The following is a 130,289-nucleotide window of genomic DNA, read 5'->3' on the forward strand; positions in this document are numbered from 1 at the left end:
GATGCCTCAGGAAAAATGGAAAAGGTGGCCCTGATAGAGTCTGTGCCCATAGATGTAAATGGAAAGAGGCTAGAGCATCAGTTCCTTTATGTGGACAAATGCCCTGCCAGTCTTTTGGGGCGAGACTTATTGATGAAATTACAAGCTAAAATTGAGTTCTCTGAGGATGGCTGTACTATCCAGTTTGGTAATCCAGAGGCACACAACTTTATTTTAACACTTAAAACCCCGCCGTATTCAACTGGATTAGATGAAACTTGAATTAGATCAAGTTGTCCCCTGGGTGTGGGCAGAGGGGTTTCCAGGACGGGCAAAGAGAGCCATCCCAGTAAAAGTACTGTTGAAACCTGGGAGGGGCCCTGTGAGAATAAAACAATATCCCTTGAAATTGGAAACAAGAAAAGGTCTCCAGGAGGTGTTGAAGTCCCTTATTGCAACCAATTTAGTGGCACCCTGTGAATCTGAGTTCAATACATCAATCATGGGTGTTCCAAAAACGGAGGGGAAATATCGTTTGGTTCAGGACCTCCGGGTCATTAATGAGTTAACACAAGACATCACCCCTGTAGTTCCTAACCCATACACCTTGGTGACCCTTATCCCAGGGACTCATGAATATTTTTCATGCCTGGATCTTAAGGATGCATTTTTTACTATTCCGCTTGATGAGGCATCCTGGAAAATTTTTGCTTTTACATGGGAAGCAGTTCCCGGTTGTGAGGAAATCCCCTCTGGAAGGTATTCCTGGCGATGCCTCCCACAGGGGTAGAAAAATTCACCCAACCTCTTTGGAGAAGCTTTAAGTGCCATCCTTCGGGACTGGACTCCACCGACAGAGTGCAGAGTGATCCAATATGTTGATGATATTCTGCTGTCTACTTTGGACAGGGATTCGTGTAAACTAGCCATGGTAAGTCTCTTGAACTTCTTGGGATATGAAGGGTTCAAAGTTTCAAAGGACAAGGCACAGATCGCGCTGACTGAGACTGTGTATTTGGGATTTGTACTTTCCAAAGGGCAGCAACAGCTGAGTCAGGAGCGTAAGGAAACAGTCTGCTGGGTGGGGCTACCAGAGATGAAAAGGCAGTGGAGAACTTTCTTGGGAATGACGGGGTTTTGTAGACTTTGGATCTCCAACTATTCCATAATTGCTAAACCTCTATATGAGGCTTTGAAGGGGCCAGGCGAACGGGTTGAGGCAACTCCTGAAATGAAACGGGCTTTCACAGCATTGAAAGAAAAGCTCCTTTCGGCACCTGCATTAGGATTACCTGACCTGGAGAAACCATATGAACTGTTTGTACATGAGAGGGACGGAATTGCACTGGGGGTCCTCACTCAGCAGATTGGGAGCTGGCGGTGGCCGATTGCCTATCTCTCGAAGCAATTAGACCAGGTTGCAAAAGGCTGGCTGATGTGCCTTTGAGTAGTGGCAGCCACCATACTACTCTCTAAGGAGGCAGGAAAATTCTCCCTGGGCACTCCGAGTACAGTTCATGTGCCTCACACCGTCATAACAGTGTTGGAGCAGAAAGGGGGTACCAATTAGGGCAATATCAGGCAGCCTTATTGGACAGCCCGGAGTTGCATTTGGTAACCAGTACTTGTCTCAACCCAGTTACCTTACTCCCAAAACCACAGCCAGATGGTGATCCGATTTTACACGATTGCATTCAGACTATATAGATCAGGAATTCTCTAGTAGGCAGGACTTGAGGGATGTCCCCATTAGCCACGCTGACTGTGAATTCTTCGTTGATGGGAGCAGCATAGTTAGGGATGGGCTTCAGCGAGCAGGATATGCGGTTGTAACAGAATGGGAGGTAGTGGAGGCTAAACCCCTCCCTCCCGGCACCTCAGCTCAGCAAGCTGAACTAATTGCCCTCATGAGAGCTTTGGAGTTGGGAAACAGGAAGAAGACCAACATTTTTACTGACTCCAGGTATGCCTTTGGAGTACTTCATGCCTCTGGGGGGATGTGGAAGAATAGAGGGTTTAGAACAGTGGAAGGAGAAGAGATTTTCTTCTTCAACTTATCTCCCCGATGACCCATTGGTTGCCAGTCAAAGTTCGGGGCACCCCCTTTGATCTTCTGATATTTATTGTTTCATGGAATGCAGAGCCAACACCAGAGCAGCTGAAGGATGTTTTGAAGGCTATCATATTGGGGTCAGTTCCTCCCATATCTTTATGGCCTCAACACTTAAGGAGACAGGATGTCTGCCCAATGTCTTTCAACAATAACAGAAATGAGAGAAATGTGTGAAGGTTCATGAATGTTAGTTTCCTTGTCATCCCTTGACTCCCCAAATGTAAGAAAAAGATGAGAGAAACTGAGAACCCTTTTTCATAAGGTTTCAGATTGTAAAAGATAAACTCTTTCCCTCTATGGAAGGGGAGGTGCTGGAGGAACGTCCTTGTGTTGTGTGCTCCAATCCATGACTCAAGAAGATGCTCCTTGAGACAGAGGGATGAGACAGAAGGATGTATGTATATTCCCTCTCAGGGGAAGAGCTGTCAGTCTTGTGAATGCCAGGTGGCATCAAAACAAGTATATTGAGAAATGTGAAAGATGTTAGACTTCATTTTTCACTGTCAACCATGGCTTTAGAGGAAAAGCTAATTAATAATAGGTAATAGATAAAGCTATGACTCAATAAATCTGGGTTCTGGGCTCTAATGTCAAACTCCAGACTCATTAGATAACTTTAAATATTCTCTCTCTCAACCTCAGTACACCCCCCCCCCCAGTGTAATATAATTAACTGATTTCTTTAGGATGGATGTAACAATGTATGTGAATCTGCAGACAAATAATCTATATTATTATAGTCCAATGATGCTGCAGAAGTGAGAATCCTTTATATGTTAATCTGAAGCAGTAATGTGAATGATATACCTGAAACATATTCAATTTATCTGCAGTTAATTGAATCCATTCTTTGCATTGATTTCATATAAAAACAAGAATCTTTTAATTTAGTTCTCTGGTACTCAGTGAAAGATGACAGAATTTGGCATACAGCCACCCAGACTTTCCAAAGTTGTGCCAAATCTAAATGCAATCCTGCATATTTATCAGCTTCAGTGGGTGCTGCAAATGTAGGTTGGTAGGTTATTTTTTTTATAACTTATTTATTTCTAAGATTTATTTACCAGTTCAGTTCAAAGGGACTCCACTCAATATACAACATAAACTGTAATAACAAAATATTGTTATTGTTAAATAATCAAATATAATGATAATACAACCAATAAAACCAACCATTCTGACACTGATGTCCTATACATTTAATCTCCAAAGACCTTCTGGAACAGCCAAGTTTTCACTAGCCTTTGGAAGACCATGAGAGTATGAGCCAACCTTGCCTTATGGGGCAAGTTGTTCTAAATAATTGAAGCCCTCACAGAGAATGCCTACTGTCTAGCTCTCACTTTTCATACTGTGTTATAGTTAGGGACCTTCAGCAGGTGCTGCCTGATGGTCCAGCTTGAGCTGGTAGAAGTATCTGGGAAAGGTGGTCTCCTAGATGCTAAGGCCCTGAGCCATATAGAGTGTTACAGGAAATGATTCAGCACCTTGAACTACATTCAGAAACACACCAGTAACCAAAGCAGTTCCCACAGCAATGCTACAATGTGGCAGTTCCAGGACTTTCCAGTAGGCATGAAGCCCACTGCATTTCAGATCAGTGGAAGTTTATGTGTGGTCTTTAAGGGCAGACCAATATAGAACTTGGGGGATAAAGACATGAGAGATCATCCTCAGTGCATCCTGTTCCAGATAAGAACAGGCCCAACTCTGACCCAACTAGTACACCAACTGAGCAGAAGGCAGCCCTGTGACTCTTTCAAAGCTGCTGGCCTGGAACTGCCCTCTCCCTCAAAGAGGCATTGATCATATCTGAATCTGACTTCCTATCCCCTTTCTTGCTGCCCTTGATCAGGGTGAGGGATCCTGTTCATGTGTGGCAGAGCTTACCTCACTTCCTTAATATAGGCTCAAAAACCTCTCAGATAGCATGACTAGACTACCTCTGTCATCTGTTCAGATTCTGTCCACCCGGCTTCCACATACAGCAAATATGATCAATTTTACCCATCAAATGCTCATCAGTCATTATCTTTATAATTCCATCCTTCCCTTAAAGGGCTTGCAGTATTTCAAATAGTGTAGCTGGTTGACATTCTGCAGGTGTAATAATGGGAAAGTAATCCCATTTCTTTAGCCTCATCACCAGGGAGCATTTGAGATCTGACCAGGTGTTCAACAGAACTGCTTTCCAGATCACTGGGAAAATTCCCAAGGTAAAGGCCAAATCCAATATTTGGCCAGCTTTGTGAGTCTGACCCATGATGACCTGGGGCAAGCCCAGAGTTGTCATGACTGCCATGAATTCTCAAGCCACCTCCAATTCAGGTAGTGGAGGTTAAAATTCCTCAGGACTACCAGCCTGGATGTATCAATAGCCATCCATACAATGAGACTCATTAGCTCAGGAAGGGATGCCAATACGCAGCTGGACGGATGGTACAATAACCACATCCCCAATTTGTTCTCACATCCAGATTAGTGCTAGACAACAGTGTTTCTGACAACTGCCAGATTTTCACAATACACAATTATTACTCTACCTTACCTGCCTTGGGGTCATGACAGATGCAATGCCCAAAATCTAGTCAGACAAATCTCAGTGAGGGATACTTCTCATTTCTCATCCAGCCAGGCTTTGGTGATGCATGTTAGGTTTGTGGACAAGGTGAGATTATTGCAGACAAATATGGCATTTGGGTTAGCTGCTGACCTAGTTCAAAGGCCCAGCACGCTGGGGCTGAAGGATATATTCTCAGGCTGGAGAAGCATGTACTGCTGCCATTTCCATCATATTCAGAGTATCACAAACCAATGGCTCAGGTTTTTCAGGAAATATCTTTTATGATGGAAGCTCAAATGATAAATGAGAGGAAAGAGTGGATGTTCTCTCCCCACATGTTAAATTGCTCCCCTCTACTACCTGTATGTATCTGAACTGGGCCAAGATTCTCAATTGAGAATGAACTGTGTTTTATTCCAGAGTGCTTTATCCACAACGCATGACAGATTCAGATTCAAAGACAACAACCATCAATTTTTATCAATATGGCATTTTATCAATATAAAGAAATTGGGGGAAAGCTTTCTTGTGAGACTGAAATTAAATTTATCCTGAAAAGCTGGCATTTAGAGGGGAAAATGTTGACTTGATGTCAGGAAAGAGATGAGTTTTATTGCATGTTAAATCAATGATACCATGATTCTAAAAGTTTGAGACCAAGCATTATTTATGTCAGATAAAAAACATTTATTTTAAAGCCTGTGTATCAGATTTATTCCTTTATTTTACCTTTTTCTTACAATTTTTGCCATTCCCAGACAATGACTCGTACTGACTAATAGTAGTCTGGGAAATTCTTGGTCTCTGCAGTTTTAAAGAGCAAACTTGTGTGGTCATGAATAAAACATTTCAGAGAAGATCTATAGAGACTTAGGTTGCTTATTTAAATTCAGCAAATGCTTCAAATGCAAGTAAGCATTTTTCTGTTCACTGATTTCAGTGAGAGTTAAGGACACCACAGTGAGAAATACAACAAAGTACTTAGACAGAGGAGTGCCTGAAAGACCCCAATATAAAATCCCCAGTCAGCCACAAAGCTGACTAGGTAACTTGGGACAGTCACTATTTTTTTGCCTAACCTACCTCACAAGCTTGTTCTAAAGATAAATTGAGATGTAAAATTGTTGCTGAAATTGCTCATCATAAAGTGATATATCCCTCTCTTCTCCAGAATTTTCTGTATGAATAATAATAATAATAATAATAATAATAATAATAATAATAATAATAGAATGACTGTGTCAAAAGAAAGCAAAGATAGTACCAATAGTAATAGGCACCTCAGGTGCAATCCCAAAACATCTGGAGTACCACTTGAAGACCAGTGGCATTGACAAAATCACCATCAGTCAGTTGCAAAAGGCAGCTTTACTTGGAACAGCTTACATCCTGCAATGATACCTTTAATACCATCAAACAACAACATCTGCATATCCCAGGTCCTTGGGAAGGACATGATAGGTGGATAAAAATGCCAAATCTAGCCTAACATCTGACTGTGCAACCAACAATAATATACTGCCTGATTTCCACCAACTGGGGGTAGTTTACAAATTGTTTAAAATATTAAAAACAAGAAAAGAACAAAAGACAAAAACAAAGAGTAAGGATGGCAAGAATGATAAAGCAACCCACACAATCTAAAGTGGGCTTCAGTCAATTTTGCCAAAGGCCTGGGGGAAGAACCAGGTCTTCAAGGCCGTTCAACATATCAGTTGAATGGGGGCCATCTGGATGTTGGCAGGAACCTCATACCAGAGGGCAGGCACTGTTACAGAGAAGGTGTGCTTCAGGTATCCTGATAGATGGCATTGTTTAATCAAAGGAACCCAGAGTATGCCAACCTTCACAGATCAATTTGGCCAAGCAGATACTATGGGAGACAAGCAGTCCCTCAAGTAACCAGGCCCTATGCCATGCAAGGCTTTACAGGTAATGACCAACACCTTGAATCACACCTGGAAGCAAACTGGCAATCATGTTTCACAGGGCTGGGAGAGGCAGAGCATACTTCATCACTTGAGGATAGAAGGCCAGCCCTGCCATTTGGCAGAACGTAGCAGCTGTCCAAGGCTGAGTTGAGCTATCATGATGTCAACAAAATTTATTGATGGCTATGTATTCCCATAGAAAGATCCTTGTGGAATTTTCTGTCTCAGGTGTCAAAACCTTTGGAACTATAGGCAATCCTCGACTGTTACGCATCTGGTACTAAGGGCACATCTTGCAAAAAACATACAGAAAACTTTAGGAAAGTAAAATTTGAGCTTTTCTCTCATCAAATGGAGATTTAAAGATTCTCCAGAACTGCAAGATTTCCATTTTTCTGGGAGTTTCCAAACTTACGATGAATGAGAGATTAATCTTCCCTGTTCTTCTGGGGTTCCTGTAAGTGCCAGAATCATTAGCAGGAACTGGTTTACCAGTGAAATAAATTCCCCAGAGAGATGTTGGACAACTTCATTGGCTGTGTTCCAGCAGAAGCCAGACAGCCATATATGACACCCTTGTGTGCACTGCAATCAAAGCACGCTTGGGTTCACAAAGTTCAGTGAAATAATGAAGCAATCTGATGCTTATATACTTCTCAAACAGTTTATTTGTCATTCATACTAACTGTAATATTGAATGTACAGAAGAAGTTGTGGTACAAAGAAAGCAAGTTTCCAGTAGAAGTAATGCAACAGTCCAGCTGCTCTGCATGCTACTCACAATAAATTCTCCTGGACACACTGACCTTCTTATGCAGAAGGGCCTGCTCAGATATGATTTCTAGAGTGGGTTAAAATGGATACCTGTTCTCCTCCTATGGAAGAAAATGCTATTGTTCGGGGGAGCCTTTCTAAAAGTGACCCATAACAGCCATATCAGGAAAAGGTGTGGCAATTCCCGTACACAGTACAAGCTGATCATAAATACACCCAGGAAAAGTTGGACTCACATGTTCTAACATAGCTTTCAAAAGCAGCCCAGTTTGCTATTTACGTTGTTCAGTCATCAAATTTACCACTTCACATCTCCTGAAACATTTCACTTTCGTAACTTGGGTCTGCTACTTTTCAAATACCACAAATAACCCACAGTTGCTTGCACATTCTCCTACAACAAAAAAGCAAAGACCTTTCAATGTGCCACATAAAACCATGCTTTAACTGTTTACAAAGTAACTAAAACAGTTTATCTCAAAACCTAAAATAATTAAGTTGGAAGAAAGTTCTCTACAGTATTTAACAAAAGTGAATTCAGAAAAGGTGTTGTAAATGAGGAAAATGTCAAATACTTACAAGCATTACCAATATGTTCTATGAAGCCTTTAAAACTTATTTACATACATAAATACAATTAAGTCTCATGACAACCTTTTTATGACAAGCAGAACAAAATAATTAGTGGATAGTATTGGCCAAGGGAAATCAAGAAAAAAGTTGTTAGGCACAGAAGAATGTTAGAAACAAAGGTTGGAGGTGTTTTTTTTTAAGCAATGAGTAACAAATATCTTCTGGGGACAGTAATGAATATTTTATTTATAATTATGTGACATCTGTGGGAATCAGCTTGGCCTTTTTATAAAAAATCTTAATATGTAGGAATAAATAAGAACCATTTGCCCCACTGAATTATGATATAGGAAAAATGTTATTTCAACAGCAGTGTCAGAAGTTTTTTAACCCCAAACACACAGCCATTTGAAATAAGTCTTAATTTTTCTTTTTACAAATAAGTATGTTTATAATCTCAGCTGTGGATCTTGTCAGCCCAGCAGGTTATTTATTTTTTTTAAATCAGTTCAGCTCAACTGAAACCAAATTCATTTCAATAAAGCAATCACTATTTATTATTAAGCCAGGTACTTTATGATCTGTTTTACAAGATGGTAATATTGTCAGACAGAAAAATCAAACAAATTGTTGTAAAAGGAACAGGCTTTTTTCAGGATCAAAAGAAACTTCAATGTCTAATTGATTTGCATAAATACAGAACAGCTGATGCTCTCCAAATGTTGTTGACTTTGATGCCCAGAATTTCCAGCCAGCATGCTGGACACTGAAATCAGACACATCTGCAGAACACCAGCTTGAGAAAGGCTGAGTTAGAATATACCTTTCACAGAGCTCCAGATAAGTTTTAGCTTTAATACATAATCAGCTTTAGCAAGTTTGATTCCATTTTTTTAAGAAAAACAAAGCACTCCAAGCATGGGAACAGTAAGTGCCAAAATAACTCTATCTAACTTATTTTTGTTAGTACAGGAATTTGCCTCTGAGGTGGGCACTTTGTAAGATTTAGGGCAGCCTTCTTCAATCTGGTGCCTTTCAGCTATATTGGATTTCATCTCCCCAAATGCCAGGTTAGGGATGGCTGCCACATACAACTAGGGCAGATTATTCACCAGGGAGTGCACCCAGTCATATGAACCTCTGCCCCAAAAGTGGAAACATCACAGGGGTTGCACACTACTCTTTAAAGACCGGCAAAAATACTGAATTATAAGTACATCCCTTGCAACTGTTCCTTCTGAATGACATCCAACAGAAACCCAATTAAATTTATTATTTCAGCATGATGTGATGATAAGCCTTTATATTTCAAAACTCCTATCTTTAGAAGTAACTATGTTTTAGTACTTCTGATCACACATCAATGTTTTTCAGAATAAAATCAAAAGTGATCAATGTCTTATAAAATTAAAGTCCAATGAAGTGTTTTTTTTTAACCACTGAAAATATTTATAAAACCATAGCAATTATCCAAACTGGATGGGGATGATGAGAGTTGACATCCAAGACATCTGGAAGTTATCAGGTTGAAGAATGTGGATTCTCCATGCCTTATGGTCAAATACGTACTTCAGATCCTGAATATATACTCTTAACAGTTCATTGGCATTTGTTTGTGACTAACTCCTTTTCAGATTCTAATACTGACACTATTGTGAGAAAGACAGTTTGGAAAAACAAATCTGGTTAGTTTTCTGGGGGGAAAAGGGAATGACTTAGAGGAGGCATCTTAAATATTAGGTAAAGACCCCACCAGGGGTAATAAAGAATTAATACAATAAAGTGGGAAATAAGTAATTGATAGTACTGTTATTTTTTAATCTAGGGAATGCTATATGAATTTATTTCCAGGAAGATAGCTGAAAGGTATGAAAAGGTAATAGTTGAAACATTAGATGCAGTGCTCTCAACTTAAGCCCTTTCTACATTACCCCGCTATTTTCTGAATGTTTACGATATACAAAAAAGGATAGAATGGAAGGCATGTAAGAGGAAACCAGCACACCTGCGAAAACTGAGTCATAGCTCACACTTTGCATGCAGACGGACCTTGGTTAAATCTCTGACACTGCCAACTGAAAGGAAGATTAGCAACTATTGTGAAAAGCTTCTGACCATGGAAAATTGCTACTGATAGCACATCAAGCATCAGCAACATGGTGCCTATGGGGACCATGGCACCCTTTAGACCCTCAAGAGGTACCTTTTGTTCAAATTAAAGCAGTTTTTAAAAACTGCTGAAAACTTCATGAGACTCCTGTGAAATTGTACCAATATCATATGAGATTGCTAAAGATTTTGCCAATGGCGCTCGACGCCAGAAAAATTGGCTGACTCTAAAGTAGATAATACTGGGCTATGTAAACAAGTAGCTGATATGGTATAAGGCAGCTTCCCCAGTTCTTGTAAGTTTAGTGCATTCTCTGAATAAATGCAAAGTGCTTACAGATGGTCTCCTGCCACTTTTCATCTGAACCTGGCTGGCATCTATAAAACTGCATATGCCAACCAAGCACTTAAAGCTAATCGGGTTCTCCAGAATCTTGCCCAACTCAAGCTCAGTGTTTTTTATTATTACACCCTCAGAACATAGCTCAGAGTGCTAAAATGGATTTAATCCAGTCTGTTTCTGGAAGAAGCTACTGAATTGTGTTTATTGGAGCTTATTCCCAAGTAAGTATATATTTCTGCATAAATTTGAGGAGAAATCTGCTATTAATTATTAATGGATGTGCCTAGATATGAATTCTTCTGATAGAAATTGAGAGCATGGCGTGGCCTTAAGGAGTACAATTGTATTCAGATCCCACATAAACTAGTACGGTTTAATTTAAGTGATGTCTTATTTGTTTGAGATGTATTAGAAAACAATGCCATTTTGTAAACAACTACCAGGTTGAGTTATTTTATAAAATCCAAACTAAACCAAACAAAAAAGCACACCATACTAAAAACTGGCTACAGGGTAGGATATGCAAACATAATAATCATGCCTGTTAATACATTACCCTTTCCAACTATGAAAACAGTTTTGTAAGATGCAACATATTCCAGTCTGCTCTATATTCTAATATATACACAGAGCTGAAGCCCACACTCCATATGAACCAACAGTCCTTCAAGGTTTATGTTTGGACCATAAGTATCCTCAGGAGGCTGCAAGTTTGAATATTGAAATGATGTCAGGGAGGGGCTGCTTATGATTTTAAAGTATATTCCATGTCTCTTTCTACTTATAGAAGGATGGGGTGCTTTTCCTACTGGGAGAGAAAGTATCTGCATTTTTCTTCATATGTTAGGAACAGACATTTGTGTAACCATAAATTACACTTCGGTACCCAGGCAGTGGTGAAATGACATCTTTGGAGTGGTGGGCCAGGTTTCTTGATCTTATTTTACCCATTTGGATTGTCCCCCATCCCCCAATGCATCTTAAATCTAGCATAAATATTTTTATTAATTTTCCTCTGAAAATCAGAAGATTATGATGGACACCATTATTTGACAGGTTGCCTCTGAATTTTGGTGGGGACATTGGGAGGGACCCAGTGGGCCAAAAACAGGTTCAGTGGCCTCATGTTGCCCACAACTCTCTCCTATAAGGGTGCAAAGTAGCTGAGGATGAGAGAATGAATAGATGCCTAGAATGAATAATCCCACCCCTCAGTTATTACTTTGTTTACACCTGCAGCTGTGTAAGGTTGCTCTAAAAGACCTTTGGATTGTGTGTCATATGGGGGGGGGGGCTTGTTCAGTGGACTTGGGTCTGCATAACTGTGGTTAGAGTTACAGCCTTAAACAAGCTTTTAAATCTCCTACTAGGGCAAGGCAGAAAAACTGGGATGTGTCATATTTGACCAGAATGTGGAACTTACTAGTTATTTAGAATGCTATTTAGCTGTGTTTGTTTGAATTTTTTACTTATATTGTCTTTAAGGAAGTTGATGGAATATAAACATCACGCTGTACTGGAAATTCCCAAGTATATACTCTCAGACAAATCTTTGCTTCCAGTGCCCCAGTCAGCGTCCAATTACGGCAAATACAACATAAACATTTTACTTTAAGACATTATTTCCATCATAATAACATTTTCAAAGAAATCTGGGTTCTCAACTGGATAAAAGTGACTTCATTTAAATGACTGATGAGAATGAAATGGAGCTAAATGTAAACAATATTTCTAAATAATTAAAAGTCACATTATCCATAATTATTCCAGCCATTTTATATGTAATAATTTTAAACTTTGGTTGCTACAAAATGCATGTGCTTATCTTCAAAGCATTATTTAAATAATAAAGGCATCACACACAAAAATTCAATGCAGAGCATAAATATTGAGCAACTCATCATGTACTTTTTCAGTAGTTGAGAAGGACTATAGGTTGTCACTCCTTTATATTAAAAAAAATTAAATTATTTCTTTAGAAAAGAGGCTTTTGTAGATGCATTTAGCTGACAAAGTACAAGAAAAATGAGCACATTAAAAAAAAAAGATTAAATCTTTTTGCAAATTTTAAGGTGCCAAAAAAGGAAATGATATGCAAAGAAGGATGAGTTACAGCTCAAAAAATAATAAAAATAAAAACAATTCTTGTACTCTTTGGAATATACAACTTGATTAAAAAATTATTTCCAGGATATAAAAACTCTTATTCACAGCATTGCTAAATTAGAAGCATTCACAGTTTCTCTTTGAGAATCTTTGTATACTTCCTTTTAACTTACATGTCAAAATGATGGATTAAACTCATTAAGATTGTGTAAGACTGAATGCCTTAGCACCAGATGTCAAACAAAATACTTTAAATTTTGAAGTCTGAAGCTCTGGACACATATTGGATATCTATCCTTCTTCATATTTATAGATAACATGAGTGAACAGAACCACCATCTTAAAATGTTATTATTTTCCAAAGTTCAGTCTTGGAAAGAGTCTATTTATGGGAATATCATCACTTCACTGAGCAAAATCAGTCATAGAACATCATAGCAATATTTCCAGAAATACTGACTTCAGGACTGATTGCTTTTCTGTGTGAAAGATAAACATGGCAGTGCTCTCATTTGTCATATAAAATGATGGACATTACCAGATTAAACACCTGTAATAATAATTCAATATGGTCGCCACACTGCTTCTTCTAACCTTGCTGTGGTTCCCATATTGGTGGGGGAGTTGCTATGACTGCCTTCAGTGTCCACAACATCATTTTGGTTTGGAAGGTTGGGATTGAGTAGAGTAGATCCTGTGGAAGCATTAGTGCAAGGAGGCAGAATACGTGGGGGAGACCGATCACCACCAGACATCATGGAGAACTGGTAAGATCCTGCTGATGTTCCATAGTAGAGATGATATGAAGGAGAGCTGGTCTGAAATGGGCCACCTTGAGCCTGAGAAGAACCTGGATATGGAGGTGGTAGGTAAGTGTGATATCTGGTGGCAGTGGTCATGGCTGACATGCCAATTCCTATTCCTGAGCTGACTGGGGTTGGAGTATAGGTGAATGCTCCAGGATAGTGCATACGAGGATCAGAAATGGAAGGAATGGCAGAAAATGGACGATCAATTCCTACTCTTGGATCACTGAATGCTGTTAGGTCAGAAGCACCTGGTTTGGGAGAAAGGAAATAAACATACTGTAAGTAAAATACATGATTTTATTGCATTGAAGAGAAATCATTCTGGTACACAGGTGGCCCTCATCACCTGCAGCCTTATTACTTGCAGTTTTGCATATCTGCAGCTGATATAGACCAGACCTCATTATCAGCAGTAAAATGTTTTGGGTATCTGCAGTCTTTGCCATGTGGTTCTGTTGAAAGGACGCCATTTGGAGTGGTTTTTGTGAATTTTATGCATGCACAAAATGGCAGGTGCACTTTTGCACCTGTCTAAAGTAATTTATTTGAGGTCTCATATTCACAGTTATTATGCTGGATAACTGAAAAGAAGATTTGACAAACATAAAGTGGTAAAACAAAATATTTTCTATTAACAATGAAGCATTTGTAATGCACTGGTGCTTGAATGCTTTTGAAATGTATGCCTTAAGTAAAAATGAATTAGAAAGCCATGATCTCTAGGGTACAGTATTTCTCTCCACAGTGTATTTTTAAGTATATAGATTATGTCTAGTTATTATTGGAGACATGATTATGAAGCACATTTTTACCAATCTTGGAATAGTTGTACTATGGAGATGTTCTATTTCTAAGGCCAATGTTAAAGTCCTTCACTTAACATTCAAAGTCATAAACTTTAGCCCTAGTTGCTCAGTAATCCTGCTTGAGATCCTATTAGGGAGAAAACTGACCTTGCCTCTAGAAAGTGGGAGTTGCTTTAGCTTTGTCCCACTATTCACCAGTCCTGTTTCAAATAGCCATTTCTTTGCTGCAATTATCAGTCGAGTCCAGCTAATCAAAGTTTGCTGGATATCAGATCAAATATATTCCCTTGGCAGCAGAAGAAAAGACCAAGGATCACATGTGATTCACCTCAGGAATCTTTTTTTTCTTTTCTTTTTGCATAAACCTGTTCAGGTAGGATAACCCCTGGAGGTCCTTCTTGGCTCTATTTGTCATCTGAGATGTGATAAACATAAACCCAGAACTCAGAGCTGGATGTTGAGCTTTAAGTGAAAGTAGAGAATGATAAATAGATTATGGAGTGATAGGGGCAAGCCATGGAGCACTGGGACAGTCATATATTTAGCAAGCAAGCAAAATATTTCAATGTTAACATTTGCAGGTCATGTTTGCTTTGTCAAAACAAAGAACAATTTTACCCTGAACAGATGATTACTATGTTTGGGCAATTATTTAGGAAAGTGCTGACTATTCATTTCCTTTGGCATTCCAAGCAAGAATATTGTTATTGGGGGTTATAGCTTGAAATATTTCACTCCACCAAAAACTTAATCATTTTAGTAGCTGCTTGGAACTACTGCTCCTTGATTTCCTTTTCCTTTAGTATAGTTTCCATCCTGATGCATTATGTAAATGCCTCAAATCAGACACTTAATGGAAAATGTGGTAATATTTCATTAGTGGGGGGGGCGGGGTGTGAATCAGGTTTGACTGAGTGCTAGTCTCACTAAAAACAAATCAAGCAAGACCCTTTCTGCACCTTTCACATGAAGTGACCTAACCCACCATCAAACTTAGAAGAAGAGAAGCCCAGTCAGAGCAGCTCTTCCCAAATAGGCAAGCACTTCTGTTCATTTTGCAAGGATCCCTTAAAGACTGCCGTGTGTGTGTGTGTGTGTGTGTGAGAGAGAGAGAGAGCGAGAGAGAGCGAGAGAGATTGAGATTCCTTGGTACTTTGGTGTAATGGTTAAGGCATCAGGCTAGAAACCAGGAGACCATGAGTTCTAGTCCTGACTTAGGCATGAAGCCAGCCAGTCACTCTCTCTCAGCCCTAGGAAGGATGTAAGGGCAAATCACTTCCAAAAAATCTTGCCAAGAAAACTGAAGGGACTAGTCCAGGCAGTTGCCAGGAGTCAAAAACTGACTTGAAGGCACAAAAATAAATAAATAAAATAAAAAACAGATGAAAGTATTTGTGAACTTCATTCCTCTCTTCCTTACTCCTTTCATCTGGACTAGATAGAGTATTGGCTGCTTGGTCAACAGAAATTCATGAAGTTTGAAAATTTGGGAACTGAAAGCTTTTTGAATAGCTCACTCCCATTTGAAATAATGGCTGAACTTCAGCTCCTTTTCCTCTGCTGATTGAATAACTCTCACTTCCTCTCCAATGCCTCCCCCCTCCAACAGATGAAAGATAATGGCCTCTTAAAAGAAAGCCAGGAGACAGGCTCCAGTTAACAGAGACTTTGGCTCCCCTTCCTTGCCAGCTATTGCAAGGCATTAAAATAACAATAAAGCAACCTTTCCTCATGGCAAGCCCTCCTCAGACACCGTGTGGAGTCTGCCTAAACGGAATGTATACATACAGAAGGGAAAGAGTCAGCAAGGTGGGAGAAAGAAAACAAAAACTGTCTGCCCTGGGACTGGATTAAAAGGGCGCTGCAGAAATAGTGTCGTGTCAGATTCTGAAAGCTCGTCAGCCAGGTAACCAGGCCTCTTTGATATCCTTCAACAAGTTTCTCAGAAGGTTTCTGTGACAGCCTAGAGTCGTAATTTTGGATGTGCCACATATAATCACCATCTGCCTTTCTTCTTAACAATGCTACTGAACACCTGGAAATGCCTCCCTTGCCGATCAGATTTCAAGTCTAAATGTCAGTTGCAAAGAGGACTGCCACTTTTCCCCCAGGAAGGTTTCTTGTGCTCATTGTAGCAGCTGTGATAGGCAGAAATTCAACTGGTGAGGCTGTTATCCAGAGGGAAGTATAGTACAGTAATAGAAATGTCATCTGCTGAACATCTGATTGCCACACAACTGGTAAAAACAGAAAACACGTCTCAGTTATGGAGCAGTGATGGCAGAATGCTGTAGTTTTGCACCCAGATGCACTTCTCAACAGTTGCAACTGTGGCTGTAGGTTGTCTTGTAGAAGGGAAAGGGGAATTTTCCCATCATGCTGATGAAATGATGAAAAAAAAATGTCACCCGCAAGCTTATATTATTCTTATATCACGCAACAACAATAAAGTTAGCAACCCCTATCCAGGTGTGATTTACTCAAGCTGAAGTCAGTAAAAGTGCTCCAACCTAGCAGTCTTGCAGTGCTTCCTATGAATCATAAAAACCTGCTTGGCTGGAGTTTTATGGTGTCTTTTATTTTGTGGCCATACACACATATACACACTATTTTTAACCATGCACACCCAGAGAAAGACACATACACACCATTTTTATACACCCTCAATATTTTAAATACAATTTTAATTTATGTCCATGTTCTACTATCCTCGGTGTATAGCATCCAGACAGTTTAGGCGAAGAGAAGACTAATTTTATTTTCAATAGACAGACATACACACAGAACATTCTTGAATCCATATTGTTCAGTCGTTTAATTAAAAGACCCAGTCAAAGCTTGCATACTTTATTTACTTGTAGATTTACAGTGGTGCTTAAAAGTTTGTGAATCCTTTTGAATTTTCAGTATTTCTGCATAAATATGACCTAAAATGTGATCTGTTCTCCACATACCTTAAAACTAGATGAAGAGAACCCAATTAAACAAATGAGTCAAAAACATTATAGTGGTTCATTTATTTATTGAGTAAAATGATCCAAAGCTACATATTTGTGTGTGGTAAAAGTATGTGAACTTTTGCTTTCAGTAATTGGTGCGCTCCCCTTGGACAGCAATAATTGCAGCTAAACATTTCCAGTAACTGTTGATCAGTCCTACCCATCGGCTTGGAGGAATTTTAGCCGATTCCTCCTTACAAAACAGCTTCAGCTCAGGGATGTTGGTGGCCTTCCTCACATGAGCTACATGCTACAGGTCCTTCCACAACATTTCTATAGGATTAAGATCCTATAGAATTAACTTGGCCATTCCAAAACATTAACTTCCTTCTGCTTCAACCATTGTTTGGTTGTATGACTTGTGTGTTTTGGGTCGTTGTCTTGCTGTGTGACCCACTTTCTCTTGAGCTTCAGTTCATGGACAGATACTCTGACATTTTCCTATAGAATTTGCTGGTACAATTCAGAATTCAGAGTCTCATCAGTGATGGCAAGCTGTCCTGGACAAGAGGCAGCAAAGCAGGCCCAAACCATGATACTGCCACCATCATGTTTCACAGATGGGATAAGGTTCTCATGTTGGAATGCAGGGTTTGCCTTTCACCAAATGTAACACTTTTCATTCAAGCCAAAAAGTTCTATTTTGATCTCATCCATTCACAGAATATTCTTCAATAGCCTTCTGGCTTATCCACATGGTCTTTCACAAACTGTAGATGGGCAGCAATGCTCTTTTTGGAGAGTAGTGGCTTTCTTCTTGCAGCCCTGTCATGCACACCATTGTTCAGTGTTCTCATGATGGTGGTCTCACGAACACTGACATTTGCCAGTGCAAGAGAGATTTTTAGTTCCTGGGGTTCTTTTACCCATTTACATTGGGTAAAATGTATTACATGGCTTGCTTTTGGTTGGTCTTGGTTGGGGGTGGGGGTAACAATAGCATTGAATTGCCTCCATTTGTATACAACCTGCATGACAGTAGACTGGTGGAACTCTTTGGAAATAGTTTTGTAACCTTTTCCAACCTGGTAAGCATCAACAACTGTTTTTCAGAGGTCCTCAGAAATTGTATTTGTTCGAAGCATTACACACTTCCACATACCTGTGTTGTGAAGATCAGACTTTGATAGTGAATACCCAGAATTCTGTTCTTTAAATAAGGCAGGAACTCCCACCCTCACACCTGATTATCATCCCATTCTTTGAAACCCCTGATTTTAATTTCCCCATCAAATGAACTGAGCATTCTATAGGTTCACCTAGTTTTGACACACACAAATATAGCTTTCTATCATTTTCCTCAATGAATAAATGAACAAGAATAATGTTTTTGACTTATTTGTTTAATTTGGTGCTCTTTATCTAATTTCAGGACTTGTGTGGAAAACAGATCATGTTTTAGGTCATATTTTTGCAGGAATTTTGAAAATCCAAAAGGGTTCACAAACTTTTAAGCACCACTGTATACCCACCTTTCAGGAATTCAAGGCAGCATACATACTCTTTTCCCACAATAATCCTTTGGGAGGTAAGTTGGGCTGAGAGAAAGTGATTGGCCCAAAGTTACCCAATCAGCTTCTGTGCTTGAAGGTTGACTAAAACCTGCCCACCCTCCCCCAGTGCCAGGCCAACACCTTAAACAGTACAACATCCTGGATCTCTAACTTAATGTTATAAAAATGGGTCTAAAGATTCCAAATATTATTCTGCTAATATCACACCTCTGGTTATAAAAATGTCTTGGGCCAGAGTTTCTTTTCCACTCTTTTTATTTGTTTATTATATATTTATCCCAGTCAAAACAACAAAATACTTTTTGTTCTGGAAACTGTATAAGAATTGTTATGGAGGGGAGAAAGAACACAGCTGGGTAGAACCAAAATTCTTCTTGAATTGTATTACAGTTAGACACCATAATTCCTGGGAAAAGCTGCAGCATTTTACTTGGAGGAGTTCAAGGGACAAAACTCTCCAAGACAACTTACTTGTCAGCCGGCTTGAAAGTTCTGCAGAGAGGGATGTCATTCCACTAGCCCGTCCAGGTGAAATGGGTGTGGCTGGATGAACAGAAGAAGTTGCAATTGATCCCAGATATTGGTAAGATGGATCATAAGGCCATGGAGGAGATGGCTGAAGTTGCCTTGTATCTGAGATGGGAAAAATTAGTATGAAGAATGGTCAAATACATTCCTTAATCTAATATTAATCATAGAGCACCGATTTCTGGTGAATCATCTAGTTGCTGTTTATTGCAAGGATTGTTGGAAAATATATGCCTGCTGATTGTTATGTTACTGTATGATACAGCAAGGCACTTCTTTTCTAAAGCTCACATAGTATAATATAAATACTTTAAATACTATGAGATCTCAACAACACTAATAGATCACATAACACTAAAATCATACTGGGTGAATGGAACACAATCCCATTTTAAATTCAGTGTTCTCCTTGTCAGAATAAGGCTTAGGGCCTCAGGATTACCTCTCCCTCCATGAAGCTGCCTAGTGGCTTATATCAGCAATAGAGGCCCCTTTAAGCATAGATGTCCATGGGGGTGGGGGTAGGGAAAAATTAGGGCAGTGACAAGACATGGGCTGCAATGTTGGGATGCAAACTATGCCCCTTAGGCACCTACATGAGAATGCATCATGATACAATTACAAAAAGGTGCAGCTTGCTTTGTGGGATCACAATGCACATTTTATAATTTTGGCATCATCAAGGATGGCCAAGGACACCTACAGTTTTCAGGTAGCCCTGTTGCCAGAAGCTCAGCTATGTGGCCCACAGGAAAGAGTCTTTTCCTCAGTGGTTCCCAGACTCTGGAATGCTTTCCCCAGGGAGGCGTGTTTGGCTGTGACTTGCCCAGCATTTAGGAAAATGGCAGAAATGCATCCCTTTTGCCTAGCTTTGAATTAATTAATTTTAATGATCTTGACTTTAATCCTAATTTTCTTGATTTTACTGTCCTTCTTTACCTTTTGCATTTTGTTTTACTGATGTAAGCTGCCTTGAGTGCTTACATAAGCAAAACAGATATACTTGTAATAAATAGATAAATAAGGATCAGCATGCCTGCTTTATTTTAAAACTCTACTTGCAGATATACTGATGGTTTTGAGGAAGGGAGGAAACATTACAAGGTGCAAATATCAGTATATAAAATTATTCTTTGCTAATATAGTTCATCATATCAAATTACAAAGGGTCTTCCTGGTCAGACCCCAAAGAAGTATTTATACTTAATTTATTTATTCAGTGTTACTGAATTACCTAGATCAACAAATCTTGACCATACCCAATAAATATCGCAAATCAACAATTTGTGTAAGGCTCACCAGAGGAGTGCAGGATACTGTCCTTACCCAATTTTGTACTACATGCTTGTTATATATACAGATTTATTATTCCAAGTTTCTCATATGAATGGACAAGTTAATTTTTAGCTTTAATATCTAGAGTCCTAGCATGTTTTGCTGCAATGAGTTTGGAGGGGGGGAATTTTAGAAATTTTATTGTTAAAAACTGCATATAGCAGCTTTATAATTAGGTACCAAACAAAAAACAACAAATACCCTCTGTCAAAAATATTTTCTTAAATGGAAAGCTTTGAGTTACAGGTAGTCTTCAGTTTAAGAACGAGTTCCGTTCCCAAGGTCTGTCCTTAAGTCGAATCTGTATGTAAGCCAGAACAGTATTATTGTATAATACTCTGTAAGAAGTATTGTGTAATTAACTCGAACCATTGTGTATTTAACTCGAACCATTGTGTATTTAACTTGAATCATTGTGTATTTAACACAATTTTTGCTACAATAGGCTCTGTTCTTAAATGTAGGTCGTCCGTAAACTGGGCAACCTTAATCCATGGACTACCTGTATTCTCATGCATCCTCCAAAGAAGTCACTTACACAGAAATACTATGGCTGGCTGAAGAGTAGTTTGACAATTTATCTAATTAGCCAAAGGAAAGTTCTTCAAGGAAAAGCTGTACAAGCATGTGGGGATGGTCTAAATTTCCTGTCCCATGCCAGACTAGATTAAATGGCCTATACCTCTGATCCTACAATTCATTCATCATTTGGTTTATGTAAGTTCACTTTTTTCTAGTTTGGGATAGAATGCAGGTGAATCTCATCTCCTCAACTACTAAACCTAAATGTTAAAGCTTTCTGTCAGAATACACCAATATGTGGAAAATTCTGCAGTCTTTGGCTGTGTTCACACCACATACTGAAACAAAAACCTAGCCATGCACATCTTAGACTAGTGTGTTCTGTAAAGTCAAAAAACTGAGTTACCTAAATGAAGCATTCTTAATTAATTTACTTAAAATATTTACAGTAAGGATTTTATAGCAGTAAATGGATAAATGTATTACACGAACCCACCCATTTTCAATTTCTGAGACCAGGATACAATGGAAACAGTGTGAAGCCCTGTGCAAACCACCACAATCTGTAGTGTCTATTAAGGCTGTGGAGAGCTTTGGATTCAAAGGCATAAATGTGCCTTGGGGACCCAGGGCATGAATGTAACACCTATTAGCAAATCTTTAAACCAAATCTGTCTTTTCCCAAGATTGTGTGGCATGCAGCCACTACTGACCTGCACTTTACCATGAGACATTTAGAAAAGAATTCAGTTCTATAAATCCAGGAATCTGGGAACTATCCTTGCAAATCACATTAAGTGAAAACAGAACCTATTTGGACAGATATCAAACACTGGACTGTCTCTAGAAGTCTGGCTTACAGAACTCAAAATTGCAGTGACAGCTGAGACACTACTTTGTGTTTCCATTTGTTAGCACTTCTGCACCACTTAAAATGATGAGACAATGACTGTCCTTTGAGAAAACCAAATCAAAGGGTCCTGACTTGGCTTTGTGCTTAGTCTGCTGTATGCAATTGTAACTCCACAAAAAATATGGGTGTAGGACAAGAGACAGACTAAGCTAAACAATTTCTTTTTGTCTAAAGTTCTTTGTTAGGAGATGGAGTTCTTAACTGCTTAAAATAGATCAAGCCAAGATCAGAATATGAGAAGTTAGAGCAACTGTGAATGGCACTACATGAAAAAGAGATGCTCTAACAGTTTTGTCTATAATGATCCTTACTAAAGATCAATCACCTGCTGCTAAAGACTTGGTTGATGATCCCAGATCAATATGTGAAGGTTCAGAGAAGGTTCTAATCTGAGTTACTTTCACATGTGCTCACCTATAAATTTCTTCCATTGCACTTTCCCATTAATCTGCAATGATACATATATATACACATATAATCTTTATAAATTTATATAATTTGTTTAAAAACATTCTTTTTCAAATCATATACTACAAAAAATACTTTGAAAGTTTTGAGCAAAGAATTCTGTTAGGATATCTGAAGGGTGCAAATTCAGTAGATAAATGATAATGTGCACATTAAATCAGGAAGTGCAGATCCGATCCTTCTGTAACAGAAGTCCCAAAGATTAAATTCTTCAAGCAGTCCTCAATTCAACCTTTCCACCATGGAAGTCTTGATAATTTTCAACTTTCCTTTCCATCCTAGATTGCCTGTTGCTTTATTCTTCTCTCCTCCTTAACCTAGGTTATTTTTCTCCAACATTTTTATTTGCCCCTGCTTATTTTGTTCCCCTTGATGTCTTTTTCTAGCTATGCCCCTTATCTATCCAGGGTCAAAGCAATTAAGCCAATCTGTGTCACAGTTTTCCTGATTATCCAACTCTTGGGTAATGGACAGGCAATTATGCTAACCACTGCTGAGCAGCTTCATAGGTATCAGATCAGGAGACATCAGCCTTCTCCAACCTGGCAATCTTCTGAGGGGTTGGGACTGCAACTTCCAGAATTCCCCATCCTGGCTAGGAATTCTAGCAGTTGTAGTCCCAATACATTGTGTGTGTGTGTGTGTGTGTGTGTGTGTGTGTGTGAGAGAGAGAGAGAGAGAGAGAGAGAGAGATAACTAGGTGAAGACTAGTATGGAACTTCAGAGACAAAGCTATTGAATCAAATTCCAAGATCACAGATTTCTCTATTCTGCTGGTTTCAACAAATGCAGGGTATGTTTCTGGTGCAGCTCCCCCAACTTTCTTCCCAAAACCCCAGCCAGCACAGCTATAATGACAGGGAATTCTAGGAGTTGTAGTCATAATACACGTGAAAGCTACCAGGTTAAGGAGGCTGCTTACACACACACACAATGTACATATGAGAAATTTGTGTATTAAAAACAGGTTTTCAACATATTTTAGACAGAGATAAAAGGAGCAAAATAAAAGATCATCTTGATGATTCTATTATCAATTTACACCAATCTGCAGCCTACATACAACAGTGCTTTTCCCTGTAACAAGTACTATTCATTTCTGCATTTTACAGTATGAGAAAGTATATGTAAACAATTACAATTGCAATAAAGCCCTTCAAGGTGAGAACTGAACTACAATAATTCACAATGTGCTTAGTTACACTCATGTTCTATGTGTCCAGCTTCCTGTTAAACTAGCTATTAGATATAAAGCATTGTACCATCATTCATGCCCCATCATGATTTACAGCCACAGAAATTTTGGGTTCAGTTTCTTAAAAACAACAACCCAACAACCATAATTAAACAGTGCACATGTTGCATAACATTTAACACTTTTGTACAATAAGCTTACACACAGACACACAATGTACATTTGAGAAATCTGTGTATTAAAAATTGGTGAGCTAAATGTTTAGGAAAAAGGAAGCTCCACTGTTTGTTGCCTCTTAGGAATGCAGGGATTTTTTTTTGTAACTATCAGCACACAGTTCACAGTACAAGTTGGAATATGGGACTTATAATTGGTGGAAGTGTATCTTCCAAGAAAGCTACTGCTGTTTTCTTTTTATACTGACCATTGGGTGGCAACAGAGAGCTTCTTGCACAGTCTTTTAAGCACTGTTGAATGCTTAGTTTGATTCATCATCAGATAATTATTATAATTAAGTACTGTGGTAGCTCCATAGTGTCATGGTTTATGTTGATTTATCCTACAATTTGACATCTTAGTCTCAGGAATGCATAATCTGCCAAACCAGACTGATGTATAGATATCTCTGGTGTCTACAGAACATAGTGCACCATTCTAAGGACACAGAATGCTTAGCTGATAGGAGGCAGAAAATAGATCTAGGTTTTGTAACAGTGCATTGCAGTAAATCACAGCAAAAAGTGTGTAACTCTCAGTTACCTAGCCACTATCTAACAAAAATCAAATTATTTCCTAGAAAGCTAAAATATGCCTGCCTTGAAATCTGTAGAAAATGAGTATATGACGTTGTCCAAAACAACTGTAATTCAGTCTATAGCATATAGAACAGGAAAGTATTTTCACATTATCTAGTGATTGCAGAAAAGGGTATTTTTAACTACAGTATCTATGTCTTCCTTAAACTCCCCCATCATGTCATCGTGTTTAGCCATTTATTCATAAATAATCATTCATTTTGGATATAAATAAATGAATAAATGGTGCTAGAAGGGAACTTTAAGAAATATGCATGAGCTTAGTGGTTCAGGTTATATCTGGAAAATTTGACTGTGATGTTTGTGCCTTAAATGAAAAGAAAAAAAAAAAGTAAAGCAAGCTTGAAAAATAAGTGAAATTTTGAGGTGTTATTTCTATATTCCAGCCTACAGTTTTTACTACCTGAAACTACCTTCCCTGCAAAGAGAGACAGTCAATGAACTCTCAGAATGGCAGATTGCCATCCTTTGGAAGCATAAAGGCTGCCTGTGGAAGATGGTCATTATTGCACAAGCCAACCCAGTGTTTCACTACAGGTCAGATGTTGCCTTTCTTTTTAGCTTGGCGGCATTTAAGGAGGCTGGATGTCACAGGGGTACAACATGTTGCTGGAATAATTTTTGAGCAGAATGTGAATCAGTACTAAAAATTATATGTCAGTAACTGCCAGGATAACACATACCTTTTGTAAGAGATACAAGCCCACATTCCTGCAAAGAGCAATAACTGGTTTTCTTTTTCTTTCTTGTTTTCCTGAATGCCTTTTTTAAAAAATGAATTTACAGCTAAAGGCAGTATGGAAAGAGGCAATACAAACAGCAACCAATTAATTTGTCAGATCTGCACATTAATTAGTTTTCTTACTAGTATGAATCAATCATTGCAAATCTGCTTTTGTCATTTTAAACCAGCAAGTATCATCTGACAAATACAATCCACCAAGGAACGCAATTTCTTTATTATCATTTTAAAAATAAACATTGCGAATAAAATATAAAAATATTTTAAGAACTAGAAAACCACCAGAAAGAAAGATAAAAATAAACACAATTTGAGATTCTGTGGCAATAATCTATTAGGAATTAAGTTGGTGGAGACCAAATGTGAATAAAACAGTATTTACTTAAACTTTTTTCAAGAATTTTGTTCTTTTGTTGCTTATTTTTGAGCCAATGCTACTTTTAATACTGTTAATACCATTAGTGAAAAGAAAGAAAAAAGTATATAGTATGTTCATTTTCAACTGTTTTGTTATACCACTTTTTATATGAATGGCTATTCACTAAGGTTTTCAATTTCTTAAAAACCTTCAGTCAAAATGAGTAACTAAATGATTGATACACATTACTACCAGAGAGGTAATATGTACCAATCTGATTATAATTCCAACAAGACAATCTAGAAAGACTTTGATTAATATTACACATTTCATTTTCATTCTTGACAAGTTATTGAAAAGGGTGTAAAAAAGAATTTACACCACAAGGAATTGCAAGCTTGAAGAATCCATTTCCAAGAATTTAGGAAGAGTCTTGAAATAATTCCAAGGGTTCTGGCTGCATTTAATATAAGAGATTTATAAAATGTTAACAATATTATTTTATTCTTGCCAGTTGCTTTAAATTGCACAAAAAAGGGAAAAGAATGGATATGAGGCATCCCTGGGTTGGAGTCAGTAAGGAGCAAATGACAAAAGATGCATTACTACCTCTACCCATTTTGTATTTGTGTCTTACATCACACATACATATAAAAGCAGCAAAGCTTGCATTGTGTTTTTATCATTTTGATCCTGCAGATACAGCTGTGTGCGTATCTTATTTTCCTAAACATTTACATATTATCACACCAACAAACTTGTCAACACTTAAATCTCTTCATTATCTTATACCCTCTCCAGTTTGATTGGTTTAATTTTTTTTAAATTCTCTCTTTACCTTACTTGGGCTTCCCACTGTTTCCTCATTATCTAAGATACATTGGTGGACAGGTTCATACATGCTCTTGCAAGTATTTATGGGCACAGCCTGCACTCATAACAAATCAGTTATCTTAATTCTAGCTCTGTATCCTAAATACAGGATGAGGTCAACTGAGTACTTCAAATAATACATTTTATTTGGGCCTACCCATCCAGAACTCAGCCTTTGAAGGTATGCTTTTACACAGTCCTTCCATCAACTCGAGCTGGCTGATTTTTTTTTTCTTCATATTTTCCTTCCATACAAATAGCAAAGCCGTGACGAATCCTTGCCTAATGCTGCCTTTTCAATGACAGTATCATTTCCTGGTAGCTGGATTACTCAGGACATTGAAAAAGGAGGAGTTTATTAAAAGACAACTTCATCACTATGAGTAGTAGGCATATAACATAAATATTGACTTATCTTTGAGAACACCAATATGAGGAGCTGGAAAATTACAGAGGAAACTACAGTTCTATCACCAGCTATTTCATTACGGAAATTACTTTTTCTCAATCAGCTAATAATGGAAACCTTTGCTCTGTATGTTGATATAAGACATGTTTGCATTTTATTTTTCTTTAATTTTTTTAAAAAATATTTATTTATTTATTTATTTATTTATTTATTTAAAAGCAAACATATTAAAAAGATCTAAGAACAAATCAAGATTCCAACAACTTCTGTATATGTTGGGGTAAAGAGAAAGAAGAATTTGGCCTATTATGTTTTGCAAAAAGGATAACTTTTCCCAAATTGAATCAAAGGGCACTTTGCTGGTATATCCCAACACCTCCCATCCTGTATATGTTAATTTTTCATAAGAACAGTTATCCATAATTTTTCATACCATACAGTCTCCTAAGGATGGCAGAAATCCACTATCATCATCAGGGGTCTACCATATCCCCTGAGGGTGTATATTGGAACCACAAAACACAATTATTAGTACTCAGTTAAAAGATCATGAGAGGGATTGCCATCTAGGACAACCTGAAAAATCAGCAGTAGCGGAACATAATCTGCATCATATTGCATATAAGGTCAAATTCAAAGATACACAGGTATTGGCAGCCACATCAAACTACCATGGGTGACTATACAGAGAGGCCATTGAGATTCATAAACATTCCAACAACTTCAACATAGAGTCTGAAAATCAATAAAGCATGGATCCCGGCTTTATGCCACGCCAAGATTAAATAATTTGTATCTAATTAAAAAAAATCGGCAGCAGCCTCACTAGAGAGAACACCTAGCAGTATCCTAGCTCAAAAACAGTCCAATCTGGAACCAGCTCTCTTGGAATTCTCCAAAATAAAGTAATCAAAAGTATCCAAGGAACCAACCAACAGCCTGGCTCAAAGACAGACCAGTCAGGAACAGGTACTCATGGAATTTCTTCATAGTAGACCAACTGGACAAGAAACCATTTAGGAGCCAGCTTTCTTGGACTCCCATGACATGGACCAATCAGAGATCAGCTTGGCTCGTTCAAATATAAAAGCCCAGTCAGTCCATTTCAGTTGCCTGTGAGCTGCTGAGAGGTACACCACAAAGCAGCTCACCTTGCCTCTGAAAGTACGAGCCCATCTGCTGGTGAAACATGAGAACAAAAGAAAACTAGACCATGGCCATTCAGCCTGAAAGGTAATCACTGCTTCATTGATGCCAGCTGTGAAGGCCTATACCAGTATATTTTGTTAGAACTGCTACTATTTTTTCTTCTGTGGCTTTCCATATTTCTGTAGATATTCCATACATTTTTCTAGCCTTCTGACTTGGTAATGGTCTAACTTTATCTTCTAGTACTAGAAATTCTTGTCAATAGGGAATATCTTCTAAGTATCTTGGATGTTAACATCCCTACTGTGCAGAATTTCAATATACTTTGTCCATATTTATTTGATCTTCTTTAAACCAGTTATTATCTATTATCCTTTAGCATAGCAATCAGTGGTTAGAATCTCCTTCTGAATTCCGAGATCTTTTGGAAAGCTTTCTTTGTTGTTCCAAGTCGGTTGCCATCTTCAGTGTCTTTATAGATGTTGTAAATACTGCTTCTTGTCTCTTCTAACAGTTCTTTGAAATTCCTTATTAATTTCCTTCCTGAGGTCTTTCTCTTTCTTCACTTTGGCTTCTCTTCTCTTCTTGACAATTTTCACCATTTGTTCTGATATCCTGTTGGTTTTTTGTGGCCATTTTTCACATTAATCTTTTACAAATTCCTTGGTTTCATTTCACAATTCCTCTGGTTCCCTACCAATGAGGTTCAGAACTTCAAAGAGATTCCTGATGTTCTCCTTGCAAGTGGTCGATAAACACCATTTAAACATATCATGGAAAGTGGGTGTTTTTTTCTTTTCATTTTAGCTTGATTTGGATCATGTACACGAGCAGTTTGTGATCTATTCCATGGTTTGCCCTTAGCTACATCTTTGCTGTTTATAATGGCATTCTTCTACTTCCTTGTAGAAATAATACTATCAATTTGATTTCTGTGTGTTCCATCTGGTGATGTCCATGTAGATATTGTTTTGGTTATTTGAAGACTCTGTTAGCAGTGAAAACATCACTGAATTGCCTGATATATTCTCCTGCTTATTTCTGTTTCCTAGGCTATGCAGTCCAACTACGTTTTCTTCTTTGAGTATTTCCAGTTTTGGTATTCCAGTCTCCAATCACAAGCAACATACTCAGTCTATCAATTTCAGACTGAAGTAGTCCATAAAACTCATCAACCTCTTCTTCTGTATCAGTGGTTGGGCATAAACTTGAATAACCGTTATATTAAATGGTTGTCCATGAAGTCTAGTTGACATTATTTGGTCAAAGACTATTGTCCTTACTGTATTCTTCCTGACTATGAAACCAATGCAATTTCTTGCTTTTTGTGTCCTGAATAGTAAACACTATGATCTTCTGAATGAAAGTATCCAGTTCCATTTCAATTTACTGATGCCCAATGTGTAGCCAATTCATTTCACCTTTCACTGTGTTGAACTTCCCCATGTTCATGCTTCTTACATTCCATGCTTCTATTGTAATTCTATGTTTGCAGCTTTGGATTTTCTTCTCCTACATGGCAACTAGATGTTTCAAAGGCTTTAATCTAGCCGTGTCATAAACACCATCAGTACTCTGAAAAATCTTTACCTTCTGCTCTATAGCTATAACATCCAGTTCTGTATCATCAATCATGTTATCTAGTCTTTTCATGTGGTTTTCTTGGTATAATGCAGGAGTGGTTTACCACTGCCTTTTCCTGTGCAGTATGAAATGATGCCTTTGCCATTGTTCCTTTGCCTCCTATTCTGCCGCTGCCTGATATAGCTGTCTGCTTGCTTTATCTGGGAAGCTGGGATGACCTTCGCACCTTGGGTGACCCTGCTGGGAGTATATACTCTTGGTTTACACTCCTGGCATTCTTTGTTCATCTCTTCCAAGAACACTCCCTAGCATGATGAGTCAACATGGAAATATGTGGTGTTTCAGTGGGATTTAGTGATCTATGGCAGATCTGAACTTGGAGTTTTTTTCCCCTCCATTGGGAAATCCCAGCAGCTATTCAATTTTTTTTTTTCAAATGGTCTCTCTTTGCTAGCATGATGGATACTGCTGGCAGAAGGGATTCATGTATCATCCACAACTCCCAGCATGCCTCCCAGATCTGAAGATTTTGGTGGGAGGGGGAACTGAGGGGGGCAAAGCACAGTACAAAAAAAGAGGAAAGTATGGATATAGAATATCGGACATAACCTTCTGCCTTTTTATACTGATGTGATATAATACCAAGTCCTTGTACAGTATTGAAAAGACCTCTACAAGAATCATTGTTTTCATTCTACCTTCTTTGTTGCATCCAACTCCTGCTAGTTGTGAACAGAAAGCATGTTGCTGATGCTTTTACATCCCCTCTGATTCCTAAGTGGCAAGTAGTTGGCTGATACTTAAATAACATCTAAATGCAGCTTGTTTATATAAAACAAAACATACAATATATAACCTACAATCGTAGCGTGTTATAATAAAACATACAATAGAGGAAAATAATCTGTGGATGTGCAGATGGGAGGAAAACCTAACATTTGTATACAAAATTAGGGCAAATCAAAAGATGTAAAATAATGGCATCCAAAATGTTGCTGTTGCTCTGTGTTTCTAAACCCAGAAACTAAGATAGCTTATGCAGCAGCTGCAAAAGTGGCATTACATGGTGGTAAAAGTTCTCACTTAGCAGCAGGCAGGCTGCTGCATTCTGTATCAGTTGCAGTTTCTAATTCATATTTAAAAGCCACCCTATGTAAAGTCATTAGAGAATGGTTTAGAGCAGTGTTTTTCACCCTTGGCAACTTTAACATCTTAAATTTGTCAAGGCTGAAAAACATTGGCCTAGAGGTAATGAGGGCACAAGTTACTGTTGCCAAGGCCCATTGCTCCAAATAAGATGCAACTGGTGCACCAACCGAAGCTGACAAAGGCTGCCCTGGCCATGGCTTCCATCTGCTGTGAGTTGAAGAACACCTCAAGTTGTAGATCCTCTCCTTTGAGGGACCTCCATCCCTTCTAGGCCCAGTAGGGGAGTTGAGAGGGAGCCAGATCAGTTTTGGACAAGCAGCCCTTTTAACTGCATTTTCTCATATAACTAATAAGTACACAGAGTTATAATGCACCTAAAGTTTCAGTATCACTGCCAAAGTTACTTAGGTTCTTTTAAAAGGCATGAGTACCTTTAAGCAGTGACCTAATGCCCCAATGTTTGCTTTTAATTTAGAGCTTCTGTGGTTTTACTGAGGCATTAAAACCATTTAAGAAGTCCTGGAAGAGCCTGGGCCTTTGAAATGACTTTCACAGGAAGCTGAAATTAGTCCATTTTAAATTATATCTCAGGTTGCAGGCCTCAGGACCTAAACAGCAAGCAAACTGTAAATATTAGGTTGCTATTTTTGTTATGATGCCGAGAGACCTGCAGTATTTGGAAATCCTTAATGCAAGCATTTTTTAATTGAAGAATTTGCGACAGTTTTATTGGACTATTTCCTCTATATGAGAAGAAAAACTTGAAAACCTGATCCAACTGCATCCCAAAAGTTCAAAGCCAGTATTAGACCAAAATATCACAACGTTAAAATCTTAAACTATGAAAAATGGCTAGTTTGATAGTTCCTAACAAAGGGTAAATCTGACTTAAGGATGCAAAGCTTCATTCTCAGCTTTTGCTTTTTGTAACTGGTAGGCGTGGAAGGTGGAGAGGGCAGGGAGAAAACAACATTTTCTTCCTTAGAGGAAGGCATATGGCGGGGGAAGCACATAAGTGCAAGTTCCTCCAGCAAAGAGGGGGAAAAGCCCTCTTTCTGGAAATTGCAGTGGTAGCTGGAGTTTCCAGCTCATTGGAACAAGCTGCCACCCAATTTCTTTTGCAGATATGAAACTGCTGGGCTGCCTCCCAAATCAGGAAGATGGTCTTCCCTCCATTGAATCCTATTCTTTGTAGCTAGTGATCAGAGTGCAGACCAACTCCTTATCACTAGCTTCAATAAAATCCCTAACTGTTCCCTCTCTGCTAAGATATGGCTTGTTGAAATGTCTTTTGAATGAGAAAAAGTGTCATATCTGTAGTGATAAATTATAATGATCAGTAATACTTAGTGATTCCCAATTAATGTAAATTAACATAGAAAGTCTTCAAAAATAGACAGTGGGGAAAAAGTAATTCAACAAGGCCAATTTTTCCTTTCATTTTCAACAGAGTACCACTCTTCCTAATATATCTAATAAGGGATCAAAAGTGCTTCTCATTTATGGCTCTCAGTGTCCAATTTTTTTAAAAAAATGGTTCTATTCCATCTTTCCCTTCTTATCTGTGATGAGAATAAATGGAAGAAATGGTGGAAACTCAGGAGCATAACAAATAACATACTGTACCTCTTTTCCACTTGGCCAAGTTGGCCAGAGCAGGCTTAAATAAGCAAAATACATTGAAAAAAAAATATTTCAGAGGACTTCTGCCTAGCAGATGGAAAACCACATATATATTGCTCACAGAACAAAACATTTCAGGTTCTGCTGGATGTCTAGTTTTATAATTGTGGTCTGCCTCCAAGTTTTAACATATGCTTCAATTAAGTCAATCTTACATTGTGAGGTTGCTTTACTATTACTGGTAGCTGTAGAACAGCTGTTTTTTCGTCATGGTCTCTATGATTCATATATTTGGGTTACTTTGGAACTTTCTAGACAATCCACTTCATGGCAGCTCAGTGCTTTCAACTTGTTTTTGAGCATCACAGTCCTAGCACATTTACCCATGCTTACTCAGCTTATTTTCTTTCATTATCATTTTATTACCTACTGTAGATACTTACTCTTAACTCTACTAGATCTACAAAGAATTACTTCTGTGCACCACTGCAGACACCTGGTATCTGGCTTAGCCCTCTATCTTAAGGCCAGCACTGCAAGAACCTAGTTCCCCTTTCAGGTGGGCCAAAGCAGTTTCTTTTTTTTACGTCATGCGGCCAACAAATACACCGATCATGTTGGATCAAGTACAGTAATGGGAACAAAACTGTTAGTGTAGAGTCTGTGAACATGGTCTTGTCTTCACATAATTCCTATCGTATAAGCAGTGTAAGGAATGTGTTAGGCTTTTCCCAATGGGCTGTGTGACATTTTGCCCTGCAGCTTCCCTTGCAAACTACTCCTAAATACATCTCTGTTCCTACTTTCCCTGCAATTCTTATTATAATCGATTATGATTTAAAAAGTATATTTTCAAAAAAGATGTGTGAATAGCTTGCAGTCCCAAAATTAACCCAGTATAGACTTAAACAGAAAAAGATTCCATTCTGATGGGACAAATCGGAAGGAGTGATTTTTACTTTTAAACAGCAGAATTCTGTGTAGAAATCAAGAGAATTCCTGGAAGAATTCAAAGAAGAAATGGAGGAAATATAAATGGATGTGACAGTAACAGATGAGACTACACAAAAGTCTCAGCAGGTGCAACAGGACATTGAAAAGGATGATACTGCATTAGGTGCTACAGGTATTGACTTTTCTAATTGTTGGCCTAATTACGGATTACAAATGTTTAACGTGGAATATAAATGGAGCAAATACTCCTCAAAAGAGATAAAAAAAAATTATTACTTGTAAAAATTAAAACAAGATATAATGTGCCTAAAAGAAACACGTGTTTGAAAAGAGGATACAAAATATTTGATTTACTAAAATTTGGGTAAAGAATTTATTTCACCAGGAACACGCAGGCAGGCAGGCAGGCAGGCAGGCAGGCAGAAAGGAAAGGAAAGGAAAGGAAAGGAAAGGAAAGGAAAGGAAAGGAAAGGAAAGGAAAGGAAAGGAAAGGAAAGGAAAGGAAAGGAAAGGAAAGGAAAGGAAAGGAAAGGAAAGGAAGTTGCTTTTTATATTAACCCCCAACTATAACCAGAACTTACACTGACTGATGAATATGGTAGATATGTTGGGGTAGAAGTGAATTCGCATGGGGTTAAGACTCTGATAATGAGAATTTATGCCCCAAACAAGGACAAAATAACATTTTATAAAGGACTTATGGATAGACTCAAGGATTTTCCTATAAATATTGGTGTCTAATGTGGGATTGGTATGGGGCGGTTTCCCCACAAGAATACAGAACTTCTGAGAAAAATATTAAAATTATACAAGGTACATTATCAAAAGTTTTCTTTGATTTGAAGAATAATTTAGAGCTTGTTGATACAAAAATGACAATTCAAAGGAATATGCTTATTTCTCTGAAAGATACAGATCATTTTCAATAATAGATATGATTTGAATTTTTAAGAATTTGGCTACTAATGTTCATAAAGTAGAGATACTACCAAAGACTTTCAGAGCATAACCCAGTGAGTTTGGTTTTTTAAAAGAATATTAATTCTTTCAGATGGAAGTTAAATGAAATGCTATTATGAAAAGAAATAATAGTAGAGGACTATAAAAAGAAATTAAAATAATTTTCTGAAAATAACCTGAATAAAGCACAGATGTAAGGATGGTTTAGGACACAAGTAAAGGTTTCATGAGAGGCTATTTTATACAATATAACAGTGAATTTAAAAAGAAGAGGCAAGAGAAAATACAAGCTATTTTGGATGAGATAAAAAGAAAAGAAGAATTAAAGAAGCTTCCAGAGAAGATAAGTGTAACTCAACAAATTAAGGTTCTATAGTGACAATTGTCTATGTTAGCAGTAAGAGAAATGAAAATAAAAATCAATTATGCATAACAAAAAATTGAGTTTGCAAATAAACCAGGGAAATGGCTGGCATACAAATTACAAAAAGAAAAAGAAAAGAAAATGATATTAAAATCACAAGCGGGAAATACTGTAATAACAGATAATGGGAACTTGTAAAAACATTTTATCAATATTATTCTAATTTATATAAAGGACAAGAAATTTCCCTGGAGAAAATTAATGAATATTTAAAGAAACAAAATTTACCAAAGATTACAGAGAAACAGAAAGAGATTATGAACAGACCTGTAACAATAAGGGAAGTTTGTGAAGCTATAAAAAAGATCAAAACAGGAAAGGTGCCTGGACTAGATGGTTTACTGGCTTATTACAAATGTTTTGAGGATGAACTCTTACAACCTTGACAAAATACAATGAACTCTATTTTACAGAGGGGAAAGATGCTGGGCAGCTGGAAAGAAGCTAATATAGCATTAATACCTAAAGAGGGCCAAGATTTGACTTCAACAAGAAACTATCGGCTGATATCATTATTGAATATTGACTATAAGTTATTTACAATGATTTTGGCTGAGAGGTTGAAAATAATTTTGCAAGAATTTATTCATGAAGATCAGTGTGGGTTTTTACCTAAAAGACAGTTAAGGGATAATATTAGAAATGTGTTGGACATTTTGGACTATTTGGAGCAATGTAATGAAAAACAAGCTGCTCTAATTTTCTTAGATGCAGAGAAGGCCTTTGACAATTTGAACAGGGCTTTCCTGTTTAAAGTTTTGGAAGATATGAACATTGGAGAACACTTCATTAAATGGGTAAGATAGAAGAGAATATATGTAACTCAGGGTTAAACTGTGGAGTCCTTGGGGATTCTCTGAGCTTGGTTGTTTTGTTGCAAATGTTTCATTACCCAGCTAAGTAACATCTTCAGTGCTGGAATGGAGCGGAGTTTGCTTTTCTGTTTATATACAATAGCTTGCCCTGCCAGTGTTGGTGGGAGTGGGTCCCCACCCCATATTTCTTTAATTAGGTTATTGTTTACTGCTTGATTGTATGTCTGGTGATAATCTTGGTGTTAATTTCTGCTTATCTGGGCAATGATTGCTGGTGAGATGTTCTGGTCTTTTGTTTCCTTTTTATTGTCTCTTTTGAATAGTGTGTAGATGTTGTTTATCTCTGTGTGCCTGTTGATGGCTGTCTTGTCTGAATACCAAGCTTCCAGGAATTTCCTCGCATTTTTGGATTTAGCTTGGTCTAAGATGCTGAGAGTTTTCCCAGTTGAAACTATGGTTAAGTCTGTCCATGTATTGTGAGATTAAGGAGTTTTCATTGTGTCTTCTGACTGCTAGTTGGTGTTCAAGGATGCACTCTGCTAGCCTTCTACAGCCCTTACACTGTATGCTGTAGATGACTCCTGTTTTTTCTTCTTGGGCTACTGGGTCTTTTGGTTTACTTAAGATGTTTTGGAGGGCTTTAGTTGGTTTGTGTGCTATGGAGATGCCATGTGATTGTAATAGTCTGTTGTTTCTGAGATGTTTCTGATGTATGGCAGTGTTATCCTTTTCATAGCTTGTGTTGGTTGTGTTGTAGTAAGCTGAGTGGTCAGGCACTTTTTGATAAAGTTGCATGGATATCCATTTTGTTAGAAGATGTTGTATAGGTGTTCTGTTTCCTTTTTCTGCTGTTCTGGGTTGCTGCAGTGCATTTGCAGATAAGCAGAGATTAACACCAAGATTATCACCAGACATACAATCAAGCAGTAAACAATACCCTAGTCAAGGAACTACGAGGGGGGGGGGGGAGTAAAATATTTGGGTATCACTATGACATTGTATGTTATTTCAAAACAATTATGTTAGGACATGGGATGAAATTAAAAAGGACATGCTAAGATGGGAGAAACTACAATTGTCACTGTGAGAATGTCTGTGATAAATATGAATGTTTTGCCTAGAATGATGTTTTTGTTTCAGACAATACCTATTTTGACAACTGATGTATCATTCAAACAATGTCAAGAAGATATATCTAAGTTTGTATGGCAAGGGGAAAAGCCACAAGTTAAATATAAAGTGTTACAAGATGCAAAGGAAAGAGGAGGATTGGGTCCACCTGATCCGAAATTGGATTTTGCAGTTTGTTGTTTGGTTTGGATGAAAGAATGGGTTTTGTTGAGAAATAAGACTTTTAGAATTAGAAGGACATGATTTGAGATTTGGGTGGCATGGATACTTGTGGTACGATAAAGTCAAGGTTAATGTAGATTTCAAAAATCATTATGTTAGATGTTCCATATTGAGAATATGGAATAGATACAAACCCAGGCTATGCCCAAAAACACCTTTATAGCTCTCAGCACAAGAAGTGTTTTATAGATGAGAAATAATAGGCAAAGATATATGGTTAACTTATGAGATATTAGAATTTTAGCAAGGAGAATGTAAAATAAAATCAAGAGAACAACTGATAACAGATGGACAAAGTTGTCAATGTTTTTCTTATTTACAGTTATCCGACAGATTTAAAGTAGATAAAATAATTCATGGTATTGAACAATGTAAGACAGAATTTGAAACAGGATTGTGTACAAATGATAAACATGTAACTGCTAAAATGTATAAACTTTTATTGAAATTTGAAACAGAAGGAGAACAGATCAAGGAACATATAATAAAGTGGGCTAAAAACTTTGGTTATAATATACAGAAGGAACAATGGTTTTTGGCAGAAGCAGCAATACCTCATATTTTAATCTTAAGGATCGACCAGGTCTGTAACACTGAAGGTGGTCTGTCAGGTACCCTAATCCCAAGTTGTTTAGAGTTTTATATTTCAAAAGTAAAACCTGGGCACAGCATTTTGTACCAGCTGCAGCTTCCAGACCAAGTAAAAGAATACATTTACATAGAACACATTACAGTAATCTAAAAATGAGGTTACCAGTATGTGAAAACTGTAGCTGTCCCTGTCAGGGGCAAGTTGGCAGAAGCTGTTTTGGCCTCCAGTGATGATCATAATTCTTGGAGTACCCTAGAACAATTCCCTGATTCTTGTAACCAAGAACCACTGATACATGTGGTCTCTGTCTTCTCAGGATTCATTTTCAGTTGACTGTTTCTCATGTACCTTGTGCTATGTTCAGACATACACACCTTCTCCTGATTCAGACATTATGAGGAAACTGAACTAAAATCAATCAACATTTTGAGAGTCTTGGCAAGTAGGAAAATAGCAAGTGTGGTACAATCCTCAAAGAGATGATCCAAAGAATACTGCGAATTACAGTATCTAAAGTCACTGAGAGATCAAGCAGAGGCAGTAGAATTATGCTTCCTCTCTCTCCCACAAGAGATTATCAGCATGGCTGACTTTATTCCAAAACCAGAACTGAGTTCAGACTGAAAAGGGTTGAGATAAGCAGTGTTAGCTCTGAGAAACCAAGATAGACACAGGTGAAGACAACATGTGCAGACTAAATAGCTACAATGTCTGGTTCATGGCTCAGACCTCAAAAAAATGAAAGTGTTTCATATGATTAGATGAGATGGTACACTGGACATCTCAGTATATACTGCATCAAAAGTAGAGTTACAAATAGGAATTACAGCATATACTCTAGCTGCATCAAGGAAAATGTGAAAAAGAGATCTGTTCTAGAATCCTTAGGAAGGTAAAGGACAAAGTGAAAAGTTGTTTTGGTTGACTTCTATGGTCTCCTAGCAGTGGGTCAGAAGCTAGAAGGTTTGGGACCTAGGACAGTGTAGTAGAACTTTCAAATCCTCTGTTTGTTTTGTGTTCAAAACAAAACACATTTTTCATTTTGTGCACACCCCTACTGAATAATTTTCTTGGCAACGGTATGGAAGTAGTTTACCCCTGCTTTCTTTCTAATGTTATTTCAACTTCCCAGTTTAGTCTACTGCTTTGGATATTCCTGTCAATCTCCTATTCAAGTACTAACTAGGTCCCACTGTGCTTAGACAAGGTCAGTCAAGTGTTGCCACCTGCTTAGACTAATCTAATCAGTACCTGGCTTTTCTGCAAATTTTTTTTGCTTCAATCTTTCAGTATCAATCACTTGAGAACACAGTTAATGACCAGAAAACTAGGGGAGATTAATTTACAGCAAATAAAGTAGCATACATAACTTTTTGCAGAGCTTACTTACTATTTACAATATAATTGAAGAGAGCCCTCCAAGAGCCCATCAAGACCTCATGGGGTGGGGGACTTATGTGATCTGTGGACTGCAGATAACCTATAATTGATATATGCTTAGTTTTGTTACTGCAGAGATTCTTAGGTTTCTTTGAATAACAGCAAAAACAGAAATAGTATCACTTTATATAGGATACTACAATGTTTATATTTAAATAGTTTTAAACTTTTAACAACATAACACTGCTTTTTTTCCTACTTACATGTTAAAAATACAAGCAAACTAAAAATGGGTTAGCTTCCAATCAGATTAAATCCAAAAAGGTATGTTTTCCCCTCCTTCCTTTTCAAACTGCTGACGTATCTTGAGTCTTAGATAATACTTGCTGAGATATTTGAAGGCAAACTTAGACAATTACCATGCTTTGCAGGCATTTAAAAGATTTGGGCCTTGAAGCAAAATACTGTTTACTGAAGAATGAATATGCCTCTTGTACTTAATACAACCAACTATGTCTGAACACAAATATTCTGGATACTGGCCACCAGTGGACTCTGGGAAGGGTTTATAGGTATGAGATAACATCAAACTCCTATCTTTATTTCATTACTTCAGGCTCTTTGCTGAATTTTAAAACAAGAAAATGCAAGTATCAACAGAGGAATATTATTATATTTTTAAAAATATTTACCTATTGCAGTGTGTAGTCCCTCTTTTGTTGCTGTCATCATTGCCTGTGTGTTCTTGACCATTCTAACAAGACATACTATTAGATTTTAACTTAGTGTCAGTGAAGAGAGTTCAAAAGGGTCAGGCCATTTTGTAGTTACTAAGAATCCAGCTTGCTATTTTTGGTTTGGTTGCTGAAGTACAAATCTCATAGAGGAACTGTCAGCAGAATAATAAAACTCATGAAATTGCTAATGGAATTGCACCTCAATATTTCTGAAGGATTCCTCACCCTCAAACAATCCCACTGATGTTTACAGATAAAAACAGTATCTAGAAAGACTTAAAATACTCAATGGAGAGACCTCCTACCTGCCCAAATATTCATGCTGGACAGTCTTATTCTCCATGGATCAAGGAATGGAAGCAGCCACAAGCGAAGAAATAAATCAATAGGTACATCTTAATCCAGCCTTTCCCATAATTCAGTGAATAAACCACAAATGGATGGATTTATTCATAAACCTAAACTATAAACCATGTTTGTAAAAATAATGGTTGGGTTCATGCTAAGCTCAAACCTTTATTATATCAAAGATTAGTAATATGTGATCCCAGCCACATTCTCTCCTTCACCATATTAATTTAGGGATTTGGGGTCAGTTTTTCATTTTCCAATAGCAAGTTTGTTTCAGCCCATTTGCAAATAGTTACCAAATAGTTACTGACCACAGTCTTTGTGAAAGGTAAACCTCATTCTTAGATGTATTTTTACACATTACATGTGTATTTTTAACTAATCCAATGGGCATCACTCAACCTTGTCTACTCCTCAAATAAAAGAATGCTGCAGAGTAAGCATTTCCTCTATTTTATTCTTTATAAGTTTTCTTTTTTTCTCTAATATATGACAGGTTTGTCTTCTTTTTCTGTTCTGGAAGTGCCTCTAACAAGGCCTTCATTGTTTCAGACAGGTGTGAAACTGGAACTGATTCACAGCCAACAACCTGGTATCAGAGCCAGCTTTTAAGTTAAAAACATGCACCAGCTATCTAGAAATACCAACACAGCCAGTCACACATCCAACAATTTAAGGCTTAAGACACACATACCCACATACCCCACCACCACCATAAATCAGATGATGATGTGCCTGCCAACCATTGGCTCCTTCAGCAGATACTTGCAGACTGTACAGATTAGACCCTGTCTGTTTGGGTTAGTGGAAGCATTTTCCCCCTTCTGAAGATGAGAGACTAGGTGGAACAACTAGTCCGGACACATTTCTGTTGGCCCTATCTTGTCTCATTCAAACTTTTACGAGTCTCTTTTATATACAAGTATGGCAGGAAAAGTTTGAGGTCCATTACAGTAACAATCATTCATACCTGTATTCAAATTTTGGGGCTTACGTCCAACAAGAACTAATTAAACAAAAAGTTTTCAATTTATTAAGCTAGAAAGTCAGTTTGATGTAGTGGTTAAGGCACCGGGCTAGAAACTGGGAGAGCATGAGTTTAAATCCCACCTTAGGCATGAAGCCAGCTGGTGACTTTGAGTGAATCACTCTCTCACAGCCCCAGGAAAAAGGCAATGGCAAACCACTCTGAAAAATCTTGCCAAGAAAACTGCAGGGCAGTTGCCAGGAGTCAACACTAACATAAAGGCACCCCCCCCCCAAAAAAAAAGCTATACAGTAATGGCACAGATAATTGTAGCAAAATTTAGATCACTATGAAGGGACAATTCTGTATTCTAAACATTTTCTGGCTCCAGTCTAAGTCATCTGCTAACTGATTGGTCACTCTCTAGTTCAATGAGATGGATAGATAATGATCATTAACTTTATCATCCTGGAAAACAACTCCCATGGAAATAACTGGCCTTCCACATGTTGCTCTTCCCATTATTGACGTATGAATGAAAGTCCTGAATGTTTTTCCTAGTCTAACCATCTAGGACTGTTTTGTCTCTAAACTAATTCATCTGCCACATCAGGCATTAACTAAGTGGTTCAATTTGAATTAAATATGCAGATGGGCAGGAGGTGGGGTGAAGCCTGCCTGGTGGCTGATTAGCAGAGATAATAAAAATATATTATTCTGGATCACATGAAAGTTGACAAGATACAGCCCAGGCTAACCCCAAAGGAGTAATATAAGTGGTTCCAAAAAATTGAAAACAACCAAGCTCATAGGACACCCACTGAAAGATAGTCACACTGGTCTTTTGTTGTTATGTATCTCTATTGTGAAGCATTAACTTTCATTCTTTCCTTTGCAACCAAGTCCTTTCTTGCAGTTAATACTATAACAATGAAAGTTCTTTCCATTAAATAAGGAGTAGGGATTGCTCAGGGGATATTGGGGGCAGGCTGTATGAACCAAATAGAAGGTAAGACTAGATCCAAAGTGCATATGGATACTCATTCTCAGATGAACCCTCACCCCATTTTTTTCTAACATCCTTTTTATTTCTTCCAAGCAACAAGCTACAGGGAAGGTAGCTCTTATCAAAAGATAATCTCTTCAAAAGGGAATTGAAATTAACCCAAGCAGCATATGCATCCACAGGGACCAGTAATCTAAGCAGTAGAATTCACATTTATTTCCTTTCTTCTCAAGATATGAGTTTTCCAAGTTGCCTTTTTATATAATGGGCCTAACCTGTTTCTTCAGAACAGAGAAAAAAGCAGTGAGATTTGGACCATGTACAAACATGGAAATAGTTAAACATGCACATACACCTCCCAAAATTGTTTTCTTTTCTTTGAACCAAAGTTTGAGAGATTAGCCTCCACATCCTCTGAGAAATTAATCATCTTCTTCTTCTTCATCATCATCATCATCAATTCATTCAATGAATTTTAGTCTTTAGACTGAGTATTTTTTTTTTAGATTTTTTTTATCCTGCCTTTATTATTTTTATAAATAACTTAAGGCAGTGAACATACCTAATATTCCTTCCTCCTCCTATATTCCCCACAACAACAACCCTGTGAGGTGAGCTGGACTGAGAGAGTGCGACTAGCCCAAAGTCACCCAGCCAGCTTTCATGCCTAAGGCAGAACTGGAACTCAGAGTCTCCTGGTTTCTAGCCTGGTGCCTTAACCACTAGACCAAACTGGCTCTTTTTCTGATAATTCAGGTTCTTACCAAGAACCTAGGAACCATGGAAGTATTGCTGTTGGTTGTAGGAAGTTCTAAGCAAGATGGTTTTCTGAAAAGGCAGTGGTGTCAAGTCTGGTAAAATTAAAACTTCCAAATATTTGCTGAATCCCTTTGATGTGGCTTCAAGAGCTCCAATTACTATTTATATACTGTACATTGAATTTTTCTTCCAAAGTCTTTCAGTTTCAATTTGCAAATCCTGATATTTTGTTACTTTTTCATTTGTTGTTATTAGTTTGCCAAACTTAACAGGTTGTTTGTTGTCACTTTCTCTACTGAAAGAGGTTATTCATGTCCTTACCAATAGCAGAACAACATATCCACTACTGTGCCCTGCTGGTGGTTGTTTTCCTGTCACGCCACCTACAGCAGTGTTGTCCAAACTTGGCCGCTTTAAGATGAGTGGACTTCAACTCCCAGAATTCCCCAGCCAGCATGGCTGGCTGGGCAATTCTGGGAGTTGAAGTCCACTCATCTTAAAGCGGCCAAGTTTGGACAACACTGACCTACAGTGTTTTATGATTTCTGGTTGGACAGTCTTAAGCCCAGCTGCAAGTATGGTTCGATGACATGAGATTCAGGAATATACATGCATACATACATACATACATCCTACAGCATATAAGCCAAAGCAAATATATTTAGACTACATATCTAAATATATTAGACCTAATGATAAAAGTCAAAGCAAATATATTTAGATGACATATCAGAACAATGCAAGGTATTCAAACAAGTTAGCATGAATAAAGCATCCCTCTTGAAAACATTGAGGCAGCCATGTTCTCCAGAAGGTTTGGTGTGGCTTCTTTGAAGCTTTCTCAGGTCATCTCTACATGCCTGCACATGCCCAGTTGCTTTGTTGGCAGTCCTAGAAGTGTTGACTCTGCAAGCCCTTGCATGTGCAAAATAACTAGGGAAAGGCTTTGAAGCAGCCGCACTGAGCCCTGCATGAGCTGCAGCTGCCTTAGCTCTTCAAGGAGGGCATGATGCTCACACCAACATGCTTTGTGAAGTGCCCCTCTGAATGCTTTCTATAGTTCTACTATACACACAGGCACATTCTCCTTTCTTCCATTATAGGAACTCAGCTACATGGTTTCACTACAATTCCATTACACCTTTCTTTTATTATAATCAGCTTTCTAAAAAGTATTTTCAAGTTTTTTTTAAAAAAATAGCACAATTATAGATATTTTACAACAGATCTTATGACTAATTTGCAATTTAAGTTACAGAGTCAGCTTAGTCTCTAGAGGCCTCAAACCTAGTGCCAGCCCCAGACTAGCCCTAAGAGTTTTGGAGACAGGCATCAATAATACATCAGCAGATGGTAAGCTACCAGTTGACTTGTTGCATTGCTTCTCACTAATGAAGACAGAGATCCACTTGAACAAAAACATGTGCTACCAAAATCCCTCAAGCTTTGGCTTTCCGTCCACCTATTTTGAACTTCATTCAACTTTCATGTCAAGATGTTCCATTTGGGAATACTCACTATTCCTTTGACCAACTTGTCTTGACAGCTGGAAGGGCTTCACAATGCTTGTGGCGCACTGTATATCATTGTTATTAAAATCTATCATATACAAAAGCCTTCTCCACCCTTTCATCTAGAAAATATCACATCAGATCTGATCTATATTTTCCTCATACCTGATTTTTTGTGTGTGCTGCACTTGTCCAGTTTGTCTCTTATCTTCTACTCAGAACCTGCATAAAAGACTCTCTATCATAAGTACATACCTATAGGTATCACATCATGTTGCCAAAACAACACAATGTGCATCATGACATCATGGCATAAGCATCACTGTTTGTACTTTGTAAATATGTAACAGGAAGGGAAAGGGTTTGTCCCATGACATACATTTTGTCACTTGCCCCTTCCCCTCTCCCCCCAGGCACCTATGCAAATGCCTACAAGGCCACCTGGATCCTCTGTTCTGTAAGCAACAGAGGGTAGACAGTAAGAGTTCATATACATATAAAACTGTATGTTAGATTAAGCACATCTGCAACTAGCCTTTCTGCCTTCCTTTCTTCCTTTCTTCCTTTCTAACAGCAGGAAGCATCTAATATTGGATCAGGAACACAACAAGTGTAATTCCCTTCCCCCATGCCTTCTTATCCCTCCTCACAGCTAGAATTTCCAGCAGAATCTTCTACACAATTTTAGTTAGCCAGTAGAAAAATCACCAATAGAAGAATATCTCTATATGGAGCCAAGATTTGTGCAATCTTTGTGGTGGAGAGGGAGGTAAAAAGCAAACGAACAATTTTCTATACAATATGATATTTAAGTCTGTTCAAAATAAGCCTGGCATGTACTGAAATCTTTCAAACAATATTCAGAACAGCTAAATACCATCTCTGATTTATGTTTATTTATTCAATTTATATAGCCTCATATCTCACATAGGTGATATGGGTTGAAATGTGATGTTATAAAACCACAAAATAAATAAATCCTGTCATGGCACACATTATTTAATTTACAAATCATAATTGACTGCATATTATGTTGACATTCCTTGGGTCATCAGTCTTCAGTTGGTGTGCCAGCATCCATAGCTACACTACCTATCAGTATATTGCAAATTGGGACCAAAGTTTTTGCCACTGCTATAACAGAGACAGTCTATGTGTACCACACAATCCTGTACGTATCTACTCAGGATGTAAGCTGTATTGAGTCAATGAGACTTATTCTTGGATAAGTAATATAAGATTTCTTTGCCCACATTTCTGGGAAGAAAATGCAGTCCATCTACTTGAATTCATCTTCCTTTTCCCAGTCTCCAGATTATATTTCCCAATTCTCTTCAGATACATTGGCCTATAATTCCCATAATATTAGTTGAGGATAGTAGAAGCTGTAATTCTCACACATGGAATACTGTGAAGACTGTGTTTATTTAATCTATTGGTTGCAATCCAGACAGATCCTTTGGAAACATCCACAAGTGAAACCATGAAAAAGTTTGACTTTTTCATGTTTTCTTTGAGCAGCACTTCCAAAGGTTTACAAAGTATCTTGGAGATCACCATGAAGTGCAGCTAGTGGTTGCTTTTAGAAACCAAACAAGTCAAGGGCACTGCAGAGGCCACAGAGCTCATAAGATGGTTTTTTGGACTATATCCCATATAACCAAGGATATGCATGCCATTGAATGTGTCTCAAGCTAGAGTCAGTGAGTGTTTGCTTTTAAGGTAAGGCATTCTTATTTAGTGATTTTTGTTGTATTTACCATGGGAGGTAATATGAGCTCTGTTATCAAACAATGAATTGTTCTGCCAAGAAGGGGATTACAGTGAATTAAAAAAAAAAATCTATAGGGAGAAACTGGATTTGTCAGTAAAAACGATGAGAGATTTTATTTACCAGAGTTTTGCAACCTGCACCTTTAATCTTCATAACAACTGAGTTATTCATGGCCAGTGATGCTTCAAAAGCCAATAAAAAAGATTAATAGTGCTGGCACAAGATCTCAGTTCTGATGTGTCCAAACCCCTTTGAGTATGTCTGCAGTCCTCTATAAGAAATACAACATTTCAGGTTATATTTACACCACAGGTAAATTTCACATTTTTTTCTACCTTACACTGACACAACTCCAATACTATTTATTCCTCCCGAACCCCTTCCTCCAAGGAGTTCAGGGCACAGTGCAAGTCCCCCCCCGGCCCACCAGAAGTGTCACTATTTTGTCTTTACATCAATCATGTGCAGTGGGTTAGTCCAGAGATAATAGCTGGGCCAATGTTACCCTAGGAGCTTCCTGCAGGAGTACAGATTTTTGCAATGTGTTCCAAGGACATTCATTAGACCATACTTCTAACCAAGCCTGAGATGTTGTGATAAGTGGAAGGAAAATATAACCACCACTGTCTTGACTGAGGTAGGAAATGAAATGAGTGAACAAAACAAGACAGATGATTTTCTCTTTGGTCAAACTGTGGCAAACTTTGGGTTTGGAAGGGAGCAGAGAAATACCTGCTTTGTATCCTACTTTCAAGGCCACATCCTAACAGTTTCTTCAAGAAAAAGCTATGTACAATTGTGCAAGTAAGCAAGTAAAGGCAGTGGTGATTAAACATAACTTTCTGTGTTATATCTTGTATTCTGTATGTGTATATTTTAATCTGAAATGGTTATGAGAGATAACACATTGGTTAAGAAAATAAATCACATGCATTTAAGTCCTTTTTAAAGAAACAGTCTGACTAGGAGGTCTTAGACAAGCCTCCCTCTCTTAACTAAACTCCCATCCTAATTTTGTATTTTAGACTCACTAATACTATTCTAAAATGCTGGTGTAAGGATACTAAGATAACACATATATCAAGTGCTTTGAGCACTTAATTTACCATTATACTGATCATGTCATATTTGGCTAGCTTTGCAGAGCTGGCTGTTTCCTTTCCCAAGCCTTCAGGATGATTTGAGGATAAAAAGTATTAAAAATAATCTCATTTTGCTTATTATATGGTAAACATCTCTTTCTCTCAGTGGTGGGGCTATTTTTAATCCAGCTTTTTACTTGTTTGGCTAGTTTTCCTAACCTTGAGATGTCCTGCTAGGTGGCAACAAGCATAGATACTAGTCCTTTTCAGACACACTGATTATAAGATCTGATGTGGTCTACCATGAGTTTTTTTCTGATTATTTCCACGCACACAGAAATATGCCACGTGTTTTCTCCTCTACGCAGTAAATGGTTCTACATCCATAGAAAGTCAGCAAATCTGTTCCTTAGATTTGTCTCCCACCTTAATAAGGCATAATGTAGTTTATTTATGCTGTTTGTATTATCACTATATACAAACCCATCCATTGTGGTTTCTTTCTTAGATGGCTTCCTCCATCACACTATGACAGAAAACAATTAGCTAAATTGTTTTTATTATTTTCCTTGCTTTTAATGTTGTAAGCTTCTCAGAGTTGTGTGGAGTTGGGCAGCCGCTAAATTGAATAAACGAATGAACGAACAAACAAACAAACAAACAAATAAATAAATAAATAAGTGGCTAGACAAAACACATGGATCCTTGGTAGACAGACAATAAAAGAGAAACTTATCAGGTGGTGCTACAGGTAGTCTTGACATTCAGGGCTGAGCCTAAAGACCAACTGTCCCCACTGACAGTTTGGACAGTTCAGATGACCAGGAAATAGCAGGTAACAGGAACAGCATACATAGGCTAAGCATAAACTGACATGAGCAGACTGAGATCCAATGAAACTGAGACAGCATCCTTTTCTTCTTATTTCTAAAGAGAATTTTATTGTCAAGGGACACTCACCTGGTCACATACAGGGTTATGGACAGTTGTTTAATGGTCTTTACTTTAACATTATTATATCCTATAAGAAAATATTGTTACTTCAGTAATATATAGTGAGATTCAAAATAAGGTCATAAAGTTCAGACTACTTATCTAGTTTTATATTTATATTTAACAGAGCTAAATATTAATTTTGAATGGTATGCTAGGTAAAAAAGTTGATATAGCCAACTGAGTTGATTTTACTTAGTATTGGTAGGAAGAAATCTTTTAAGGTACTGTACTCTCAATTTTGGGGAACTCTTTGTGATGGGGAAAAAAAAAAATCTCTTTTTACCCTGATGCCAACAAAGTATTGTAATTTTCTCTAGCTGATACAGTGTAATAGTCTAAGAAGGAACTAGAATTCCCTGTGAAATGCATACATAGGAATATATCAGAACATCTAACAGCAAAAGTGCATGAGCAAGGCATTTTCTAATTCAATTTTCCTGAATGTGTTTCTACAGATAAAGTGTTCTTCTAACTGCAGCAAGAGACATGCTCGCTTATTCCTCTCCTCCTCCCCATTAGTTCAGGTTTAATAGCTTGTAAACATGAACAAAAATTGTTCTTTATCTTACTGCAAATACGTTGAAAGCAATAGCTGTTATTATTTGCTAGTTAAAAGGTCTGCACAATGTTTGTAGTGACAGAAAACAGCTGGAAGGAATTCTTTTTGATGATTTTATTGTTTATTAAGAAATAATAAACAATCTCTGGATGGAAGTCACTGGATAAAATCTAATGTTGCATGAATGGAGGTCTGTTCAGATCATAGGATTTTCTCCCTTTTTCTTTCCTATCTGAACCTCTCCTCATGAGTTAGCAGTTCTAACCTTCCAGAGCAAATTTTGAAGCCATTTAGAGGACTGGAATTTTTTTTTCCCATCTTGTTCCAGAGGGAAACAATTGTGCCCATGGAAGGAGACTTGTGCTTTCCAAGGAGCATGATTTTCCACAAGTATCAGGACCATGAAGCATAGCTATGACATGCTGTGCCCCAATTTCTAAAAGCAACAGATGGGAGTTGAGGGAAGGTGTTGCCAGGATGTAATCTGTACTTTTTATCTGTCATATACATCTAACAATATAAAGTGTATTTAAATAATTTGTTTTCACCTGTTTTTATGGTTTTATTTCATTTGTTTTATTTTTATATTTATTAGTTTTGAATATTGCCATAAGCAGCCAATTCTCCTGGTAGTTAACATCATAAAGACATAAAAGATGTTACAACATGAACATAAAACTCATAAAAATGTCAACCAACCACCACCAAAATACAGATAGCACCAATCCATCATTCTATAAATTCTCTCTGAAGAGTTCAGTTTTACTAAGCTGCCAGTTGGACTATCATGGAAAAGCACTGTTTCTGGCCCCAGACTCCCTTTTACAAATGGATAACTGCTACTATCTTCTCCTACAAAGAACATACTGGATGTATCAATTCTATTTGGAGGTGATAGTCCTGAAGACACCTGTGGGCCAAGCCATAAAGAGTTTTATAGGTGAAAAACAACACTTTGAACACTGTTACTCCCTAATAAGTGGGCTGCTGAATTTTGTACCAACTGCAGTTTTGAGTGGTCCTTAAAGGCAGCCTTAAATACAATGCATTAATAGCTTAAATATGTGATGATTTGGGTATGAGTAACTATTGTCAGGACTTCCTGCTCCAGGTCGGGCAACTGGTACACTAGCTAAAGCAGGGTGCCATGGCCTTCACTTGCCTATCCAGCAGTAGCCTTAAGGCCAGGGGAATTCCCAAGTAGTAAACCTGCTCCTTCAGGAGGAGTACCATGCTGTCCAAATTTAAAACCATTGTTGACAAACAACTGTTCTGAACAACAAGTAGCTTTGTCTTGTCAGCTTATTTTGTCCTATCAAGTCCAAAAAACACCCTCCAGGCATCAAGACCTCCACATTATCTCTGGCTCAACCAGAGATAATCATCAATGTAGGGATGATACCTCACCTGACCCAAGTGATGACCTTTTCCAGTGCTTTCATGTAGACATTAAAAAGTAGGGAAGAGGGGATTGAGTCCTAGGGCACTCCACAAGAAAGCACTGAATTAACTTCTCCCCCATCATTGACTGGAACTTCCTGTTCAGAAGGGAGCAAAACTATTGTAAAACAACATCTCCAATTCCCAACCCTTGCAGTTAGTCTAGAAGGATACCATAGCTGAAGGTATTAAACATTGCCAAGCCAGGCAATGGAGCAATGGTTGTCTAGTATGGTCAAAGTCAAGTCCAGGGAAGACCTCTTCAAGAAGGAATGCATAACTGCCTCCCTCAGGTTGACCAGCATCACCTTGTCCCTTAAAGATTTCCTGGACACAGGCATTTACATTGCCTCAACCAACTAAAGGAACCAGGAAGGGCATGGATCTAAGTTACAGGTGGCAAGGCTCATCTCTGAGAGTAGGCCATCCACAGGCTGAAAGGAGTTTCAGATAATATTACAAGACATAAAGAGTTAAGGCTTCAGGAAATGTGAACAACTTTATCTGAAATGTTTTGTGGGAGAAGTTCCCATAATCTGATGGCAGACCTTCCCACTCACATCACCCCCAACAGGGAGTGGGCCACACTGAACAGTGCTGCTGGACAATCTGATGATGCAATAAGGGTGGAGAACTATTAACATTTCGGTGCCATTATTGCATTGAGCTGAGTCAGATTCTCTTGTCTACCTCCACTGGTACTCCAGACATCACTTCTATTACTTCATCTCTTGAAGGTCCTTAGTAAATCAAGGAATTCCCCAAGATCATCTGACAAAAGCTGCTTGGGAGCAACATGCCAAATATCTGGGTGGTTTCCTGATTCTAGAGGTCAACAGGCACTTAGTGAGTAAACTCTACAGATTGCTAGAAAAATTCTCAAACACCATCTGGAATGCACCCAGATTTATAAGACATCTAAGGAAGCACTATTTCAGTACATAATTTTAACATGAATTGTAATCTTCCACAAGATCCTTTGGATAAAGGGAAAGCTATAAATACTTTTTAAGTAAGTAAATCCACTAATAGCAGTTGCTCATAACCACCCATAAGACATAAGAGAAAGATATAACTTGAACAGCAAACACAACTAAAAAGGAAAAAAGAAGTGGTTACTGACAAGAGGAATTAATTTACAATTTATTTTTGGAAAAAGTTAAGATTTTCTTGAATTGAACTGACTTTATGGACATGCCAATGTAGTTTTCTTGGCAACAATATGAAAGTGATTTGCCATTACCTTCTTCTGGGTTGCTTATCAACTCCCTAGTCTAACCTCCCCTGTGGGATTTCTTGTTGGTCTCTCATCTAAGGTCCAAGTCTGCTTAGTCTTTGGAGGCCAGCCATTGTTGGTTAGGCATTGTCACCAAAATATTTTACACTGAAAAGATCAGTTATGAGAAGGCTAGACTAAGTCACCTATACTCTTACAGCACTGGTATTAACCATTCCTAGCAGATCCAGACAGATTTCAAAACTAAAATATTTAAAATATCAAAGTATCAGGCTATGGTAATAATACGTTTAAAAATTCCTTGTATACTATGCCAGCATGTTCCTTCAGTTCATGGGAACTATGATAAAGATGGATGTTTTCAAGAAAAAATTATGATAGCACAGACCTTGAAAACATCTCTTAAACAAAGCTTTTTGCACCTGGAAGGAGACAAGGAAAATATTAGTGTAAACTTTCCTCTTTTTCTAATAAACCGATCAACAAATAATCTGCTTTATTCTTTTAGCAAAATGCCATTTTAATCCTTCTTGTGGAAGTACTGGCAAGCATTTTTTTAAGAGTCAACAAGCCTTACAAAAGGTTAGTTTTATCCCTTTACGTTCCTTTACGATAAAAAGGACTAGGGATTAAAATTCATTTAATGTAAGAGAAGGTAGGGAGGAGTGTTTTAATGTATTTATTCTTAAAGTCAGTCAGTAGGCCATTAGTTGAACATAATGTATTTCAGTTTAATAGGGGCACTAACTCATTTTCTCCATGTAAAAAAGTAATGTCATAAATGCTTATTAAAAAAAAAAAAGAGGTGGAACACTGGGATCATGTAATTATAAAAAATGATTTGGAGCTTAGAAAATGCCCCTCACCCTTTCTCTCTAATATGGGAGCAGTATTTATTTCTGAAATGAAAGCAAAGCATATAAGTAACTAATTTAGATTTTCTATAGCGTAAACTGTAGGCTGGATTCCGTATCACTGCCATTCAGTTGGACTTGCTGGGCTATTCCATACACAAACAAAACAAACACAGTTGGGGCATCCATGAGAGATTATTGTTATTATCTCATAATAGGTAATCTAGTGTTACATCAATAGCTCCGTGAAGTTTTCTTTATAAGGCAAATTATTATTTTCCCCATCTGAATAGCTGCTTGTAAACTAATAGATAAAAGTAAAAAAATCTATTTTGTAAGCAAGAAGATTAATTCCCTTTCTCCTCTGCGAAGGCATACGCTTTAAACTTCTAAACAGACAGATACATTTTCTCTTATATACAAAATAAACCTTATATATGGAAGTCAGTTATAGCAATATCTAGTTATTAATCTACATGAGCCTATTTTTATAACAAAACTACTTTGAAACCTAAAATCTGTTAAAAATCCAAAGTTCATTTTAATCTCTCAGCTGTTTTACACAGGCAGACCTCCAAAAGTAAGAAGTCTACTAATTATAAGAATATAAGATTAAAAACCAACAGAAACATATAAACAAAAAAATGATAAGTAAATACAATATTATGTTTCTTTCATTTAAACATGTATGTGATGCTTTGACAATGTCAAAAGAAATGGGTGTTCTCCCTGCAGTAGTGTAGTTTTCCTTTCTGTATCAAGGGATTAATCTTTTTTTCTTCTTTTTTGTAAAAAACTTGCTATTCTAATTACAGACATGTTAATCACATATGTGTTTAGTAACTTTGTAAACTATAAATTAGATATCAGGTTATTGAACATCACCTATTTAGTTTTGATTAAATTTGGAAAGAACTATTCAGGACATGAATATTTTAATTTATCTGCATTATTATGGCATGGAATTAAAGTTGGAACAAGGCTTCAGATATAACCTCCCTGCAAAATATAAGCTAGAACATGAGCTTTGTTATTAAAGGATACTTGATTTTAATCATACTACTCCATAGAGAAGTATGGGTCTCTATGTCAATGTATGGATCAAATAACATTGGTGGATCTTAACTGTCAGATAAATACAACTAAAGCTAAGATGATGCCATACTACCTCAACAAAGTGATTGTTAAATCAAGGGCAGAAAAATATCTGGTCCTCCACATATTTTGAACTATAATTCCAAGTATCCTTCATCATTAGCCATGGTGAATAGGATTGATAAGAGTGGTAGTTAGTAACAGCTGGAGTGCCACAGGTTCCTTGGGCCTTATAGTACAAAAAGATTCAAGTTGCAATCCAGATACACATTTAACAGCAATGATCTTGTATATCCTTTTGAAGCAAATTCAAATATTTCACTTACTTTTGAATTTTTGTATGCAGTAAGTGCAAATGTATTTGCCCTTTATAAATTCAAATTATTTTTTTCTGATAAAATGGAATGGCCTTAGATATATATTCTATGTGAACAAAAATAAGCAAAATATTCATTAGCATGCCTCCATTGAGGATGAACTCAACTTTGAAAACCAAAGGAAAATGCTTTGAAAGTATTCATACTTCTTCTGAAGCATTCCAAAATAAAGCAGCCCATAAACCAAAGTGTATAGCACTGAGGAAGCCTGGATGTGAATCTTCAGATCAGTCCCAGCTTACAAACAAATTCTGCTCTAAAGACAAACCCTGAAGCTTAGATAAATGCCCAATACACATAGTTCAGGTCCTCTCTGAACTCCACCCCCCAATGCAAATCTGTGGAGACCACGTTGTCTCCATTAGTTGTGCATGGGAAGATAAAAGTCTACAGTCGTGGCCTAAAATAATGCCACTGAATCATGAGGGTGAACATGAGAGAATGGGATCATGTATGCATTCAGTAAAATGTGTGTAAAACAGTATGTAAATATCTTGTTTGTCTGCTACTGACCATTCTTAACTCAATGAAATCTATGGTATGAACACTCACATATTTATTTAGAAATTTGATGATCTGTTTTTTATAAAAATGATCCCCAAAGTATTGACTGAATTAAAAAGTAACACTATTGAGCTACTATATTAAAAGTAAAAACACTGACTTCCTTTTATGTACAAATGCTCGAAACAAATATCTGATTACTGCTGGTCTTTCTAAAGCGAAACAGCCTTCTTGACAGAATTTGGAACTGCCAAGCGATAGACATGCAGAAAGTACTTCATGTTTTCCCTGCTCAATGCTCCTTAGGCCAGGACTCTCTTACTGAAAGGGCTCTTCTCTAGCAAAAGCAGTTGTCTGGGTTTTTTTTCCCTTGTACCTTACTTTGTATACCTTTTGCAATATTGTTAGATTGCAATGAAATGGGATGTCCTCGAGGGAGGGAGAACCTCACAATAATACAGAATCTTAGAAATGGAGGAAAAAAAGTAGTTCCACTAACATTTTGGTCCTGGGGATGAAAAATATAAAGAAGCAATCAATCATTTTGTGTAGCACAAAATGTTTGCAGGAGGAAGCAGCAATAGCAGCAGCAGTCCACTTGCTATGCCTTCTAAGCATCCCGGACATTTCCCTGTGTTCATCCCATTGAAAGTTCTTAATTTCTAATTTGCCTTGCTGTCCTTGATAGGATGGATAATCTTGTCCCACATCTGTAATGTTAATATAAGATCCAACCCATAGATAAATCAGCTTCTATATATAAAATCTGGGATGGGACACCATCTTGGTCTTCGTATGACATTGCAAAATGTCTTGGGCCAGTCCTACTCAACTTCTTCTGTTTTCTGAGTCAGAGTGTGGTGCCTGCTATTCTTCCCTTGACAACCACCAGACTCACCTGGTTTAACTTTTTTAGATTCATTTAATTAAATAAAAACCATATATGGGAAGTGAGGAAAGTGGTAGCCTCTGAGTCACACAGAAGACCCCAGGAGCATTCTTATTAAATAAAAATGGTATCTGCAGCCTAAAGTACCACCTGCCCAAATGAAAGGCAAAAGATGAGGTGAGGTGAGGTTTGGGGGTGGTATCACAGTGCCCCTTAAGTACCTGAAAAATTGTCCCCATACTGAAAGGCCTGAACAGAGAGAATTCAGTTTTTGTTTCCCAAATGAGCTCTTCCTACGTACAATAATCCCATTTATACAAGGAGGTATTAAATATCCCAGTTTCTATTAGAGAGGTTAGAGGAGATAATAGAGAGCAATCTTACCAGATTGGCTAAGGACAAATGTATACTTCATGGCAGAGCCATTTTGTGGAAGTGCCCATGATGAGTTCTTAACATTTTAAATGTGCCCACTGGCCCCCAACATTGGTTTCTCCTGTTATATACTTTTTGTTTTACAGATTTATGGAACTGGTTTTGGTCAGCTCTACCCTATTAATATGTAGAAGCAGTGCCCTATGATCACACATGTATGTGCCATATAAAACCAACAGAAAGGAGAATCATTCTGAAAAGCCATCCTTTGTAATGGATTGTGTAAAATGACTCCAGTAGGCAATAAGCAACTTTCTACATGAGAGGAAGTGGAGTGGGAGAAAATTCAGATGCTTACCCTGAATCTGACTCTGAGGCTGAGGATTAAAAGCAGTTGTGTGGTTCAAGGAAGCTCTTGGGTTAGGTGCAGGGGCTGGATGATGTGGGCTAACCCTTATGGCTGTGCGACGCAACTGTTCCAGTTCACTCAGGCGCTCTGAAAAGGACAAACTTCCAGGTTTTGTCTGCTCATCTAGTTTCTGACGGTGTCCTATTGCGGAAACAATGGAGGTGGGGAGAGAAAATGAGAAGTTGTCTGACTGATATACAATACCCAAGACTGCATATAATTACCCATTATTGGTCTAGGAAATCAATGCTCTATTCCATATTAGTTAGGCAGGATAGCAAGCAGTCTAACTAAAATCCTACTTATTTCAATGGAAATTAAAACTAACTTCAGCTGGATTGTACCTTCACCTCAAAGAGAAATTATGTTTATGCATACGTAACTGTACTAGTTCATATGCTACATTATAATAGGGTCTGACAAGGAATACAGCTGCCTATCATATTTATCAAGTAATAAAAGACTGTGGTTAAAGAGGAACAAGTAATAAATCTTCAACTGAAATATGACACTTTTATCTCATTCTCTCCATTAATTTCTTTAGTCTTTGCTTAGACGAAAGCAAAGTAGGAAATACAGTAATACACTTCATGGGATCCTTGCCTGTCATTGTTTTTTACTCCACCCCACTCTGTTTTACATTTATTTATCACAGCTTATCAGTCTTCCTCAGGGTAGCTGGGAGAGACTACTGTACTTCCAGGAGATAAGGCACATACAGGCTTTTTTTTTTTGAAACTCAAGAAAACATCATGGAGCTTGCTGATTCTTACATGCAACAAAACCATTGCATCTTATTCTTTTGCCCGTTAGAGTTTTAACTAAAATCTGAAAACATAAGGCTGCAAGCAATCATCTGCAAAAGCGAAGCATATCCTGTCACTCTGCTGTAGTGCTACCAGATCTGGGTTGCAAAAATCTGGACTTTCGTTAGAATTACAGAAAATTTAAACCCCATAGGGCAGTGTTGTCCAAACCTGGCCACTTTAAGTTGAGTGGACTTCAACTCCCAGAATTCCCCAGCCAGCCATGCTGGCTGGGGAATTCTGGGAGTTGAAGTCCACTCATCTTAAAGTGGCCAGGTTTGGACAACACTGCCATAGGGCCATTCTTTTACCCACTCCTAAGAAGTTTTCATGAAGATATGCAGTTAGCAAAATTGAGAAAAAATATACACTTAAAAGCATTGTCTAATAGCCGAAGTTAAATTTTACAACTTGTGCTAAAGTTCCAAATCTGAACAACTTATCTCTTCTTTGTCCTGCCAGACTCTTTGGCCCAGTCTGCTCAATTCTATAATGAGCTATCAATTATCTCTGAAATGAAAGGAAAGCAGGACATATCTAGAGCTAGAAATGATGTTAAGATCGCACCCATTAGTCTAGTCTACTTCTTTAGTGCTCTTGTAAAAGACAACAGCCCAAAGGTAAGCCTTTCTTCTGATAATTGTGTAGTTCAAATGCAAATCATCTTCTTTATTTGTAGCGTATACAGTAACACAAATCTGAATTTGAACTGAAGATTTGAGCTCTTCATATAATTACTTGAGTCCAAAATCTTTATTAATGTACAACCTGTGTGCAGATTGTCAAAAATAAAAAAAATAACTAGTGATGATTTCCAGTGCTGGATATTTTTGACAGACATCCATAACTTGATGTTGCTTGCATTTCCTAGCCTGTACATACTCTCTCCCTCTATCTCCATCTCCAATCATCTATACCACACATGGCAACCCATGGAATATATCCAGCATAGAATATACTTTTGTTAAGGTATTTTTAAAATACATAAAGCACTTCTAAGTTATGGACTACTCGGCAATTTTGTAATGTGTTTCAAAAGGGTCCTTTGTGGGTGTATGTACAAGTGTATATATATGAAATATATGTATAGGTAATTTCATGCAACAATTTGAGCAATCTCACCTAACATTTTGTGACATTTCAGTCATTAAATTATTATTATTAATAACAACAATTGTTGATAAGAAAGACAAAAAAGGCTGGATAGTGGACATTGCAATACCTGGAGACAGCAGAATAGAAGAGAAAGAACTGGAGAAAATCACAAAATATAAAGACCTGCAAATAGAAGTAGAAGAACTATGGCAAAAGAAAGCAAAGATAGTACCAATAGTAATAGGCACCTTAGGTGCAATCCCAAAATATTTGGAGCACCACTTGAAGACCATTGGCATTGACAAAATCACCATCAGTCAATTGCAAAAGGCAGCTTTACTTGGAACAGCTTACATCCTGCAATGATACCTTTAACACCATCGAACAACAACATCTGCCTATCCCAGGTCCTTGGGAAGGAGGTGGATAAAAATGCCAAATCTAGTCTAAACATCTGGCTGATTGTGTGGCCAACCATCATCATCATCATCATCATCATCATCATCATCATCATCATCATCATCGAGCCAGTTTGGTCTAGTGGTTAAGGCACAGGTTAGAAACCAGGACACCATGAGTTCTAGTCCCATCTTAGGCATGAAAGCCAGCTAGGTGACTTTGGGCCAGTCACTCTCTCTCAGCCCGCAATGTCAGGCTCGGGAGACAAGCTGGTTGGTAAACACCTGTTGCAACCAACAGATCAACATTCGATTGATCCAAAAAAGCAGACCCTGCACCAGCGGGAAAAATGCTAGGAATGATAAATAAATAAATAATAATTTATTAATTTGGGAGTTAATGGACATCACACAATGATGTTGCAGCACCTTGTTGCCTAGACTATCCTTTCAGTGCCTACTAATTTTTCTTCAGTTTGCAAGGGGTAAAGCATTCTCTCTGAGATAGTAGTCTAGATGTTCAAACAATACATATTTTTTAAAAAATAATATAAAGCAGTAAAATGTCATTTGAGCTCATTTCCTAGTGTCTACATAGACATCTCCACTTTTTTTTGACAACTGCTTTGCCATAGCCTGGTTCCAAGATCTTTTTCAACTTTCCAGTGTAATCTACAGTAAAAATAACATGAATGCAATTTACGTCAATTATGATAAACAGAATGTTCTGAAATATAGATACTTAATGAATTTTGTTTTTTAAAATAATCTGCAATTAAAAACTGCATTCCAAATAATCTTTATTAAAGCACCATTATGCTGCAATGTTGTGAGTCTCAAGATGATACCTCTGTCCAAATCCGCTCTCCTCCAAATTAGGTATTAAGTGAAAAATCAAAAATTGCTTATTCAAATTATGAAACCCAAGAGGAATTCTTGAATTTCTGTGACACATGTGTTGTAGCTGTTAAGGTACTTGAGTTCCACTTTCTCTCAGCCCAGCCTACTTATCAGGGTTGCTGTTGTGGGGATTAAATTGAAGGATAACCCCATGTAAGCTGCCTTAGGGTCCTGGGGAAAAGATGGGCTATAACAATCAAAAACAAATAGCCATGTACAAGACACTGATTCACTAAAATAAAAGTTCTGCATTGCTAAAGTAAAAGTTTAGGCCATGAGTAGGCCCTGGAAATGTCTAAAAACAGGTATTCACTTGACAGTTAAACTAATTTCAAAAATGATCTCTCTCTTCATGTACCTAAAAGTATTTACCTAAAGGAAATATTAAATCCAGCCAAATTTTAGTTATATGTTATATCACTCTATACTACTAATTGTATATCTACAAAAATAAAATAAGAGTATAAAAAGCAATCTGTTAAGACAAAACTAAAAGTTCTGTGTGAAGAAAACTGTTTCCTTTTCAGTCTTCTATCCCATTTCCAGTGTTCAGAATTTGGTCATCCTCTCTTCTTAGAGCGCTCTCAAATTCGGTACCACACACATTAAAAAAAAAAAAAAGCAGAGGACCTGTCTGATTGCATCCTCCTCCTTCCCTTAGAAACCGTCTGGAGAAATAAGATGCTAGGCAGAACTACAGTACAACTTTGCTCTACAACTCATCAAAACACGGATAACCCATTCTAGAGTTTTCCCTGCAGACTATTTGCCAAAATGCTCCATATTTTACATCAGCGAAGTAGTACAACATCAGTTCTACGTCATACGTAACAGTACCGGTTTGTTGCCAGTAAGAATTTCCACACTGCCATTTTCTTTTTCCAAACCTTGAGAAGCAGTTTGTCATCACTCTTAAGTTGAATTGCCGAGAACAAGGAGTAAAATTCACAGTTCCACTAAAGCAGCTGCAGATTCTATAGCAACAAAAATCCCCTTACATTTTTTCCACTCAGAACAACAACACCCCAGCCATTTACCCACCTACCAGTAGCCTGGGACTTTTCACGGTGGCTCCTCTGGTGCTGTGGAGAAGGGAAAAATGGGCAAGACTCTTGCTGAGTTTCACTCCTACTTGCTTTGTGTGCATTGAGTGGGAGTTCTAAAGCCACCGGGCTTTGCAGGACTGCAAGCTCAAGAGTTAAGAGGAGGGGTGCAGCCAGCTTTCTCTCCACAGAGCCACAGCATTGATAAGCAAAACAAAATAATGCAAAATGAGATGCAAAGCCTTCCTTTACAGTAGTGTCAACTATCAAGCAGCTCAGTTCTCCATCCCTGCTGATCTTGCAGCAGGAGCTGCTCTCAAACTAGTACAAACTCCCCATATAATCCCCATATAATATATATTAAACAGCAGTCATAACAGTAGCGGTAGCATCAACAAAGACTGAGGGAATACAGGAAAACACAAAGCCTTCTGTAATCTGCATACACAGGTAAACACATGAAGCAGATTCCTGCATGCAGAATGAATTCTGTGGATGCAGGCCAACTTCTCTGATGTGAAATCCTTCAATAGGCTGCTGGCAAACAGCTGTTCCTCATTATTTATTTATTTATTTGATATATACCCTGTCTTTCTACATTATGGCCACTAATGTCAATCATATGGTAGATTTATGTCTACAGCTATCCCTAGTAGTGTAGCAGAAGTACTTCTTTTCCAAACTGTCTTTGAGGAGTTAAAAACAGTTATTAACCAAACTGTGTAAAATCAACAGGCACTCTAGCAATGAAAAGCTCCTCTATTCCACTGTTTCATGCATGCCCTGAGTCATAAAAACTTTGCTTAACAAATGGGATGGTGGGAAGAAAAGTGGATTTTTCCCTTGCTTGAATATTCACCCTTACAACATGAACCAAAATAACCTTGTGATAAAACTAGTGACCTTTTATTTCTTTGAAATAAACATATTTGTATTTAAAGACTGGAGGGATTGTTTAAACAAAAAGAAAAAGAAGAGAATTCTCAATCTTTTCATGGTACAAACACTTCATTAGAGACAAGCAAGACTTCAATTTTATTCATTTTTTCCTGTCTTTAATGGTTCTGCTTAATCTTAAGCATATTATACTTTCCCCTGCCCTTTTCTTTATAGCTGCAACAAGATATAGTAAGCTACTATATAGAGTTTTAAAAGCAGAGAGTCAGAGAACTTTCCAAACAGCATACAGGCAGGTTATTCTTCCCCTTATTTTTTTTGGCTTCACGTGAACAGCACAGAATGAGTCAAGTAGTATTAACTTTCAACAGTGAAGTGGTGTGGTCAACCAAAACTGTCAGTAGCAAGATTGAAAAGACAGGGTCAATGAGTAACAAAAAACAGCCCAGAATGCCATGTATGGGATGAACCATATGTTTTCTATTTTGTCAATGCAAAAATATTATTCCTTACTAACTTATCTTAGGAAGTCTGGTGAAACTATTTCTGTTAAGTTCAAAATTGAAAATGCAGATGATGATCCATAAAACCTTGAGCAGCCAGCCAACTTTAAAAAAAAATCACTTTCATCTCCAGTTCTACCGCAGTTTTGAGTTCTAATCACACCATTTATGTGCTATGTCATTTCTTCAAGAAACCAGTTTTGGTGGCTGCTCCTTAACTTAAAATACATATTTACTAGAGACTGCAAAGCTTGAGCCTGTACATGTCCCACAATGTATGACAATTTCCCACAAAAGCTTATTTGCAAAATTGCTACTAATCCCAAATTTCTTGGCTTGGACAGACAGTTTCAAAAACTGTAAAATTTTGATAATGGGGCATGATCTTCATGTATTAGAGATATACAAATGCTCAGACTCAAAACCTATTTCTCTTGAAAGTGCTGTTGGGATCTATTTGGGTGTTTTATTTGCGAGAACTATCTATAGAGCTCACAGAGAAGAGACAGCCAGGCAGACAGCCAAATTGTCCTGTCAATAGCTGAGAATGGAGAACTGTCAGTCATAATTGCTCAACTATTGGCCTATAATTGAGAGCTCCTCCCACCCCAATAATTTCACACATAAATATGAGTCCTGTCCCTTTTTAAAAATAAATAAAACAGTAAATTGTAACTGTTTCTCTTTAGCATGGAGACAAAGCTTCTCATGACAACAACGCTTTATGCAGACAAGGTAGTAACTGAGAAATTGGGCATGGAGAAGGCGATATGCTAGGCATCTCCTCCTATGACAGCACATATCATCCACTGATCTTAAAATAATATAATGTTGCCACATCTACAGGTGGCATTTATCACAAGAAACAAATTTTACACATTGGAGAATAGATTGTCACCACTATAAGGATACGCCAGGAATTCTTCAGAATAACTCTGGACAGAGCACTGTATTATATAATTAGGGATGGAAGCTCAGCTTTTCTTATTAGATCTGCATTTCCCATGGATGAGCCCTAGAAATTCTTCTTGTAACAAAATGGATCACAGACAACTTATATTTGTATACCGTCCATATCACATACTACTCTGCTTTTTGTTTATATATTTAATAACTGTCATGTTTCCTTTAATGTCCTTTCTCTATCTAACAAATAATCTGTTTATCTAAGTGCCAGTTTTATATCTTGAGGAATCACCCCTCTCTGTTTTTGTGCCTCAGGCTCTTTAGGTGTAATTTATATAGCACCTAATTAACAAAGGTTCATCCTCACATCCCACTGATCACACCATGTAGATACCTTGCTAACCATTTTTAATGGATGTGTCTTATGACATAACCTTTGTTTTATCCCTAACTCACCATAGACACAGTCTAAATTAGTCCTTAGATGTTACAATTTTAAAGTAGAATCACACACACACACACAAAAACACACACACATTTAAAGAGCGTTGGAAGGGGCTTTGGAGTTAACTTAGTCCAACTTCTTGCCCACTGCAGAAATCTACTACTACATCATACCCAAGAGATGCCCATACAGATCTGTTTAAATATCTGCAGCAAAGATAGCCTGTTCCATTGATGAAGTAGGATTTCTATCTTTTTCCAACAAAAGACACACAAATTATTTAGGGTGCTTGTTTCATGATTTTGGTGATGGTGCAATTAAGGACTTGTATATGCCAAGCTCCTATTGTTTAGCTGAGGCTACTATGGGCATACCCTTCCCTCTGATCACTGAGCATTGCATTCCACTTTTGGCTTGGGCTGCAGGAAAGACCAGGCATATTACTGCTACAGAGTAATCTACCTGTGTAATGCTTGGCCCTTGCTAGTTGAAATGCCATTCAGGCATTATGCAGGCTCCTTATATATACTGGTATACCATTCTTCTGGAAGACCACTACACCTGTTATTAAACACATATTCAATTGTCTTTTAAAAGACTGACAGATCTTCTGTAAAAAATAAAAAAGGCTAGTAGTTGATTTAAATTGGGAAGGTGTGTCACTGGTTCTGTCCCAAATTAGTTCATTACAGGTTTTCTGCTGCTTCTGTTGATAAGGGTTTTCATATGGCTGTGCTTCCTACTTGTAGGAGGACTGTCCAAACCTATACTATCAAAAATGAATCCATACAATTAATTTGCTCTACAAGCTGAATAACACTGTTTATTATTCTTACCGCAGTGTAATTATTGAGTCAATAAAAGAGGATTTTATAATAATTTAATCTGAAAATGCTCATGTGTTTTAGAGAAGTTGCTGTTTGGATTAAGTCTTCAGTGCAGTCAGAAGAATCTGTTTGTAAACTGTATTTCTCTGATCTAGATAACAGAGAGATGCAGATGTGCCTGAATGACTAATTTGTTCAGGAGTTCTGAGTGTTCATTAGATTCTTATCTAAAATCAAGACAGTCATATCATTTTTTAGCACAGCAGCTTCTGAATGCACAGTTGTGGTTAGGGTTAGGGTATACTTACAGCTGGAACAGAACAATATCTGTTTTTATTTTATTTTTATTTTTTTTTTATCTGCGCTCAGTCGTTACCGACTCTGCAGTGACTGCTTGGACGAGTCCTTGCAGTTTTCAAGGCAAATGTTTCGGAAGTGGTTTGCCAGAGCCTCCTTCCTAGAGCAGAGCCCAGCTGGTGAGCGCAGGAGGCGGGGTTTCCGTTGCTTCGCACCCTTTAGCTTTATTTAAATCTCAGTTTGTAATTCTGCAATGTTTAAAACTTAGTGACATTTTCTGTTTGTTCATGGAGAGAAGTATACGTTGCGAAAAGAGAATAGGCTAATTGATAAAACTCACTGGACGCCAGATATCCAGAGACGGAAAAAAAATCTTACACACTGTGCCTTTTATATATGTTTTAGTTATGTCTTCAAATATAGCTGTACTAAAGTAAAACCCAGAAAGTTGGTTGGTTGGTTGGTTGGTTGGTTGGTTGGTTGGTTGGAAGGAAGGAAGGAAGGAAGGAAGGAAGGAAGGAAGGAAGGAAGGAAGGAAGGAAGGACGGACGATTTCTGATGCTTCCTGCCAGCTTCCCACAAGCAGAGTCAGTGGGGAAGCTGGCAGTAAGTCATAAGCCGCTCCCGGTGCTTTTTTGCCCTTGGTCATCCTGTTTCTCTGTTTAGGTAAGGAAATATCTCTGAAACGATGACCCAACGGGTCTCAGGATGTCTAGTTAGTTTTAAAAATAGGACCCTGATGTCATATAACCTAGTAATACTATGTGCTCCACATGCAAATGCAAATATGTATGGAAGGAAGGCCAATCATAGTCCTTGACATTCTGAATTCATTATTATAGTTTACTAAATTCCACTGGCTAAAGGTGAGTTTGAATTGGATTTTGACCATGATTTGGATGCACTGATTTGCTGCATAGATCTCCATTTAACTTTAGAAAGTTTGAAAATATCTTAAGCACAGCATGGAGGCACCATTTAATTAGGCTTGTTGCAATTTCTTTTTGAAAAGCACATTGGATCAACAGAGGAGATGAGCAGTTCAGGCCTAGAAAGATTCCTCTTCTCCTCTAGGTTACATCTTCTGGTCATACTAAATAAAGCTTATGGGCAAATGCAGGGACAGGCTACAAAGAACAATCTATCTTTTTGCACCTTTTCCCCTTAGCACTAAACTTCTATAGGCATGTAAGGCTAAAGAAAGTTAGAACTTGGCAGAAGAAAATTTACAGTGAGATTATGAAAGTACATCTCCCTGGCTAGTTGTACAGGTTTCATAATCTTATATCCTTTCTAATCTTTCCTACCCACTGAAACTCTTACCCGTTTACTACCACAAAGTTTCGTTGTCTCCAGTTCTTAGCATCCTCACCTATAAAGATTTGCTGTTTATTCACTGGCTGCCAGCCAAGGAAGCTCTAGGAACAAAAAGAGTTTTTTGTTTGTTTGTTCTGTAGTGCTACAATAACTTATTCAAGATGGGAAGTGCAATCTCAGGAAAGGATTTACAATATTAGGCTAATTCAGAGTATGACATGTATGTGACATTGCAGGAAAAAGTCAAATTGCTCTCTATGGTAAACTACAATATGTAGAAACAACAAAGTGCAGACATATTGTTTTGTTAAACTGCAGAGCTCATATAAAGCAGGAAAACAAGCTTTTTGAATTTAACTCATACATTCATAATTTAGACTTACATCAGAGCCAGACATTATTTTTCATTTGTTTTTCTTCATTTCCTTAACACATTTTAGCTCATTCACTCTTCTACTCTGCAGACATCACAAGGAAAGGAGAATATCTGTACAACTTTCTGTATTTGGCAGTTTGAGTTTCTAGCCACTTTATTTAGTTTTGTCAGTTAGTGCCACCTTGAAAATATTATCAGACACATGTGATGAGGAAGTGATGACTCAAAAGACAGAAATGAGGAAGCATAACTAAACACCATTTTATAAAACAAAATAGATAGCTTGCATGAAGAGAAACAGAAAAGACAGGCTTGGGTCAATGGTCTCTTCCCATTTTTGAAACGCCACTTTTCTTTATATAGGAAAAAAATATTTCCCTCTCCTCCTTTCTGTTATGCTTTGTTCTGTTATTTTCATTATCAAAGATAGTTTGGAAAGGTCGAGCCTAAGTGATGAGAACAAGTTGAAATTAGGGTTTCAGCTTTTCGACAAAGAACAAGGTAGTCCTTGGGAAGCGGACAACATTAATCTATACATGAAAATAGTGTGGATTTTACTAAATTCTGTGCTAAGCATAGGGTGGTCTACAAATAAAAACAAACAACATTTTCCCCAATGTATGATCAGAGCTGACAGTTAACGTCCAAATGCTATTTACTTTTGTTCTTCAAAGGACATCTATAAACTGACATTCAGTTCAGAATCTGCATATACACTCATATGCTGCATGCAGGATTTCTTTCTCATAACTGTCTTTTGCACTCTGCTTCAGTTTAATGGGTTATGATCAAGAGGTTTAGAACTGTGTTGATTAAAACAATCAAGGACACAAAATATATTTTAGTAATTGAGAAATACTGTAGTTGGAATCAATGGGAGAAATAGCTAAGTTAAGAAACCTTGTACATCTAGTAGATTTCTTGATTTAGGACACCATTTTCTTCAAAGCATTAACCATAGAAAAGTAACTTGGTTCATAAATTTGCTGCCATGGAAAATAACCTTTTACGTCATTCTGGCAATTTCTCCAACAGCATGTATGAATGACTGAAATTTTCAGATGTCTTTAACACATACTTTCACTGAGGAAAAAGAGTCTATCATTTGAGAGCTTCTAATAATTTTACATAAAAACTAATTTTTCTACTACACAAAATTACATTTTGAAACACACTTTGTAAAAAGTATCCAGCTCAATTTGGGGTGGCAGGAGACAAATTGCATCTACTTTATAAAGACTTACTACTTTTAAAGCCGTTTATATAGACTGACGTATTTCCCATTTGACAGGAAGATATTGGGGTTAATTTGCTAGTGCAAATTGGGCCTAGCAAAGATATATTTCTGTTGTGATTCAGAAATTATTTTTCACAGAGCTTCTACAGACAGAGATGTAGAAAAGTTCCTGTTTTACATCATCAGTATAATTGTATTCATTATTATGTTTATCTCTAAGAAGCTTTTTTAAGAAAAGCCATTTTTTGAAATCCTGTACTTACCTCAGGTTACCAATTTTGTTCCTGAGATCTACTATATTTTAAGATGATTCTTTCAAATGATACTAGATGATTTATAACAAAAGAAGGCTGTGGGCATGAGAATTACCCAGACGAGTAAGTATATGATTCTTTAGTTAATGCTATCTAGTTACATATATAATTTTTTTTTTAAAAAAAAGCGGGGTAGCTTTGCTGAGGAAATTTCCTGTGTAAGCAAGGACAGCAAATGAGATGGGGGGTAGGGGGTAATACAGTAGAACTGAATTAAGGCCTGGTTCGGAAATGGAGAAAGAATGCTCTGCTGCTAATATTTTGCCCTTTACCTCAAAAATTCAAAATAATATCCACTGATGCTCTTAACGTGCCTGTACTCTCCCAATAATAATCCAATGCAGGGACAGTGTGCTGTGGAAAGGAAGGAGGTGCTCCCAAAATGACTTGATTATATAATGAAGGGGAAGAAAGCAGATAAAAAAGAATAAAAAGAAAAATGAATAACAAAGGCGCATATACACACACATAGTTTGTTGTAGATCAACTTACAGATTCTCAAGACATCCCTGCATAGGTAAACTGCACATATTCTGCTGTATATTTATACAGAAAGTATTTATATAGAAAGTATAGGTAGGATGGGAGAAATTGTATTGATTCTGAAGTATTTTTCCCCATTTGACATATAACAGAATCTATATACTAAAAATCTCATGCCTGTAACCTTCAATTGGGTGAAATGGTGCATCATAGGGCAACAATTTTTGAACCAAAATATCTCAAATGGGCTAACTTACAGAATGCATCCAAAATCTGGGACCCATTACTCCCATAGGATTGAAATTTGGGAAATTTGTGGTCGCTTCAGCACTGCTGCGCTGTTGTGGTCAGCCCAGGACACATTATCATCATGGGCATATCCCCAACCTCTTTCTCACCTCCCTCTGTCTCCTGCACCCAGTTGGCTGGCGGCAAGGCCCGACAGATGAGTGGCGATTGGTTGCTTTGGAAACGAGGCAGAAATTTGAAATCTCTTAATGGCAGTGGGCATTGAGAGAAGGATGAAGGAGCGACTTGGATGCCTGCTGGTGAGGTAGGGCTGGCTGGGGGCTGCCTGTGGTTGATGGGTGAGCCCTCTTCCTCCCTTGAGGGAGGGGGCCCTTGGGGACATGCTGGAATGGGGCGCAGGGCTTCAGTTTTTCTCACGATCTACAACTCCCTTTGTCCCACCTCCCCCCAGCAAAGCAGCAGGCAGTTCCACTGGTCAGTTGAGGAGGAGGAGGCTTCACTGGGGCTCTTTGGAAGGTTGTGAGAGGTGGGGAAACAGTGGAAGCCTATATTATATGTGGGAGGGAGGGAGGGAGGGAGGAAGGGAGGGAGATTTCTGATGCTTCCTGCCAGCATCCCACAAGCAAAATCAGTGGGGAAGCTGGCAGCAAGTTGTAAGCTGCTCACACTCCCACTGCTTTTTTGCCCTTGGTCATTCTGTTTCTCTGTTTAGGTAAGGAAATATCTCTGAAATGATGACCCAACGGGTATTGGGTTTTCTAGTTAGTTTTAAAAATAGGACCATGATGTCATATAGCCTAGTAATAGTATGCGTTCCAAATGCAAATACGTATGGAAACTCATGCTGTGTATGAAAATAAATAATGTATTGTCGAAGGCTTTCACGGCCGGCATACGATGGCTGGTGTGGGTCTTCCGGGCTGTGTGGCCGTGTTCTAGAAGTTTTGTTTCCTAACATTTCACCAGCATCTGTGACCGGCATCTTCAGAGTGCAGGAACACAGACAGGAGCAGTTCTTTCTGTGCCCAGGATGATGTGACACTCTTGCGGGTATTTATACAGATCTGAGGGGGGGGAAAGGGGGGCTGGGGGGGGTTGGGTTACTGAGTGGCTGCTTGTTTTGGTGTCAGAATATGTGTGTATCTTCCTGGGGATTAGGCAAGGTTTTTTTTTTTCTTCTATTGAGTTGTTAACGAGTGGCTGCTGAGGGTGATTAGCAAGTTCACTGTGTGAACTGTTCACACGTCCTGGTGGTTGATCCCCTCACCTGGTGGTTGATCCCCTCACCACCGCAGGAGTATACTGCATACCATGCAGTTGTGGGCAAGTATACATCGGGACCACAAAACACAGCATCCAGACCAGGATAAAAGAACACGAAAGACACTGCAGACTACAGCAACCAGAAAAATCTGCAGTAGCTGAACATGCTCTCAAGCACACTGGACACAAAATCCTATTTGAAAGCACAGAGATACTGGACAACACCAACAGCCACTATACCAGGCTATACCGGGAAACCATTGAGATTCACAAACACCAGCACAGTTTCAATAAAAAAGAGGAGTGTCTAAAAATCAACAAAACCTGGCTACCAATCCTGAAAAATACAGCCTGCAAAAGGTCAATGAACTCAGCTCAACCACCAGGACGTGTGAACAGTTCACACAATGAACTTGCTAATCACCCTCAGCAGCCACTCCTTAACAACTCAATAGAAAAAAAAAACCCTGCCTAATCCCCAGGAAGATACACATGTATTTTGACACCAAAACAAGCAGCCACTCAGTAACCCAACCCCCCCAATCCCCCCTCCCCCCCCCCAGATCTCTATAAATACCCACAGAAGGGTCACTTTACCCTGGGCACAGAGAGAACTGCTCCTGTCTGTGCTCCTGCACTCTGAAGATGCCGGTCACAGGTGCTGGCGAAACGTTAGGAAACAAAACTTCCAGAACACGGCCACACAGCCCGGAAGACCCACACCAGCCAAAATAAATAATGTTGATTTAAAACTATTAACTTAAACTACAACAGATCATACGAATCATCATAGCTCTATTTAACGTTGTGATATCACATGCATCAATTTTAGTGAGTGAAATATTTCACACAGAGATTTCTGTGTAGATTTGATTGAGGGTTCTTCACTAAGTTTTTTTTTTTCTACAGCAACAAGCTTGTGAGGTAAGCTGGGCTAAGGAAGAATCAATGGTTTAAAGTCACCCAGTGAGCTCAGTGGTCAAGTGAGGACCTGCACATGGTCTCCTCAGTCCAAGTGCAATATTTTAACTACTACACTCACTGGCTCTTCTGTTCTTAACTGTAATGATGTCATTTCTGTGAGCAATTGCTTCTTTACTCTCCTCGTTTTGACTTTTCTTAAGCTACAGTTGCAGCCTCTGCCAAATGTGAGGGAGGAGTAAGCGAAGAAAACCACAAACCTCAACTTACAAGAAGATATTGCGATGCAAATATGAACATTCTACACTGAGGTTAATTATTGTCTTGGGTAATAACAAGGGAACATTGCATAGGCTCAGCAATGTGTTGGCTGGGTGGGGGGAAAGGGGTGTTCTAACACTGTGCTTATGTGTATTTTCTGGATGCATCCCTAGAGATATTATTTATTATTTACTCATTCTTAATTTGGCAGGCATGACTGAGAAAATCTGTGCCTCAGCGGAATAAATTCCATCTGTCTCCTTGAAGTGCTGCCTGCCCTCAACAATTACTGTTTTCTTAAGTTGGAAACTTGCATGAGATACAATAAACTGCATACAAAAGCAACTGCTTGTTGTCTGGCTCCCCCACCCCCTCCTTCAATTCTGTCCTATTTGCCAGCTTTAAGGGGACAAACAGGGCTATTTTGTTTCTAAAATTAAATTTCCTATGCATAGCTGAAAGCAAAGAGAGCAGGAAATGCTGAATAATATGCATGGCTTCTTTTATCCTACAACTTCAATTTTTTGCATGCAGTACAGAGTTTATTATTTTATACAGTGAAAAGCTTATCAGATTTTTTTCCCATGCCACAGCCTGCCCCTATATTCTTCTCCATAGCAGTGCCAAATTTATAACCTGGTAACAAGAATGCAACATCCTGCCCCCCAAATCATTGGTGAATGCCCTTGAAGACCCTCACAAAGTTGCTAAAAAATTGCAATATTATATCTCAAAGAAGATTATGAAGTACACGAACAGTATTCCTACTACCTGTTTTAATAACTTAAATCAATTTTAGTTTTTCATTAGATACAATGATTTTTGGGGGTGTCTCTCCAACCATACTATTCAAAACAGAGATGCAGTTCTTAGCATATAAATGACTGGTTTTCCAATTCTTATACACACAACTGAGTATCAAGAATTTGGCTAAGTCTCTATGCAGATTAACAGCACAATTAACAATGCACATATCTTTACTCAGAAATACGATCCATTTAATTCAAAGAGCCTTTCTACCAGGTAACTGTGTATAGCACAGATGCTTTATAAGCATGATTTAAACACTTTACTGAACAGAACATAATATTGTACTGTACAGAATTCCGTGACTAAATCCTTATCCTATGTTCCCTCTTCACACAACTCATCATGGAGGATGAGAACTAAAGTGCATGTCCTGACTTCACTTCCTTCACTCATCAGCCCCCTTCACACATAGTGTGAATGTAGCATGTGTGTATGTAGCATGGAACTTTCTCAATTCATGTAAGTTCTTGCTGTTATTTAGAGCTCTGATCTTTATTTCTGAATTGCGTGGGTAGCTGAGATAACTACAGAACTCCCCTGATGTAGATATTCCCTTTCAAATACAGTCAGGTCCAGAAATATTGGGACATCGACACAATTCTAACATCTTTGGCTCTATACACCACCACAATGGATTTGGAATGAAACAAACACAATGTGCATTAACTGCAGACTGTCAGCTTTAATTTGAGGGTATGTACATCCAACTCAGGTGAACGGTGTAGGAATTACAACAGTTTGCATATGTGTCTCCCACTTGGTAAGGGACCAAAGTAATGGGACAATTGGCTATCTCAGCTGTTCCATGGCCAGGTGTAATTGATACCCCAATTACAATGTGCAGATAAAAGGCCCAGAGTTCATTTCAAGTGTGCTATTTGCATGTGGAATCGGTTGCTGTCAACTCTCAAGATGAGATCCAAAGAGCTGTCACTATCAGTGAAGCAAGCCATCATTAGGCTGAAGAAACAAAACAAACCCATCAGAGAGATAGCAAGAACATTAGGCGTGGCCAAAACAACTGTTTGGAACATTCTCAAAAAGAAGGAACGCACCGGTGAGCTCAGCAACACCAAAAGACCCGGGAGACAACGGAAAACAACTGTGGTGGATGACCGAAGAATTTGTTCCCTGATGAAGAAAACACCCTTCACAACAGTTGGCCAGATCAAGAACACTCTCCAGGAGGTAGGTGTATGTGTGTCAAAGTCAACAATCAAAAGAAGACTTCACCAGAGTGAATACAGAGGGTTCACCACAAGATGTAAACCATTGGTGAGCCTCAAAAACAGAAAGGCCAGATTAGAGTTTGCTAAACGACATCTAAAAAAGCCTTCACAGTTCTGGAACAACATCCTATGGACAGATGAGACCAAGATCAACTTGTACCAGAGTGATGGGAAGAGAAGAGTATGGAGAAGGAAAGGAACTGCTCATGATCCTAAGCATACCACCTCATCAGTGAAGCATGGTGGTGGTAGTGTCATGGCGTGGGCATGTATGGCTGCCAATGGAACTGGTTCTCTTGTATTTATTGATGATGTGACTGCTGACAAAAGCAGCAGGATGAATTCTGCAGTGTTTCGGGCAATATTATCTGCTCACATTCAGCCAAATGCTGCAGAACCCATTGGACGGCACTTCACAGTACAGATGGACAATGACCCAAAGCATACTGCAAAAGCAACCAAAGAGTTTTTGAAGGGACAGAAGTGGAATGTTATGCAATGGCCAAGTCAATCACCTGACCTGAATCCCATTGAGCATGCATTTCACTTGCTGAAGACAAAACTGAAGGGAAAATGCCCCAAGAACAAGCAGGAACTGAAGACAGTTGCAGTAGAGGCCTGGCAGAGCATCACCAGGGATGAAACCCAGTGTCTGGTGATGTCTATGCGTTCCAGACTTCAGGCTGTGATTGACTGCAACGGATTTGCAACCAAGTATTAAAAAGGGAAAGTTTGATGTATGATTGTTATTCTGTCCCATTACTTTTGGTCCCTTACCAAGTGGGAGCCACATATGCAAACTGTTGTAATTCCTACACCATTCACCTGAGTTGGATGTACATACCCTCAAATTAAAGCTGACAGTCTGCAGTTAACACACATTGTGTTTGTTTCATTCCAAATCCATTGTGGTGGTGTATAGAGCCAAAGATGTTAGAATTGTGTCGATGTCCCAATATTTCTGGACCTGACTGTATGTGAGAGGCAAAAAGGCTGATAATGGACAGAAAATGGAAAGTCCAGGACCAACAGGCTCACCTCTATCTTCCCATCACTGTATGAAGCTTGAGTAACTGAAGAGGGCAACTGTGTTTTTTTTTTCTTCCTAGCTTTTTCCCACAGGTGCAGGGCACACTATTTTTTTTCCAGATCAACTGAATGTTGATCCGTTGGTTGCAACAGGAATTGGCTGACCAGCTTGTCACCCAAGCCTGATATTGTGGGCTGAGAGACAGCGACTGGCCCAAATTCACCAAGCTGGCTTTCATGCTTAAGGCAGGACTAGAACTCACCATCTTCTGCTTTCTAGCCTGATGTCTTAACCACTAGACCAAACTGGCTCTCTGAATAGGACAACAATGTTCTCTGGATACTTACTTCTTGGTTCTCGAGGTCCATCCACTGTTATCTTGATAGCTCTGTGGTACGTGGCTACTTGTGGAGGATTTGTGAAGACTGTGATAGTCAATGTGAAGCTCTTCCCTGAAACAGGAAAGGAAATGTTCTTTCATATTTGATTATAATAAAGCATCCTGTACTCTTAATAAGCAGAGTATAAAAGGTTCTTAATTCAGAATAACTGTTTTGAAGTTGAAATAGGCTCTTCCAACCACAGATGAATATTCTAAGCTCAATGATTTTTTTTAAGCTTGAAACAACTCTTTGAGATAGCAGCAGTATCACAGCAACCAATTTTGCCAATCTCTAATATTAATGCCTTTAAATGAAGGGACCTTCCCATACTCCTCATATATATTGGCTTTCTGTTCTCATAACTCACACCAAATATACCTCTTAGCCATCCTATTGGAGGTTTGAAATTCCAACATGCAACATGGAAGCTACCAGGCTGGGGACAATTGATTTACTGAGTCATTATCAGAAGTTAGATAAAGTAGACTGCTACCTTAACACTTATTGCAGGGTTCAAGGTGATACCTTGAAAGACTTAAAATGAATGTTTATAATGAATTTTTTCTCATTGCTAATTTGTTACACTGATATGTATGTGAACTTGGCCAGTAAGATAAAGCTTGAAGCTTAAGGCTCAAATCTTCCCCTGCAGTTCTGTAGTAATGATGATAATACTCTTACGCCTGATAGTTTATTTGACAATTAACACCACCATTCTCTTTCAGATCTATGCTTTGTCTTAAACAAGACTATCTTTTTCTGGATCATGCCCTAGCAATTAAAGATGTCCATTTTTGCATTTGCTTATACTTGTGATTCATTGAAAGTGGTTCCTAAGTAGTCTGGAAATTTCATATCCGTTCCAATGCTAAAGAGGTTGAAGAAAGGCTGTTTTTTTTAAGTGGAAGATATATTTCAACTCCCAATGTGTCCAACAACATTAATTAATGATAATAATTTGCTGGAAAAATAATGTCTAGCTTCTCTTGGCCTCTCCAGAAGTCTCACATATTTTCTTGTTTTATATAGTGAAATAGGCTAATGCAATTTATTGGTTTGGGTCCAAAATTCAATCCCCATTATCATGAGTATTATTGGCAGTCACAGAAGCATCAAAAAGTATGCAACACCCCCCCCCCACTGTACCCTAAAACATTTATGCAGATACAAAATTTCTCCCCATATTCCTGGCAACTGAAAAGCAGATTCACAGTTCCTGCTATTCTGCTTTCTCTATAATTTCCTTCAGTGAGACAGGTCATTGCTTGCAAAGATAAAAAAGATAATGTAAGTTAAACAATAATAATGTAAATTATAAATACCATAGAAAATATATTTCAAGACATGTGAATGGTGCCTATTAGTGGTTATAACTTAAGATAGCAAAACCAGAGATGCATAGTTTTCTTTATTCATGTTCACCAAGGTCTATTCATTAACCACATGCTGGATAAATCACAAGATCACAAAACTTCAGACTTACATGTTAGTTTAATTGATTTAAAAAAAAATTTTTTTTATGTCAGAGTCTGACACTGTTTCATTTTTAACTATGTCTAAATCTGATGATGTAGATTACATATTATGTATTAATGGAGTTCTGCCCAAGATAGTTTTTACAACATTGAGCCAATGAAACTTTTGTTCACATTCACTAGTGTGGCCAATTCAGTAGTTGCTGAAAATCCCTACTATTCTTTGGGAATTCTGCTTCAACTTAAAAAGATGAAATCTCTAAAAGGATTTAAATTGGGCAATTTTAGGAAATATTAGTTGCTGCAAATGCTACAAACTAGACATTCTATAGCATTCTGCCATTTAATAATAGAAATGAAAAACAGAATATTTTATTTTAAAATCCATTTAAAATTACAAAATCTCTCAAAATTAACAAATCAGCAGATATCCATATTAACAGACCAGTATGCTGCATAATCACCAAAAAAATAGATAATGATTCTGAGGTTCTGTCTTTAAAAGGAAAGTTAAAAAGCTCTAGCATTCGGACTTCGGGTGGTAGTGTTTTAAAGGTAGGATAATATCCTACTTATATTGTGGATCACATACTAGCTTATGGCTACAAGATTAGCTGTGTGGCATGCACAACTATGCCCTCCATCACTTTATTACATTTCCTGATTTCCAGTGTCTGCCACCTGAGAGAACTGCCTCATTCTGCCTAATGGCAGAGCTGCTGATGCCAACAAAGGAACTTTTGTGAATTCCTTCAAAATTCACATACAGGTAGCTATTGTGAATTCCTTCAAAAATTCAGACAAGCTTATGCAGCGTTTTGGGAGTCTGCAAAAAATCTAAGGGTGTTCCTATGCATGTGTAGAGAACCACAGAGATGACCTCAGAGAAAGAATGAACAGAGGCAGTTAGCAAAACATGAATTAAGCCCAGTAAAGGAGGAAGGTGTTAGAAAGAAACTTAAAGTGACTGTGTTTTGATGCTCTTCGATAAAAGAGGGAGAGAAGGGAAAATGCTGTCAGTCTTTCAAGATTCTGTTGCTATAGCCCATATCAATAGAATTCCAGGTTTTTGTGGAGTTTTTGTGTCTGTTTCCAGAACTGCCCTATCTTGAAGGGTATCTGTACTGCTGACAATATATCAAACTGATTCTTCCACCAATCAGACAGATGTCACTGGGCACTTTCCAACATATTAAGTCCTGATTTCATGGCATTAATAGAAGTGCTGAGTAACATTATCTATTGATCCATGGATGTCAATTATTTTCTGCTCAGACTCAAAACCATAATTTTAATGCTCATTGTTCACTCAAAATAACCAAAGAACATAGCTGCCTTCCATCTTTTTACAAATGAAATTATTTCTGAAATTTCTAATTTCCTCTGCATATGAAAAAAAAAATTGCTAGATTAGGGAATGCAAACGTATTTCAGATATATGAACTATTTTACTAGCACACTTACTAACTTGATCAGAAGAATTCTCCCTACTTGTCAGACTTCACCAGGCACAGTAATAGATACTAATTCTCCAGAAGCCCAACCCCACATTTGGTAACACTAGAAATTTCACAGACTTGACCTAAATAAATTGCTTTACTTGCAATAAATAAACAAGTTCTAGTAGGTATAAAATCTGCCTACTATGGAACATAGGAAAAAACTGTGTGTGTGCGCGTGCACATGTGTGCACTTGTGTGAGCCCCAGGGTTTAAATCTTAAGCCTTTTCCTTTCACCCTTTCAATTCAACACTTTTGATCATTCTTTTCTTGGCCTTGCAAGTCAGAGATATTTGTTCCATGCTTTTCTATGTGTGGTGTGAGACTTGTTGATTCCCACTTCACTAGTTTCAGTCCTTAAAATACTAGAAGTAGCAGTGTCTTGAATTTTGAAAATCAGAATGGGTGGCTTGCAGGCAGTGCCATTCTGATTGTATGTAGGAAAATCCTCCTGAATGTAAGGATTTAGGAGAATGTGTTCACCCTAATTACTTTATGCTTATATGCAATATGAGAATGCAGCTACTGGTTTCATAGTACAGCTGAATGTGTAGAAGTTTACTTGGAAAAAAATCCAGTTGTTCAATAATTTGCTCCCAAGTGAGAATGGATGGGCCAGGCAATAACTTGTATTTCATGTGCTCATTTATAAGTTTATTCCAACTTAATTCTGAAAATTCTTACATAACTATTTAAATATATATTTAATATATTTCCCTATATACTTTTATTTCTGAACATATTTTAATCTAAAGGTGTGTATTTATCAATATATTTTATCCCAATATATGTAGACTTAATTTTGTTTTAGGCTAACAAACATTTTTTTAAAAATAAAAGTTGTATTTGCAAAAATGCCAATTATATTTTAAACCTTAATTTATATTTTTACAGAGCTGTGAAATCAGGAAACATATTTATTTACAAAACTGGAAGTTTATAAAGAGATCCAAGTAAAGATGTTTAGGACTAAGCCAAGAGTTACTTTTTAAAAGCATGCTTAGCAAGAAAGATTCAAGTATGCTTCTTTGATGGAAAGATAAACACACCTGGGCTTTGTTGCAGCTGTCAAGGGCTCTTCTTTTTTCAAAGGTTAATTAACACAGGAACAGAAAAGGAACAGCCCAAGATTTTAACTAGCCCTTATAGACTATCAGAACATAAGAATCTGCATTACATTATTAGTCTATTTAGTCAAGAGGCCAACATTAATTACCAAAAACATTACAGGTGTCAGAAAAGAATCCATCCATACTTGGCAAATCTGGGTTTGAAATTAGGACATCCTACAGGTGAGTCATGTACTATATCTCTGGCCTAAAAACTCCATTCCCTTTGGTTGCCACCAAAAGTCATAAAGTTGGGGCCTTCTCCTACTCTCTTTTCTAACAGCACTAATGAAAGGAAGCAGGTTCTTTTGTACCTCTGTATGAATTTCACTGGCAGCCATTTGTGGCAAGCTTTTTTTTTTTTTTTTTAACAGAAGTTATTCTGGGCAGAATGGAGGAAAAACATGGAGATTTAGTTTTTATACATTGTCTGGATAAATATTTCTAGCCCACATATTTGAAAAATGAAGGAGGCATCTAAGAATAAAAGAATTTAAAAAAAAAAAGCTTTAACTCAGCAGATAACTTCCTGAGTTCTAGCTCCCACTGTAATTTAAGTTACAAGGTATAAAAATCATGCATGGTAGATAACAATGGGGAAAGAGTTTTTCTCCAGCTTTCACAAAATGTAAAGCTAAAAGCAGGGAGATTAAGGACTATGAGAAATAGTTAAATGGTTAAACTGTGGAATTGGCTGCCCGTAGTTGTGGAAATAGCATCCCATTTGGATGGCCATGAAAGGAGACTGTAAACAGTTGCTTGCCTTCTGCCAGAATGAAATTGTAACCTGGGCAGTTTAATGTTGGTGTTTATTTCTTTCACCCTTCCCAAGGCTTAATAGACATTTTGATTTGTGACTCTTGATCTTGAACTGAAATGCTGTATTGACATTCTGATGTTGCTGATATAACTGACATTCCTGGTCTGAGAAATCCTAGTTCCCAATACTGCTCCCCCAACTAGTATGGTGGCTAAATACAATACAGTATTTCTTAACTCCTTGCAAGGAAACATCAATGAAAGTAGATTATCACTCAGATTCAGGCTTGTGAGCTTCCCAAATGCATTAGTTGGCCATTATGTGACCTACAATGTCGGACTGCATGGGCCTTTGGTGTGATCCAGTAGGCTTTTATGTTCTTTCAATTTTCTAATGATAAAAAGAAAAGCTATTTTGAAAAAAGAATAAGGAGGTGTTTTATGATATGAGCATTGCACATTCTGTACTGTGAACATTGCTGTAGAACTGTAAAACATGTAGGGTTTATGTATAAAAAATATCCATTTCCTTATTCTTTAGCCTTCTTTTCTATCACCCCAACCTCAGCTAAATGTTTAAGTGTACTCTTGAAACTCTGAAACTGCTATATTAAATGAATACCAATGACTTCAGTCTTTATAAATGCTGTATTGTTTGGTAAAATTATGAGTGATCTCTGGCTTAACTGACTCTGCAACTTAGCTACAGGCTCCCACCCTTCTATATAACTTATGTTCCCCGCAGTATTACATTGTCAAGTACCATATGTATAATCTGTACTTTCATATCTCCTCAGTATTACACTCACTAATTTTTCAACTAAATCGTAAAAGGCATAATTCATTATGCAATTCTTTTACTTTGCATATTCAGTTTCAATTTCTTTTATATGCACTGACACACACACAAACATTATTCTACTAGCATTAGAAGTAGTATTTAAAAAAGGATTTGACACATTTATACTAAATTGAGAGTTGTTTTTAAAAAGCAGATAAAAGGGTTTAAAAAGATTTTACAAGAATAGTTGCCACTCTTCTATTATGAATTGCCCCATTTATCTACAAAACAGTGACCTTAAAATATTTTAAAGGAGCAACTATAAGACTTAGTGTATCTTAAGAAAATTTTTGTATGCTTTTTGAACAGTGGAAGAAAGAAAAACTCTTCCTTGTCCCTGAAAATCTATATGTGCTACAAGCTCTAAGCACTTCCATATTTATCTTTAAATTACAATCAACACCAAGTTTCACTATAGTTTGCCATAGCCAGGTTTGTTAGGTAGCAATCTGCCACAAACATATATTTACCCATGTTAATTTGCAACAGCTGCTTGTTTTAATTTGATCAGTACAGAACTTGTACTCTTGGTACTCTTGGTAGATACTGGACGATACAACTGGGAAGGGAGAAACTCAGTTACTTTCTTTGCTAAGTGTGTTTCATGCATAGTTTCATTTCCACACCGAGGCCATTTCACTTCTCAGAATCACCATGTTAGTAGGATGACTCTATCCTCCTTGATGGGTCTTATGAAAGATCCTGTTTTTCTATAGCCACAGTTGTTTATATTAGCTGGCTAGCTACCCTATAAATGCTGCTGCTGTCATCTCCATTAGAAAATGAGGATAACAGTGGTATCCAAAGGAGAGCTACCCAGCTCATTTAAGCAAATTCTTCAGTTTGGATTTTTGAAATACTATTCTCCTATTTCAACAAATGCCCAGTTCTTTATTTTATACCAGGGTTTCCCAAACTGTGAGGTGTACCTCCCTTGGGGAGGTCCAGACTGAGTCCAGAGGAGGTGTGAAGAACCTTTTAGTTGTACATTCTTACAATAAATCCACCTTTCTGTATTGTTTTCATTCTTCATTTTTGTTCATTTTGATGTTTGGATTTTTAGGGGAGGTGTGTACATTACAATTACATTAAAGGGAGGTGTGATGGCAAACAGTTTAGGAACCCCTGTTTTATATTAAGCTTGGGTAAAAATGATAAAATGGCACAATGAAAATGGGTAAGTCTAAAGGGCAATAATTTCACATTACATACATGTAGTGACTGATTAGCAAACTACCACAGTAAGAAATACCAGATCTGACGTGCTGAAAAATTAATATAAATTGCACATTAATAGTAAAAAAAATGCATATGCTCAGTACTTTTGATACCCAGTTCTTTTTACAGAAATGAAAGTCCTTAGCCCACACGTCCTTTCAATTTCTTAATGACAGTAGTTGCATATTTCCTGAAGCTCAGATGCTGCAGTGCAGGAGGAAGACCTAGAATCTAAGGAATACCAGCTGAACAAGTGGGTATGAGCTTGGTAAATTGTGGCACATTTATCACAGGTAAATCGTGGCAGGTCAGAGATTTAGAAGCCCAAAATGGCTATGCAGAAAAAAATGGCAAAAATTCCCAAGTCAAACTGAACTCTCCCATCCTTAATTCTGGTCCCTCAAATGGAAAAAAATGGTCAGAGGCAACTGTTACACTGGCCAAGGACTTGAATATGATGACTAAAGTATCAGAGCCTACACCTAGCATTCTCTGACGCTAAAAGGACCCCAAGAGGACCCACAACTGATATCTCATCTGTTCTGCTTAATTTTTTCTAGCCTCCATCTTATTTTCTCACAGCACCATGGAGTATTATTCTTTTACAAACTATATCATTATAGGAAATGTAAATGATTCAAACCAGCCACTGGTAACTAAGCCCATGACAATTCACTGACAAGACCCATAAGGATCCCTTAAATCTGACAAGGTCTAGGAAACCTGAACATCATTCATTTGGCATTAGTTTTTATGGTTCTATGTCCTTCATGATCATTTAGGTTGAAAATAAATGTGTAACTTACCTGTAAATTTGTATGATAACTGATCTATCTATCTATCTATCTATCTATCTATCTATCTATCTATCTATCTATCTATCTATCTATCTATCTATCTATCTATCTATCTATCTAAAGATATTACCTAGCCGGGTAATGAAGCGTTTGCAAGAAAAGAAACAAGCTCAGAGAACCCCAAGGACTCCACATATATATCTCACCTTGTTAAAGCATGAACATTGGTGAGCATGAAAGACAATGTGAACTATGTCCAAAAAACCAGGCGGAATAGAGAAAGACTGTTAACTGCAGTATATCACCCAGCAAGCTGTATGAAACCAATTTTAAATACTGTAATAGCTTCTTTGGCGAAAAGCCTCACGCTTTTAGGACTTAGCTGATTCTTTTAAATAAGATTAGCTCTTAATGGTATGAAGGAAACAGCCTTCAGCTTTAAGTGAAGCTGCTTCTGTAATATAATGATAATAATAATAAAAAAATTAAAGATGGGTGGAGACACTGTTCACACTAGAGAAAGAATGTAATGCTGTTGGGTGCCCTGTACATCAAGAGCAATATGGCAACGCAAAAGGATTATACAGCTTTATTATTGCTGTATAATGCCTATTATTAAAAAGTTACTGAAAGGTGGAAGGTGCAGGTATGATTCAGATATATTTACATGATATCATGAACAAGAAAGGTGGCATGATTAATTTATAGAGGAACTACTTTTTCATGAACAGCTGGTTGTTTAATGCCAATTATTTCCTATTTTCAATCAGACAGATATTATAGCAAGAGGACTGTCCCTGATATTATGAGCATTTCAGTGATCTTCAAGCTCAAGTCACTTATATTGGGCTTTGGTTTTCAGTTAGCAGTACGTGGTTAGTTAATTGTTTCTGTTCTAAAACAGTTTTCCATAAACATTCTGATGGCTTCTTTTATTTACCTAAAATAGTGTTCCCCAGCCTGGCACCCTTTAGAGACGTTGGAACTGGAGGAACCTGCCCTTAAGCTTTTTCTGAGAAAGAATACGGATCACTTTCACAGGGATTTTTGTTTTGTTTGATGCAGCAAACCTGCTAGATTGGGTTGATGGACTAGTTTGAGGCTGTTTTTTTCCTCCCTATTTACATAATCCTGACGGACAAAATGCAGCTGCTAGACCTTAATCGTGAAGTGGTCAGAGTTTACTTCCAGAGGCATCCTCGAGCTCTTGCTGCTTTTGCCAGAATGACAAAAGCAGTGTCACACCAGAAACTGTATTTCCCACCAGAGGAATACTTTTTAAACTTTGCCTCCCTGTAAGGCACTGTTGTCCAAACTTGGCCACTTTAAGATGAGTGGACTTCAACTCCCAGAATTCCCCAGCCAGCCATAAGTCCACTCATCTTAAAGTGGCCAAGTTTGCACAACACTGCTATAAGGTCACACAAGGAAGCCAAAAGGCTCAGCCTGAGTGTATATGGCTGCTGGATATTTTAGTCTGAAAAGTCCAGGCAACTTATCTTGGAAAGAAGATTCTGAACAAACTGCCTGCTCTTCAGACTGTCCCCAGCCCATCCACACCTGCCCCCTGGATTCATATCTGTTTGTTCCATAAGAATGTAGCTGTCCTGTTCCCACCTTTCTCTGTTTCTTGACTTTTTTCAATCCTTGTTTAACTGCTCTGAAAATGAGCCCCTAGAAGAGATGAAGTAGCAGTTAAATTTAGCCTTTCCCACAATATGGAGAGGTATTGTATTTCCATTTAAGCAATATTATACGCTTCCATAAGTTAAAATAATTTATGCAAATATATGACTCTCTTTTTAGTGATGTATTAGCCTATTTGAGCCACGCAGTTGTCCCTACCCCACCTATGGTGAACATGCATTTTGGCATAGTGGTAACAATACATAAAAATCTCCAAATTATTTTCATTATTTAAAATGCATTATTTTATGTAGAAATCATACATACTCATCCCCTTTCATATTAAACTCTTGAAAGCATTTTTTCCCTTCCTATGAGTGACACAGTGGGTAAAATATTATTGATTTCTTAATTAAACATTGATGGCATTACCAGGAATTAGACAAAATAGCTTCACTGGTCGCTAGTTTACGATCCCAGAATTATGTTGTGTTCTTAGCCTTACACGTACGTGTGTGTGTGTGTGTGTTTATATATGGCTCTGCAACTGACCAAGAAACACAAAGAAGTTAACTGAAGTGATGCACTCTATCATATTGCAGGAATGGTTCAGATAGCTCTGCAGCCAAAATACTAATTATTTTATCATAACAGTCCTATTTTTAACTTCAGGAGGACAGCAGTTTCCAGCAGTATACTACTTTTCCCAGCAGATCAGCTTTACAAAATGACTTCATCAAGAAGGCACACAAAGCATAGATCAAAAGTAGGACCAAAAGAAGCCGACACTGCTTAAGCCAACTATATTTTGATTCAGAGCGGTAACTTCAGCTGTTAAAAACTGCTAGGCCCTGCAGTTTTCATGATAACACAAAATAAGAAAAGAGTTGAAAAAGCAGTATACCAGTTCATTCATTGTACATCTTAGCTAACACAAATCTGTAAGCACAGGTCAGTGTGACTCCAGTTGGATTTACTATTACTGGAATTAGGGCAGCAGCTCAGCATTTGGCATGATATCTGAACTGGGGAAAAAGATGCTGACCAAGAAACTTTATAAGATAAGGGAAAAAAAGATCATTACCAATATTTGTTTGTTTATTGGATGTGTTAAGGCCGCCCAACTCAAGAACACTGTAGGCCAGTGATGGCGAACCTATGACACATGTGTCAAAGGTGACATGCCACAATGTTTTGGGTGACACGCCAATGTTCACCAACACCCAACAACAACTATTCTCCTGTGTGAATTACCGAAGAAAATGAAATTGTTTTACTCGTATTTCATTTTTGTAATTATTTGATGTTTCTTTATATAATACATAGCACCACAGATGATTGGATTGTATTTTTTTTTAAATAAATGAATATGTAAAAAATTGTTTCTCTTTTGTTCGGGATGTGTGTGTGTGTGTGTGACATGCCAGTAGAGTCAAGGTGGGCATTTTCCAAATTTTTGACACACAGAGCCCAAAAGGTTCACCATCACTGCGCTAGGTGGTGTACAATAGGTCCAACACATATATTAAAAGCATTTTAAAAACACATTAAATATTAAATTAAATTATGTTTGTGGATATGTCCTTTCATTTTTGGGGACAAGTATTGGCTTAAGCGTCCCTTCCCTATCCAGTATTCCAGTGACAAATATTTTGCCCCAAATGCATTGGGGAAAAGTTGAGTTAAAGATTACTGTTCTAGAAACATAGAAAATAAACACCAACTTAAACAACTTTTAATGCCTCTGAAAGAGGAATTAGCATCATAGCCCATGCTTATATTTGTGAGTTATAGTCTGATCCACATATAAATTATCACAAAAATACCTTAAAACCACTCTATCATTATTTTTCTCTAGTTGAAGTTTCTTGGAAGTGGGGTTATCTTTCTAGATCAAATTTAAGTAATAGAATGTTTCCAAGCTGGCAGAGATTGCATATATAGCACACTATGCTTTCAATCCAAATATCCTAATTGAGCTATAATATATCATTTAGCCCCCAGACAATTAGCAATTTATATTAAAATTTTGGCATTCAGTTAAACTTGTCTTTTCAGGCAGTTATGTTTGCACCATTTTATAAACATATCCTTCATTGCAGCTAAAAAAAAAATCTAAAGGAATTAATAGATAAATTGATTATACTCTTTAACTTCAGTTCTATACTCAATTACTCAGGAGGCTGCCTTACAGAAACAGTGGTGTACAGTAGTCGAAACACTGACCTGGGACTGGAAAGACTCTGGTTTATATACATGCTTGGCTAGGGAAGCTCACTGACTTGGGGCCAGTAACTATCCGTGACTTCAAATTACCTTACTGGATTTTGTTGTGGGAAATAAACAGGGACAGGCAATTTTATGGGAAAATGGGGTATAAATACAGTAAATAAATAATAAATATTTTTAAGTTGAAAAAATACAAATGAAAGTATAGGCAGCAGAAAAAAAACTTTGCTCAAAGCTTGTTCAAATGAACCATTTCAGTTTTATAAATAATGCTTTCTAGTGTGGATCCTTTTTTCTAACAAGGCTGCAAGGAAAAAAATAGCATGACAAGAAGGCATTATATAGGCAAAACCTTCCTCATAAAAGTGTCACCATACAGTGACAAGTACTGTATTTTCCTGAAAATAAGACAAAGGTCCCCCCCCAAAAAATAATTTGACATAAACCCTGGAGGGTAAATTTGCTAATAATATGATAAAGGAGAAAATATTTTTGTTTATGCTTCCGTTTGGAAGGTAGGGACCATCTTGGATAATTTTTGTCCCATTTCAACTTTCCCTTTTAAGAAAAGTTGTTCAAAAGGGAGTTAATCTGCAGTTTGGAAGAGCTCTGGAAGAAATGGATTATTGGGACTCCTTTCAGTCAGCAGTCCTTGCCACAATACCGAAATGGCACACTGATTGCTCCTTTTGATGACCTCTGGCAGTTCTGGGATATACTGTATCCTGTTACATGCACTTATACAGTCTCATTAGGTTTTTGCTGCCAATGGGAATGATTAAAAAAACAGTGGAAGGGTCTTCTAAGATCTGTTTACTGTGAATTGGAATTCCTAGCTTACCTCTCCAAAACAAATCAAGAACTTTGGATGCCAAGAATAATCCAAGGCTTCTAATTTTGCCTTGGGAAGGGATACCAAACTGATTCATATGTGGTGATAAAACAACCCATGGTGCTTCTGCAGCTTAGTTTTCCTACTTTCCCTAGTAGGAGAAGCCCAACAGGACTTATTAAGGAATATATACTAACCCACTACTCTTTCAGGTAAGATTAACTTTTGAAAAATTCTGAATTGTTGTGCAGATTTAAAGTATGGAGAACATCAATGGGCAGAATTCCCAAATGAACAGGAGTACTGACTGTTTTGCAATGGCATGACTTGATTTGTTTAGATCAATACAACAGCATATAACTGTACTCAATATGGAACTATAAATACATAAAATAGATATCTCATATTTGGCCTATTTTACTGCAGGAAGCAGTATCTACTATAGGTGTGGACTATTGTTTACAAATGCACAACTGATTGTTAAGGACATTTCCTATTATCTAATATTTATCAATGTGTTACTTATTTATCTTTCTGGATCACCCAAATTTCTTGGAATGTTTGACAAACTAAAATTTAAAAACATGAAATACAGAGGGGAAATGAAACAAGCCCCAGAAGACAACCTTCTGGTCTACATATGCAAATATAAAAGAGGGGTGCCTTCAAGTAGACTGGCCCTAAAACTTTCAAACTGTTTAGGGCTTGAAAGGTTAATACTAGTTATTTTCATTGGTTCTGGAAATAGATTAATGCAGATGACAAAGAACTGGCATAATATAACTAGAATAATCAAACTGTGAGATTACTAGAGCATATTATAAATCAAATCAGAGCAGTGGATTTAAATTTTTCAATAAGAATCAAATGCACATTATTATGTTATTAAACAATGAAGATGCATGCTGTATAAGTTTTGAAATCATGAACCAGGAAAAACACTCAGTTCTGGAAATGGTTTAATACCTTTTGGCTATAAACATAGGATGCAATTTAAATTGTCAAATTCAGCCAATTATTGAGCACAGCCATGCCTCTGGTGACACACCATTCTAGAATAACATTCTGCCTGTTTTATTCAAGCATGTTCATGTAATATGTATACAGGATGCATAAAATTGCTTTTCACTTCATGACAGCTTTTATTTTAGTATAATCATTTATTTTAGCATAGCCATGTAAAGCTGTATTCTTAAATTCATATTTCTCATCACATTCATTTTCTCACTATTTTTGTCCAACATACTATCAAAAGACAGAGTGTACTGCCAGAGATTGATCCTCTTCTAGTTAACTGAAGAAAAACAGGGGTTCAGTTCATTTTATTTTCCATAAGGTGATGACTAAAAGTGTATTAAAAATACTGTAGTATAAACACATACACAAATTCCTACTTTGGGAGAAAAACCATATATGGATAATTTGAGATGTTACAACTGAAGGATATCTATGAACTCTTCCATATTAATCTCTAATGATTGACCCTTTTCCCCCAAATTATAGTGAGAATATGGACATTTCATTCTCCCTCCTTTAACATGTGCTCATGGGCATCAAAGGCTAAAACTCACAATGTTAATTACCTAAAGCCAGGCATATCACATCTTTGGATTATGCTACAAAGAAACAAAATAAAATATTTTCTATCCCAAATAGGCATTTAGCTCAGATTCTATACCTTCCTTTATACTGGAGTTATTCATCATAATTCATGTATGTTGTTGACTTCTTATATAATGGGGTATAATACGCAGGTGATTACATAATACACAGGTAATGTTTCATTTTATTTTCACTTATGATGCTTGTGGCAATGCTAGAGGTGTGATTGCTGGGGATGTGAATGTATGTATACTTCTGTATGCAGACATGTCAAGTTGTTAGTAGTAAATTAGACAGACTGTATGATGTCACAAGATTGGAAAATTAATATATTGACGACCAAGGATACTATTTTTGACAACAAAATTGGAGTGAATAATTGGAAGTTATACATAAATGTAGGGAGTACAACAATTCAAATTGAAAAACAAAAAGGTGCTTTGGAGGTGTCTTGCTTTGGAGAGGGTCTACTTGCTGTAATTGTTGGTATCTCCTTAAAGGAACCATGCCTTTTTCTAGGTTTGTAGACAGGAAAATACAGGTTTGAGTTAAGGAAGTAGCAACAGTGTACAATGACTCTGTGCAAGCCAGAAAAAGGTCTGATTTCTTTAAATAGGTGCTAAGAGGTGAAGCAGGTGTTCCCATGCCCCCTCCAGAGAGCCTTTTCCCCTTTGGATCTGAATTGCTGCATATTCCCACATAAATGACAAAGAAATAGAGCACGGAGATAATTTTATGTCCCTTGACTGTAAGGCTACTAAAGATGGGAAAACATATGGAGAAATTATAAGTGCAGATTCTGGAACGAAAGCAGTGGTTAGTATGTTTCTGCAAGAATACTCAATGCTTGTCAAAAAAAAAAAAGTGAAAGTGGCTGTGTAGAAGACTGTACTTCTGCCCACTTTGTTATATGTCTACGGAAACAAAAGTAGGTAAGATGTAGGAAGACTGGGGTGTTTAAGTAGTGTGTGAGGTAAAACAAGAAGAGATAGGGTAAAGAATGAATGGATGTTGAATGAAAGCAAATTGAATACAAAAGTGAGTGACCAGCACTAAAGAAGTACTGTATGTTGAAGTGACTTAGTGATATAAAAATGATAAATGAAGATTGAATCACAAAACAAGTTGTTCAAGGAAGAGTGTGATTGAGAAGGGGAACCCAAACAGTTATGTTTTGGATGAAGTTGATGCAATCTTTGAAAAGAGAGAGGTGAAAAGTTTGAAAAAACAAAAGGCAATGGGTGACACCATATATGGATATGATCAAAACAAGCATGGGTAGAAAAGCATGAAAAGGGGTAGTGGATGGTTTTGGTTTAAACTAGATATATCTGTATTTCTTTTCCTTTTTTCTTACCCCATGTCTTAATTTCTTTTGCTTACCATTTCTTATTCCTTTTCTGCATGTTACATAGTGTTGTTTATTCTAAAAAAGAATCGCATGATGGGTATATATGTATATTTTATTTTGTACAGTGTGAAAAAGAAGAGGAATGTTAAGGCTGCAATAATATGCACACTTTCCTGAAAGTAAGTACCAGTGACCCCAACTGGATTTATATCTCAGTAGACTTCTTAAAGACTGTACTGTTAAAGCTGCAGTCTTATTCACAAGTATTTAGCAGACTCCACTACATGTGCCTAGATTTATTTCTAGCCATTTCTAGGTTGTGCTGTAAAAGACACTTTTAGTTTTCAAAAGCACAGAGACATTTAAGCTTTCAAGCTTTAAAAAGAATAAACATGACAAGTGAAATTGTAAGTACTTCTGTCTGAAGGTAAATTCAGCTGAAATTGAATTTACAGTACCGGCTTCCCAGTTGATGTTTAGGGTCTTAGGGACAAGAACTACCAGCTAGAAAGGCAGATTTTACCACTACTGGGCTGAATAAGGTGAGAACTGCTCCTGTCAATCTAAGAAGAGCTACGTTGTTCTAGAAGCCAAGCCGAGACTGTCACATGTAGTATCTTTGTTTCCAAGGATCTATTTTCATGTCTTCAATTTAATAGAGAATAGAGGTTCTTCTAAAATATGAAAGGATAAATGGAATAAAGCAAAATCTAACATTTCCAAAATATAGGGTGGGCATCCAAAACATTATACCTATAATCCTACAGCCAATTATACTTACATCAATGAGCTCTAAACACAGGGACAGAAACTTCTTTTCCTGCACTCCCTGAGATAATCTGTTGGGGGCTACCTGCTGTTGGGCAGGAGCAGAACCCCAAATAAAGGCTTTCCTCTGCTGATAGAGAGATGGATCAATTACAGAATGATATTTTGCACAGGCTTTTGAAATTAGGCCAGTAGCTGCAATGAGTTGCAGAACTGCAGATTACCTTTGCTTTATGGCCATTATTGCTTCAGTGGAATAAATAATGTTATAATGAAGCCTTGCACAGAACATGTGATAATAAATGTATTAATCTTTAAAATGCCACAGGTTTTTATTTTGTTCTCTACTGCAACAGATTAAAGACAATTCTTCCTTTGGAAACAAGGGAGAGTGACACTGACACTGTGATGGTGGGAGTAACAGAGAACTGTGATATGTTTATGTGCATCTGCCTCAAAACCTAATTTGAATCAAACATACTTTAGCTATCCAATTAGATGTAACTCATTACATGCCACATGCATCTGCATTATTCTGTATGTATATGTGTGTGGGGAGGAAAATTGCTAATGGGACACATATTAACGAACAGTATAAGTACAGGACTGTTGCAAACCACTGGTGTGTACTGTTGTGCACCACATGAAGGAGGATGCCAGTAGCAAGGTAAAAAAATATTTATAATGGTGGTTCAGTGTGCATGTGTGCAGCTAGAATATTTCAAACATGTTTTTATGTACAAGGGCACCTTGCATGCCAGCAGCACTCCTGTGTATGGAGTTGCCTGCTTTCACTCCCTTGCATTTTGTATAGCAAACAACTTAAAGCAAATTGAGTAACTCCATCTCTTGTTGATACATAAAAAGGATTTTTTTTTAAAAAAAAAGGAATATTCACAATGTCTAAGCAAAATTCAGGTGAAACATCTACTCCATGAAAATTATCACCTTTGAAGCAGACTTTGAAAAAACAACAACAGAGAATATCTAATATAAAAATAGAACCATGGCAGGTAAGCTAGTCAATTTCTATTACAAATCAGGTATAATTGTTTTTGATCACATTTTTGATCATGTTTTAAATTCAGTTTATTCATATTATTACTTTCTAAGTACTAGCTTCATGTTTAAAGAAGCACCATATGCTTCTACCAGGAGTTAATTTTCAAGTTTTGTGACCTTTGTTGCAGCTACCTGGTCCCCACACTTTAAGCCAATGCAATAAAAGAATACCAGAAACCATACAGCCTAATGCAAACAACCACACCTTTGGGAAACAGTTCAGAACTGTATGAATAAACAAAAGCATATATTACTCACTCACTCAAAATTGGTAACGTCCATGGAAATTAAACTTTCAAACTAAATAGTTAGTATGAAATGTTCCCCAAGATTATCTTTTCTTTAAACTTCTGTTGACAAGTACAGTCAATCTTTATTTGAATGCATGCTTTTGTATTTAAGACATCGGTATAAAGAGTTACTGAAAGGAATTAGGAAAATCATCTTTTTATTTTCTTCTGAGCAGCTTCTATTGCTTGCAATACTGAAGTTAGCAACTGTACAGATTATGATTTCTAGTTTAACATGCAGAGCCAGCTATCAAAGTGCAGGCCTACTTTTATTAGCTTCTCAAACACTTTGCCAGCTCTACATTTAAATCTTAAAAATGTTTTCTAAACACTCTGAATCATAATGAGAATTCCATTTACTGAGAAGGTGCAGCCTTTCATATAACAACTGAACATGTTTAATGACTGATCCTTTTATACATTACAGCATCACCCATGTTTTCAGTAAATGGGTATAATTTTGTCTGCTTTACCCTATTATTATTATTCGTTAGCATCACCAAGCTACAATTCCAATTGCAGATATTTCTTCCCAGCAATTATCTCACAAAAGCAGCCAGATTTAAAAGCCTTCTGCTTCTGCATATCAGCTAAAAAGCAACCAGTGCATTTCAGAAAAGAAATCTCAGGGAAAATGTATACAAATATGAAGCTGCTTGAAAAATTAAAGTCATCTATAGAGAAATCAAAGGGTTAATCCCAATTCAATAAAATGAGTTTCACTAGCAAGAAGCAGGAATAGCCTAGCTATGTAGTCTCACAACTTATACTTGTAGCTAGGAGACATTTTTTTTCTTTTGGTCACATATGTAGTTCCAGCTTTCCTAGCATGAGATCAAGTGATGCATTCAACAACAACAAAATATTTTTCAGTTGAGAGAGAAGCAGGTATACACCACCAGTGTGTGTGTGTGTGTATGTGTATGTGTGTGTGTGTGTGTGTGTGTGTGTGTGTATATATATATATATATATATATATATATATATATATATATTACCTTCAAGTCAATCGTGACTCCTGGTGACTATACAAACAAGTCCATGCAATTTCTTGGCAACATTTTCAGAACTGGTTTGCCATTGGCTTCTTCTTAGGCTGAGAGTGTGTAGCTGGCCCCAAATCACTCAGCTGGCTTTGATGCATAAGGCAAGACTAGAACTCAGATTTCTCCACTCCTACTCCTGTATTTGGACCACTATATCAAACTGGCTTTCTACCATCACTGTATGTATTGAACATAAAATATTTTGTCACTTGAATATCTGGTTTTAGGAGAAAGTTTGTTCTTAAAATGGGTTAGGCTATCCAAATTGATCTTATGTTACCTACTATACACTGGATGGGTTGCATACCTGCTTCTCTACCACATGAAACCACAATTACCTAGTTTACGCATAACATTAAGTGGTAATGTCTGGGCCCATGTATTCTCCAGAATTGTTATTATAGTTTAGTTGTATGTGTAAACTTGTCCAAGAGAATGCATACATGAACACCTGTTGGCTATTGTTCCAAACTGCAGGACACTGAATAATGGATTAAGGTTACAAGAAGAAGAAATTCTACTGAATGTTAGAAAAAAAAAATTGTAACAATAGAAAATGTTCAATATTGGACTCAATTACCTCAAAAAGTGGTAGGCTTCATTGGATGTGTTCAAGCAGAACCAAGATAGGCATCTATCATACATACTTTAATTTGGATTTATGCACTGAGAAGGGGTTTGTGTTGATAGCCTAAATGGCTAATACAACTTTATGATTCATTTATTAAACACATTCATACCTGTCCAGTTCAACTATGGACTCTCACTAATTTACTGTAATAAAAAATACTGTATATAAGAAAAAATGTTAGAAGATAAAATACCCATGAGAACAGTCAGATTATATTTAAAATGAATCAATCCAGCTCCATCAGAGCCATTAATTCCAAATATAACATAAACAAGAATAACTTAAACAATTCTATAAACTGTTCAAATGTGGCCTTGTTCAAAAGTTAAACACAACAGCCCAATTATTTATTGAAGAGGAAACCTACATTGTTAATTTCAGCTCTCTCATACATACACACACATACACAAAACAATGTATACATAAAATACAAGGGTCATCACTAGGCATTGTCCTAGCTAGAAGAGACTGACTGAAACAAGTTAATGATGACTAAAATAAGTCCCATTGATTCAATGAGTTTTTTCTAAGTCTGAATCCAGACCCAAGTGACACCATGCATTAAGCTTGTATGCGTACCTGGAAACAGGATCCATAGAAATCAATGATAACATATCTAAGTCAATATATTTAAGATAAGGTGCCAATCAACCATTATGTATTCTCTTAACTCCACATCTTTGGAATGACTCAGATACATCTATAGTAATACAATAAAATGTATGCTAAATTCTTGTTGGGACACTTCAGGATAATTAATGTAAACAAATTGCAGAATGTTTTCTGTCTGAAGGCAGCCAATACTAATATAGTTAATATGAAATTTAGTCTTAAGAGATATATTAAGCCAGATTTTTTTATACCAGTTTGTTGAATAGATTTGATCTCCAGAAGTTGTTCCAGAGTATGCAGTAATGCATATATAGCCCTCACTTGCAACACCTTAAAGCAGCTTTTATATTTTCCCAAGACCATGCAGTTGCTATCCTGTGTGTTAGACAGGTGCTATGTTTATGCTCCAAAGCACTTTTGGAGCTCAGAAGCACTGAACAGCTCAATTCAAATGTCTAAATTTGCTATTTTCAGCCATCACCATATTTTAATTATCAATGTTTTATTATTTAACCTGCCCAGTAACCTTTCCCCATACTGTAGATGCATATTTTGAAATGCAGAAATGATAAATATGCTATATTAATCTACAATAATTCTACCAGCCTCATAAATGCTGAAATCCTCAAATATAATTCTACTGAAGAGAAGTGACAAAAAAATTAAGTGGCCTGACACCAGCAACAAAAGGCTCTATGAATAGAGGGTCTGAAGATTTTTTAAAGCTAATATTTGATTTTGAATAAAAAACTTCATACCTCTTCCACTTCTACCCACAAATCTTAGATCGTTGAATCTTGCTACTTGATTCTTCATGGCAGCAGTAGCATTTCTGAGTTCTGCAGAGTAGTTTTCATCATTCCCAGCCATAACTGTGACCAAAGTCCCATCAGGGACATCTCCTAATGCCACCACCTAAAAAAGTAAGTGAAAAAAATACTGAGTTACTGTTAAATAATGTGAGTGGATAAACTATTTAAAAAATGAAAATGAATTGGGATTGGAATCACATTGTACAAACTAAATAAACAATGATGCAGGAGAATTTAACCAAGCTAACTCCATTTAGGACCAACTGAAACATGATTTAAATTATGGCTAACACCTCATGATTATATTCACATTTATGTTAAGCTAATTTTTTTTTTACACCAGTTTGTTGAACCAGTCAAATGGCCCATTTCATACCTACTGTTAAGTCATAATTAGCAGGACTGTGCATCACACTAAGCCAAAAATAAACCAATCACATAAATGTTTAGTACAACGTTGGGGACCCAGCCACAGATTTCAACTGTACTCCAGACTGACTGACCAAAACTTAATTCAAACTACTAAATAAATAAATATTATTTGTTTAAAAAATGTTATTTGTTTAAAAAAATAGCAAATGCATAGGCTAATTTAGCAGAACAGAACACAATCCCAAACTGTTACGAATCTGCAGTGATGAAAGGGATCTCACACATACACTAACTACAATGAGGCCAGCAAAAAAAATAAAAATAAAAATCCATGCCAACAGTTTTGTGCAAATGCTGCACAGAAATGGTTGGAGAATGTACAAACAAGCAAGACATGAACCATACAAATTACTCAATATGGCATCCTGAAAGGACTTTGAGCTACAAGAGATTAATTAACATACTATTTTTCTGTGATACGGCAGATTGTACTCTCTTCTGGATGTAGCATCCTTACTATGTACTCCCAATTTATATAAATCAATATAAATAAATACATCTATTCAAATAAATAAATATCCTTACTATGTAATTACTGAGTTGGAGCCACCACATCTTAAGTACATTTAGAGTAAAACCCCTGATTTTCAATTAGTTTCTTCTAAGCAAGACGAAGCCCACATCCATACAAATGAAAGTGGCTTTGAACATTGCCAAATGCAAAGAAGATAATGTTACTGTATTTCTCCTTTTGTTTCCTGACTAGTAATCAAAGGAATTTCTCAATGATTGCAGGCAATATCATAAATTAAAATCACAACTCTCACTTCACAATCAGACATGTTATTTTCCACACACTTTTTGTCACTGCAGTTAGATTTTCTGAAGGAATTCTGCACATCATTCTGTCCTATTTTCTAAACTACACAAAGCCCTGGTGCTCACATAATGCTGTTTTAATGGGATTTGTTTGCCTTTGCCTAAGCACAATGTACAATTCCAATCATCATGGTTTAGTGTTGTATATGAGCCAAGCTCTAAGACATATCCAATTAACCATGCTTTAAAACATCCTAATTTTATTTTATGTGAATGTTCAGCCAGTAGAAATCACAGTAATCTGTTCTATGAGGCAAGCAGAATAACAACTTTAAAGATTTTTACTATTAAAAATGTAGTACATGCATGCCATACAAACTGCAATGAGCTGTCATAAGGAGATTGTCATATTTGCTTACAGAAGATGCTACTGCAACTATATTAGCTTGATAATGATGTTAATTTTTTTTTATCAAAGTGTAACTCCACTGGCTTCACTCTATATTTCCTCTAGATATGATAGGGGAAGTTTGTATTTTCACTTATGTTTGTTATGTTTGATTATAAATAGTCTTATACATATCTTGGTGTAACAATAATCACCTTTATACTGATTTAATTTATGTAACCACTTCCTTTATAATTTATCCTAACATGGTGTTCAGCCATATGCCCTTCCATTTATGCTATGTCCTTTAATCTTTACTTTTGTCACTGTCTTCCTCCAAAGCAGTGTTGTCCAAACTTGGCCACTTTAAGATGAGTGGACTTCAACTCCCAGAATTCCCCAGCCAGCCATGCTGGCTGGGGAATTCTGGGAGTTGAAGTCCACTCATCTTAAAGTGGCCAAGTTTGGACAACACTGCTCCAAAGTGTTCTATTATCCCATTGCTACTTCTGAGAGTTACAGTAGTTAAAATTTATTACAGCTGTAGACCAGCATCAAGTGCTGATAGTTCACTTTACTCCATTTATATTCTACCTGAATCATGACCAATTGTACTGTATTGAAGTCAGCCTAGTAGAAATCAATAAAATTTACTACAACATAAATGATTACAGTGTAGAACCAAAACATGGGAAGTCTTCTGACTCCCAAAATCCAAAAACGTTCTTTTGTGCATAACATCACATTCTCCTCTTCACCATGTGTTCTGACTAATCTGTAACCTCTCATTTTTCCTTTCTACTGAAAGCACATTTATGTTGAAATTTCCACTTACTTCAGACCTCTACCCAATCAAATCATCATCATCATCATCCAAAAAAGTCTGGATAATGGACATTGTAATACCTGGAGCCAGCAGAATAGAAGAGAAAGAACTGGAGAAAATCACAAAATACAAAGACCTGTAAATAGAAATAGGATGACTGTGGCAAAAGAAAGCAAAGATAGTACCAAGAGTAATAGGCACCTGGATGCAATTCCAAAACATGTGGAGTTCCACTTGAAGACCATCGGCATTGACAAAATCACCATCAGTCAATTGCAAAAGGCAGCTTCACTTGGAACAGCCTACATCCTGCAACGATACCTTTAACGCTATCAAACAGCAACATCTGCCTATCCCAGGTCCTTGGGAAGGACTCGATAGGTGGATAAAAATGCCAAATCCAGTCTAAACATCTGGCTGACTATGTGACCAACAATAATAATTAACAATTTATTAAATGTAGATGACTCCCAGTGATTCTGGGCGGTTTTACAAATATTTTCTCATCTTCCATCAACAGCAAGCCACAATCTATTTATCTTTTCACATTCACTTGGTTCTACTCTTTTATCTTCATTTCTTTTTAACACATTGAAGATAATAAAATATTCGTGTGAAATTCAGAAAGCAGACAAATGTTAGAGAGGAAAATGATGGCAGACAAATTCCAAGACAACCTCAGAATTGTTCACTATAGCTTCTGTCATCTGCAATCAGCAGGACCGTGCTGACTGGGAGCAATAGGAGCATCTGTTTAGGATTGAAGACTACTTAAGAATACTATAATTCTTCTGATTCAACTCTACCTGTATATAGTGTGTAAAGCTCAGTCATTTTGAGGTTGAAGCTATAGAAATGGAAAAAGCATACTATCCACAACTTGATTTAATTATCTAAAGTTTCTTCCTCTCATCATTCTCATACAATAAATCACCTTGAATTAAATATTCTAAATCTTCAGCCTGATCCAAGCATGCCAGAAGATTTGTAAACTGCACAGAGTGGCTGGAAGTCAGGCAGCATATAAATTTAATATAATGTTATTGTTATTATCAGATTTGGAGCTTTTCTTTCTGAAGCTTTTAAATATTTCTAGCATAAAGAATTCAGGGCCATGTCAGACAACATCACATTAATTGGGTTTCCCAGCAATACTCCTCAAGATGCAATATTTTATTTTTTCAGTAGTGAAATAAATTACAGTTAAACTAAGTAAATTCAGCACAATATTTCAAATGAAAGGGAAAAGATTCTAGAGAAATATTAATTAACTCTGGGTATATGTGTGTTGTAGGTTTTAAAAACTTCAAACACAAACATGTTTCTGCCTTATATTTGTTAAACTCTCCATGTTTACTACAAGGTGCAAAAATTTCTAGTAAGACCTTAGCAAAAACAATAAGAAAAGATCTGTAGGCCTAGGAGAAAATGACTGGTAAGTAAAGCCTGTAAAAGAGTCAAAGAACACAAACATTTACATTATAAAACAGACTAAACAGATAAGCTAGAACTTGCTGACTGGAGATAGTTAGCATTTGAACTGCTGAGTTTATAAAAATGGATTTTATGCAAACTGGATGGAATATTAGCAGTTTAAAGCAACAGCACTTTGAAAACCTACTAATCCATTCATCAGAGGAAAAAAAAAAAAAAAAAGAAGGCTGGATTACTACCTTCTCCAAAATGCAGTTATTATTTATAAAATATCAATGAGTCCATTTTATTTTTTCCCCTCATTTTATTTATACATCATTTATTTTGAAGAATATCATTTCTGAATCCTGAATTTATCAAGCAATTTTGGCAGATTAACAGAGTTCTGTTCCTGACAATATGACGCATGGTACAATTAAATCTAAACAGTCAGATTTAAAGGTTTTTTTAACCCAAATTATTTCCGTGCTCTGTATTTTTCTTACTCAAAAATAAGAGTAATTTTGCATTTTAAAGATACAGTGGAAGAACAGAAAGTCAGCTGCAGCAACTACCAAAGTTGCCACATACTGAATAAGATTGTACACTGTCCAATTCATAGGCCAGAAAATCAAGACTGATGTATTCCTTCCAAATTTATTAGTTTTTTGGAATTACCATGCAAAACATTAGTTACAAATCGTGTTGCAACATTGAGACTTCCTCTCAAATAAATATAGTGAAGGCTAGTGGATAAGGCTGTAAACCTAAACACATTTGCTTAGAATAAATTATATGGAAAGCAAAGCTATTTACATCCAAGAAAATGAATTAAAGATTGGAATATTAAGTTTTTCCTTTAGGAAGTTTGGGGAAAAGTAACTTTGTGGGATACAACTATGTTGTTATCAAAGACAATGTAGTAAATAATAAACCTGTCAGAAAACTTATCTGACAGTTTTATAAGCAAAACTAATTGAATATTTTATTTTGCTAGAATTTTTTTTTAAATAATAGATTGTGAATTTGCAGCAAAACAATTGCAAAAAGTAAACTCTTATGGACCCAAGTTTTTGAAATAATAATTTCACATCACTAATTTCTTCCCCAAATAGTTCAGATACTTCTGGCAATTCCCCATCCACCCACTTTTGGTAAAGTATTTGGTTATGACTCTATGAAGGAGTTACTATTAGGAATAATAACAAGTATAGTCTTTTCTAAGGCATTCATTGGCCTTGGCATTTTTACCAGGGGCTGAATAAAAAACTATGCCATTATATGCAAAATGAGAAACTAGAAACAGTACTTGTTAACTAACTCTGAACTCTATAAGGTTTTAAATATTTGCCTTTAATGCATCCCTTCATCCAACCTCATCCAGTTAGTTTTCAGAATGAAAACAGTTCTCTTCAGTGGATTTACTTCTAAAAGAAATATACAGAATTGCATCTACAATCTGTTCTTACCCCATACTCTGCCTCCTCTCATGGGGGTCTTTCTGCAGTTGTCATATGGCAAAGACGTAAACACATGCACTAATGCATTTCCTAACAAAGTTGTTATTTAAAAGAAATAATTAAAGTAGGTTTGATGCTGTGTTTCATAGGTGGGCTGGTTGGAGAACAAGAAACTTGAAGAAATGGAATCGAACATCTGCTCACTTTAGCTACTGCTTAAAAAAAATCCAGGCAGGCAATCGAGCTAAAAGATAGTGACTATTTAAGAGCTGTGCTCAAATTTGAAGAAAAAAAAGAGGAAGCACATTCTGGTGGCTGTCAGCCGGTAGGGAAGTGAGAAAATTGAAGCGTAGCCAAAGTTGGTGGGGTGGGGTGGGGGTGGAGAGGTGATCCTTGCCTTTTAAGAGCCTTTTGGAATGGAAAGGTTTTGTGAAACATTTGATGAATACATGCCAGCCTTCTAACCAAGTAGCTCCTTCATGACTTTACTTTAATGGCCACGTAAGATTGCATTGGTGATTAAAGGGGAAAATAATCAGTTTTGGGAGACAGCGGCTTGCATTTCTCATTGAAGGAAAATCAAGACTCTTCCATCTAAGACAACGTGACTTACTACTCCCGAGGTGCAGAGCAAGAATTTACAGAGATCACATGTCAGGTTGCAAGGAAAAAGGCCACACAGCATTCTGCCTTTACCACACAGTCTAAAATCCATCCTAGCAAGATTGGGGTACAGCTTACACGTGTTGCAATCATTCAGGCCCCATTCTACCCTGTCCGGTCGCCCGTGGCCATTAAACAGTTTGCCCTTAAAGACAAAGGGATATCTGTTTGAGCCACGATCGCGAAAAAGTGGGAAGAGCTTTTTCGGGCAACCAAAAAAACTAACCCACCTAAGACATTTCAAAAGGAAAACAACAGCGGGAGAGGTGGGGAGAAGATGCTTCCTGGCCAATTAACGGGCTCAAGTAGCGCCTGTTTCTTTCCAAGCACTTGCAGCCTGCTTATAAGCACGATGACAGGAAAAGTTAGCACTCCAGAAAAATGTGCGAGGGCACGGCTGAGACTGACACACACATACAGCAAGTGGGAATCGGGGGAAAGGCGAACAAGGCGCAGGCCTTGAATGCGTGAAGCGCCTGGTTCCAAGTAATGGGAAAAACGTGATTAAGACAAAAGGCAAGAAACCGGAGGAGTCTCCCTTTACTGAAGGAAGGGGTGGGGAAGGGCTCATGCAAGAGAAGGTTGTCCCACTAATAAAATACTTATCAACAGGTGTGGGCCCCTGAAATGATTGGCGGGATGTTTTTAAGCCGAAGTGCGCCGGATCTGGGCACGTTTTTCGCTTGTTAGGCTCGCCTTTCTGCTTTTCAGGAGGAGGCCGAGAAATCCATAGCCCCCAAAGCAACCCTTCGGAGTCAAAGAATAGCGAACGACTGCAAAGGTTAAATTGGTTATTTTGGAGAAAGCTAGGACGCTTTTCTGATGCATTTAATCTTTTGTAAAGTAAGCCCCTCTGCTGGATTTGTCCAGGCACGTTGGATTTATTAACTACCTTATTCATCTGAGAAGGTTCTGTTTAATGCTTTGATGGGCCACTGCTTAGGCGCGTGTATTTTTAGTGCCTAGGAGATCGGTGCCAGTTTACACGATGTCCACGTGGACTTGCAGGTATCAGAATTAAAACGCTGTCAGCAATTCTTTTTGAATTGTTATTCAGTACAGTATTCCCTTTTTCATTCCTGCACCTAGAAGCTTTGTGAAACATCTGTCAACATATTGAAATTACTGGACATTTATTTTTGAACCCTAGAATAAAGTCCCTTGAGGGTTGCCTCAGTCTAAAGTTTAGACCACAGTCCACTTGCCGAATTAAAACGAACAAACTAGGATCCCTGCACGGTGGAACTGAGTATTAATCGCTTTGGGAACCCACCAAGGGAGGTGCGACTTCCGTTACAAGAAGTCTTGGTGTTTTAGGCTTAACCAAACTCCAAATACTAGACACTCCCCAAATTTGGGATGTTATTCTCGGATATTTTTATAGATGGGCATTTGGAAGGAGTGGGTGTTGATTGTTTCATTTGTTTGTTACAAATTCAAGATGCAGAAAAACATGCTCTCTTTCTGCTCCCTTTGGTGGAATTGGATCCTAACATCAATCAAAAGCCTTGTAATTTTCACAGTCCAAGCACTAATATTCTTTATTAGTGCTACTGTGTACATTTTGCCTTTGGACGTATACCTGTTTTCCCAAAGTAATTATGTCTAAATTGGGGCTTTCTCCAAGTTGATATAGGCTAGGGTCATAGACTGAGCTGTGAATGAAGTGCAGCTCTGGAGGCGGAGTACTTCTAAAGTGAACTTTTTCCTCTTACTCTGATATCTGAGCAGGGATGGAGGAGACCAACGTTCTGGTATATGAAATAAGAGGATTTAATACTAACTGCTTACTACAGTTAAAAAAAAAAATGTTAACATATTTAGGAACACATTTCACTCAGCTTTTGAAAATTACTTTGTAAGGGACTTATAAATTTCCAATTAAGACCTGGAGATTTTAATTTAATAGTCTTCAGATTGATTATGGGAGATCTGATCTGCTTTTAGAACCCACAAGTCTGTCTAGGACTGAGATACACAAAAGGCATGTGGACAACTGTGTTGCAGTTACTACTCCATTTGCAAGACTGTCATAGATATTAAGATAAAAGAACTTATGTGTGAGAATCAGCTATAGATCCCAGTTTTTCTATTTAACAATCTTGGAGTTGGAGATAGTAATTCAATCCATTTTGATGTCATTGTCAGCTGAAGGAAGGGTAGGGAACCCTTTTGACTGTAAAAAGATACCTGATCCACCTTCCCTTGAACTATTTTCCAAGATACTTAGTTATATATGATATTCCTTGCTGTCCAAGAACCTCTTGGCATGAAATCTTTTGATCCCTCCTGTTGTGCTGGTGGCTGACTGTTATCCCTGAAGGTACTGATGTAGCAGGAAACCCCACTGAACCCAGTGATTGCTTCCAAATATTGTCTGCTTTGGATAGAGGAATTATGGTCTCAAGGTCAGGTTGTTTAGGCTGAAAATGTAAGTGTTGGATGATAGAAGGCAGGAACCCTTTCTCTGATGTGTCAAGGGTAGGTAGAAAGACTGTAATCCTCCATTGGCCAATTGCCATGGTCTCTTCAAGGTCTGCCGATTGTTGGGATGCTTGCAATTAATTCAGGACTAAGTGGGGTTGGGTAGCACCCCTCCAGGCACTTATGTTCTTAAGCAAAAGTGCATCTTCATAAGGTTACACTGATTTTGTTGACCATGAAGAGATAAAGTTCAGAGTATATGCTGCTGCCTTATAAAGTTTAAAACAAACGGAAACATTTGTTTTACAGTAGACTGGATCAGTCCAGGTCTAAATTTCAAAGCAGTAAGAGAAAATCTATCCTTGGTGCAGATTGTAATGGCACTATGTGAAATTGGAATGCAACCCTGTGTGTGGAAGTAACCCTATTGTGTTGGAAACATACTCTCAATATAGTCTGGAGCTCAGAAACCTTAAAGTACACTGGAAACTGCAGTTTATTCTGAAAAAAACCCATGCATAAGGTTGTGCTGTAAAGCTGCAAAGTTTGTTTCCCTTATGAGGAAGCAGTCTCACTGAACTGAGTAGGATTTATTTCACAAAATATTCTTGGGATTGCTTTACTGGGTGTGAATGCTTACACATTTGTTGGTAAATCTCATCAATTTCCACAGCACTTATCTACATGCACGAAAGGGAACAGATGCCTTGGGAATAAGACCTATTGAAAGAAATCAAAAGGTCTGACTAATTCTTTTTGCTGCCCTTTCTTACCCCCCGCCCCCCCATCTAGCCCATTTCACAAATGCTGGAGTGCAAATGAATAAAAGTCAGTGATGAAACTCAGAACAGCAACTTAAACTTTTAGGTTGCAAAACTGATGACAGCTGTAGGAATAAGCCCCGTTGATATCAGTGGATCTTGCTTGTGAATAAGCACTCATAAATGACTTGGCTGCAACTTTAAAGTTATTGAGGACTCATTTGGAATCTTCTCTCAGTATTACTATATCTTCCTGAATAAGTTGGGAGATTGGCTGTCGGTTGCAACAGGCGACAGAAAAATCGTCCTGCCAGCAATCTGAGACCGTAGTTATATCTGTATAGCTGACCCTTCCCCCGCAACATCCCCCCCCCCCCATTCCTTGTCTCCCGTCTTCCTACCTTGAAGGCGATCGGCAGAGTCTTGTTGCATCTCCAGTGGGTCGGCAGGACAGAGCAGAGGAAGTTGGGGCTGTCGGTGCGGACCAGTTCGCCCGGATGATCGGCTAAGACATCCACCATGCTGCGATCTGCGTTTCTCAGCTTCCCCACCAGGGCGCTGCTGCCATTCTCTGGGCCGACCAGCGGCAGCGTGTCGCTCATCTTGCCCGGGCTCAGAGTGGTGGAGGGCGGCGTGAAGCGGCGGCTGGTGCTGGTATCTACGGGGATACGCATCACAACAAGCCTTTTGAGTGAAAAGGGTCCTCAGAGGGCTTCGGATAAAGCGATACGAGCGCAACTCTTCAGCCGGCGGCTCTTGGGCGACCCACATACAAAGAAAGAGGCTTAGGGCCCCGGTGCAAAAGGGACCACTGAAGTGAAGCCAGTCCAGGAGTGAATTTGGACCAGTTGGACAGAGCAGGGGAACGCCGCGCCTCCTGGTCCTGCCAGAATTAACCCAAGCATCCAGTTTCAGGCCGCTCTTCTCTGGAAATCTATGTGTGCTCTTTAAAAACGGCCTTATAGATGTGGACAAGTTTCTCTCCTCTCCACCCCCTTGGGGAATTACCAGTGTTATTAAAATCAAAGGTCCTTCCGAATCCCACACACTGAGAGACGTTTTGAGCAGAGGAAATGTTCAAAACAAAACACCCCCCACCACGCACACACACAGACGAAAGGAGGGAAGGACCTAAACTTTTCAGTAGTTAATTTCCTATCATTTTTCGAAGATCACATTCTTCCCCTCCCGCTGCGCCTAAAGGCTGTCTAGAATTCAGATCAACGCATCAGTCTCTTCTCGCAAACATGGAGGAGGAAGAAAAGCAGTTTAAAAGAAACTAGGGAAACAGGCTGCAAAGGACGTGAGCTGAGGTTTTCAAAGGTCAACCGGCTACCACAGCATTATATAGTGTACTTCATCAAATATTTACAGCTGATTCTATAGAGAATTTAAACAGAACAGAACTCCATTAACGTTCTCCTGCAGCGCCCTTTTTCCCGCTGCCAGAGCAGCCTTGAACCCCAGTGTCAGTGGTGTGCCTCGCGTTGCTCTTAAGTCTTGCTGTCCCGGTTTCGCAATGCTTTGACTAAATTACTTAGGGAGGCTGCGTGAATTCAAAAGACTCTTGTACAAGTCCTCGGATGTCGTGTGCCAATAATCTGAAACGCGCCCGGGGGGAGGGAGGGAGAGAAACCCCTTTGGGTTGGAGTTGCTGGTTGGGTTGTGGGTTCCTTCTGTGGTTAATGTTCGCAGCAACTTTAGAAGACACGCGTCTGAAGTCACCCAACACTCTGTGGCCGCTGCGTGACTCACTGCCAACTCTGGGGGAAAATATCTGAAGCAATATTCCTCCAATTCACCCACAGGGGCCGGCTTCTCCGCTATGGTTTAACCACAGGCAGGTGGAGCTCTGGTTTCGGGACCGCCGTTGGCTTTTCCCTCATTTCTCCGTCCTCCCTTCGCGCTCTCTCCTTCAACTTCACAAATAGCTCGTCAACACGAGGCTGAGTGGTGAAAGTCTGCCCAGTCGAGTTTCTTCTCCCAAACAGGGCCAGCAGCGCCCGCGACAGTCAGTCAACACAAAACGCCGTTCCGCAGCCAAAAGCAAAACAAGCCCCCCCGAAATACGAATCGGCCAAACACCAGAGCTTGCTCCCGGCGGGATACGCGTCCCCAAAGCAGAAAAAGTGTTCACGTGTTCACCAGACTCCAACGGCAAGCTTTCCCGAGGGCTGCTGCCTGTACAGGCCAGTCTCTCCAGCTGTGGGTGACCTTCTGCGAGGCGCTGTTTGTTTGCTCATGCTGATCTGAAGAAAGCCTGGCTCCCCCTCCTCCCTCTCCCTCTCCCTCGCGCCTTCTGGCCCTATGAATGGAGATGACTGGAAATGAATTTGCTGTTACAGTAAGAGAGTCCGGAGGAATGTCATTCCCTCAGCTCTTTTGCATAGGGGAGGACGCCACCCAATCAGAGCGCTTTCCGGTATTAATCAGGGCGCGGCTCCAACCCGCGGGGCTCCTGGAATTGGCTTGCGCGCCGCCGCGAAAGCTACTGTAAAAAGCCCAAAACAGGCCCCGCGTGTCAACGGGACGCCGCGGTCAACGGGAGGCTTGGACCAAAACGTGTGTGGTGGTGGCTGCGCTTGTGTCGAGCCTGTGGCTGCGAAAGGTGGAGGCAGAAGCGCGCGTGTACTCCTCCTCCCCCTGCGCGCGGGTCCTCGAGGGATCAATAAAAGGTCGCGAAAGTAGCACTTAAGGAGCTCAGTCATTTGAACGATATGACGAACAAGCGCGCACCGCCCAAGGCAGGTCCCCTCAGAGTCGACGGTCATGCAGAATCTCCTCGGAGGCTTTCTAAGTGGAGTTACAGGCCAGTCCCACTCCGTGACTGAGTTGCTTCGTTCCCCATAACTGCCAGAGCTAAGAGAAAAGGAAGCGCGCCTGGCTGGAAGCTTACGCGTTTATGCCTATAGATGTGTATCTATCTGTATCAAGCAGCCCTTCTCTCTGCCTGCGAGAGCATCAGGTGGTAAAAACTGAAAAGAAAGGAGATAGGTCGCCCCAGGAAGAGGGTGCCTCTTCTCTTCCTTTCTTCCCAAGCCGTTTTGTTTTGGCTTGATCAGCTATATAAAAACCAAGGAAATTAATCTGTGAGGCTGGGCAGTTCAGGGTGGTAGGGAAGATTCACCTGCTGTATTTCTTCCTGCTATGCAGTTCCTACAAGTAATAGCAAGCCCCTTTAAGAGGGGCAACTGCACACTCTTCCTATGTACAGAGAGAGCTAAAGAATGTAGATAGAGTAGATTTCTACTCATTTCAGGATCCTGCTGAAGATACAAACTCCCACTTTGCATCTTCACATCTCTGGAGATTATGGCTCATCCTCAAGTCTCCCTGACTATAATATGAATGAGCTCTGGCATTTTTTTTAAAAAATGCCATGTCCCAATGGCATTTATCTTATCCCCAGCCCACAGCTGAAGCATCTTAAAGTTGCCTATAGCTGTTCCAATTTTAAAAATTGTGCCTTTCCTCTTCTCATGACACAGTTTTTGCCATGGATATAATCTAGCATGCTTCATCAACAGTCTTATTGCTGATGTGGTCATACTGAGATCTGCCCAGTTCCTACTGGCCAGTTTAGACTGCTGTGGGCACTCCCCTGCCTCTCTGATCACTGAGATCTGCTCTCCATGGTCATTTTAGCTTGGTATGGGGGAGAGACCAGGGAACTGACTTTGTCAGAAACATCTGCCCATCTAATGCTTGACTGGGACTTTCCAGTGCCCTTTTCAGATCTTATATGGACGCTTTATAAACAAGAGTTTAGACCTCTTTTGAAAAAGTGCTAGACCTTTGTTAAAAGAAACAAACAAAGCAGTGCTTTCTTGAAGTGTGCTTGTCCTGCATGCTGCATTGGTTGATTCAAATGAGAAAAGAAAGTTAGGTTTTAACAGCTGTGTGGTTGATTCTGTCACCATTGGTATTGCCATTCCCTTGCTCACTATGGATTGATCTCTCCTGTTTTACCCCATGTCCTCCTTCAAACCTGCAACTTGCCATCTCGGTTATTTTGGGGCATGGCTTTAGCATTTTAGAAGAGCATTAAAGACATGTTCAGAAGTAGCCTCATAGTGCATCTTCTTCACATCTGTGACCTGTGGCTAAGCTTTCTCTTATACTTACCCAACTCAGTTCCACCTCACCTTAGGCAGAAAGATTGGTGGTTGTTTCCCTGCCACAGGTGATGTTTGGAAGATGGGAAAATAAAACTGGGGAAATTTACCAATCACTTCCCTTGATTTGCCCTGATTAGAGCATGGCAATCAGTGCAGCAAATTTCATGCCAACATACCTTTCTGCATGCTGAAGGATGATGGACATCACTTTAATGCAGCGGTCTGGCTGTGCCATATGTCCAAATGCTATGTAATTACCCCACTACATTCTGTGTTCCTTTGGAGGCATTAAAAAATGCCTTGGAAAATTTGATCAGAAGCTGTAATCACTGAGACATATTGTAGCTCAGTTATAAAGATAATGGTGTTTTCTTAATTTTTCAGAAAAGCAGGCCTCATTCCAAAAGCTTTTGGCCCAGGACAGACAGTCATAGGTTGTAGTTACTTTTTCCTGCCCTTCTCCCTTTTCAGAACATTGGGAACCAAAGTTCAACATAAGGTGTTCCTGGGCTGAGCTCTAGTTTTAGGAAAGAATATTTGATCTTCCTAGGATATCCCTCTATTCTGTATCTTAAAGTACAGAAGCCCATAGCACTACCTGGTTGCCAGCTGTCAGTGAAAAATACATTGCAGGGTAGCAAATAGGAAGTTGTACATAGAGACCTGAGGAGCTGAGAAATGCAGGAAATTACCAAAAACAGCTCAGAATGTGAATCTAGGTTTCCCAATAAGGAGGATTACATCCATTCAAAATTTGTCTTATGGTGCCAATTTATTGTTTCTGCAGCATGGCAGTTGTACATTGTTTGACTCTACAGTTTTTCAAGGTTTTTTATTTTAGATTTTTTTCCCTTGACAGTTCTTCTTGACACAGATAATAATAATTAGGGCGAGGACTTCCTGGTGGGGAAAATGGTGGACACATATTGTAATAGCAAGAACCACCTTTTTGGTTCATCCAAATGAGTTCATTATTGCTGAATCCTGGCCTTTGAGAGGCAGTTTTTTTTGTTCCTATAATATGCTGAAGGACATTTTTAAACATTATAGAATTCTTGGACTGCCATTTATCTATGTCCTGATGTCATATATCAGTGAGAGTTTATAGCCTGGTGAACACAGACCTCTGGATCAGAAATATATTATTTTTACCATTCTTTTTTAGAGTACATACGGCTGATTTCCTCACTGATCAAATTCACCATTATCCTTCAGCCTAGCCTCTATTCCACAGGATTATGTTCTCACAACCTATTAAAGGGAAAAACCTTCAACAATGAAAGTGAACATGGTGTCATTTATACTACCACCCACCATGCCACTTTTTACTGAACGTATCAGATTCTTAATGTTCTGTGGATTCAAAATAGATGCTGTTTTGGGTGCATGCTATACTTTAGTTGATGTAGGTTGCACAATCTAGGCTAAAGGGATCCAATATGCTGTCCATTTTGACTTCACACAAAATGATCCTTCAAAACCTTGGGTAAAATGTGGTGGGCAGGAGCTAAACATGGCATGTGTACACTATCATTATCAAACATCTTCCTCTCAGTGTGCTATGTGAAAATAGCCAGGTTGTTGCATGGATAACCTTACAAAACTCACAGGTACATATATAGCACAAAGGTCTCTGAAGGAAGAGTTAGAAAATCATCATAATGATTTCCCATACAAATGATGTGATCATACAGCAGATGTTATATGCACAGAAAATTCCTGAATCAGTTCTGGAATCCTAAATTGGAAGGATCTGGAATTACAATATGTTAACTGTCTAAAGTATTACTAGAATAAATAATATTGTAAAGATAAACAAATAATGTCATTCTAGTCTTTTTGTTTATAGGACTAATGAAGTGAAGTACTGTAGTACTATAAAGCCTACATATCTTAATATAGTTGTTCCAAACAAATGTCTCAGCTGAAACTGCACACATGCACATAGTTACTAGTCTCTTTTGGAAATACTGAAAATTTGGTTGAGGGCATTTTCTAATTGAAATAAGTGATACTAAGGGCAAATTACAATAGGAGGCAGCTTAGCACTCACTTCTTTGCCAGAAAGGAAGGGTTATATACAGCCTACTATGGCCCTCATCAACCACTATGGGGCTTCAGGATCTGCTGCAGTATAAATGGGCACACTTATTGGGGATGATGGAAGTGATAGTCCACGTGTGGAAGCCAGCGAATTGGTAGAGTCAGGCCAATTGCCTTTGTTCCTCTTATTTCTTTTATGGCAAATCCTGTTAGATTTGGCATATTGTCCAAATGACTCATGGTTGTATCCACAGTAAGTAATCACTAATCAGTAATGTGACCCTCAATGGGAGTAGCATTTACATAAAACAGAAAGTATTTTGTTTCATAAATGAATGACATCATTCAATGAATAATGGCATAATAATCATTTTTACAGAGGATTAACAAGGGAAGGGAACAAGGGAAACACAGTCCTGCAAAACTGGATGGAGTCTATGGGAAAAAATTGTTCTGTTGAAACCTATTTCTTGCCACTTTATATTACACCAGTCTACAAAACACTTCAACATTTATTGTTTATTTATTTTAAATTTATTGACTGCCTAACTCCAGGGGCTGTGGCCCACTAAAGCGTATACTATAAAATGCATTTTAGTCTGATCCTGTGGGTGTGTCTGTGGTGCAACAAACTAACTTTTTTGGAAACCAAAAACCACCACTAACTCAGTCTCTCAGACTCTCATCTCTCCTTTCTCATCTGACTATCTTCCTGAAGCAAGGCAAGACAGTGCGTAGGCTGCCAGGTCCAGGGAAGATTAAGGAAAATTAAGTAAAAATCTGGTTGAAGGCAAACTCTGTCCATTGCTCAAGTTATACAATTTATATAGTATATTCCCCCCCTTTTTTTGCGAGAGAGAGAGAGGATTGTTATACTGACATTTCATACTCGCTATATTGCACAAGACAATGGCACACTGGCAACAAGAAATGATAAGCCTTTTTCTGTTCATGTCCTGGAAGGCAGGACTGAAGATCTAAGCAGACCAGTTTGGGGGTGGGTGAGCAGTAGATAACTGGAGAAAGAGAAGCTTGCAAACCCTTCTTTCTTTAAATCACTGGGGGACCATGGGGTAAAGGCGTGTATGGAAGACGGGAAATCATTTCCCAAGAGAATAAAGAAGGAACGTTAGTTTAGCAAAATCCGTTGCATAAATCTGCAACATGGAAGAAACCACAGAAGTCTGGTGTGGGGGCAGGGAGGAGGGAGATGGTCTGGTGCAATCGCAAAGAGGAAGCGCCTTTTTTTTTTCTTTTCAAAGCTTGTTATTTCTTGGTTTTCTGTAGCTGCCCACAGTTGGATTGTGCAATGGGTCCGGAAACCTCAAGCCAAGACGGCTTTGAATGCCTTGGAGAGGCTCTCGCTCTGCAGGCACGCGGAGTAGACGCCAGAGGGGGCTCGAAGCCTTTGACCTTCCCTCGCGGAGACAAAGCGGGGTGGGCCTTAAAGACAGTTGCGGGGTGGTCTGGGGGAAGGGAAGGGAAGAGTAGACAATCCCACCTGTCGGGGTCTCCTCGAGATCCTTGCTGCCCCCTCCCTTGCTTGTAGCTGCGTGAAGTTAATGGGTGCAAAGAGGCGATAATATCAGCAGAAAGAGACTTAACGGCCTGGCCCTGTTTTCACGCTGGGATTTCCAGGGCGCGCTCTCCAGAAACTGCGCCGTCGCAATGGCAACGCGCCCGCCCCCGCATAAACTCTGTACCTCCACCTCTGCAGCAGTTAAAACAAGCAGAGCACAAAAACGCGGGCTGATTCACCCGGCAGAACACCCGGGCAGGACAAACTAATCCGAGCGATTAACGGTGGCATCTAATCTTGAGAGACTCAGCTTTTCATTCTTTCTTTGTGTTGACAAACGTTGCAAAGCAGCGGAGTTTTAAAGAACGACGCCTGAAAAAGGAGGAATCAGGCCGTCAGCCTTAGGGCGGGACCAGGTCTCAAGCGGGATGAACTAGACTTTTCCCCTCAACACAAAAGCAAAATGAAGGCATCACCCGACATCGGGTGCTCGCCTGAAAACGAGCGTGGGACTGAAACCGCGCCCGGCGGCCGAGCAGGGGCTGCGGCGCTCGAATGGAGGCGGTGGAGGGTAACGGGTTCCTTTGGGCGCTGGCGACTTTAAGCCTTAGCTCATAGTCGAATCGCTCGCCTTGCTCCGCCAACCGATTAAGCCATTAAGCACTTCAAACAAATCATTACAGTCCGGTCGAGAATGACAGGGATTTGTGCAAAGACCGATGTCGCCTTGCCTTACGGGCATTCAAAAAAGACTCAAACCATGGGACATCGCCACATCCCAAGCTCGCGTAAAGGCCAGAGGGCAAGACTGGGCGGAACTGAAGAGCACTTCGTTGCTCATCCAGAGAATCCGCTGGATTCACAGAGAATCGGGGGATGCAAAGCAATGATGCCCACCACATCGCGCTAGTTCTGCTTTGCTGAATAAACCACAATTGTTTCAACTCGCACAGTGTGTCAAGCCACAAACCATGGTTACCAAACCACAATGGCTGAGATCTCCTATCGTGCTAAACCATGAATCACAATTTGCAAACCACAGTGGTTCGAACCACAAGCTAAGGCAGAACCAGTCAATCCCCACTGTGGTTTTCTGTTCCTCAAATAATCCACTTTTCACTATGCTGTTACACTCCGGATGTGTTTGGCTACAACTCCCATCCTCCTCCAGCCTAATAGGGGTTGTGTAGTCCAACACATTTGAAGGGCACCATAGTTTATTGTCTGCTTGGGCGGTGGAAAAGTCACCTGCATTTCAGATCCCAAGCCAACCCCTTACTTCGACCTAAGCCCTTCTTGTAGTCCTGTGACATACGGAAATGAAACGATTATCCTCGTAAAGCACGGGGGCGGGGGGCGGGGGGAGAAGAGCTTTCCGAAAAGACCCCTGGGAAGTTCATGAATGCCACCCCCCCCCGGACGGTAACGGATGATGGGTAACTTTTTTTTTTTTTTTTAATCTGCTTAAGATCGGCCCATCTTCCTAAAAGTCGATCTTAGATCCGGAAATGGTTCCCTTTGAAGCATATTGTCTGGCCAGTTAGGACGTTTAGGCAGCACCTTTTTCCTCTCGCACCCGTTGCAGGATCAGGAGTTCTTCCGTATTCTGGCAAAGAGAGAAGGAGAGCCGAGGGGCGCTACCACCACGGCCACGCTTGAAGGAGCCAGAGGCTGCCGAGCCCGTGAACGCAGCCCAGGCTCAGAAGACGCGCTTGGTTCTCAGAGCCCGGGGATGGGTGTGTGGGCTCTGGGGGCCTAAGTTCCCTAAGTTCAAACGGAGGCCGGGTGGCATTTCAACTGAATCCATCAGGAAATTCGACAGCTTAACAAGTAAGGCGGCAGATCAAGCCATCGGAGCGCAGTGGGACTTTCCCCTGCGAGGGCTGTGAGTTCTGAAATCCTCTCAGTTGGCCGCCTTCAAAACTACTTTCACTTCTCACTGTTAGGAAATGAGCCGTAACACGTTCCAACGTGGCTTTCAGTGTAGTTCACTTCCAGTTGATCAAGGGATTCCTGCATCCAAATTAACACACATTGCTTGCCCCACCCCTGAGAAGTTGTCCTGCTGGCAGCATCCCGCTAAATGGGGGGAGGGGGGAACGGGAAGGGAAAAGCAAAGGGGGCAAATTTCTCCCCATCCTTGAAATATCTCAAGAGCAACTTTCTCTAGCTTTGGAGCTTTGCTTTAACCTCGCCGGGGGCTGACGGCTTTTGACAGAAAAGGGAAAAGATTCTAATAGGTTTGGGGGTGGCAGAGCTCAGCCAACTGCTCCTTTATGCTCTCAAGTTCCAGGGGTGCTTCTATTCCCGCTTCCATTGCCCCCAAACCCCCTGGTTCTTAGCGAGGCAACGCCACTTTTTAGTAAAGCACGTCTACATTTTTCTTTTTCTATTTTCAGGGAGCAGTGCATCGGTCGTTCGTGTCGAGCCCGCGTCTCGACGCTATTCTGTTTTCTCCCAAGTCTTGCTGGCACGGGAGGCCGACCATTTGCGTAGAAGGGAGCCCCGCCGAGGAAAGATCTCTACTCCCTAAACTGCGACGTTTAACACGCTTGTGAACCTAAACAACGATTTATATTTGAAAACAATCCTCAACCCCTTGAGATTAATATCCAATTATCTCCAATACCATTGGGTACTTTAAAAAGCCAAACAAATCATTCCCCTGTTCTAATCCTAAGGCCACCACCGGTTAGTCAATGTTTTTCGGTTTTTACTTTCTTTCCCTCCCGGTTTCCCAGAGAAAAATCACATCCCACACTCTCCTGCAGCCACCCGCCGAATCACCAAACTTAGTTTTACGACGGATGCTCGTAAAATGGGAGCCAGCCCTTTAGGGCCGACACTGTCGAAAGTGCCGAGATAAAATGGAAGAGGCGCGATCCGATGGCTGTTTACTCCGGCGCAAGTCCAGGGGATTTCAGGACGCGCCTACAAACCTCCGGCGCTTCAGGCTGAGAATTAGCGTGACGCCATCTGAAGTCACTTCACAAAGAAGCGCTTTGGGGCACCAGAAAGGCCGGTCGATGCGCGGTGCATTGTACATACAACCTACAGGCTATGACTTCATCCAGTAAAAGACTGCAATGTCCCACAACTGTTAAAGGGGCCACAAAATCCTTTTGCTGACTAACCCTGCATTGAGCAGGGCGTTGAACTAGGTGACCCATAATCTCCCTTCCGATTCTGCCCCACATGCGTTGTCTTCCCTGTCTCTCCCGCTCCCTCTGTCTCGCATACGAACAATCTGGGTAATTTCTTAATTATATGGTTCTCATGGATTGAAATTCATTTGATGGCTTAGACGGAGAAAATTATTTTTAGTCTTAAAAAAAGACAATGTTACCTTATGCAAATAAAAGTGACGTCATAAACCCTTGGCGGATTCAACAGGAGAATGCATTCCCACCAGATCCGCGAACCAGCGCCCAAAAGAAAATGGGGAAAAGCTCTGGCGTCGTGAAACTTGATTTCTACGTTTGTTCTTTACTTCGCATTTACACATATTGACAGGCTGCCTTTCAGAGATAGACAAAGGCTTCGAATTTCCACCTGAGCATTTTACTAGGGGCAACCCCCACTGAAATCGACGAGATCAAACGTCGAGCCACGTGCCGATTTTTTAGGACTGCAGTTGAGGTCAGAAGCGCGCGCTGGGACTTACAATGGGAGGCCGGTGGCCGGTCTCCCCTTGCGACCCCAGCGCGAGCATGGCGTTGGACCGTCCGGGATTCGCAGGGGTGGTTGTCCCCGTTTATCGGTTCTCTGCATTCATAGATATGGTGGCATTTACAGCGACACATGTAAACAAACCCGTGTAGAAAGAACGGATGCGTAATAATTCCATGGAGTTCAGACATCTATCTCATCTTTAATAGTCCCACCTCGCATTTCAGGCAGGAGCAACGTGAAGGAAACCTCCGGGTTCCACCTGAACCCCCCAGGAGGATAAAAATGTGAGAGGTAAAAAGCGCGGGGGGGGGGAGGGGGAGGGAGACGCAGAAATGCATAGGAAATGACAAACAAAATCTTCTTCCAGATTCACAATGGAGTTGACACACTTTCCAAAGTAAAAATAAGGGCAAGCCATGTAAACATTTTTAGAAGCAAAACTGGCCAATCAAAATTTCCCTCAAGAATTGGCGCTTTCATTTATGAGTTCTCTAATAGTGTCCCTCTTTCTTTGTTTTTAAAGACAACATCAAATTGCAATTCATTTTTTAACAAGGTGTATTAGGATGACTGTGCCCTTTCTTTCTTTCTTTCTTTCTTTCTTTCTTTCTTTCTTTCTTTCTTTCTTTCTTTCTTTCTTTCTTTCTTTCTTTCTTTCTTCCTTCCTTTCTTTCTCTCTTTCTTTCTCTCTCTCACTCACTTTCTTTCTTTCTTTCTTTCTTTCTTTCTTTCTTTCTTTCTTTCTCTTTCTTTCTTTCTTTCTCTCTCTCTCTCTCTCTCTCTCTTTCTTTCTTTCTTTCTTTCTTTCTTTCTTTCTTTCTTTCTTTCTTCTTTCTTGAAACCACAGTTGAAATCTCTTAGCTATTACAGCATGTTTCTGTCATAGAAGATTACTGGGATGCAAAGCATTGGGCTTTTAGGTAATGTCGTTAAGCAAAACCTTTGGAAATCTGAGAAATCAACAAATGATTTTTGAAGCAGGACATATTGCAAAGGGGGAAAATGAAACATGGATGTAACTAAAGCCTCTGTTATGGCATGCCAGTCCTGTATGGTGTGGGCTACATTAGAGCTGAGTGATTGTATGCCATAAGAAGGCATGTGGCATTGAATTGTTTAAATTTTTTGCTTGTTTTTGTAGAAGCAATAAACCAACACATCCCTTGTCATGGCTATGGAAATACTAGATTTCTATCTGCCCCAACCTGGTGCCATCCAGATAAATTGGATTGCAGCTCTCATTCCAGCCATTGTGGGCCAATAGACAGGATTCTATGGGAATTATGGGAATTTCAATCCAGTCTGTCTGGGGAATGCTGATGGATAACATCCATCCATAGGTTTGTCTCATCAATCATGTTTGCATGGAGGAAGACAGTGTTTCCTGGTTCAGATGCCAAAGACAATTGTTCCCCAGAAATGTATTAGGGTCCACGGTGAGAAGTGTAATAATGGTGAAGGTATTTTCTTCCATAACTACTGATCCTGAACTCACATGGTTGTCCATTCCCAACGGTGACATGTCCACTCTAGAATATGACTCAGAATGATCTCTGCAAAAGACAGAACTTCTATGGCAGATAAAGTCAGTGTGGAGTCCGAAAACTACAATCTTAAGAGATTACCATTTGGATCAATCAGTTGTTCATCTTTATGGCCACTTTCAAAGTCTTTTCTGCCTTTGATCCTGCAGGTTCACTGCAGTTGTGACACATTGTCCAAGGAACTAGATAACATAATACTGCATGACTATTGTATTATGTTGTGATTGGAACATATCATATACAGTAAAGTCCTCACATTGCAGGAGATGAAGCAGGCAGAGAGGAAATGGTTGGCATGTCCTCCTAAGACACACTTAGAACTCAATTTCAGATATTCATTGAGTTGGTTCATTGCGATTACTATGGCCCACAACTCTTTCTTAAGTAAGAAAAAAAACTGGCCCAAGGTGATCAATGCAGCATCCAGTGAGACTGTTATATTTGTGAATATGTAACATATACAGCATATGAACAGAGAGTATGTTCATATGCTGTAATACACAATGCTTTCAAAAGAGGCTGTTCTCTCATGTAAATCCAAACTAGATGTGATATATGCAGGTTACATATTACATGCATTATTTACCTAAGCAAACCAAACATAGTTACAGAAAAGTGCAAAATTAAGTATAAAACATGGTGGGAAAAAATACAGTTACCCATTTCATGCCTGGATGAGAAAAACAGAAGAAGGAATGATTTTAGTAAAAAGTGGCCAAAACAGAAATAGCCTAATTAACAGTATCATCTCTTCCATCATATTCCTCTGTTTCAAATAATCCTCTTTTACTTTTAAATAAATAAACTGATTTGTTATATATATTTACTTATAATACATAACCATTCCTTTACTTGTAACATACTCCTGATCAATGGAATTGAATGAGTAGTGAACAATGTGATCTGGTCTGGGTGAAGCAGAGTTCTGTCTGTACAACCTAAAATGTCATATGGTTTTGAAAAAGTGTCATAGTGTTACTTCATATTCAGATAGTGAACCACTGGTGGTTTTGTGGTAGAGAGGTGATGGGAGTTTTCTTTACCTGGCAGATTGGTCCAGATTAATAATTTTGTTGCGGAATAGTCAGAGCCACCTCACTGCTGACTGTGCATCAGTTCTGTGTGGCTCACAACACTAGCATGTATCTTGTTAAAAAGAAACAAATGCATCTTTTGTATTTTGGAGTTCTATACATTTTTAAAAACTCAAAGAAGCACTAATGCCATAGTGAGGCATAAAGGGTAAAATCTTGCAAAATGTTCAGACTGAGCAATCTTTTGTCTATGCGAGGCAAAGAAGCCATCTTCAACATCAGCTAAGCTGTAGATTGGCTAAGAGAACCTTTCTGAAATACATGTACCTATTAACCATGAATCAACACCAATAATCTTTTTCACAGCCACAGTTAGAGGCTAGAGGTGCAAGTGAATCCTATCATTGTTTTTATTTTCCACTACTGTCTACCTGCAGCTGAGAATGCAACACTTTGGAGCTCTTGTTAGTCTTATTTAATAGCCGTTCACCTCTTTTGGTGAACTTCACCTGTTTGGCAACAGGACTGTATCTATAACAAGATGCGGAAGGGAAACAGAATGTGCAGATTATCAAGAAGCAGATGATGAGGATTGAAAACATTAGAAAAAAGTGATGAGAAATAAGTTCATTTTGTTTTAAAATCCTAAATAGGTGCTAGAGTTGTTTTGTTGAGGTATGCCAGAACTGATCATGTTTGGTAAAGTTATGAATAAATGAATCCTACTGAATTCAGTGAAACTGAATCCATCAGTTATATACCATGAGATTCCTTAGGGAGTGATTTGGTTAATCTTACTACAGATTTAAAATCATCCATGCAAAATTAATGTACACTAGGTATGTTAAGGAGAGCCAGTTTGGTGTAATGGTTAAGGCATCAAGCTAGAAACTGGGGGACCATGAGTTCTAGTCCTGCCTTGGGCACAAATTCAGCTGGGTGATCTTGGGCCAGTCCCTCTCTCTCAGCCCTAGGAAGGAGGCAATGGCAAACCACTTCCAAAAAGCCTTGCCAAGAAAACTGCAGGGACTAGTCCAGGCAGTTGCCAGAAGTCAAAAACCGACTCAAAGGCATGCACACATGCACACATGCACACACACACACACACACACACACAAAGGTATGTTAAACACAAGTGGATGAGCTCAGTTACAGTGTTGATGAGTGCACCATTGGAAGACCTGAAAGACCAGGTTAGGGACAGATCATCATGGAGAAAATCCATCTATGTGGTCACTAAGAGTCAACTCCAATTTGGTGGCACATAATCAATCAATCAATCAATCAATGTTAAACACAAATGTGATAATGATGGAGAAGGAGGAAGAACTAACTTCAGGTAATATGTGCATTGTATAACATTTCATTTCCATAACAATACAGTTAACTTTTGAAAAGTTGTTTTAACCCCAGGATAGAAAAAGGCTTTCATAGTTCAATATCTCATAAGCTTAGTGCACAGTACATTTATCCAAATGGCTGATTTTGCTATATGAACCTAAAAGTCTGTAAATATAAACAATACTGAATTCTTTATAGTTAGATATATATCAGAACAGCTTTTTGGAATCACTAAGTTATTTAGAGTCTCCAGAAAAGTTTTTAATATTCAGCACTGGCCATCTGAATTATAAATCAATTAAATCAGAAGGATTTAATGCCATGCTGACTTGAAATAAATAGAACTAGTGTGGCTTGAGTCCAAGTCCACCTAGTGAACAGTGATGTGAATTCTGTTTTCTGGCTTCACTTAAATCCATAACAACTCTTCCTTGACTTTGATGGATCTGGAATTGCAATATTCATATCTAATCTTCTTCCCCCATCTGTCAAAACTACAATCTGTCTGCATGTGAAGGAAGAGATAGAGTTTCCTATGAATGAGATATGGTATCACCATTTCTAGAAGGAAGTGAAAGACTTTGAGGGAGGCTTAGATGAGCCTTTGTACCTTCTTATCATTTGGTACATTTACTTCCCAAATTTGATAGAAATTTCTGGTACCAGAATAAGAGTTAACATAATTTCATGTAATGCTGCTTCTCTGCATATACGCATATAAAAGTTATTACCACAAAACTCAGACCTAAAGAAACAACACCAAATCTCCCAGGAGGCAGACTAACACCAACAAAAAAGTATCACAGCATTACTACCTTTATTAGTTGGGGTCCAAAGAGCAACCCCCCCCCCCAACCTTTAGCTGTGGTTTCTGAAGATCTTGCAAAGTTGCTATTGAATAATCTATCAGTAAAGGAAAATTACTAACTATCTGAGAATAGTGATATTAACTGTTTTTAATTATAAAAGCTAAGTGCTTCTGTTGTCCTTAAATATCCATGATTTAATAGGATCAGTTAAAATGTCACAAAATAGTAAAAAGTGATTGCTTTCTGACTGGGAAAATTCAGAATATTGTTTTGTAAGGTCCAGGTATTTGCTAGTTTTGAAAAAACCATCTTCAGATCACATCAGCTGAACACTATTAAAACTATGTTTTAATATAATATATACACTCTTTAAAAGCAGCAAGTGCTATGCAAGTTCATGAAAGTGTTATTTCAGGAAACTCAACAACAAAGCTCTTCTCAGTGTCTGAATTCCATCTGTCATTCTTCTGCTGTGGATGTTCTTTTTAGTGAACTTCCTCAGAATTTGCAGTACAATTAGGAATAAGTAGAATGTTTCCTTAAATAACCATATGAGAATCATCATATCGTACAAACACTAGAGTAGCTGATTTTAGATTTATTACGTAGACCTTCCCACAAAAAAAACCCCTCCAGTCAGGAGAAAAAGAAATGGTTCTATGTACTTTGGTCTGGGGAGTTTTCTGAATGTTGTTCATATGGGGGGTTCGAATCCACAACTGATTTACTGTAATGGTATTTACTTGCTGTCCTTAGTAAACCCCATTCATTACTAGCAAAATAGGGCTGAAAATTAAAACATTATAAATAAGTTCTTTTGATCCTATTGTCTTTTATCTGAGCTATAAGTTTAGGTAAGAGAGATAAATGACAAACAATCCAAATTCATTTAGCTTATTAAATTGCAGATATAATGCCATAAATATTGTTTATAATTTTAGCTGCATTTTAAACTTACTTGAATTCTATACTGAACATCACATAATAGTTACCAAATCCAAAATACAAACATTCAAACAGCCCTTAATCTTTAAGTCAGAAAAGGTTAAAGATAAAAAGGAATGTTAATGCAAATGAATTAACTATATTTGGTATGGTTTTTTACATCATGTAGTTTCACTACAGAATGCAATAAATATTAGCAACAAAATAGATTATTCAGAAATTACCACACTTGTGTCTTGAAAATTTAGCGCTGACCTTCATTTCCTCCACTCTTTGCTATAGTCTGTCAGTATACAGTGAGATAACTTACATTTTAAGAGTTGTTTTTTTTTTAAGCTGGAATTCATTTTGTTTACACAATTTAAAATGTGAATGAAAAGGATTTCAGAATGTAGTCTGTAAAACAGAAGTCAGAATCACAAAAGTGAACCTCAACAAAGCAGGACAAATCAGCCTAACTCCTCAGTGGTTTTATGCATTAAGCAAATCATTCACCACAATTTCAGCTTTGTCTGGCATTTATCAAAGGGACCATTTGAGATCTAGAATTATTACCTATTGATCCACAAGAAATCTCTGTGATTAATAAAAGCTAAATCAAAATGCAGGATGACAAACTTCACTTTCAGAAAAATTGTTGGCATATACTAATTGCTAAGAATTCAATATATATTTAAATAATTATTAATTTGCATGCAGTAACATTACAGAATATGTGCAAAAACTGCTCTGTAAAGAAAACAGGCTTTTTAAAAACCCATCCCATTAGCTTCAGTGAAATCCAACAGTGAAATCCAAAAGCACTGGTCTGATCTTTAGCATACATACATGCATACGTACATATGTATTAATATGTGGTTGATGGATGATTTTTTAATAGCTAATATATTAGGATGGCAGTGCAGATCAGCCATAGGAAAAAAAGTCAAATCACTAATCGAAGTGGGATCAATATATTTAAAAACTTTAGAATTACTGTTAGAGGTTTATTTAAAAGCAAAAAAAAATTGGTGAATCTTTCTGAACACTCCAGTTATTAATAAACACAGATTATTAATGTATTTTCGTTAGTAATTCTCCTAATGGTGAGCTATCCCCAGATCAGACCGTTCCCATTCCCTGTACTAAATAGCAGCCCAGACAGTTCTATGGTCAAACCCATCTCTTTAGCTAGGAAAAGAAATGAGCCTTTACCCAAGACGCCAGCCATGGCTCTGTTTCTCCTCATCAGGTACATGGCCCAGGATAAGGGTGATGGCATGACAAACTGCCCCTGGTTCATGGTCAGATTCAGTGAGATAAAAACCAAGAGAGCATCCAGGAGCAGCAAACGACCAGGAAAAACTAAATAAAAAGCACACAACTCTCCTTCTTTTCCTCTTCACTTTCGTTCCGCCCAAGAGATTCTTATTTAACACGAGCAGATTGAAACAGGACAAGCAGTCATGCTTGCTGTGTTGCTCTTCATTGACCAAACTCACAAGAGACTTCGCTCCTTTTTTTTTTTGCCTCAGGCATTTAGACTAGCAATTTTTATTTAGTTACTCAAATGATTTTTTTTTCTTACCACCCAATTAAAGTGGAAGAGTTGATGGGAAGACTTTTCACTTTGGCTGGGAAAAAAATGAAGGAAAAAACAGTGTGGGAAGGATCACCTGCTTTTATCCAAGAACTTTCTTTGAAAAAGTAACATCTTAACACTGATGGAAAGTAAGACTGTGTTTCTTTTAGTAATAGGTTCGCAATCACATAAACTCTATGGATTATCATGGCAGAATGCATATCTGAATTGCATATTTCCATTAAACAGAAGATAATTAACAGTGAATATTTAAAACTAATACAATTTAAGACAGAAAATAATGCTTCATAATGGCTTTGTTTGGTCTTGAAAGAACTTGGGGACTCTGATCCTTCATTAGTTCTGTGCATAAAGTCTCATCAAGAGCCATGAGTAATACTGCATCTTAAAGTGTAACTATACAAAGGAATTTAGAGGGATTATTAAACTTCTGGCGGCCCTCAGACCAGACTATTTATTTATTTAAACAATTTAAACAAAGGGTTAAAAAGAACAACAATAATGTAATAACACCCAAAATGCTGAAGGCCACAAATTGAACAACCCAATTAATAAAAAGACAACATTAACCACCATTAGCCAGCAGAGCTCACCTAACCATCCGGTCTGAATGCCTTGTGGGGACAGGCAGGCCCCCAATGCCTTACAGAAAGCTAACAGGGACTACTGCAATGCTTTATCCATGGGGCTCTCTCTTACTGAAAACATTGGTTAGTACACAATACAGTTACAAAATTGTTTATTGCCAGAATACAACATGCCCCATCATTCTCAAATAAATGGCCATCCATTTTAAAGTCCTGCCGATTACCTTTAAAGGTCTAAATAGCACAGGACTCCAGTATCTAAAGGGCCAGTGTGTGCCAGCCAAAAGGTGAAGATTCTAATTAGAGGCTTTTCTCCAAGGGCATAGATTGCTAAGGTGGACAGCACTAGTAACATATCCACTTGGGGATGTCACTTTCTCCTCAGTATTAATTTTTATTTTTCTTAGAAAATTGTTCATCTGCTCCATTTTCAACATTTAAATCCTACCATTTGATAAAGTATTTTAAAAGGTTATAATAATAAATAAATAAAACACATACATACACACACACACACAAATATGTATAATTTGTCCAGCTACAAGTACTTCAACACTATAATAACATGCAGAAAGTAAATCATGTTTCAAGGAATACAACTATTCAGTCATTTGAACATTAATATTAGGTATGATCTTTTATATGTTAAATGCCCACCTATTGCAGTAGTAAGTCCTGATTTTTTTTCCTAACATAAAACCCTACACTGCCTATTTTAGCTAATTGTTATTTTCTCTGAAAAAAAGTTCATAATGGCAATGAATCAAAGGTAATAACATATCTAAGAATATTTTACTTTGCTTCTTTTTGGCGGCAGAGCAAGGATGATTACATTCTGCCTCAAGAAACAAACAAAATAAAAAAAAAAACACCTACAAAATGTTATGGAAAAATGGAGACTAATCTCTGTTTATCAGTTGTTACATTACCTGATAAAGAAATTTATTTTACCTTCTTGAACTTTACATTTAAGTTTTTTTTTTTTAAAAAAACCTTTCTTATTATTTATTTTAGAGTAATTCTAAAAAAATACTATTCAGTTTCCCAGGAAAAATACAAAAGACACAGGGGAAGAAGGTGACATGCATTGTATCATGCGTTCTTCACTGTCTTGGGAAATGTTGCCTAATGCTCTGTTGCAATGTTATTTAACTGTAACAAAAAGAGTTATCGAGGCTTTTGCAACTATACAGCAAGATGTTTCCTGGGTTTTTCAGGCGGTGTTTCAGTGAAGGTACTGTAATAATCCATCTGGTAAAGGCCAGATAAAGTCTTCCTCAGAAGAACACTCTTATCTTTTTGATATCTTAGTAGGTCATGTTCTTGAATTTGGGACTTGAAATTTAGAGTTCTTATAAAATCTTTCATGCTTTTTCTTTGTTTTATCCTATCATTTTTTAAAAAATGGTATATATTTCTTTTTTTTTCTTTCCTAAAAAAATGTTTTGGGAATATTTGGGATTAACCTGGTAGCATTGGCCATGGATATCCAATCGATATTTTCTTTTCATAAAGGAAGACGCTGGTTAAGAATACAGTAATTCCATTGATAGTTGAAAAAGAAGCATCGCTAAGTACTTTGTCAGAGTACTGTCAGTGTTTCCTCATTTTAATGAATTCCATAAACAGATATAGAAATTTGGTGTATTTCTACTTAGAGTGATAGTATGAGCTAGTATTTAGAAAATGAATGGACAATCTTTGGTTTTTCAGAATTTCCAGAAAACAGAAGAATATGTTTGCATATATGTTTGGTACCTGATGAAGTTAATTGCAATGATAAAAAACTGGGGTGCATTCATGCTTGTTTGGCAAGTTAATGCAATGTTTACAGGGGATAATATGAGACCACAGAATTCCTAGCTATTTTTTTGTTGTTGTTGTTAATATAACCCAGTTGTTTTCACACTCTGACATCATTTTAATTACTTTTGTTGATGTACACTTCATATAGTCCTCGCCAATGATGCAAGTAATCAAAAGTCAACTTTTGTTTTTCACATGTTGAATCAAATCCTCCCCAGTTGAGCATGAAAATACATAGTAGAAGACTGACTGTTCTGTGCACAAACTATCATCCTCAACATATGCAATTTCACAACAAAGCAAAATAACTTTTTTTCATCTAGAAGTACTTTTATATATACTGTATATATAGGTGGCCTCCAATAGGCCATAAGGATGGTGGAAATCATAGCATTTTTAGTTTTTAAAGCATTTTCTGTACATAGAATGTGCAAAAACATGGATGTTGGGGTGTGTTTTTATTCATTTTTTAAAAAAATTACATGTAGTTCACGTATTATATAAAAACAGCAAAAGAAAAAAATAACTGCTTATTTTAGGAATAAAAGGAAAAAAGTCATTCATTCAAAATTGGTGCATTAAAGATACTATAAGCTTAAGTGGGCACACAGTTACTGGGGTTTGGGCCAATCTCAATGACAGCTAACACTAGTTTGGGGACTTCTTAATTTTCTTTAAATAAAATATTTGTTCCTAATTATTATCAGCAATTTTTCACTGAATGTCCATCAGTCTTGGGGGGTTCTGATCACAAAAGTGATTGTCAGGAGAGCCGTTGGATGGATAATTCATCAATCAAATGTCACTGTGAAGCTACATATAGTCCTCGTTTAGTGACCACAATTGGGACTGACAACTTGGTTGTTAAATGAAGTGATTGCTAAGTGAAACCGTGACTGTGCTTATGATCTTCCTTCAGCTTTCCTTTGCTTTACAGACCTGCAAAGGATGTAAGTGCAAGGATTGGTTACAAAGTTACTTTTTCATCACTGTTGCAACTGTGAATGGTCACTGTATGAGGCAGTTGCTAAATGAGGACTACTTGCATTGTGTCTCTTCCTCCTAAATGCCAGAGACCACTGCTCTGACAATATAAAGCTTGTCTGCATTAATGGTATATCAGCATAGCAATGGCAATGTTATAAATCACCAATGTGGATAGCATCTAAAGGCTCTGCTGTCAGTGCTGCTCTGCCATTCATGGTTTTCATTCATGGTTTTCATATAAAGTCTGAGTAATCTGGGGCAGAAAATCTATTATGCCAGATATTGGCAAAGCTTTAGGAGCAATCTCATGTAATTTTAAGATAAAGTGATTAAACTTGGATTGCAATTCTTAATATTTTCCTCATTTCCTGAGGTTAAGGTAATTTAGAGGGTCCATAAAGTTAGGGGTGTTAGATTAAGTGCATAGAAATTTCACTGATCATTTCATTAGGATGGGGGATCATCTGATATTGGGGGGAAATTATTCCAGAGAAGAGGGGCAGTGGCTGAAAAGACTTGACCCCAGAATCCCTGCAGATAACATTTTCTTCTTTCTCCCATAGCAGTTTCACTCTCCTGTTCTAACTGGAAGATTTTGTAGACAAAGCCTTGAGAAGAGAATACTTAATTTTTGATAAAATGTATTTGGCTATTTACAGGTGAAGATGTCATGACTTAACCAGGAAGTTCTGAGTGAAAAGCATTAGTAGCCCTCCTAAATGACTGGTTTGTTGACTATTTATGTTCTTGATTTCTGGCACAGAAATGTTTTCCTTCCAAATCTTGTAAGAGATTGGAATGCATCTCATTTCTTTGTCTCTCCCATGCAACTTGCCTTCAATACAGTGCAGTCCTCTTTGCATCTTTTCCTACCCCTGTAGCCTCTCCAGTAATGTTGAATAGGCTCCAGGGCAGAACCAACATTTTGCACTCTCTTCCAGGGCAAGGTTTCAGTTAGGGATAAAACTCGACCTTACCTTCTTTAATAATTCAGATGGTTGTAGTGTGTAGATACTCTTAACTGCTACTTAAAAGTAATTAATTGATTTTCTGACATATCAGTTAAAAATGTATTGCACTGACATGAAGTTGTGATATAGTCATTGACTGAATGTTTCACACTCAGTTCAGGAGTTGAATGTTAATGACTTTAAAAATATTCACCTATCAAAGGAAAGAAATCTTAAAGAAGTTATTAGCCAAAATTGTCTAACCTCATAGGCAGCATCTGTTTTTATTAGAATACATGATTACATTGCTATTTATTCATGTTGTGAATATTTATATTCAGCATACCTAATGTTCAGGACAATGTAATTTTTTACATTTACATTTTTACATTACAATAAACAAATACAAGGCACTAGCTACTATTGGCAATTTAATCTCTCTCTCTCTCTCTCTCTCTCTCTCTCTCTCTGTCTCTCTGATGGATCCTCATTGGGCCTTCCTTCCATAGATTTCCTGCAGACATGGAACACTTAATGATAGTTTGGAAAGATAGGAATAAAAAAAAAAAAAGGAGAACCATTGAGAAGCCAAACCTGTTCAGAGCCTCTAACTCAATGGAGCCTGGAGCACTAGACTACAAGAGGTTCTCCAGAGGTAATATGGAGCATGAGCATCACATTGCATCTGCCTGGGATGGTGGTGCACATCTAAGGCTACCTTCCAGGATCTTTAGAAGGTGGGCCAATATTTGTGGAATATTTTATTCCTTGAACCATATCGTGCTGTGCTCATTGGCCACATATCATCAATGGCAGCATCTGATTGGTTCATTTGGCTGCCACTCACATTTGGGTAAACTCTTATTTAAATAGTGAATGACTGCTGCAGACTTGACTGGCCAATTTGCCAGCACAACACTTGCTCTTACCATCACACTTCTATTTGGGGATTACTTGCTGTTTCTCCTCAAAATGTACAGTCTATAGAGCAGTGAAGAAAGACTTTCAATTGTAGTTTACAAGCTTTGCAAAAAGAGGATCTCATGTTGAATTTTCAATTTTTTCCAGAAAATACTGAGAAAGACCTCTAAAAATCTGGAGAACACCTTGGACTTTTGGCTAAGATCAAGGCTTTTAAGTCATAAACTGAGTTCATTAATTGCACTAGATCATAATATGTTTGGTTTGGATTTAGCATGTTGTTAGTTCATCTATTAATTATAGATTTCGAAGTACAGGTTATGGTTTAGTGCAATATATGATTGTACTTTATTAAACAAATGGCATAATCATGGATGATTATGTTGTTATTGCTGTTATTATTTTGTTGGTTTTATATCCTGGCTTTTGTAAACCTCTTAGATTTATTGATTGAAGTGGTGCAAAAGCATCTGTAATTGACTAATAAATAAAACTAAGATAATGGGACAGAGAGTTGACTCTGTCTTCGTGGTTGGATTTGCTTATCTGAAATAACATGTCAGTCACAACAAGGCATGCTCCTACCTAGCCATCATTGCATGTTCTTAGCTACTAGAGATGTTCTATCACTAAAATGCTGCTCTCATTCTCACACCTGGTCATAATTTAAAATCCTACAATTTACTCCCTTGGAGACATAAATCTAATCCAAAATCCAGGTATCAGATATATTCTAAATATGACAACTGGATCCTAGCCAAACTAGGACCTTTTCCAGAGAAAGGGAAGTGGGGGAAGAGGGAGAAAGAAGGCACTCAGTAGTTTGTATGCAGTTGCTGATAAGCCAGTCTAAGCCACTGCAAAAGTCTACATGCTTAACATATTTATCAGGAAATAAAACCTTATTAAACTCAGAGGCATTTCTGGCATAACTACTTATTTGGGGGTTCTTTCTGGGGCTTTGAAATGGTTAAGACTACATTTTCCTACAGGAATTCTGGTCTCAATAACAATTGTAATAATTTATCTCTAGCTTTCTTGAACTGTATTATAGACATGCAGAGAGAGCAAGAAAGGAGTAGGATGAATATAAAATACGTAATAAATCAAGATTATTCACTTGTCCTCCTTTCAAGCTTGGGCTGCTACAGAGCGTTACATTCCAAGATATGTTATCTTGCCATATTTAAGCGTTAGCAGAAGTGTAACTGGAGACTCCTGGCAATTTCAGTAACTGTATATTTTGTGAGGTATTTAGGTTAAAAATAGGAGGTGGACTGAAAAAGAAGAGCAGCAATGAATAATTCATGCCCTTTGCAGATGAGAGAAAAATCTCAAGATTTTGCTGAAGTCACTGATTGATTTTCTGACGCAACTATTGAAAAGAGGCAGGAGGCCCATTTTCAGAGTGGAGTGTCAGATATATGATCCATTGTTAAATGGGATTCTTCAGTTTAGTTACTAACACAGTTTCTGTTAAATGTATTACAATGGGAAGCATCGCAGTAGCAAATATAAACCAATTTGACAGGCAGTTGTCAGGGTCAAAAGCCATCTCATAACTCTTTGTGTGTTTATATGTGTTTGCTTGTGTGTTTATAGGCATGCTCTGCAATAGCAATGTCAAAAAACACATTCTTTCCTCTTTTAAAGAACTCTTAGAAAGCACTCTTTCATTTAAGACCATATGGAACACAATGGAATGAATAGAACAATTCCCTCTTAACATTTCTTCCTTCTAGATTAAAAAAAAATACTGGGAATGATTACTCCATCAAATTTTCATTCATTATTATATTGTTTCGCCTCCATCTTGTCAATGGCTGACTGCTTACAACATTACTGCTGTAAGTAATCAGATCCATTTCTGACAAAATGTGTTTTTTTCTGTAAGGCAAACATCCAATAATTGTGAGGTAGCCTTCAGCAAAGATATATTCTAGAGTTAGTCATTTTAAAATTAGGTACAACTAAAACTTAATCAGTCAAAACATCACAAATATAAGTACGAGCAGTAATTTATCTCCCTAATTTTGAAGGTATATTTAAAAGTTACTGAAGAATGGTCATATTTTCCTCTGTCCTATCATCCCTTAGAACAATCTACTAATCTTATTATACATTATTACTAAAGTGTCACTTTGATGATGATGCCGGAGGAGGAGTCCTATAAAATGTCACCAGAATAATAATGCTTCTATGAGAAAAGGTTACCATACTCAAAAATGTTCAGCTTAGGGGGGAAAAAAAACAAAAACTAGGGAAGGAGTATATATTATTAGCTGTTTATTTCCTTTTTAAAAGTATTTTAAAATCATGTTTTATTATTTTTTTTACCATGGATTTTTAAAAATGTTTTAATACATTTGCTGTTACTTACTGAGAGTCCTAGGATATTACAGTATACGGGTCGAATGAACACATGAATCAATAAATACGTAAAGGTATAAAATAGTAGCAGGCTTTCAACAAAGGCCACTATCCTTAAAAGATATATAGTTCTTCATGTATCAGAAGCAGTTTGCTGTTCATACTCCTTGCTAGGGAACCAAAGAGGGTGGGGAGTTCTTGGACTCCTTGCTGCTATGTGCTTGCCATAGGCCTTAAGGCAGTGTTGTCCAAACTTGGCCACTTTAAGATGGCTGGGGAATTCTGGGAGTTGAAGTCCACTCATCTTAAAGTGGCCAAGTTTGGACAACACTGCCTTAAGGGGACAGAAGCTAAGCTAAGAAAATTCTGTAGATGAGCAAGCAACCATCCGTATCTGCTATAATTTGGTGTGTTTTTTTAAAGTATGTTTTCAGAGTATGGGCAGGGCCTAGGCCAACTTTTTTTTTTTTTTTTTTTGCATCTTTGGAGCATGCGTGTCTCTGTGTGTGTTTTGCTGAACAGTCCTAGCATACCCATTTTAATGTTTCTTTTTTAAAACAAAATTTTAAAATAATCTTACGGGGCCCCAAAGCTGTACCTGGAACCTGCATGTGGCCTGCAATGTATGCTCACTCCCGTCTATAGTCTAATCTTGAACTGTTCTTCTTACAGGGATTTTATTCTCAAAAAACAGAGGAGTTCA

General features: G+C 38.0%; 1 protein-coding gene across 1 annotated transcript; it reads right to left on the reverse strand.

The window, feature by feature from the left end:
* Nucleotides 1-7,236: 7,236 nt before the first annotated feature.
* On the reverse strand, nucleotides 7,237-105,629 carry RUNX1 (RUNX family transcription factor 1). Its single transcript, XM_007420181.3, has 6 exons — nucleotides 103,760-105,629; nucleotides 94,179-94,335; nucleotides 73,637-73,741; nucleotides 55,632-55,823; nucleotides 19,091-19,252; nucleotides 7,237-13,548 (listed from the first exon to the last, which is right to left on the reverse strand). Exons 1-6 carry the CDS (start codon nucleotides 104,030-104,032, stop codon nucleotides 13,055-13,057), a joined length of 1,383 nt encoding a protein of 460 aa, XP_007420243.1. The 5' UTR covers nucleotides 104,033-105,629; the 3' UTR covers nucleotides 7,237-13,054.
* Between the last annotated feature and the right edge of the window lie 24,660 nt (nucleotides 105,630-130,289).

This window comes from Python bivittatus, unplaced genomic scaffold (assembly GCF_059951505.1).
Source record: "Python bivittatus isolate LINGU-HERP-01145 unplaced genomic scaffold, Pbiv_v1 ctg000350_np1212, whole genome shotgun sequence".
NCBI lineage: Eukaryota > Metazoa > Chordata > Lepidosauria > Squamata > Pythonidae > Python > Python bivittatus.

Bases quoted from the DNA above. Each gene is read 5' to 3' on its own strand.
- RUNX1 (XM_007420181.3), bottom strand. From the start codon at position 104,032: ATGCGTATCCCCGTAGATACCAGCACCAGCCGCCGCTTCACGCCGCCC. The intron at 94,336-103,759 runs GTAGGAAGACGG...TTACTTTTTTAG, and splicing joins CTCTGCCGATCGCCTTCAAG to GTGGTGGCATTAGGAGATGT. The intron at 73,742-94,178 runs GTATGAAGTTTT...TTCCTGTTTCAG, and splicing joins TGTGGGTAGAAGTGGAAGAG to GGAAGAGCTTCACATTGACT.